This window comes from Miniopterus natalensis, chromosome 6, assembly GCF_054644295.1.
Source record: "Miniopterus natalensis isolate mMinNat1 chromosome 6, mMinNat1.hap1, whole genome shotgun sequence".
NCBI lineage: Eukaryota > Metazoa > Chordata > Mammalia > Chiroptera > Miniopteridae > Miniopterus > Miniopterus natalensis.
Window position 1 is genome coordinate 83,685,475 of NC_142086.1, and position 143,582 is coordinate 83,829,056.

General features: G+C 45.6%; 3 protein-coding genes across 4 annotated transcripts; 2 read left to right on the top strand and 1 right to left on the bottom strand.

Annotated features, from left to right (window-relative positions):
- Positions 1–614: 614 nt before the first annotated feature.
- On the top strand, positions 615–44,250 carry MORC3 (MORC family CW-type zinc finger 3). 2 transcript variants are annotated; one of them, XM_087818399.1, is made up of 17 exons: positions 615–687; positions 13,324–13,396; positions 16,467–16,599; positions 17,543–17,756; positions 18,307–18,455; positions 19,993–20,140; positions 22,208–22,336; positions 22,550–22,669; positions 24,969–25,066; positions 29,434–29,538; positions 31,441–31,563; positions 31,669–31,743; positions 32,982–33,027; positions 33,954–34,120; positions 37,545–38,418; positions 39,956–40,113; positions 42,759–44,250. In XM_087818399.1, exons 1-17 carry the CDS (start codon positions 649–651, stop codon positions 42,910–42,912), a joined length of 2,805 nt encoding a protein of 934 aa, XP_087674525.1. In that variant the 5' UTR covers positions 615–648; the 3' UTR covers positions 42,913–44,250. The 2 variants fall into 2 exon arrangements, with proteins under 2 accessions (XP_087674525.1, XP_087674526.1); XM_087818400.1 differs by lacking the exon at positions 615–687 and adding an exon at positions 1,618–1,636.
- A 5,065-nt stretch (positions 44,251–49,315) lies between these two features.
- Positions 49,316–69,289, top strand: CHAF1B (chromatin assembly factor 1 subunit B). The gene is made up of 13 exons (XM_016220615.2): positions 49,316–49,508; positions 50,171–50,303; positions 52,732–52,849; positions 53,197–53,300; positions 56,505–56,601; positions 57,750–57,834; positions 59,077–59,170; positions 60,239–60,308; positions 60,407–60,498; positions 62,416–62,569; positions 63,287–63,712; positions 64,995–65,086; positions 65,638–69,289. The coding sequence occupies exons 1-13, from the start codon at positions 49,383–49,385 to the stop codon at positions 65,715–65,717; spliced, it is 1,671 nt and encodes a 556-aa protein (XP_016076101.2). The 5' UTR covers positions 49,316–49,382; the 3' UTR covers positions 65,718–69,289.
- A 16,279-nt stretch (positions 69,290–85,568) lies between these two features.
- CLDN14 (claudin 14) lies at positions 85,569–86,288 on the bottom strand. Its single transcript, XM_016221275.2, has one exon. The coding sequence runs from the start codon at positions 86,286–86,288 to the stop codon at positions 85,569–85,571; it is 720 nt and encodes a 239-aa protein (XP_016076761.1).
- Positions 86,289–143,582: the final 57,294 nt, after the last annotated feature.

A 143,582-nucleotide genomic window follows, 5' to 3' on the forward strand; every position in this document is an offset into this window, starting at 1 on the left:
TTCCCTTGCTCTGCTTCAACGCTGCTGTCGCTCATCTGAAATCTTACGAGACTGAGGAGAGCCAGGAGGGGACAGCACCCCTCCGACGCAGGGGACTGTCCAACAACACACCCAGTAAACCTGCATGTGGAAAAGGACTCTGTTAGGGTGAAGGATGGTTATTTTCAGGGTGAATCTAAAAAGCGCAAAATCTTCATTTCGTTAATAAGCTTTCAAATGACGTGGACACTAGTGGCAACAGGGATGGCTCTTTTCAATGCAATTCACGTTGGGCAGGTCAAGCGCCTTGGGTGCGTCTTTGTGGGCCACCAGTGCACATCGCGCCAGTCTTCAAACTCAGGGATCTCGGGCCTCCAGATCCAGTGAAGGAAGTGACTCCTTTGCGGCTGCCGGGCCTCCGCACTCCGCCCCGCTCCGTCCGCGCTGGGAGCCCAGATATCGGGCGTTGCCCGCCCGTACGCGCCCGGCACTTCGCTTGGTCCACACATCCAGCGCCCCTGTGCCTGCGGGCGGAAGTGAGTGGGCGGGACACCCTCCCGCCCCGCCCCGGAAGTGGGCGGGTCCCAGCGGACCCCATTACTGTCCCCGCGGCTTCCCTCGCAGTAGTGTTGCCGCGGAGGCCGGTCCTGACTTTGTAGCTCGCTCAAGATGGCGGCGCAGCCACCCAGCGGGATCCGCCTCAGCGCGGTGAGCAGCCGCGAGGGGTGGAGCGGCCGTGTCCCAGGAGGGCGGGCAGGCGGGCAAGCGAGGGGGGGCCGGCAGTGGGCGGTGGCGACTCGTCGGCCGAGCGGCTGGGGCCGCGTTGGGGTCGTGGAGAGGGGCAGCCGTCTCGGTCCCGTAGGCGGTGCGGCTCGGAGGCGAGCGGGGCTGGGCCGGGCCGCGTCCCGGGCTGCGTCCCGTGTCCTCAGCGTTAGGTTTCTGTTTTGCGCCCGAGGCTCTGGGGCGGGCCCGGGCCGCGGCTCCTCCTCCCGGCTGGGTCCTGGCTGGCTGGCTGGCTGGCTGGCAGCTGTGGTCCGGCGGTGAGGCCTCGGCGCGGGCTCGCCGGCCTCGGACCGCGGGGCCTCTGACCCTTCCGGGCCTGCGGGCCCGCGGGCACTCCGGAGGGGCGGGAGCGGCGGGCTGCGGACAGAAACACCGGCGGCCTTGACCTCCTGGCAGCTGCACAGGGTGCAGCGCGCAGCAACGAGTGTTTTCTGACTCGTTTAAATTCCTGCCGCTTCCCTCGAGTTAAGCCTTCGGGTCGAATCCCTAGGTCATGGAGCTCTCCTCTATCTAGCCCCTTCGTCGCGTCTGCTTTGGGTTCTTGAAAATTCTTTAGCGTTTATTGAATCTCTTAATCTTATATCGTAGGGAGGGGTCACACAATATGAATTAAAATTTCACATTTTAAAATGTGGGCGTGTCTTTACTACCTCATTATCGAAAAAAAGTTGGTGGTGGTGGTGGTGGTTACGAAAAACTGGACCTCCTCTTGGAGGATGTTGAGTCTTGCCGAAGGATGGCGACTCCAGCGTCTTTACATTGATTTCCGCGTGATCACAACCATTACTTTTGAAATGGTGCATCGCCCTGCCCCTTCTTTCATTCATTTAGCCAGTTTCTTAGCAGCACCTGGCATTGTCGGACTTTATTCCTGGTGAGTGTGAAATGGTATCTGGGCTTACTTGACTGCTTGTGAAATGGAAAGTTTTTCGTATTTCACTCTTTTTGACTTTTTGGTGTTTTTGAAAAGTACCTATCCTTTGTATGTTTTCCTGTTTCCTTTTTCTTTGGGGGGTTGTGGGGAATGTGGGGAATCTATTGATTTTTAAGCGTTCTTTACGAATTCTGAATTAAGGTCCTTTGGTTATATAACTGCTTTATTGTATGAGAGAGCGTTTAGTAGTTTGAATATGGAGAGAGCAACTTTGTTCTTTCTTACTGCTGGCTTTAAACATTATTTGCTAGTTGTTCGTCCCCACACCTAGGTGAATCTGGGCAGATTCAAATGCTTTCCAGTTAGCCTCAGGTATTGTAAAGTCAGACCTAATCTAGTTTAAGTTCTGTGAGTCAACGAATTGTCCCGCTCCACCCCGTTCCCAGATTGGGCTAGATTCAGGCCCAGAAACTTGTGATAGGGAAAAGGAGTGAGCTGGTTTTTCCCGTGTGTGCACTTGGATTCCCCTCTCCTTCCCTCCCCCCACATGTAGCTGTCTCTGCTCTTCAAGATTGAGGTAAGGAAGAAAGTAAAGATAAGGGTCGAAACCGTCTTCAGAGGCCCTTACTGGTTAGCCGGCTATCTGGGTGAAACAGTTGTCCATGTGCTAAATCTTTCTTTTGTGGGTAGTATGGGCTGTTTGGAACCTCATTGAGGGTAATCTCCCATCTGCAGCTTCTGGACTGTGTCTCCACTGGTCTTGTTGCTTAAGGACAGGAATTGGCAAACTACAGCTCATGGGCCAAATCCAGCCTGCCACCTGTTTTTGTATGGCCCAAGAGCTAAGAAGATTATTAAATGGCTACCAAAATTTTTTTTTACAAATCAAAGACTATTTCGTAACATATGAAAATTGTGTGTAACAGACATTTCAGTTTCCATACATAAGTTTCATTGGAATATAGCCGGGCTCATTCGTTTACATATAGCTCTCAAATGCTTGCGTTAGGAGAGGGTCTAGGAATTAATGGGTTGATGCATTTGTCAAAAGCCATGAGGCACAAAGGGTGAACCATAATGTCCGCAGATTTTAAAAAATCATTTAGTAGGTTGGGAGATCCCGGAATGGAATGTAGAGTGACAAAAACTTAAAATATTTGCTTTTAGTCTCCATATTTCTAAGTAAAATGCTGATACCATTTTGTTGTTGTTTATCAGAAATTCTGCTGTGCATTTAGCTGACACACTTTTCACCTCCTCCCATCCTTCAAGTGCTTATATGTCTCTTTTCTTTGGTTGTATTACTGTATGATTTACCACTCTTACTATTATTCACCAGTGAAACAGACAGAACTATGATTGTGCTTTCTTTGCTGTACAGCTTTCTGTTTTCACTGAAGTTAATAAATGATTTGTATTTTGTTTGCTTGTTTGCTTAGTTTTTCTCTGTACTGATAGATCATTTTTTCATTCAAACTTTCAGAGAACTGGAAAGTCTTTTCTGGATGTGTTCAAGACACCCTGATAGTTTGTCAGTTTTGTTGGTTCAGTTGTGATTTGGGGACTTCCCTTTATCATTTTTCTGGAAATTTCCTTCCCCTTTTTGTTGTGTCTCCATCCCACATATTCCTCTTTGGAGGTTTTCTCCCTTGGTAAGCACAGTATCTTAGTGACTAAGAGCATTGGGCTCTGGAGCCACCTGCCTGGGTCCAAATCCTGACTGTCAACTGGATATGTGATGCTGGGCAGGTTGCTTCAATTAACCTCTTTGTGCCTGAGTTTCCAATCTGAAGTATGGGAAAAATAACCTTACCCACCTCATAGGGCCATTTAAAAAATTAAGTGAGCAAATGTATATAAAGGGCGTGTGCACGCTGTAAGCACTCAGGCACTATTTGCTATTTTGTTACTGGTAGTGGTGGAGCCCATCCATCCTTCCAAAAACAAGTTTCCTAAGAACAGAGTACATGGGAAGAAAAAAATTTTATGTCATTTCTTGGAAATATGTTTTTTGTACCATCACTCTCTTTACATATAATTTGGTTGCGTTTGTAATTCTAGATTAGAGATTGTCTCAGAATTTTAAAGACATTTTTAATTGTTTAATGAGCCCTATGCATTCCTTGGGCACTTAGGCTAGAAACTCAAGTCCTTAATATCTGGAAAATTTTCTCATTTATTTAACAGATTTCTTCCCTCTATTTTTCTCTTTTGTCTCCTGTTTCCCTTCTCATGGTATTTTCTTTCCTTTTTGGGAGACTTCTTCCATTTGATCCCCTACCTTTCTCTTACCATGTATATTAATATTATAAACACTACCTTATCTTTTGACTGTCTTAAAATCTCCCAGGACAAAGAATTTGTTCTTATCACTGGACGTATTAGTCATAGTATTTTTGAAGTTTTTACTCTGCATCACCTCTGTTTATGGTTCTTTTACTGTGTGTTCTGTTTGATTTCTACTGTCGAGGTGATTAGCTTTCTGCTTACATGTCCAAGTAAGATACTAAAAGCTGACTGAAAAATGTTCATACCTGAGTAGTGCAAGTCCTTTGGTGGGCTTCAGTGTTGGGTGATCAGATAGGAAGGAGCCAGCTCTTTTGTAGGGGGCACCCTATGTCCGTATCTATAGATGCTAAAGAATGGAAGTGTTAGACCATAATATAAGTATGTTTAAAATAACTAAAAAATCATTTTACAGTAATTTTTAAAAAGTGAGAACAGTAACAAAATGATGTTATCCACCAGAAAGCATGATTGTAAAAGAAACAAACAGAACTTTTAGAAAACATTCTGTTTTCTAGAGAGGAACTTTACATTTAGTCTCTCGCTCCTGACTGCCACATTGTTCAGTTTGCTGACTTGGTTTTTAATTTGTTTATTATTGTGGTAAAATACACGTAACGTAAAATTTACCATCTTAACCATTTTTAAGTGTACAGTTCAGTAGTGTTAAGTACATTCACATTGTTGTGCAACCAGTCTCCAAAACTGTCTTCATCTTGCAAAACTAGAGCTCTATACCCATTAAGAAATAACTGCTCCCTTCCCCCAGCCCCTGACAACCACCATGTCTATTTGCTGTGAGTTTAACTACTCCAGGGACCTCATATACATGAAATCATGAAGATTTGTCTTTTTGTGAATGGCTTATTTCACCTAGCATAATGTTCTCAGAGTTCATCCATGTTGTAGCATGGGTAAGAATTTCCTGTTTAAGGCTAAATAATATTCCGTCCCATAAATACGCTACATTTTGGTTATCTGTTTATCCATGCACACTTGGGTTGCTTCCACCTTTTACCCATTGTGAATAATGCTGCTATGAACATGGGTATACAAATAGCTCTTCGAGACCCTACTTTCAGTCCTTTTCAGTATATTCTCAGAAGTGGAATTGCTGGGTTATATGGTAATTCTGAATTTAATATTTTGAGGAACTTCCATAGTGGCTGCACCATTTTATGTTCCCTCAAAGAGTGCACAGGAGTTCCAGTTTCCTCACATCCCCCCCAACACTTCTTATTTTCTGGTTTTGTTGTGTTTGTGAAGTGGATTTAGTTTTTTTTAAAATACATTTTTATTGATTTCAGAGAGAGGAAAGGAGAGGGATAAAGACATAGAAACATCAATGATGAGAGAAACATCATCCATTGGCTGCCTCCCGCACAACCCCTAGTGGGGATCGAGCCTGCAACAAAGGAATGTGCCCTGACCAGGAATCAAACCAGGGACCTCTTGATTCATGGATCAACACTCAACCACTGAGCCATTCCAGCTTGGCGGATTTAGTTTTTTTACTTTTGTGGTTTCAGTTTGCATTTCCCTAATGATTAGTGTGCTGTGAGTGTCTTTTCATGTGCTTAGTGGCATTTATATACCACCTTTGGAGAAATAGCTATTCAAGTCCTTTTCTTTGTTTTTTAAATTGTGTTGCTAATTTTGTTGTTGAGTAGTAAAAGTAGTTCTTTATATATTTTGGATTTTAATCCCTTATTAGATACTTGATTTTCAGATGTTTTCTTCCATTCTTTAGGTTGCCTTTTCACTATTTTTTGTCCTTTTGTTACCAGAGAATCAAATTCCTCCCTCGCTCATTCATGGGAGTGGGATTCTTAAATCTTTTAGAAATGAATTTTCTAAGATTCGCATGGGAGAATGAATAGTTTGTATTGGCATGGAGTTACATTTCTTGGGTTGTAAAGTCACATGCGCCGTAAACCAGCCTTGGAAAAGAGGCAGCTGTGGATTCAGCAAAGCCAAAAGCAAGGCCAGTGTCCAGAGCTTCTGTTCCATGTTGCAGCTGGACCAGTTCAGCATTCGGCTAATTAAAGTCCATCAGTCCATTGTGTGGAGCCCACATGGCCTTGAGCCACATGGGCACAAGGGAGCATGCCCCCTGCCTCTGGAGTCACAGAAGTGCAGGCAAGCAGGAGAGGCAGGAGCCAAGAGAGAACTCCCTTTGTTCAGAAGTTTATTCCGTGTTTGAGCCCTTGCAGTGGCTACGTCTGTTCTGGCCACTGACTGGCTTCCAGGTGTGACTGCCAGGTAGGCACCTTCCCACTCACTCAGACCTTACTGGGCTTGCAGCTATTGTCCAGTCCCTTCCCCCATCAATCAGCAGGGAACAGACTTAGAGAGTGTTAAATTAGCAAAGCTGTATAAGTGGCATGCCTATATTATTATTACTATTATCATCATCATCATTATTATTTTTTTAAATTTATCTTTATTGTTGAAAGTATTACAGATAATCCCCTCTTTTCCCCCCCCATTGATCCCCTCTACCCCACATCTGCGCCCCCCCCCCCAAGGCCTTCTCCATGTTATTGTCTGTGTCTATGGGTTATACATATATGCATATAACTTTTTTGATTAATCTCTCCCTACCCACTCCCCACCCATGCCATCTCTCTGAGATTCATCAGTCTGTTCCATGCTTCTGTGTCTCTGGATCCTTTTTGTTCCACAGTCTATTTTGTTTATTAGATTCCACATATGAGTGAGGCCATATAAAACTGAATCAGGAAGAAATCAGAAAACCAGAATAGGCCAATAACAACTGATGAAACTGAAGCAGCAATAAAAAAAATAAAAAAATCCTAGCAAACAAAAGCCCTGGTCCAGATGGCTTCACAGGGGATCTTTCTAATTCTTTAAGTTGTAGGGTTGGTTAGTTTACTAAAAATTTTCTTGCTTTTTGAGGTAGGCCTGCAGTGCTATGAACTTCCCTCTTAGGACTGCTTTCACTGTGTCCCATAGATTTTGAGTTGTGTGTTCATTTTCATTTGTTTCCAGGAAGTTTTTTATTTCTTTCTTGATCTTATTGGTAACCCATTCATTGTTTAAGAACATGTTATTTAGTCTCCATGTATTTGAATGTTTTTACTACAGTAAAAACACTCATGCCCTTGTGATCTGAAATGCTTGATATGATTTCAGTCTTCTTGAACTTGTAGAGACTGGTTTTGTGTCCTAACAGGTGGTCTGTCTTTGAGAATGACCCACGTGCACTTCAGAGCAATGTATATTCTGCAGCTTTGGGGTGAAATGTTCTGTAAATATCAATTAAGTCCATCTGATCTAGTGTGTCACTTAGTCACTGTTTCTTTGTTGACTTTTTGTCTGTAAGACCTATCCAGTGAAGTCAGTGGGATGTTAAGGTCCACGACTATGACTGTATTGCTGTTGATCTCTCCCTTAAATACCTTAAGGTTATTATTGATAGGTCCTTATTTATTGCCATTTTAATTCTTTATGCCTATGTTTCTCTATTTCTTCTTATTATTACAGCAATCCCATTAACATTTCTTGCAATGCTTCTGTTTCTACTTTTAATTACAGCAGTCCCTTTAACATTTTCTGCAATGCTGGTTTGGTGATGATAAACTCCTTTAGTCTTTTTTTGTCTAGGGAGCTCTTTATTTCACCATGTATTTTGAATGATAGCCTTGCTGGATAGAGTGTCTTGGTTTCAGATCCTTGTTTTGCATTACCTTGAATACTTCATGCCATTCCCTTCTGGCCTGTAAAGTTTCTGATGAGAAGTCAACTGACAGCCTTATGGGAGTTCCTTTGTAGGTAACAGATTGCTTTTCTGTTGCTGCCTTTAATATTCTCTCTTTGTCTTGAATTTTTGGCATTTTAATTATGATGTGTCTGAGTGTGGGCCTCTTTGGATTCTTCTTGCTTGGTATTTTGTGTGCCTCCAGAACTTGTGTGACTTTTTCCTTCACTACTTTAGGGAAATTTTCTGCCATTATTTCTTCAAACAGGCTCTTTAACCCTTGCTTACTTTCGACCTCCTCTGGCATTCCTATGATGCGAATATTGTTACGTTTCATGTTGTCCCACAGCCCCTTAGACTGTCCTGCTTCCTGTTTTTTTAAATTGTTCTTTCTTTTTGGATCTCTGACTGTGTGATTTTTTTCTACTCTGTCTTCTAATTCACTGATCTGATCCTCAGCTTCCTCTAATCTGCTGTTTATTCCTTCCAGTGTATTCTTTATTTCTGCCGTGTCATTCTTAATTTCCTTCATAGTTTCCATATCTTTTTTCATGCTGTTGAGCATCCTTACAGTCAATATTCTTAACTCTGTATCTGATAGATTGCCTGTCTCCATTTCATTTAGCTCTTTTTCTGGAGACTTCTCTTATTCTTTTATTTGGGGCTTGTTTTTTTGTCTCCCCATTTTGGCTGCCTCTTTGGGTTTGTTGCTATCTATTAGGTAGATCTGCTACGACTCAGTCCTTTTGGAGGGTCCTTGATGTAGGCCAGTGTCAGATGCAGTTTGTGACTGGCCCCGAGTACCCTGTTTGGAGCTATCAACAGCCCTTGGCTTGAGGTCTTCTCTCCTGGGGCTGGGTGTGGTTGGACAGGACCAAGATGCACACCAAAGTCTGCATTTCCAAGGCCGGGGTCCAGAAGCAGATTAGGCAAAGACTCAAATCACTCTGAGATCTGCCTCTGCTTGCAGGCTGATTAATCTGATTCTCTTAATGAGCCTCAGGCTGTAGAAACTCCTTGGGGTAGGGCAAGAGGTTTTCCAGCAGGGTGAGGCAATTGCTTCCCCCTCCAGCAAAAGCTGCTTGGAAGGTAAATGTCTGCCTCTGTAGTTTGGGGGAGTGACTCACATGCCTATATTATTTAGTCTTCCCTTTATTCCTTTCCTGTTAAATAATAACCAGATTATTGCAATGGTAGCACTTTGATGCACAGAAGCACAATCTATTTTTTTCACTTGTCTTATGTGCTTTTGGTGTTATAACCAAGAAATCATTGTCAAATCCAATGTCATGAAACTTTTCCCCTGTTCCTTCTTCAGAGTTTTATAGTTTAAGCTCTGACATTTAGATTTTTGATCCATTTCAAGTTAACTTTTGTATATGGTATAAGGTAAGGGTACATCTTTATTCTTTTGTATGTGGATACTCGGCTTTCCAAGCTGTATTTGTTGAAAAGACTTTCTCTTTCCCCAATGAATGGTCATTACACCACTGAGGAAAATCATTTGACCATGTATATGAGAAGGTTTATTTCTGGGCTGTTTGCTGACTTGCTCTTGACATCTGTTTTGATTTGTCCCTGAGTCTGCCATCATCGATTTCTCCAGAGAACACATCTCCTGTCTTTTACAGGGGTCCTTAGGGTAGTTGCCGGCTGTTCAGGGTAAAAGAAGGATCTCAGGGAATCTTAACTGATTGTTGTAAAGACTTTCAACCTATCTTGTTCTCATGTATCCTGCAGTGCCTTTGATTCCAAAGGCACCAAAGTCTAATTCCTAAGCCTTTCTGGGGCTTCTTTCAAGATTTCTGACCTGCTTCTTGGGTTTCTTATCTCCTGTAGGCTTCAGCTTTTTCTCTTTCCAGATTATTAAATCAGTTAAGATTACCAGTTTCCAAACTACTGACTTTCGTCTGCTATTATCCATGGATTCTTTTTGTTCTTCTGAGTTTACGCCTTTTTCCCCCTTCATTAGAGAGCAGATTCAGGACAGAGCAGAGGTAAACACTCTCCATGTGTTCAGGCTTCCATGTTTAAAAACTCTTGTATTATTTAAAATCTGTGACTATTGATTTAAAATATCTGTGTGGTCTTCATAACATCTCATTTGTGTGTGTGTGCGTGCGTGCGCAAGCCTTTTTTGGAAATTAACATTTTAAATATCTAGTAATTTAAAGGGATGCCTGTTTTGTCTTTAAAAATATGGGGTTTTTGTCGATTTTTAGAGAGAGAAGGGGGAGAGATAGAGATAGAAACATTAATGAGAGAGAAAGATCATTGATGTGTTGCCTTCTGCACTCCCCCTACTGGGGATGTAGCCCGCAACCCCAACATGTGCCCTAACGGAATTGAACCAGTGACCTCTTGGTTCCTGGGTGGATGCTCAACCACTGAGCAACACTGGTCAGGTGCGTGATATGTCTTTTACCTAATGTTTTGGTGGAGAGGAGTCGAATACTGCTATCTGGTCAGCTAACATTTTTCTCCTGGTGGATTGTTTCCTTAAATGTTATTTTAGGTAGTGCACCAAGTATTCCCCAAATAATGACTTAGGGGATCCTGTGCTGTTGGTTTGGGGCCATGTCTCCACAGTGATTCTGCCGGTTCTGTAAACTGAGTTACTCAACCCAGGTGAAGGCCTGCCTCTTTTTGCAGATCTTCATGTTGTGATATACTTTGTTTAGTTTTTTGACCTAGAGTCCAGACCAAAACAGACAAACTTTGCATTAGGCAGATTCCCTCCTTCCCGTCTCTTTATTGAGGGGATAGGGAGGCGCAGTGTGTGCTGCTCTTCTGCCAGATTTATCCAGGAGTCATCATTAAAACTGAAACCTTTGTATTCTCTTTAAGCACCCCACTCTAACCCCCAGTGCATCCCCATTTTCAAATTTTATTTTTGTTCTTAATCTTAATTTCTTTACTTGAGGCCCATGAGGATTTTCCTTATTTTTATGTGCTTAGTTGTGCCTTTAAAGGAATACATTTTTAAACATACTTATAATGCTTATGTCCCAGGTATTCTAAGCATTTACAAATATTAAGTGATTTAATTCTCTTAACAACCTTATAATCCCATACTGTTTTTGTTTTGTTTTTTAATATATCTTTATTGATTTCAGAGAGAGGAAAGGAGAGGGAGAGAGAGATAGAAACATCAGTGATGAGTCATTGATTGGCTGCCTCCTGCACGCCCCCTACTGGGGATCAAGCCCGCAACCCAGGCATGTGCCCTGACCGGGAATCAAACCCCAATCGCCTGGATCCTAGGTCGATGCTCAGCCGCTGAGCCAAGCCCCGCCCCGTCAGGCTGTTATCATTTTTATAGATGACAAAGTTTGAGGCACAGAGGTTAAGCTTACTGCCCAGGATCACACACCTAATACATTCCACATCACAATCTGCTGTGTGTGTGTGTGTGTGAGAGAGAGAGAGAGAGAGGCACTCATGCTTTGGCTGTTCAGAGTGATTTGCTTTCCAGTTAATGACATGTTCTAGGGATTAGTATCAAGAATAGTTGAAAATAATTGCTTCTGTTTGAATACTGGAAAAACCACTTATTTAGCATTCATTGTTTCTCACTGATACCGTCTTTGCTTTGCTCTCCTGGGACTCTTACTCAGGAACTGTTTGTGCCGTGTCAGTTTGGAGCCTGTGTATATGATGAAGTCATTAAATGAAATTTGGCATTCCTACCACCACACTCTGCCATACATCTGAAATCAGAGTATTGCAACATGGACCCAAATACCACTTTGCTAATAACTCCAGATTTCACACCTGACACAAATGCATAAAATAGAGACAGAAATCCTAAGGATTTTTGGTGGTTGATTAATCATTTTCTCCTTTGGAAGCTAGAGATTTTATTATCCCAATGCCATGCTCCACAGTAAGATTTAGAAAGGTTGAGCAATATGCCATGAAAAAAAAATTGTAGAATGACGATTGTGCAAGGGGAGGGACTGTGCTGGCACATTCTCAGCCAGATTAATTAGAGAAGAGACTTCTTGTGCAAGTTGAAAATCTGGACATTGATTTTCATTGAGGACTCTTTGTGATGTATGCTTTAGAAAGTCTGAGTTGCTTATATTCCATATTACATGAATGTATGCCCCAGAAAGTCCAAATTACACATACTCCAGTTGGAATACCATTTCTCAGATGTGTGCTTCAATCTGATGGTGAAGGAGTTCTTGGGGATTGTCCAAAATCTATTGCAGACAGAGAAAAACAGATCTCTCTCTCTGACACCTTGTGGCCACAGCTAAGCACTACAAATACGGCTGACAATTTATAGTCTAATCAAAGGAAACACATGAGTGCCTCTTTTTTTCCTTAAATATGAGAGAATCTGTTCAAAATGAACGCATAAAGCCCTCATTGCATGAAATTTGTCTGCATGTTGAAATATTCAAGTCTACGCCTTTTAAAACTATTTGTACGTTTTTATACATTTGATACTTACATTACTCAGGAATTTCTAGATTCCCTATACCATGAGGTTGATTGGCATATTCTTCCGTACTGTATTAATATGAATTAAATCAAATATAAAATCCTTGGGAATCAAGAAGCTTTTGTTGCATTTGAACTATTTGACATTGTTTAAAAGGTTTATAGATGTATAATACTACTCTACTGCCGTAAGTTCAACTATGATGATTTTTCAAGAGACTACCAGAAAAGCTTCTTGATTAATAAGCAAAGCTAAGTTTATTAACCGTAATGCACTAAGTAGAGAACACCCCGTGACACAGCCTTAGTTGTGTTTCACAGTAGGGAGATTAGGAGATGATGTTTATAGGATTTTAGGGCCTTGGCTGGGTAATTTTGAGGTAAGTCTTGCAAGGTTGGTAACTTTGGTACTGGGTAATTTATGATGTCATGGTTTTGGATTGGTGGATATAAGGAGACAAGGGTTTTAAAGAAAGTCTTGATGAGTAAACTATTTAGTTGATTTAATAGCCTTATCTTCCAGGAATCTTATCTTCTATGTAATATTTTCCCTGTATACCCTGAAAGAAGCAGCTAAGTTAGTTTTATTTGGTCTCAGTGTTGTTTAACACAAGGACAGAAAATTATATTGGTTTTGTTAAACAAAAAACTCTCATGGCTGAAAGATTTTCTGAAAAAAAGTTTAATGAACCAAATAGTATCCAGAAAAGGACCAGGCCCTGGAGCATGAAGTCTAAACCAGCAGCAGCAGGGCTAGGTGGAGAAGACAAACATGTCCACAGTTCTGGAGTTGATGGGCACCTTTATACGTTATGTTTTGGGAAAAACAGATGCAAGTAGTTTAGAAAGAATTTACATCGGCTATAGATAAAAGTGAGAGGGGGTGGGAAAAGGAGAAGCAGGGGCAATCCTGGGATGGGTGCACAGTCTGTAAGAAAGAGATGTTTGCCACTTTTGATTTGTTGTGGGAAGCCATTCTGAAAGTTCATGCATTAGCAGGATGCTGTAGAGTCTGGTGGTCACTACAAAAGTTGATTGAAAGCTCCTATGTGCAGCCAGGAATGCGAGCAGCCTATTGTTTGTTAGTCCACAGGTTTTGACTGGTTACTTTCTTTCACTCTCTTGCCCACTGTATTTTAATTTAGAACCTTAGAATTTTTCTCCTCTCAGTTTCTGTTTCTAAAAGTAAGACCTGAATTAATTTACATGCATCATTGGTTTGTTTCAGCTTTGCCCGAAGTTTTTACATACAAATTCTACTAGTCACACTTGGCCATTCAGTGCAGTTGCTGAATTAATAGGTATGTAAAATTGACATTTTATATGTAACCTATTGCTTGCAATTGAAATTTTAAAAAAACTTTTCATTGGAAAATTTTATGTAAATGTGCTTTTAAAAAATATCAAATGTATGTTGATTTGTTTCCCAAATAACATTATGGGTAAAGGTTAACTAGCATAATAGCTATTCATATGGATGTCAAATTAATCACTGTTCAGCCTTTCCTATGCTACTGTTAAAGTACAAAGTATTTTAACCCTCTAAATTCATAAAGCATTTATGTTGAAAATATATTCTGATTATAAAAGTAGTAAGTCTACTGCAAAAAATGAGAATTATGTTTTTTTATAGTTGGGAAGTATATAAAACATAGAAGGGACTTGTTTTTCTGGTGTTAGTAAGTAGGAGGATTAATGTTATGTTAGATTTGTGGTAATAAATTCTTGTTTCCTCCAATAGATAGAATGATCAAGACATAGAATTGTATTTTTAAAAAATATATCTTTATTGATTTCAGAGAGAGGAAGGGAGAGGGAGAGAGAGAGAAACATCAATGATGAGAGAGCCATTGATTGGCTGCCTTCTGCACACCCTCTACTAAGGATCGAGCTGGCAACCCCCCAGCATGTGTCCTGACCAGGAATTGAACCAAAATCTGGATCGTAGGTTGATGCTTAACTGCTGAGCCATGCCGGCCAGACTAGGGTTGTATTTTAATTTTTTAATGAACAAAAGAGGCTAGGTTGTGATCAGATTTACATCATGGGTCATGATTTTTTCCTTGGGAAGATTCATGGACATGAATTTTCTTTTAATTTAAGCCCATGTTTGAGAAACATAATAAAGGAAAGTTGTATTCTTAGATATACATTCCATTCTTTATCAAGGATGAGTCTATCTTAGAAAAGAAGTAACTTTTGAACACCCTTCTTTTCTTTTCTTTGGTATAGTTAGATTTTCCAGAGTTGCCCGTGTAACATGCTGCTCAGGTGTATTTTTAAAACCCATGAGTGGATATGCTATAGTTGCAGCTATTTGCTGTCATTTGTTTTTTATGGCAATCCAGAGAATCTACCCAACCTGGACTTGTTCTTTCACAGAGAGTGATTCTCTAGCTTTTGGTTAGAGCAACTGAAAGTTACGGTGCTCTGGGCGGTGTATGAGATTTTCAGTTTTTAATGAAACACTGTCTTTCTTGAAGCAGTTGATTTAAAAAAGATTATTTGATTTTAATTGTAGGCTGCCTAATGCAAGGATAGTTTGAGAACCATTATTTATATTATAATAAACACTTTACACCTCAAAAAGTACTTTTGGTAAGTTAGGGATATTTGAATGGGTGACAGGTTGATTGCATTACTGCTGCTGTTCTTTGATATACTCCTCCGTACTTACCTATCTGAGAGAAAAAAGGTTGCTAAACAAGGGTATTAAATGGGAGGTGTACAGAGATTGTAGAAGTATAAAAGCCACCAGAAACTTTGGTTAGGTTGTATTAAAAAACAAAATTCAGCTGGGTAAACTTGGAGATCTAATTGTTCTGAAGCCATTCATAAATGGGCAGCATCCTGTCTATCAACTAGAAAGGCCCTTGGGGCGTTGTTGGACAAAATGGAAGGATTTTATAGGATGCATCGTGGGTGAGCTCTTAGTGAAAGAAAAAGGGTTATTTTGGGAACATCTTTGGAGGGGGTGTTATTATTCTGTACTTTGCCTTGCCTGGTCTTTCTGTGTGGGGGATGGAGAGGGCCTATATGACAGATTACCTTACTGGTGCTTGACCAGAAAATTCCAGACTGGGAGAGGCTAAAGCTGCAGTTAGATCAGGTATTAAAATCTAGATTTGGTATCATGGGTCTTGAGCATGAGGGACACCATTTTGGGCCTGTGGTTTGTTTGTGTGTGTTTTTTAAATATATCTTTATTGATTTCAGAGAGAGAAAGGGAGAGGGAGAGAGAGAGAGATAGAAACATCAATGATGAGAGAGTCATTGATCGGCTGCAGCCTGCAACCTAGGCATGTGCCCTGACCAGGAATTGAACCCCAGTCTCCTGGATCCTAGGTTGATGCTCAACCACTGAGCCACGCCTGGCTGGGCTGTGGTTTTCTTTTTAACAATTGAAAAGGGCCACAATTTGAAGAACTCTGTAGAAGGTAAACCTTCATCTATGTATTCAGCTTAGCGGAAAATGATGCTGCTTTCTCATTTATTCAGCACCCACATTGTGTCCCTTCTACATCAACTTGAGTACTAGCTGACACTCAGCTCTTAGCTTCCCTGTGATAGCCAGGCTGGTTCTTTGGGTTGAAACCTTCTTATCTTGGTTATCTCTGTAGTACAGTGGTTCTTCCTGTTTTTACACTTTTTCAGTGTAGTGATTACCAGTATTTGCTCTGTGTATAATGAATGGAGGGCTTTGGAAAGAGTTAATTCTGTAATAGTCAATGAGTGCTATACAGCAGGGTACAATTTTTTAGTTTCATGTTTTCAAATCTTGGGAGTTCGTAACATTTCAGTTTTTTAAATGTCCTTAAAATATGTTAATTCTGTTTATTCTGTTGCTTGTTAAAGGATTGTACTGAACTAATTGTGTTTTTATTTTTAAAAAAAAATATATCTTCATTGATTTCGGAGAGAGGAAGGAAGAGGGGGAGAGAAGATAGAAACATCAATGATGAGAGAGTTATCATTGACCAGCTGCCTCCTGCACGCCCCCAGCTGGGGATCGAGCCCTCAACCTGGACATGTGCCCTGACCGGAAGTCAAACTGTGTTCTCCTAGATCCTTGGTTGATACTCAACTGCTGAGCCATGCCCGCTGATCTAATTGTGTTTTTAAAAAATGTAGACACAGCCCAGCCGGGCGTGGCTCAGCGGTTGAGCCTCAACCTAGGATCCAGGCGATCGGGGTTCGATTCCTGGTCAGGGCACATGCCTGGGTTGCGGGCTGCAGCCAATCAATGATTCTCTCATCATTGATGTTTCTATCTCTGTCTCCCTCTCCCTTCCTCTCTCTGAAATCAATAAAGATATATTTAATTAAAAAAAAATGCAAACACAAAATTTCTCAAAACTTTTTGTTTCTCAGATAATGCTTACGATCCTGATGTGAATGCTAAACAGATATGGATTGACAAAACAGTGATAAATGACCACATATGCTTGACATTCACTGATAATGGGAATGGTATGTCTTCAAATAAGTTACATAAAATGCTAAGGTATGTAAAAGTGTCGCATTTCTTAAAATACTTTGTCTTTACCTAGTTCAAGGGTTTCATGTGTCATATTTATTGCCCATAGTTTCTGTTTTTTAACCATGAAATGCTGTACCTACAGTGTGTTCTGTTATCTTAAGTTTTCCTTCATTTTCTGCTGTTAGGTTATTAGGCAACCTCTACCATTCTTCTCATCACTCCCCTACCCCCATGTCTGACTTAATCTAAAATTACACCATTTCTTTATAGGGTGGTAGTATATTGATATCAGTTATTTATACTTTAGTGTAAATTGGTTTTAACCAGTATTTCCAATACAACTTATCACTTTGGGTTGCGGAGTTGGGGGTAATTTTAAAGGGATTCTTCAGATGAGGAAGCAGCATAAAATAGTCATAAGGCCTTGGGCTCTAGGCTCACAATATAGGATGTCAGTATGAAGCCAAGTGTGCGTGATGTGGAAACTAAAATCCTTTCGCACAGGTATAAGCTAGAGGGAGCATTTGGTAGTAGAGGCCTTCTACTGTTCCTCAAATACTTTTTATGCTGCCAAAAAGTTAAGGTGATCCCATCGGTAAGCATGCTACCATAGGCTTGCTGAGAAAAGAAAATCATTCACGCTTAAAGGAAGAGATTTCAGGGAGTACAATATCAGGGCCCAGGGACCCAAATTATAACTTAGCCATTTAGCCAGTATGTGCCAGGCCATGAGCTAGTGTTTTAGTGTGTGTAATTCTTAAAGTCCTCTGTGATGTAGACTTGGTTTCCTTCATCTCAGAGATGGGAAAGCATACCAAGGCAGATTAAAAGTTATTTGCCCAAGATTATAGATTTAGAAAGGGTGAGGCCAGCATATAAATCCAGGCTCTTTATGTATTATCGTTTTTGAATTAGAAACATGAAGATTATATGTATTTGTTTTTAAAATCTTTTTTTTTCTTTTTAGCTTTGGCTTCAGTGACAAAGTTACCGTGAATGGTCATGTTCCAGTTGGATTGTATGGGAATGGTTTCAAGTCAGGTTCTATGCGTTTGGGTCAAGATGCAATTGTTTTTACCAAAAATGGAGAAAGCATGAGCGTCGGCCTCCTGTCTCAGACCTACTTGAAAGCCATAAAAGCAGAACATGTTGTTGTCCCAATAGTGGCCTTCAACAGACACCATATCCTTTTGATTTGGAAATGGAAACTATGTAGAAGAGCTGAAGAAATAATGTGTACCACTCTATTCTTTTGCCTTCCTCCAGATTCTTGTTTTTTAATCACACCTTCCATTCTAGCTCCGGTTCCTGTCACTGCCTCTACCCTACATCTGTAGCTAAGCGTTTGTCCCTCTTTTCTCTATGGGAATTGTGCCATGGAAATCCTTACTGTCAGGCAGTTGCATTTCAGGTTGAGCTTCCTTTAGCTTTCCTCTTTATTTCAGTCTTACAGTGCTCTAATGAGACTGGTGGTCTGGTTTGAAAATTTCACTTATTACCATGACAAGTAGGGTATCTAGGAAAATATCCTCTGTATAAACACATTTCAAATGTTGGAAACCATTAAATTAGGGGTAATAACTTGCTCGTACTTCATCCTAGGTGTTCATTTGAAATCAAACTGTCATTTTAAAACTTAGGAAATAGTTTTTGTTGTTTAAGTTTGAGTTGGTTTTAATATTGCAATTGTGGAAAATACATTGTTGGTCTAAGTCTTTAACTTAGAATATACGACAGATGATTAATTTGGAGGAGTCAGAAGCAAGCCTTGCTGCCATTCTGAAACACTCTCTGTTTTCTACGGAACAGAGTTTACTAGCAGAACTGGATGCTATTATGGGTAAGAAGGGGACACGGATCATCATTTGGAACCTTCGAAGGTAAATGTAGACCACAGCTAGTTGCTGAACAATGGGGAAGTACACGTGCAGGGATGGCTGTATTACGTTCATCCATTGATTGTTACACAAAGTAGAAATGCACTGGAAGGGGCTCATTTAATGGCAGTCTTTTCTAAGGGTATTTTATGAGGCCATTTTGGGTTCAATTTGGAATAGTTTCAGATTATTAAAAATAAATTTCCTAGCCTTGAGGTTTAGTCTCCATAGCACTCTATTCTCAGTCTTTGTTATTCCACCCCTCTCCTCAAAACAAACACAAATGAGAAGATAAAAAAAAAACAAAAACAGCCAAGTTCCAACTTGTGTTAAGTTGAAAGAGACATCTTTGTTAATTTAGTTCATTACTTAAAGCTAAGCATGATTTCACATCTGGTGAGGAAAGTAAAATTGATGAGACTTCTGTGTTGCTGAAGTTTGTAGTTCTTTGTCCTTGTGATGAAAATAAGATCCCTTGCAAATAAAAGTTTTAAAATTTAGAATGAATGTGTAATATTGAGAGATCTAAGACATATTGAACCATAGGAAGAAAGCACAAATAGTGGTAAACCAAAAATACTTTAAATCTTGTTCTTTTCTGACCTGTATTCTCTTTTTCTTCTTTCTTGCTTTTGCTTCCCTGTCCCTCCCCCAGTTTTTTTAAAACTTTTTAAGATGATTATAGATTCATGTGCAATTATAACAATAACAGAGAGATCTCATGTACCTTTTACCTAGTTTCCCCCCGTGGTGACATCTTGCAAAGCTGTAGAACAGTAGTACAGTTGATATTGACATTGATGTAGTCAAGATATAGGACATTTTTATTACCACAAGGATTCCTTAAGTTGCCCTTTTATGTCCACACCCATTCTCTCCTTAATCCCGGGCAGCCTCTAACATGCTCTCCATTTCTATAACTTTGTCATTTCAAGAATGTTACATAAAAGGAATCACAGTGGGAAACCATTGGCTTCTTTCATTCAACATAAATCTCAGGATTCATGCAGGTTCTCGAGTGCGAGTGCGGCAGGAGTTTGCTTCCTCTTCTTGCCCAGTAGTAGCACATGTGTGGATGGAGCACAGGGCGTTTAACCATGCACCTCTTGAAGCCATCTGTGTTATTTACAGTTTTTGGCCATTACAAATAAAGCTGCAGGCATTCGTGGACAAGTTTTTGTTGGAATATAGTCTGCATTTTTCTAAAGTAAATAACCAGGGGTGTAATTGATGGGTCATAGGGGAATTGCATGTTTAGTTTTTTAGGAAACTGCCAGAATGTTTTTCAAAGTGGCTCTACCATTTGACCTTCCCACCAGCAATGTCTACGAATACAGGTTTTTTGGGTTTTTGTTTTTGTTTTTTTGCATTTCCCTAGATTCCTTTTCTTTCATTTTATTTCTTGCTTTTGTCTCTCCCCCTCTCACCACTACCATAGTGCCTACCACATACAGGGTTTTATTTTGTTGACTAATAGTATTTCCTTGCTTATCTTGCTATGAAGTTAACATTTTGCTTCTTCAAAAAATTGTTTTTACAGCTACAAAAATGCAACAGAGTTTGATTTTGATAAGGATAAATACGACATCAGGATTCCGGAAGATTTAGATGAGACAACAGGGAAGAAAGGGTATAAGAAGCAAGAGCGGATGGACCAGATTGCCCCAGAAAGCGACTATTCCCTAAGGGTGTGTATCCAGCGCTCCTGTAGAAATGAGAAAAGCATCAAATAATGGAAGTTATGTCATCCACTTGTGTTATAAATGCTGCCATTGATTGCTAAATGAAAGTATCTCAGACATAAACCAACATACTAAACTTCTCATGAGCACACTGGTGGTCTTATTTGCTTAAAAACAGTTTTTTAATTGCGAAGCCATCGGGTCTAACAGTATTGACTTTACATTGTTAGTCGTTCTTGCACTATGTTGTTGCATTATTTAAAGTGGGAGTAATAGAATAGGTGTACCCTATGCTGGCCATACTGATTGTCATTCAAAAGTGCCAGATTCAGAGTGTTCTAAAGTACACACCTTGACATCCTAAAGCAACAGATTATGTAGAGACTAGAGATAATGTACATTAATATAATTTTGTGGTAAATATCTCTGAAATTTGACTTTAGAAATGGTTATATTTTTGAGATTGAGGGAGTATGTCAACATAACAATGTTGATATAATAAGAAATTAAGTTTCTTAGTTACTATAAGATATATCATACTAAGTCTTCCCTTTATTTTTGTGCTGCATTGATTCTAATACCCCAAGGTGAGGATACATTTGACATTTACAAGTTTGCCATATATCTTTTTGTTAGCAATTAAAATGGCAGATATTACTGTTATTTGATATACTACAATGTGTTATTGAAGTATCTCCTAATTGTTACAAAAATCTTGCTCAAGTATGAATGGGTCTAGAGGCAGCCAGAGTAGATGGTATGGTTTTAGTGTATCATGAAGTACAATATTTTAAAATATCATTAATGAATTTTATAAATGACAAAACACCACTAATTTTGAAGTCAGGAGATGGGGGGAAAAGTAAGCCCTGGCTGGTGTGGCTCAGTTGGAGCATCATTCCATGCACCAGAAGGTCGTGGGTTTCACCAGAGGGTTGTGGGTTTGATTCCCAATCAGGGCACATTCCTAGGTTGCAGGTTCGAGCTCTAGTTGGAGCTCATATGGGAGGCAACTGATCCATTTATCTCTCTCACATCAGTGTTTCTCTCCCCCTTCCTTTCTCCCTCCCTCTATGAAGTTCAATTAAAACAGTAAGAGAAAAGTTCAAATTTCTTTTTGAAATGTTTTTATTGATTTCAGAGAGAGGAACGGAGAGGGAGAGAGATAGAAACATCAGTGATGAGTCATTGATCGGCTGCCTCCTGCATGCCCCCTGCTGGGGATCAAGACCACAACCCAGACATGTGCCCTGACTGGGAATCAAACCTTGGTCTCCTGGATCATAGGTTGATGCTCAGTTGCTGGGCCACAGTGACCCGGCAGAAGTTCAAATTTTGGTTTTTCGTTGAACCTTCTGTCTCTCCTCGAGTTACTCAATTCATTTCCTTTGGAGGTTTCTGATACCTTGGAGGTAGGCACAGACGAGCATATTTCAAATGTTTCAGGATGCAAAATTTGTCAGTATTTTTTTTTTTTTAATCCTCAACTGAGGATATTTTTTTATTGCTTTTTTTAGAGCGAGTGGGGGAGGGCAGGGAGAGAAACATGGATGTGAGAGGGACACATAGAATAGTTGCCTCCCGCATGCACCCAGACTAGGGGTGGGGAGCGAACCTGCAACACAGGTAATGCCCTTGACTGGAAATCGAACCCCTACCCTTCGGTGCGTGGGCCAATGCCCTAACCACTGAGCAACATACCAGCTGGAGCAAGATTCTAAAGTATCTAAGCTGTCTGGCCAGTGTGACTCAATGGTTGAGCGTTGACCCATGCACCAGGAGGTCGCTGGTTCGATTCTAGGTCGGGGCACATACCCGGGATGCTGTTTTATAACTTTTTCACTTAACATATCAACACAGGTCAATAGATTGTTTTCTGCAAATATTTTTACTGGCTGTAGTATACTTTATTTTTAGTGAAAAGTATGTATAGTATATATTATTTTATTGAAGAGTTAATGGATCCTTTATGAAAGTAAGGTGGTAGCTTCTTTTTAAATACACGTGTAAGTAGTGTTGAATAAATCTGTAGATAATTATTTCAAAGAAACATACTGTTTTGTGTCTTTTCAGGCTTACTGCAGTATTTTATATCTAAAACCAAGAATGCAGATCATCTTACGTGGACAGAAAGTGAAGACACAGCTAGTTTCAAAGAGTCTTGCTTACATTGAACATGATGTTTATCGACCAAAATTTTTAGTATCCTTTGTTTTCCTTTTTATGATGCCGCATAGAGCTACATTAGTTGTGTATTTCCCTACTGCCTTTTCTCCTTTGCTCCTGATACTCATTCTAATTCTCTGTAACTGTGCCTGTTTTTTGCACTTTGGGGCTGAATAGTTAATGAAATAGTAGAAAGCATAATCTGAAGGGAATGAGGTGGTATGTTCAGAATTTTCCTTAACTTTTAAGACGAAAACAGTAAAAATTACTTTTGGATTCAACTGCAGAAATAAAGATCATTATGGGATAATGATGTATCATAAAAATAGACTCATCAAAGCTTATGAAAAAGTTGGATATCAGTTAAAGGTAAGTGGAAAATGTCTATATATCTTTTATAAGTTAGGATAACTAATTATTGGGTCAGATGTGAAGTAATAGCTCTTTGCCTAATGACTTTTAAATGTCAGTGTTTTTAATAACTGGTATGGCTCTTGAACTTAGAATACTTTAATATTAATTTATTTGGTCCTGAGTAATCTTATGAGGGGACAGAATATTTTATCTCTCTTTTACAGATGAGGAAAGTGGGGCTAAGTAACTTGCCCCAGACCTAATGATGCAGATCTCTTGATGTATTTGGATCTGGATCCCTGCTTATTTCCTGCTGGAATGAAATTTGTTGCTTTTAACTAGTGCTGACTCAATAGCCTGAAAAAACAGTACCTGGTAGGTGATTTACTATTTTGGACTTAGTTCCTAAATATATTAGAGCCTTCCTCCTAAGCCGTATCCATTGTAGAGTTCAATTTAGGATGTTGGGCATTGTCCCATACCAATCTGTCTGTCCTTTACATGTTTTCGCAGAAAGGTATGGGGTTTTTGGTTTTTGTTTTTGTGTGTGTGTGTGTCTTTGTGTGTTAATTCAGTGACAAATTTCTGAAAATTACCCTTTTTTCTGTTTTACAAGAACCCAAGCCTTGGAGAAAATTACCTTTTTAAAGGTTTTAAGTCAAGGCATATTTCTCCAATTTTATGACTTTTCAGTTAATCTTATTCTGAATTCTTTGTATAGAATGATGTGAGCACTAAACAGTATGGTAGTGGGTTTATCTTGAATGTTATTCAACAGGTTGTAACTCTGTACTAAGTATTTTATATGGCATGAGCTCAGAATAGAGCATTTTTGCAAAAGTAAATGAATATTGTTGGGCTCTTTGTAACCACTCATTTTATCTTTCGCCACTTAGGAACCTGACTTAAGTAAGAGACAGCCCTTTTTTCCACTCAGTTAAATTTGTATATGTATAATTTCTGATTAAGCTTGACCTTGTAAAAAATAGGCTTTTACAACCAACTTTTTAATGTTGGTTTACAACCAATTTTTTTAATGTTTTTCTTTACCAGATGATGGACTGGACCTAGTATTTGCGTTCTGTGGATTCAGTAAACATTATTAAGTAGGTGTCAGATAGCAGTATGATGTCCCACGCTAGATGCTCGGCATAAAAAGATAAGATGCGCAGAGCATATCCTCAAAGCCCAGTGTGCTGAAGGAATAAGGCCTGTCCTCAGAGCATCGGAGATGTCTTCTTGGAGAAAGTGGTGGTTGAGATGAGCCTCAGTTGACTGTACTGTGTTGGAAAGTCTGGCAAGGGCTTTCCACTCAGGGAAACAAGTATCTGCAAAGGCAGGAAAAGAAGCTTCTGAGACGACATTATTAAGGGAGTAATTTGTTATGCCTGGGTCAGATGACAAGTGGGAAATAGAGTAATGGGAGAGACAGGAAGATGAGGCTGGAACGAAGATGACATGAACTACAGATTGAAGGGTACTGTGGTTTACAAGTGCTGTGAGATGCGGAACCACTGATGGTTCTTCATAGAGCAGGAGTACAATTAGATTTGTATGGCTTCATCTACACGGTGGAGCAAAAGTAGGCTTACAGTTATTCCTATGGAAAATAATACAATAATTCATAAATAATAATACAAGAATAAACTATTTCCCACCTCTTATAGTTATATTTATGGAAATTTTCATTTTGTAAATTAAATTTTTTTTACTTTGTATGTAGACTCAGAAGTATAAACTACAGTCATGAACAAAATATACTTGATAATCACACAAAGATAATCAGAATATGACTCGTGTTTTGAGTTCAGTATTTTAGCTTGCAAAATTTAAAAAATAACTTAATTTTTGCTGACGTGGGTGTTTATTTCATTGCAGTTAACATCTGGATGTGTAACTTTGGATAAACAACTTTAATGTTTATTTAAAGTGTTAATTTTAAATAAACTTATGAAATATTATGTGCCAGAGCCTTTGCTAGGCACTGTGGATATAGAAATGAGTTAGTTGTGGTTTCTACTAAGAAGTTGCATCCCAGTGGAGGTGGTCTTTTTTCCCTTGTATAAAATTGGGGATTATAATAGCCTAAATGGCTACTTGACAACAATGGACGTGGTTTTGGAGGAAGGCTCTAATATGTTTAGGAAATAACTCCTGGAAAATGAATTACCTACCAAATGCTGTTTTTCACTCTAAATTTCATGAGATAAAATACAGGAAAATGTTTGCTACAAATTATAAATTTTTTTGGAAGGGTAATTATGTTGAGCATCATGTCTTATGCTTAGAACGCCAATTTCATTTTCTTTTTCAGGCAAACAACATGGGTGTTGGAGTAGTGGGAATTATAGAGTGCAATTTCCTAAAGCCAACTCATAATAAACAAGATTTCGACTATACTAATGAGTACAGGTGTGTTACCTATTTAAATGTTTGACTTTCTACAGTTTTTTGGAAATACTTCCATAACTTTTTCTATCTTGTGGATGTTTTTACATTGTTGAACATTAAGAAAGTGGGTAGGTGAAAAGCTTGCACAGAAGACACATTTAACTGTTGTCTTCCATCCTAGGAATTATATCCTACAAGTAGAAGTATATTCTCCCATCTTTACTGATGAAGTATTTCTGAGTCATAAAAAATAGAGGAAGTTCCTGCTTTCTTGGTATTAACATTTTTTGTGTAATCATAAAATCCTGAAACTTTGTGCTTAGATGGGTACTTTAAGGTAATTTAGTCCTATGTACCTTAGAAAGACTCATACATTTTAAGAGTGGTTAGAAGCCATAGGATAAAGGTGTCCAGTAATGTTACTTGAAAATTTAGGAAGCATAGACAGTCCTAATGAGCATATGTTACGGAGTAGAATGCAAACGTCATGTAAATATTTGTGGTAAAGACAAATGCCATTGGCTCTCTCCTCAAATAAAGAAAAAATAAAACAGAAAATGGAAGGAAGGAAATAGTAAAGATAACAGCAAAATCAGTGAATTAAGAACCATATACAATAAAGAAAATAAATATATCATTCAGAGTTCAGTCCTGAGACAGTTACTCCTGTTATTTGAACAGGGATAATTTAATACAAGGAATTGTTAACTATGTCAGCGTAAGAAACATTCAAACCTGTAGAGAATTTTTATGAGTTTATTTGAGCCAAACTGATGACAGTTAATGGAAAGCAAAATCTCAAGGGATTGAGAAAATGCTCCAGAGAATGGTAGTTTTGCACCTTATTTTATACATTACAATCTGAGGATGTGGGAGAAAGCAAAGCTGGGGTGGGGGTGGAGAAACTCTGGGATTGGATAAATAGTAAAATGAATAGATACACTTCTTTTACCTTTGTGGGTATAAGATAGTTAACAGTCAACAATTAGCATAATTGCCATGAGGGGTTTTGTGGTCTCTGCTCTGGTGCAGTGATGGTGCCCAGAGAGGTCTGGAAAAAAGGAAATTACCTTGACATTCCAAAAGTATACTTTCCTAGATACAAAAGACAGTAGACAGGCTCAGTTAAGGGTAAAGATTGACCTTTGTCAAGGAGGATACTGGCCTAAGACTTGACTACCTGCCATGACTCATTCTTTTAGTTAGGAAGTTTGAGTTTCAGACCATCCTGAAACTCAGTGGTTACTTTCCGTCTCAGATTTTGTAAGGCCACCGTGCAGGCCTCCCCTGAGATTGTCAGGCCTAGTATGTGGCCCCTTCTCTTCGTGCACATCTAGAATAGTGGAAGGTGATTCCTAAGAGGGGTAGAAGGATGGTAGGTATCCAGAATTAGCAGATATAAAAGAGGAGCTGTTACCTCTAGGTTGAAAAAGAGTCAACAGTAAAGGAACTAGGAGAAGCCTCCCCTGCCCCCTACTCCTGAAGTCAGAGATTCAGATCTTCGTAAAGGTCACGATGAACATAGAAACAAGCTGCCTGCCTGACCAGTGCTGGCCTGTACCAGGGCCTACTGTTGCCAGAGGCTGTGTGGGTGGGCTGGAGGTGGTCTGTAAAGGTCTGGCTTTGCTAGAACCTGGGCATGTTAGAACTGGTCTGTGTTGCCAGAGTGCAGAGCCAGGTCTGAGAGCACAGCTGGAGCTCCTCTGGGAGGCTAATGGGCTCCAGCCAGATAATGACTATGTAGTACCAGAAGCTGAAAGACAATGTCTTGTGCCACCATCTGGTGGGTTCATTGCCTGCTAACCCAGTTTAATATTGCTCAGGCTGGCAAAGGATAAATGTTTACAGGATCAAATTCTAGTATCACAAAACTGAGCAAGGAAGACTGGATTTGGAGTTGAGGGACAATAAATTGTGACACAATCAAAATGCTCAGTTCTTTGATAAGATTAATGGTCTGTATCTGACGAGACTAAGGAAATAAAGGGGGAAATGGCAATTGTCAGTAGCAGAAATGAAAGGGAGGACATTACTGTAGGTTTACAGACACAAAAAACTTTACCAGAGGGATAGTATGAATAATTTTTCATCATTTTTGATGATGTGAACATATTCCTTTGAAATTAAATCAATTTTTAGAAAACTTACTACATATTTAGAATACTTTACTAGAAAGGAAATTGATGTCAGTCTCTTCTGATCAAGATATAAAAATCTTAATTAAAATAATAACAAACATCATCCAGTGACATGTAAAAAGGGTAATACATTAAAACCAAGTGCATTGTTATTGCAAGAGGGCATGGGTGGTTTTTAACATTCAAAATTCAATGTTATTCATCACACTGATGTTAAAAAAGAAAATTCCCATGGTTATTTTCATAGGTACAGAGAAAGCACTTGATAAAACAACATTCATTTGTGATTTAGAAAAAAGGGGAACCTTTACAAAACCATTAATAGAAAGGGCATAATAACAACAGTTACTTGTAAGTAACAATACAGAGTATTTACAAAAAGCTGCAAACATCATTTCTAAAGGGGAATAATTGATAGCTTCCCCCCCAAGAGTGAGAATGAGATAAAGAGGTCAGCTATTTACCATTGTTCTTGAGGAAATAACCAATATTTTGAAGCAAGAAAAATGAAAGTTATAAGGATTGGAAAGGAAGAAATAAAACTTTTCTGTAGATGATAATATATAGAAAGTCCAAAATTATCCACAAACTGGAATTAATAAAGGAACAAGTAATATGTATTCTAAGGTTGCTGGATAAAAAATATTCAGAAATTAATTGTATTTCCGTATACCAGCAACAACAGAAAAACATGAAGTTTAAAATCATTAATAAAAGCATTAAAAAAACACACAAACAAGCACTTTTGGATTAAATGAAATATGCATAGACCTCAACGCACTGAAAACTACAAAACATTGTGGAGTGAAATTTAAGACCTAAATAAATAGGTATGCCAGGTTCAAAAATTGGAAAACTGGGTATTATAAAATGTCAGTTTTTCTCCAAAATAATTAAATGCAATTTCAGTTAAAAAAACACACAAAAAACCCAGGTGTGTGTGGATGTTAGTATATCAATAGGTTTATTTCTAAACTTTACATGGACAGTCAGAAGACTGAAGATAGGACGATCATTAAAGAACAGCAAAGCAAGAGGACTTGTACTATTAGATAACAGTATTATAAAGCTGTAGTAACTAGGAAAGTGGGTATTAATGAAAGGATAGACAAGATAGTCTAGTGAAATAGAGAAGTCCAAAAACATCCCCCCACTTTCATACATATGGTCACCTGATTTATGACAAAGGTTACATTAGAGTGAACTTTAACTCCTTCCTCTCAAATGAAGCAAGAGGCCAGTTCTAGATGGATCATAGATCTAAATGAGAAGAGCAAAACCAAAGTGGAAACAAGCATACTTTCATAATCTTTAATTAGGCAACTTTTTAAAGCAAGACACAAGAAGTTTCAGTCATAATGGACAAAATGGAAAATTTATCTACAGTGAATAAAACATCGCACATGTTGGCAAGATGTAGGCAGTTGGAGCTCTCATCGCATGTTGCTGGTGGATGTAAAACTGTTGATCACTTTTGAAAACTGTTAGGCTCTGCCAAGTAAAATGCCCACCCCATGACTCTGCAGTTCACTCCTAGGTATATTGTCAACAGAAATGGGTGCAGTCTTATGGACTGAGGAATAGAGGTGATGAGAAAAAGAGATGAGGAAGAATTGTGGCTTTAATCTTATTTCAGTAGGTCCCATTGATTTGCTTTTTAACATCTTATTGTGGGACTTGGGGTGGTCAACACACAATATAATATACTGGTGATATATTATAGAATAGTACACCTAAAACCTGTATAATTTTATTAACCAATGTCACCCCAATAAATTCAGCTTAAAAAAACATCTTATTGTGGGAGAAAGTCTTAATTTTGAAACAGAAGCTATTTGAAATATACTTGCTAGTAATGATCACATACTTTCATAAACCAAAAGTTTGAGTTTGTTAAAATTTAAATTGAAGTTTGTGAGGTTGGGGTTGAAATTCAGAGCCAATTACTGGTTCTCCCAGTAATTGGTTGACAGCATACTTTCACAACAGGGGACCCAAAGTATTATTTTCTGTCTTATTTCCTAGAGGATCCTAGCTCTGTGCTTTGCTCTAGGGACTTCTAAAGGTCCTTCTAGAAAATTGCCGTTACTTTGAGTGTTTTTTGTTAACTGTACTTTTTGGAGTCCTTCCCCCTGCTCCCTGACCCCCAGTGTCCACATGGTCATTACTAGGTTGTGCTTCTCTATGTTTGACTAAGATTTAATCTTTATTCTTTTTTCTTAAATTGATTTTATAATTTACTTTTTTGAGGCTTACACTACTAGCACTGGGAGATAAACTGAATGATTACTGGAATGAAATGAAAGTGAAGAAAAATGCAGAATATCCTCTAAATTTGCCAGTTGAAGATAGACAGTAAGTGTACCTTAAAAAATCAACCCACTGTAAAATCAAGATGTGATGTTGGAGGGTACAATGGTTGTACAGTGTTCATAGTTGACTCTAACCCATAGTAAGAAATAAATTCTGCACCTCAAATCAGCATACCATAAAATGAATTGATGAATAGGCCCTGGCCAGGTAGCTCAGTTAGAGCATCATCCCAATATGCCAAGGTTGGGGGTTTCATCCCTCGTCAGGGTGCATACAAGGACCAACCAATGAATGCATAAATAAATGGAACAACAAATTGATGTCTCCCACCCTCCCCCCCGCCCCCTCTCTCTCAGTAAATAAAAAATTTTAAAAAGTGAACTAATGAATATATCATTTATGTAGTGACAAGATTCATGAAATGGTTTTTACCCATGTGTTGTGTGTTACTGTTTATTTTATTTTAAAAAGACACAACTTGACTCATTAAATTGATTTCACAATCCACTAACTGGTTGCATTGCATAGTTTGAAAAATCCTGTGTTGTAGGATCATGAGTATAACGCCAGACTTGAGTTTAGATTCTAGTTCTGCTTAAGTAACTATGTGACATTGAATTCCTTACTTGGCCTCTTATAAGCTTCAATTTTTTCCTTTGTAAAATGGAAACATTAATAGCATTTACTTCCTAGAATTGTAAGAATGAAAAGATATGATGCCATGCCCTGGCTAGTGTCCTCGGTGGTTATTAGAGCACTGGCCCACACCCCAAAGAGTAGTGGGTTTGATTCCTGGTCAAGGACACGTACCTGGGTTGCAGGTTCGATCCCCAGCCCCAGTGGGGGCGCATGGGGGAGGCAACCAATCAATGTGTGTCTCTCACATTAATGTTTCTCTCTCGTGCTCGCTCTCTCCCACTTCCTCTTCCTCCTCCCCTCCCTCTCTTCCACTCTCTAAAAATCTATGAAATAAAACATCCTCTAGAGAGGATTAACAAAAAATAAAATAAAAAAAGAAAAAAGATATGATGCCTGATAAGCACTCAGAAACACACTGAGCACATAGTAACAGGATTGTTAAATCCTGTGAATAAGTAATCACTGTGTGAACTGATGGAAAGATGTTCAAAGTGTATAATGAAAAGCAAAGATACAACTCAGTGTATTAATTTCCATTGCATCATATGTGTCTGTATACACATGCACAATGTAACCTGGAACAGGTTTATATTTACTTTAAATTTCTGGATTGTTTAAAGTTTCATATAACTGTGTAAATGCATTTTTGTAAAACTAGCTTTAAAAAGTTATTGACATTAAAGTGAGGTCTTCATATGTTAAATGAGTATCAATTTTTTACAGGAACAGTGTAATTTTTAAATGATAAAAGTAAGAAAGTACCTTATAAAATGAAAGAATATACAAATTTTAGTTATTCAGAGGTGTGCTATTATAATAGCGTAAAAATGTAATACAATTATAAAAAATTGCTTAAACTGTAGTAAATACAACTTGTCTATTTTCTATACCTGAGTAGTTTATTGTGCTAATAAATATACTAGATTTGACAATACAGATGCTAATATAAATTTCAGAGCAAGGCATTTGAAATACTTTTAGTTGAGTTTTTATTATCATAGAACAAATCTAATAGTATGTTATTAAATAATACATTTAAGTTATTTTGCTTAAATTGGTCTGTTATTTTTAACCTTTTGAAGGTAATCAAATTGTTGTTTTGGCAAGTTAAACCAAGACAACAATTTGATTACCTTCAAAAGGTTAAAAATGACAGACCAATACATAATAATAGTTATGTCATAGAATTTTCAGGGACAGAATTAAATAATAGGGACATTTTATGATGGAAATTATGTAGAAAATCTAAGGGAACTGTATTAAGCATCCATGTTTCCATGCTAATATTTTGTTGTTTGGTTATAGGAAACGTCCTGATCAGACATGGGTTCAGTGTGATTCCTGTCTAAAGTGGCGAAAATTACCAGATGGGATAGACCAACTTCCAGAAAAATGGTATTGCTCCAATAACCCTGACCCACAGTTCAGGTACCATATAGTTAGTAGTATCCTTTTGGGAAAAGAGGAAATACTGTTGAAGATATATGAATAGGCACTGGTGACCTGTTCTTCCCATGTGATTTTTCTGACTAGAAATTGTGATGTTCCAGAAGAACCTGAAGATGAGGATTTGGTGCATCCCACTTATGAAAAAACCTACAAAAAGAAGTGAGTGTTGTACTAAAGTGTAGTGGGAAAAGAATCACTGCCCAAATCCTCAACAGTGATGTGTGTGCAGTGTTCGCTGATGCTTCTCCAAGATAGAGCTAGTACAGTTCACCTTTGAACAGCTTGGGAGTTAGGGGCGCTCACCAACCCCTGCTCCCCACTCTCCTCTCCAGTCAATCCACCTGTAACTTAAGGTGACCCTCTGCTTAGTGTGTAGTTGGTTGAATCTGCAGGTGTGAAACCCAGGGAGAGGGAGGTCTAACTGTTCATTGAAAAAAAGTCCATGTATAGGAGCACCCACACAGTGAGGCCCATGTGGTTCAAGGGTTGACTGTACAGCTGAAAAGATTATGACTCAAAAAGAGATTCTTATGGGGGGTGCCTAATAGCAGGTACTTTTTAAAAAAAGTTTGCTGTGGATACCTGCTCTTTTTTACCTGCTGTTTATACGACCTTATACAAGAGCAGGTGTGGGTGCCTGCTCTTTTTTCACTTGTGTGCAAGATAGTTCGCATACAGAATAGTTTGTCTTTTGGGACCACACACACACATGCATCATAAGTGAATACGGCCCTTAGGAGCTTACAGACTAACACGGAAGGCGAGATGTATGTATTACCACTTAGAAGTTGACAAGTACCATACAAGGCCCAGCCCAGTCCTGTTGGGAAGTTGAGGAGAGATTCCTCTGGCCCGGAATGGCGAGGTTAAAATGGGCCGTGACGGACAGTTTTGTGATAGGCTTGGAAGGGAGGATGAGACTCTCCTGGGAACAGTGATCGCTTCAGCATAACTAGAGCAGATGTGCGAGTGGGGGTAGTGGAAAGCGGAGGTGGGCTAGAGGAGCTGGGAAATGAGGGATGGTCGTCAGCCTTGGGGAACGTTAGGCTGATGTGCTGCACATAGGAGACTGAGTTCACTAAGAACATCCAGGGAGTTTTGATTTATAGTGCACTGTTTTTTTCAAGGTAAATCCAGCAGGATTAGAAGTAGACAAACCAGTTAGAAGCCTGTGTGGTATTTCGATTCAAAGGCCTGAAAACAATGGGGGTGGAAAGCTTGAGGCCTTAGGGTGTTACGAAGATAAGAGGTGGAAAGTATTCCCTGCCTAAGGGCTTACCACTGATTAAAGGGTACACATCTGAGTGACTCGGTGAAATGGCAAGTATCATTGCAAGACAGAATTGAAAATAATAAGTAAATTTAAATGTGTTTTCATCTTTTTTTTTTTTTTTAAGAGACAGGGAAAAATTCAGATTCAGACAACTGGACAGGATCCCTCAGGTAATTAATTAATTAATTAAACAAATATTTTTAAAGCTTAGGAGTTGCATAACAAATTGAAGTAATCTTGTTCATTCAGTTTACGTATTTCCCTCCTTGCCCTCCTTCCCAACCCTGGCTTCTTAACCCAACAACTTTATTCAAACTGTTCAGTTTTATTATTTAGTTGGGCATCTCCTGAGGAAAGGCAGACATTCTTTTAAGAACCCTGTTGCTAGGCAGTCAAGGAAAAGTTCACAGGAACACCCAGGGAGCCATGTTCTAGTACTAGCCTGGATTGAAGCTGTAGTGTTTTCTTTCTCTTTGTGGACCACTTTCCCTGGCCCTTTTCTTTCTTTCTTAAATGCTTAATGGTGTTAAGGAACCTTTTCTGAGTATATGACTCGGTGGTCATACTTGTGTGAGAAGTTTTGGTCTGCTGCAGATGTGTGTTTGCTTATAATTACATTGACAGTTTTCTTATATAAAGGCTTAGGGTTTGGGGGTGTGAACAGAACTGGGGGGAAAAGAATAGTGGGCTTGCTTTGGTTTTTAAAGGCAGTATCTTTCTCTTTATTTCTTTTAGAAAAATAAGCTTTTATTGTATCTTGGTAAGTTCTCTATATAGTACAGGGCCAGCAAGCCTTTTCTGTAAACATTTTAGACTTTGGGGACCACATAAAATCTCCGTTGCATATTTTTTGTTTGTTTTGTCGTTTTGTTCACACCTTAAACAATGTATAACCATTAGCTCACTTGTAGGATGGATGTAGCTCACTTGTAGGATGGATGTAGCTCATTGGCCTATTGTATTTTGCTCCCTGGTGTAGGGTAGGATAATTCTCAACATCTTCTGGGATCAGAGGAAAAGGGAAAATAATGTCTTATGTTTTGGGCCTTTCACATTAAAAAAATTCCTTTAAGATCATTTCCCCCTCCCCCAACAGATTAATACTGAACTGTTGTTTCGGACAACCTCTGTGTCAAGTCGAAGCTTTTCTCCTGTAAAGGACAGTGTTCCAAGAAGACACCCTTCAGAACCAGCAGATCCTTATGCAGCAAGACTTGTAAATAATCATCGAGGTTCACCTCAGTCTGAACCAGAGGGCAACAGGTCAGTGGCAAAAATGTGGTCTTCCATTTGGGGAATGAATATTAAACAGAGCCTTTACTTGGCACTTGTATGGCAATAATGCACTTGTAAGAAATTGTCGTTTATGTGCATGTAAAAAGTCTTTAAGGACAAGTGACTGCTTATGTTGTCTATACTTACTCCACCCCACTTATGCCACCTATTTAAATCAATTAAAAAATATTAATTGTAATGTGGAATTTGATCAAATTGTCACCTCTTTGAGCTTCTCTATAGTATGAAAATTTCTGTTGTTGTTTTTTTTTTAATTCCTTACCCAAGAATATGTTTTTTTTGTTTTTTGTAAGAGAGAGAGAGAAACATCTGTGTGTGAGAGAAACATCAATTGGTTGCCTCCTGTATGTGCCCTGACCGGTGCACCGGTGATCGGACCCACTGCCTAGGTATGTACCCTGACCAGGAATTGAACGTGCAACCTTTTGGTGCATGGGACAATGCTCTAACCAACTGAGCCACACTGGCCAGGGCAATTTCTGCTTTTAAGATTATCCATATTTAATATAAACATAAAAAGGGCAATTTCTGCTTTTAAGATTATCCATATTTAATTAAATATAAACATAAAATAATGAACAGTACAACATTATAATGTCAAGTGTGACCCATACCTTTTTAGCATAGCCTGTGACACACTATATTTTGGATGAGTGGTTGGAGAAAGAAGAGAAAGAAAGGTATGAGCAATAGTGGATTGAACAGTTAGCTCTCTTGTCTGAAGTGATCAGGGAAGGCTTCGTCATGAAGTGGCACTTTTTTAGGCTGGTTCCTAAAATCCTGAAAGCAGTACTCTGCACATGTGGCCCATTCAAAGGGAACAGAATGAACACAAGTGAGAAGAGGAAAGAGCATACGGCCAGTGAACTGGTGGATCAGACTGACTACACCTGATGTTTATTGTTGAAAGAGAAACACTGGAGCAAGGTTCTCTGAGATAGTGAAGCCAGATTTTCAGAGAGGTTTTGTAGCCTTCATCAGATTCTCCAAGGGATTTTTGACCTTGGGAAAGATGAAAAACAACTGCCTTTATGCATGTGTACATCAAGGAGGACAGGCTCTAAAATAGTTTGCTGTTTATAGCCCACATTTGGGGGACTTGTTTTGTGGCTATACTGCTACTTAACTAAAAACTTGTGTGATTGTTTTTAAACCAGTCTCCTTCATATTCTTGGTTTTTCTTCTTAAAGATGGTTCTAGACAAAGTAAGAAAAAGAAAAGTCTGTAAAGTTTACACAGAAAAACTGATGGAATTTATTTTTTAAAGTGACTGTCATCAAAATGGAAGAGGAATATAGAGAAAATTTTCATTAAATTTTAAAGCCTATATTTATTTTCAGATTTATAGAGCCAAAGTCTTTGGAAAGACTTACCTAAAATAAGTCTTGACAATGACAAATTTGGAATACGCTTGGTAAGAAAAATAATAGGGCAACTCCCAATTGACTGGCTAACTCCAGAAATCTCTAGACAGACTCAGAACTTGAAAGCACCAGGTACTTCTGAAGGTGGGAAATAGGGCTGAGAACAGAAGGATTGTTTGAACGTTTAAGAAGGAGCAGCTTCCTGATCTTCTTAACTTGCAAAGTCTGGCAACACTGCTTCTCTTCCTGTGTCAGAAGGTGGGAAGTTTACCTTCTGGAGAGTTTTTACTGTTGGGAGATGTCTGTGAGCCACTGTTTTGAAACAGGAGTAAGTGAAAGTCTGAATACTGGATGGTGAGAAATCCCTCTCCCTTCTTCCCCTCACTGGGTTCCCAAGATAAAAGCCCTTGATGGGTGAGAGTTTGAGTGTCCTTAAATCACAAGCCCAGCCTTCACTCTGAAATAGAAAGAGATGGCCAAGAATCACCATGCACAAACTGAAGAAACCATGTGACATTTACTGGGGGGTGCATAGATGTTGGACAAATAAGTCTCTTAGAAAGGAAAGATAAACAGTTGGAAGGTATTAAAAAGAAGAAACAAAGTACAGGAAGGTCAACGTCTGAATTAAGAGGATTTTAGAATAAGGGGAGGAAATACTGAAAGAAAGACTTAACTTCCACTATATATGCAGTGTAATGTCTGGGGAAAGCTCCATTCTGAGTAACATTGTGAAATATTAGAACACCAGGAAACAGCTGTTTTTAGAGGAAAACACACCTGTGTGCAGAAGGCCAGGGATGAGAATGGCAGAAAACCTGAGTGGTAGATGGAAATGGGGTGATGCTTTTAAAATTTTGAGAAAGTAACTTTCAACCTGAAAGTATGTATAAAACCAGTAAACTAGAAGTAAATAAAGATATTTTCATCATGCAAAATTTTACATTTTTTATGTCCTGTTGTGCTTTCTCAATTTTATTAGAGATTGTGCCCCCTTGATAGGAAAGAGTAAACCCAACAAAGGAAAATCATTTTTAAAATTTTTTTAATCCTTTCCCAAGGATATGTTTTTTGTTTTGTTTTGTTTTTTATTTTAGAGAGAGAGAGAAAGATTGATGAGAGAGAGAAACATTGAGCAGTTGCCTGTCAAATGCACCCTGACTGGGAATCGAACCCGCAGCCTTTTGGTGCACAGGACAGTGCTCCGACTGAGCCACCCGCCTGGGGCGGAAAATCTTTTTTTTTAAAATATATCTTTATTGATTTCAGAGAGAGGAAAGGAGAGGGAGAGAGAGAGATAGAAACATCAATGATGAGAGAGTCATTGATCGAGCCCACAACCCGGGCATGTGCCCTGACCGGGAATCGAACCCCGATCGCCTGGATCCTAGGTCGATGCTCAACCGCTGAGCCACGCCCAGCTGGGCTGGGGTGAAAAATCTTAAATCAAGGAAACCTGAGGTCTAACACAGAAGGCTCAAATAGCAGAGCAGTACAAATGTCCCTCTAAGTGGGGCCAAATGTAATAAATGGTGATAAATTCACAGAAAAATAAGCAAATGAAGAAAAGGAGGCAATTTTTAATGCAGGGACTATGAACGATAGGGCGTGCTGGTTTACTTAGTGGCTCACTTGATCACTGAATGTTGATACAAATCATGATGGGCAAATGGGAATGGCAGTGTCACTCACTGAGCTCTAGAATATAAAGGGTGGGCCTCTGGTGGGTGGTGGCATTCTGGTTTGGACACAGGGACATTGAAATTCCGAGGACAGCAAATGAAGAGATGTTTGGCAACATACAGACCTGATACTCTGAGGACACCCAGTGATCTGTTTCCTCACCTGTAGAGAGGCAAAGTACTCTACTCCGCAACTCATCGGGCAGTACTGTGGGATAATCTGTCAGTATTCTAAAAAACAGGCATGAGTATTTCTTCATGTTTTAAGGTAGAGTACTTCAAGGTCGCCTATTTTGTTCACATCTATATTTCATAATCTTAATTTATATATAAATTGTTTTCCAGCATGAAACGAAGACTTCCTATTCGTTCCTCAATTTTGAATGCAAAGACTCGGAGATTGAGTAATCAAGCATTTGAAAACCCAGCTTACAAAGAGGATGATGATGTCATCATCTTAGAAGAAACCAGTACTCCCAAGCCGCATGATGTTGAGGTGAAATCAGAACAGAGTCACATCGAACAAAGCGGTGTTCAGGACGAGCCTGTGGATAACAGTGAACCTTATGGCCAGAGTAGTTCAACAGGTACCTTGTCATCCACATGTGATCAGGCAACTGGTGTGGCCACCCAGACTGAAGTGCCAGGCTTAGTTGTTAAAAAGGAAGAAACTATTGAAGATGACATGAGTGCAAGAAACAGTACAGCGGTACCACCATCCTGTGTGGAAGCTGAAGCAATGACACATGAAACCCAGGAAACCTTTGATAAATCTGTGGATGATGCGGGGTGCGAGTTAAATGAACTGAGAAATAAGCTACTTCTGGTTACCCAAGAAAAAGAAGATTATAAAAGACAATGTCACATGTTTACTGACCAAATCAGACTGTTGAAACAGAGGATACTGGAAATGAGTGACAAATACGTGAAGAAGGAAACTTGCCATCAATCTACCGAAACCGATGCTGTGTATTTACTTGAAAGTATTAATGGCAAATCTGAAAGTCCAGACCACGTGGTATCTCAGTATCGGCAAGCTCTGGAAGAAATAGAAAGGCTGAAAAAACAGTGTAGTGCTTTGCAACATGTAAAGCCTGAATGTAGTCAGTGTTCCAATAATGAGAGTAAAAGTGAAATGGATGAAATGGTTGTGCAACTTGATGATGTATTTAGACAGCTGGACAAATGCACTGTTGAGAGGGACCAGTATAAAAGCGAGGTGAGTTATCATTCAGCATCCTGGTAGTCATGGGAACCCAGGGGCATTTAAACCTGAAAGAACTGCCAGTTGCTAGATTGGAATTAATTACTTAGTACATATTTCATTTATTGACTGACTGTTACTCCACTGGTTCTCAACTGGGGATTGGTCCTCTTGGGGCATAGGGAAATGCGTAGGGGTAGTTTTGGTTCTTAAACTGTCTTGAGATAGATGAGCATTGCTGGAATTGAATGGGTGGTGACTGGGTCTGATCGATGTCCTCTAGGACACTGCTTTGTTGCTTTGCTTCACAACGTGCATTTATGGTCTAAAATGGCTTTTCAGGCCCAGCTGTCCTGTATCTAACATTCCAAGCAGCAGGAAAGAAGATGCGGTTCCTCAAAGTTACTGTTGGGACTTAAGTCACCTGGCTGATGGGTGCCTTGGAACTGTAGTCATTACTCGGGGGTTCTTTTACTGAGGAAGAAGGAGATTTAGATATCAGGGGATAAGTGGTACCCTCTGCATGTGCCCCCGATTCTAATTTGGGTTACTCCTTTTTATTTTAGTAGGTTTTTGTTTTTAACTTCAGAGAGAGGAAGGGGGAGAGAGAGAAACATCAATGATGAGTCATTAATAGTCTGCCTTCTGCATGCCCCCTACTGGGGATCAGGCCTGAAACCCCGGGCATGTGCTCTGACTGGGAATTGAACCATGATCTCCTAGTTCGAGTAAGTCGACATTGAACCACTGAGCCACGCTTGCTGGGCAGATAGCTCCTTTTTTAAGAAAATCTGTTTTATGTATCATATTTACATGGTATTTGAAAGGAGAGTTTCTCTGCTAAAAAGAGTTTGGAAACAATAGTACTGCCCATTCCTGGAAATAACTGCTAATATAACTGCTCAGTCAGATTTTCATCTTCATGTGTTACTGGCTTAAGAGCTGTGACAAAAAGTACCAAATCAGTCTAAGCTTTGTGTTGTAACTTAGAGCTGCTGAGTGTGCAAGAAAAGAAAGCCACTGTGACATCAACATTATTTAGGCATTTTTATCTTGGTTTTCCAATTTTTAGGTACCATTTGTATTCAGTCAAGTCGTAATTGACATTTTGTATCCTTTCAATGTAAAAAGATGGACAGGTGAGCCCAGCCGGGCGTGGCTCAGCAGTTGAGCATCGACCTAGGATCCAGGCAATCGGGGTTTGATTCCCAATCAGGGCACATGCCCGGGTTGCTGGCTCAGTCCCCAGTTGGAGGCGTGCAGGAGGCAGCCGATCAATGACTCTCTCATCGTTGATGTTTCTACCTCTCTCCCTCTCCTTTCCTCTCTTTGAAATCAATAAAGATATATTAAAAAAAAAAAAAAAGATGGACAGGTGAAACTAAACAAACAAAGTTTTGTTTATAGAAAGCTATTGGGGGTTTTGTCTGATGTGGGTTTTTTTCTTTTTTTGTAATTTTCATCAACCTGGTTTTCTACATTTCTTAGCTTAAATTTGTACTTTGATATTAGTATTTTTTAAATTTTACAGTTAATCTAATTTTTTTGTCAGGTTGAATTATTGAAAATGGAGAAATCACAAATTCGTTCACAGTATGAAGAACTGAAAACTGAAATTGAACAATTAAAATCTGCAAATCAACAGAAAGGAACAGATGTTTCAACTTCAAGTAACCTTGAGGAGTCCGTAAATTATGCTGATGGGGAAAGGTAATTTAAATTGAGGCATTTTGCTGTGGCTACAGTTCTGGTTAGTGAGCTACTTATTTGCTAGCACACATCTAACAGATACTCTGTCCAAAGCAGTTATTGACTACTGTGGTCCCAACATTATGGGAGACAGAGAGAGAGAAAAAAGTACATGTTACCCTTCCCTTCAAGAAACTAGCAGTTTAGGTTCAACTTAAGAGAAATAGGAATTTCAAAGAACTAAAGCACTTGATTGGTCAGAGTGGTTTGGAATGCTTGATTTCTTTTACTTTTGTGTTTAGCACCATTCCTTTGTGGTTTGCTACCATTTTACTACTATGTCCCCTCCCCCATTTTAACTTTTAGGAAATCCCAAAGTCACTAAAAATTGCCAGAGTGCAGTTGATTATTAGGAAGAAGATCTGTGAAAATAAGAAAACAGCAAATGCATGATTACCCTATCTCAGTAAGATACAAAGTGGAATTGCGTTTCCGTTTTGATTTGTTTTGTTTTTGAGGGTGGAGAAAAGTTCAGGTGGGAGTGGATGACAGTGTTGGTGCTGTGTTGATGGCTTACCATTCATAAATGGACATTAAGGGCTAAAATTGTGCAGCTCTTTCTGCTAAAATGATAGGACTTCAGCTCTAAAAGGTACTGTTGAGAGAGAATCTCCTGCCATCCTCCCTTGACCATCAGTTATATTATTGTTTTGTTTTTTGGCTTAAGGGTTTCTGAAGCATTTCACTAAATCTGTTCATGGAGATAGAAACAGTAGAGTCCTACATATAAGCAAGGAGGGAAAGGGGTCAGAAAAAAACTCCCAACTGGTGTTTCTAAAAATGGGAACCACAAGCATCTATGGTGCTCGTCGAAATGCAGACCCTTGGGCCACAGTGCAGTTTATTAAATCGGAAACTGAAACAGTCTCCCAGATTATTCTCTTGCCCACTAACCTTTGAGTAATTGATGATCTTTTAGACATGCTTTCCAGAATAGCGTAACCACATATGGCTACCAACGCCTGAAATCTAACTATTCTGGACTGAGACATGCTTTAACTATAAAATACGTTCTACAGTTTGGAGTCCTAGTATGAAGATAAAAAGGATGTATGATATCTCAATAAAAATATTTTTTGATTATATGATGATATATTTTAGTGGCATGGGGTTAACTAAAATTTACTGTTTCATTTTACTTTTTGGTTGAACTATTTGAAAATTTTAAATTATGTATGGAGCTCACAATATTTCACTTGGACACTGCTGTTTTCAACACTAAAAATAGGAAGTCTGTGACATGTCTGGTAGATGGGAGGAATTAGCCAGGGACAATCAAAGACTTAAAGGATGGATAAGAGGGTTCTAGAGTCACACTAGTCTTTTGTCTGCTTTTCATGTAGATAAAAGATTATGGTTATGAGAAAGGGAATATTCTTGGAAGGACATAGCATGGTTAATAATTTCTGCAAAGCAAACCAGAAATGTTTTGGACCATGGGCCTCTGATGGAAGTGAATGGGAAAGCTTGGACAAAAAACGGCTGGCATGAGACATGAAATTTTATCAGAAGTTCAATGGAATCTTATCATGCAAGCCAACAAAAAGATGTTTAAAATTACATGCATTTTTGTGTACTATTAACCCAAGATGATCATCTTGCCCCTTCAGAGATCTCCACCCTAGAAAGATCACTATCTGTAAACTAAATGTGGACTTATGTCTGAGGTTGCAGAACCATCTGCAGCATTCTCTTGATCCATGTGTTTCACTCAGTCCTTGAAGCTAAGGATGCTCTATAGCTGTAGGTATTTAAAGTCTAAAATGCTGATACTCCGATACATGTATATGAACTTGGAAGGAATGATAATGTTGACCTAATCCAGGATTTCTCAATGTTTTCAGCAAAACACTTCCCTATAAATGCATTTAAAAAATGGATAGTCAGTGAACTTTAGCATGAAGTCTTGCATTTTAAAAAGTCTTAACATTATTTAATCCAATGTTTTATAAGCGTATTTGACCACAGAACCATTTTTTTTCCTCTTATACAGCAGTGGGCATCTCATAGAGCATGTTTTAGGGAACAAACCAATTTATTTTCCTCAAAGGGAGCTGAAATTCAGAGATGCGTTCTTCTTCTTAGACCCGTATTCTCACTAGTATGTCACTACTGTTTTCTAGGTGACAACAATATTTTAAATTGTAGATAACATAATTTATATATTTTACCAGTCCATGTTTTCTCCAGTCTCAAATCAGAATTGTATCATTTGATACCCTGGCTGGTGTGGCTCAGTTGGTTGAGCGTCTTCCAATGTACCCAAGTGTCACTGGTTCGATTCCCAGTCAGGTTTCAGGTTTGATCCCCAGTCCAGGTGGGTGTGGCCAGTGTTTCTCTCTCACATGAATGTTTTTCTCTCCTTCTCCCTTCCTCTGTTTCTAAAATCAATTTTTAAAAATTGAAAAAAATAAAATTTAAAAGTTGTGTCAGTTGGAACCAAAGAGCCACTAGTGTTATAAAACACTACTGACCAACAGATACATAATAATTACGTAGAATTTTTGAATGATTAAATAGTGGATTAATGTTTCCCTTAAATATTAAGTCCTAATGAATATTAAGTTATAATGTTCATCTAATAAATGTAACATTTGTATTTGCAGCTTTAAACTTCGATCACTCCGAGTTAACGTGGGACAGCTGCTGGCCATGATTGTACCTGACCTCGATCTTCAGCAAGTGAATTATGATGTTGATGTAGTTGATGAGATTTTAGGACAAGTTGTTGAACAAATGAGTGAAATCGGTAGTTCTTAAAGTATATTTTATGTGAAATAATAAAAATATTTGCTCAATCCTTTCTGTTGTACAGCTTTCAAAATGTAAACAGTTTTGTTCTATAGATATGATAGGTGACAGACTGAAGAACCATAATCCTTACTGTACCCTATGCATTCACATGTGGCCACAAACAGGTCGACACACTATCACACCTTTTGAAATGCCCGTGAGTCGTTGATGTTGAGTGGCTTAATAATAGCTAACTCATGTTTCTGTTTTAAAATGTAAATACTTGTAATTAAGTCTGCACATATTTTTTTATTACCCTAGAGGATGTGTTTTTCACCAAGAGGTTTTCAGGTTGCCCCTAACCTTTGTGCAATCTTTTCTGGTTTCCCAAAGTGTGTTTTTATCTGAAGCGTGAGGGCTGTGCCATACATAATATGAATGGAAATGCGACTTTGGTTTTCTTACAGAGAAGTTTAAACAGGCATTTGTAAAATATGAATTAACACTCCTGATAAGTTGTAAGCAAACTGAGCATTAATGTTTCTTTTCTATAAATGCTTATCTCCTGAAATATTTTATTCATGAAAATAAGGTAAGCAGAAACTCTCTTCATCCATTTTGCCAGGATATTTTCTGTGCTGAGATTGCCAATCATCGTTAAACAAAGTGTTTTTATACAACAAAGAAATGATCTTTAATATAAAAAAGTATCAAGTATATTAACTGTCTGATCATGTTTACTTTGAAGCCCATTTTTGGCTGCTTAGCATGGAGTGGGCACAATGATTGCTAATATTTCTTTTTATGAAATTTCCTGTATAGTCTTTTATAGGAAAACTACAGGATAATGTGAGTTGAGGAAGGCAGTCTTTCTCGAACAATACTGCATACCTTTTGCTATATTACAAACCTAAGTGTTTTATGCCCTGGAATTAAGCAACAAATTGCCCTAAGATTATAGTATTACATGCCATAAAAATTAATACTTTATTGGTCCCTTGTTTTGTGCAATTTTAAAGAGATGGCTTTCTATTAAGTTTAACTGTATATATAATTAATTTTCCACAATTAAAATGTGCATTATTTTTTTCAAAGTTTTATTATTGCTATTTATTTTTATTTCTGAACATTCAATACATGTTCTTTTTTTCTGTATGTATGTTTAATTACATGTCTGTCATATAGAATATAAAATTTTTACTGTACATTAAGTTCTGGAAAAAGCAAATAAATGAAGACTGTTTTATTTGCTCGATAAAGTAATTGAAAGTGTATTTTTGGTATGAAGCTGGTTTTCTGTCACAGTTGTATCTGCCCAAAATTTAAAATATCTTGTAATAAAATAAAAATATATATGATGGCTAACTCTTCAGATACTACTTTTAAAGAATTCTATATTCAAATTATATTTTGAAAACTAAAATTGTATTAAGAACCTAAAGTTGAGCTCATTTTACTATATTACAAGTTATATTTAGAAGACAGACTGTTTCTATTAAGAATCTAAGACAGCTCATGTTGAGGGAGTGTGCATGTGTGCCTATATTTTACACTTGAGGGGAAACATTTTCTATATTAAATCATTTAGTGTAAAGAAACCTAGTCTAAATAATAGCAGCTATGTAGAGCAGGTCTAAGTTTGAATATTTATGTAGCCATTCTTTCCTGAATTTGCTATTTTTTCCTTCCTTTTGGTCACTTATATTCTTGCAAAAAATATGTATTTTATGGATGTTATCTGGCTTAATGGGCAAGTTAATCAGTATTAGTAAGAGAACCTTGTTTGCTAAATTGGCTCTGGAAGTATTTACATATTTTTCACCCTTTAAGAAAATACTGCAAGATACAGTTCTTTGAAAATATGGGTGACACATTTTTATTTTTTTATTTTTTTATTTTTTACTGCTCCAGTCAACAAAAGAGAAACTTCATTGAGGCCCCAGGGTCACAGGGTTCAGGCTGAAGGTCACCCTGTTGGGCTGAAGAGGTGGTGGAGGGGCCTTATTTCACCTTCTCTGGGCCCAGGTTGTTGGTGGCCGCACTTCTTGTGGCAGTTGATAGCACAGGGGTGCAGGGTGGGCATAGCACTTGCAGCAGTTCAGCTTGTCACAGCTGTACCGGGCGAGCTGGTTGGGGGAGGGCTTGATACTGCCACCCAGCCGAGGAGGCATCAAGTACAGGGCGGACTCTGGATATTGTAGTCAGAGTGCAGCCATCTTCCAGCTATTTACCCACAAGAATCAGACGCTGCGGTCCAGCAGGCTGCCCCCCTTGTCTTGGATTTTAGCTTTAACATTCTCAGTGGTGTCACTGGGCTTGACCCAGTGACCACTGGTGTCAATGGTCTTGCCAATCAGGGCCTTCACAGAGATCTGCGTCTCTGTGTCTGCTGGGAAAGCTGCCTGGCTGCTTCGTTGAAGAAAAGATGTTAAGTTAGATTTGTAAAAGGCTAGTGTAGGAGGGCAGTGTTGCTTAAGTTAATTATTTTAAAAACAAAAACAGCATGAGTAAGTAAATTAGGATAGTACACAATCCCAATAAACAGGACCCACTTAAGTCAGCTAAGGCTACAAAATCAGTAAAAGCTATGTGTGTACACAGTGGGGTGTCATATAGATGTGTCCATCACCTGGGCCCCATGTTCCGGATCTGCAGGTGCTGCTGACAACTCTGCACATGGCTTCAGACACTTGATTCTTGCTACCACACAGCCCATTAGATCATTAGTTGTTACTGAGGAATAATTACAGTGGTATATACTGGTGATCCTCACCACCAGTTGTGTATTAGTTTGTTTTTTTACCTTTTTAAAAATTTTTTTTATTTCAGGGAGAGGAATAGATAGGGAGAGAAATATCAGTGATGAGTCATTAATCAGCTGCCTCCTGCACGCCCCCCACTGGGGATGGAGCCCAAAACCTGGACGTGTGCCCTGATGGAAATGAAACCTCCATCTCCTAGATCCTAGGTCAATGCTCAACCACTGAGCCATGCTGGCTGGGCACAAGCTGCGTATTAGAATCACCTGGGGAGTCGTTTGTACTCCCAATGAGAGGATGCACCCCATACTAATTAAGTCAGAGTCTTTGGGATTGGACCAGATATCAGTATCAGTGTATTTTTAAAATAGATTTGGAGCTTTTTATTTTATTTATTTTAGGAAGAGAGAAATATCAGTGATGAGGAAGAATCATTGATTGGCTGCCTCCTGCACACCCCCTGCTGGGGATCAAGCCCGAAACCTGGACATGTGCCCTGATCCGGAATCCAACCGCAGTCTCCTGGATCCTAGGTCTCTGCTCAACTGCTGAGGCGTGCCGGTCAGGCAATATCAGTATTTTTTTAAGGACTCCCACTATGCCATCAGAACCATTCATCTATACCTTACATTGAGGAACATTTACAAACATTGAACTCAGGTGGGTCCTGAAACAAAGGGTCAGCATGGCCTTTCTCACCGGTGCGTAAGGAGGGGAAAGGGAGGCAGAGTCAGAACTGAAACACAAGAGTATAGAGTGAAAAGACTTCTCACCACCTCCCTAGGGGTAACTACCATTGTGTTTTGTGTGTCCTTCCAGCAAATACTAGTTGCATAATATATACACATTCATATATATGTGTTGTTTATATATTTGTATCAAATTCACACAAGTGTCACACCATATATTTGGTAACATTTCCATGACTCTTGAGCAGCTTTAGTCACATTCTATGATAGGAATATGATATGTTCCTAATGCTCATTTCTTGTTTGACATTACCAAAAAGGTTACTATTGGAATTAATACACCTTATACACATTTTTAAAAAGTATATCCAGAGTGTAAGTCCCCTGCAGTGAATATTGATAGGCCAAAGAGTGTCTGCTATGTACATTTTAATAAAAGTTGCCACTCAAAAATGATTGCAAGAATTTATACTATGAAAAGTATTTGTTTCCTGGCTTTCTAGGAAGCTCACAGGTAACTGTCCATTTGGAAAATTATCCCATTTCAAAAGGCCTGCTGCATCTATTTCTGCCTTCTGACTTACTACCTCCCTTTAAAATTTTAAATTCTGTTTTTAAAAGTGTTTATAACCATATCAGTTAATTGACGTATAATGTAAGCAGTCCAGGTACCAAACAATCCCATAGCTTTGGATTTTCCAAAATGTTCTAGAAGCCAATATGCAGGGTGTCCCCAAAAATGTATACACACTTTAACAGCTGATAGCTCAATTTTGAAAATGAAATGTATTTTAATAAACACTGCCTTTATAATTATTCAGAGTGTATGTATACATTTTTGGGAGACACCCTATATAAAGGACAAATGGCAATATTTGACTGCAAAAGGAGAAAGAGACCTGGTTGATTTCAGTACCATGACATCCTGAGGAAAGGAGAGAGGAGGGGAACTGTGGGAAGTGGGAGAGCCACCTGGGGGAGGCTTTCTTCTGGGAGGCTGCACAGGATAGCACTCCTTTTGCAAAGTCCCTTGGCCTTGAAGGCCCAGAAACCTGCAGTTAGCACAAGGAGAGGGTCCATCTGTCAGGGTCAGTGTCATATCCACCAAGCTCCCAGACTAATGTATGCAACGAGGATTCCAGTTAATTTACAATGAAAATGAGAACTGCCTTGGAAATACATGTACCATTTGACCTGCTGGTTCCCTGTCCACAGGCTTCCCGGTCATTGCCCATCCATCCTTTCCCATCACGGGTCCCACTGCTCCCACTTTTGTGCTCTATTGCCAACTGTGAGTTTCTTTAGCTCGATTCCCCATTTCCCAGCGCTGTTTATCCCAAACTCTCATCACCTGAAGCCCACTTTAAATGCCCCCTTCCCTTCAAATTTCCTTCGAGCCTTCACATCCAAAATAACCTTGTCCTTGGGGGACTGTAAGTGCACATGGTTCCTTTCACGCTTTCGTGTACATGACTACAGGAGGCCGAGGACAGCCTTGTATTTTATTGATATTTGAAATTCTAGAGACCGATACAGGTTACAGCTCGCAAATCTTCGCTGCCCCAGTGACAGACTCGGGAGTCGTGGGCGGGTCTCCGGGTTCCCGCCCTGCAGGACAGCTCCTCTCCTTTTACCCGACTGTGAGTTCCCTGAGGGCAAGTCCGAGTCGGCGTCAGACGCGGCCCAGCACGCGGCTGATGCTCAGGCGGTTTGCAAACGCCTGAATGGACGCGGGAGAAGGGACTGGGCGAGTGAATGAGGCCCTCACGCGTTCTCCCGCCGGGGCGTCAGTTCCGCGTAGGATTCCGGAGCCGGCGGGAGCGAGTCCTGATTGGACGACGCTGCGGCGCGGGAGCCGGCTTAGCCCCACCCGCGAGGAGGCGGGGCCTGTGGCGCGCGGGAACCGGAGCGCGCGGTGGTGCCGCTGGCTGGCCGCGGCCCCGCAGGTAGGTTTTCCGCGCTGCGGGCTCCCGCATCCCAGTGTCCCCGCGGGTCTCCGGGCCGGGCCGGGCAGGGGCGAGAGGCTCTCTCCCAGGGCAGGTGGCGGGGACCCGAGATGCCTCCCGAGCGGCGCGCGTTCCGGCGGCCGATACCCGCCCACACCCCGGCCCCGCGCGGTCTCCTCCCCGCCAGGCCGGGTCCCGCTTTCCCCGCCGTGCGCCTGGCCCCGTACAGCCTGGGTAGGGCGTCCCCTGCCCCATGAAGCCGTGAAGCAGTCTGCCCCTGGGGAAGCAGGGTTCCCTCCTGCAACCCCCGGGTAGTCCCCTCCTCCTGGGGACTCCCTCCCCCAGACTGCGGGCTCCTGGGAAGTGGGGTTCCCTCGCGCCCCAGTCCTTTAATTTTGCAGCCCCCTTCCCTAGGCAGCTCTCTCTTCCTGCGGCCTCCTCCTGGGAGCTCCCTTCCCTAGGCTGCCAGACTCCTGGGAAGTGGGGTCCCTCGCGGGCCCGGCCCCCTCATTCTACAGCCCCCTCCCCTGAATAGTCAGTCCCCTGGCCCGGGCAGCCGCCTGCTCTGGGCCTCCCTGGCCGCCCTCCAATCCTCGCTAAGCCGGGGCCATGGCGGTGGCAGTGGCACAGCCCACAGGCCTGGTTTTCTCTACCTGTGTGTTCCATTTTGCTTTTCTGGACGTAGCAGGAGAACAAACTTAACAGCCAGGGCGCAACAGAGCATTTTAGGTGGAACTTGCAAGGTGTTGTGTCAGGACATTTTAGCATTCTTTCCAGTACAGTGTGCATTAAAAAAAAATTTTATTGGTTGGTTTTAGAGAGACAGAGAGGGAGGGAGAAACATGATTTGTTGCTCCACTTACTTATGCATTCATTGGTTTATTCTTGTACCCGCAACATTGGCCTATCAAGAGGATGCACCAACGCAGCTACCCAGCCAGGACACAGCGTGTATTTTTAATGGTAGGGTTCCTGGCTCATAATAAGCATTCAGATTTCCTGCTCTAATATTCAACTCATTACCGACAATTTTCAGCTCTCCTCTGGCTTTGGAAAGAGAACGGTGCCCGAGGAATATTTGCGCCCCGCCAAGGCTCAGAAGGATGAAAGTCATCACTTGCGAAATAGCCTGGCACAACAAGGAGCCGGTGTACAGCCTGGACTTCCAGCGCGGCGCCGCGGGGAGGGTCCACAGGCTGGCCTCCGCGGGGGTGGACACCGCTGTCAGGGTAAATGGGCCGAAACCCAGGCGCAGGGAAGCGCCACTGAAGCAGCATTCTCCAACCCGTTATTTCAAACTAATGTCAACTAACTCAGACTACTTCCTCACTAGTCCGGAGGTTAAAATTTGCAGGGCCTTTGAGTGACCAATGAAAGCAAAAGAAAGCTGCTTTTTTTTTTCTTGGGTAATGTTTCCTAGATTGAGGTAACTTGGATGCCTGTTACTTTAGAATCTGAGCCAGGTTCCTCTTGGGGAGCAATCTGCACTAGAAGGAGATAGGAGGGAGGACAGTTAACAGTGGGACTGTTGGCTTATGTTTCAGACAGAAGTTTCGTCATATTATGTTTCAAAAGAAAAGCTAAATTTTCTTCCTGAAAATAAGTATAGTATTATTTTATTTTTTTAATAGATCTTTATTGATTTCAGAGAGTGGAAGGGAGAGGGAGAGAGAGATAGAAACATCAATGATGAGAGTCATTGATTGGCTGCCTCCTGCACACGCACACGCAACCTGGGCATATGCTCTGATCGGGAATTGAACCGCGATCTCCTGTATCATAGGTCGATGGGCCATGCCAGCTGGGCAAGCATAGTATTATTTTAGTGTGCACAGTACGGTAGCTGCTTACTATCTATATATTTCTCTGGATGAATGTTTGGTATCAACAGATCTGGAAGGTGGAAAAAGGACCAGATGGAAAGGCCATTGTTGAATTTTTGTCCAATCTTGCTCGCCATACCAAAGCAGTCAATGTCGTGCGGTTTTCTCCAAATGGGGAAATTTTAGCATCAGGAGGAGATGGTGAGTATAGTGCTCCAAAATTCTTTAGAGACCACATACCCATGTGTCTCATGTTAAATAGTGAGATGTGAGCCAGATAGGCTTTTTTATATTAGAGATCAATTGACCCTGTCAATTTGTCATTTAGACGGTTTAGTAAAATATAAATAATGTTCTGGGGAGCATGAGCAGATGGAGGACAGCAAACTTAAACTGAGAAGACCTATTTGAAAATGGCTCCCTTCCCACTTGCTCCCATTGGGCTGGTTTGGAGACAGTAAGAAGGTATTTACCATTCTGACAGAGTCTCAAGGCACTATTCTGGCCTCACTTGATTGTTAGTTTAGAATTTGTAAGTGATCACAGTCTGTTACATGTTTCTGTATAATTAGTTAATTAACTTAGGGAGTATTGTTCACATGGCCCTCTAAATTATGTTTGTTTGGTGGAAGTAGGTTGATTTATATTCTCTGCTTGTGCTTGAATGGCGTAAAACTTGTCGAATGAACTCAAGAAGAGTCTAGGGGCTTTGGCTAGTAATAACTAATAGAAATTTATTCAGGGGTCATAGAGTTTACACACTGGGAGCACAGCGAGGCAAAAACCCAGAAGTGCTCCATAAAGGAAAGAAAAGTTAAGATTTCTTATAGTCAAAACTACTTTCTTGAGAATTGTCAGTTTTGCATTCTTAGCCCAAGGATTCATCCAGGAGGGTTATCAGTCAGGTGTCAGGCAGGATGATGGATGCCAAGCAGGCTAGAGAGTAGGTACCTTGGGTTTGATCACATTTGGATAATGTATATTAGGTGCCTGGATACTGAGTCCTTTAGAGGGCGGTCAAGGTTATCTGGAGGTCTGGTGTATGTCCAGATGCATATCCAGGCATTGGACATGGACTGGAAAGATGAAAAAGTTTGAGTTCCCAGGCCAGTTAGAACAAGAATAGAGTCTCTCCTCCTGCCACAACCTTTGTAACATGAATAATTTTTGCATCTCGGTTAGAATGGCTGCATTTTATATATCTACTATCTCTACTCTTTTTTTCAAACTACACACAAAAAGTAAATCTTTTTACCATGCTTTAACACTAGAACAGTCTAGAAGTTAGTACAAAATAAAACAGAAATCTCAGACTTTGTTTGCAGGAGGAAAGGAGACCTGGTAATTAAATTTAGTGTCGTGATGTCCTGAGCATGTGCGTAGAGGGGAAAGGTGGTGAGTGGGGAACATCCCCTGGTGGGGCTGGCCTGCTGTCTTCTGAGGTTGCACAGGCCCAGAAACCTGCTGTTAGCAAGTGAAGAGTGTCCTGTCAGGGCCCATCTCTGCTCAACCAAGCTCCCAGGCTTCCAGTTATAGAATGAGAATCCGTGTGTCCGTACAGTCGTCTCCTTTGCTCCCCTCCTGTGGCAGTCCTCAGAGAAGCCCAGCCTGGGCCGAAGGTTATGTGTTGAGTGTGGATTCAAATGTGGGGAGTTAGGATTCATAGTTGATGACATCAGGCTAATGGATGTGATGTGTCCACGATATCAATAGCTAACATACATGGGCTTACCTAATGTGCGGGGGCATTGTAAGTGCTTTATGCATATTAACTCATTTAATCCTCACAACAGCCCTCTGAGGCAAGTATTCTGTTATTATCTCCATTTTACAGGTAAGGAGACAGGCCTTAAGTGACTTGCTGAAGGTTACACAGCTAGGAAAGATTTGCTAGCTTGTGTTGGTGGCTCTTTGTGGCTGGGGTTTTGTTCTTTCTTTCCTTTTTAAATTTTATTTAAAATTTTTATTTATTAATTTTAGAGAGAGTGAGAGAAATATCGATTTGTTACTCCACTTATTTGTTTTTTTTAATTTTTTAACTTTAATTTTTAATTGCTTTTTAGAGAGAGAGGGAAACATTGATGTGAGAGAGAAACACTGATCTGGTTGAACCACTACCTGGGCATGGGCCCTGACTGGGAATCTAACCAGTAACCTTTTGGTGTCCGGAACGACACCCAACCAGCTGAGCCATAGCAGCCGGGGCCGTTGCTCCGCTTATTTATTTATACATTCGTTGGTTGATACTTGTATGTGCCCTGACCGGATATTGAACCTGCAACCTGGACCTATGGGGAGGGCACTCTGACCAGCTGAGCTCCCCAGCCAGGGCTTGTTCAGTTATTTCTAGGTTATGCCTTTGGATTTGTTTGTAGTCAGTTGCTTTACTGTGGTGTTTGGCTGGCGGGGCACCCTTCGGTTTAGGGCAGTCAGCTTGTCTAGCTCTGATCTGGTCTGAGTTTGATTTTGGACCTTTAGTTCAGAAGGCAGCCTGTTTTCCCTGTCAGGATTCTTAGAAGTAAATCATCATGGTCGTAGTTGAACAAAGATGTTATTTAATAGGCGGAAAGCCCAGAAGTGGAGGAGCGTGCAGTAAAGCAGGACTTGTCCTTCATTGACTCACTCACAGATGCTGTCATTCTGCTGTGGAAGGTGAATGACAACAAGGAGCCGGAGCAGACTGCTTTCCAGGAGGAGGCCGAGGCCGAGCTGAATAAGGAGAACTGGACGGTCGTAAAGACCCTGAGGTAGCCTGGGAGGGGCCCCTAGACGGAGTGCAGTAAACTGATACGTGCCTTGACTTTCACACCTAACTGGAAACTTTTACTTATGCAGGACAGAAATACAATAGTTTTAAAAGATAAAAGCATGATTAAAATGGATTTTCTTTGTTTCTGCTATAAAATTTTCCTTAGTAAAATCAAGTCAATTTTAAAGATGCAAATATCCTTGGATGTAGTAGGTTATAGCCATAGCTAAGATAGTTCCAGTGGCTGTTTCTGACATTCTGTTCTCAGGTACAGTCCCTGAGTTTGCCTTTAAATGTTATCATTTTTCTCTCTTTTCTGTCCTCTATTTCTTCTCTGGATTCTAGGGGCCACTTAGAAGATGTGTATGATATTTGCTGGGCCACCGATGGGAATTTAATGGCTTCAGCTTCTGTGGATAACACGGCCATCATCTGGGATGTCAGTAAAGGTAGCTTATGTGTTTTTGGTATTTTTATCAGGGGAAGGAATATTCTAAAAAGCCTAGCCTGCTTGATCTTTAAAGGTGTAGGGAGAATTTCTTTAATGAGCTGAAATAGGAGTTTGGCACAACAGGTTAGGGATTGGCCCATGTGCCATGGATCCAACTAAGTTTTTGGGTCCCGTTCAGAAAGTCTGAGGCTTAGCAGTGGTGTCGTGAGTCACTGGTGCCAGAGCGAGGTGAGTCCTATGTGCCCAGGGACGCAACCATGGGAGGTGGGGTGGGCTGACCCCTGCCTTCGTTGAGCTTAGATCTTGGGGAGATTAGTGAGTCTTCATTAATGGGACATTAACAGCTCTGTGTTGGGGTAGGTAGGATCAGGTTTCCATTCAGGAGATGAAGGGCACCTTGCTGCTTTCAGAGAGCCTGTTCTCTAGTTGGGGAGACAGTAGACACCTGAGAAGTTAGAGGTGCGTAAAGAGCAATGAAATGCTGCAGGTCAGTAGTGGCTAATGCCTAACCCTGTGTTCCTTTACTCAGGCTTGATGTCTTCTCCCAAACCTCTCCCTCTGCTTTCCTCTGTTGCGCAGGCTGCTGATTCTCCCACAACCCCGGTGCCCTGGGAGGGTCCCTGTCGCCACAGTCCAGTTTTCATCCATTCCATAACAGTCTGTTCTTTTACTTGGGTGCCATCACCTACACCATCCTCTAGCTTGCCTCGCTCTATCATCCCCTTTCTCCGTCAGGCTCTTTCTAATGGAGGGCAAATGTCACTTCTCGTCCCCAAATCTGGCCATTGTCCTGAACAGTCTGGCCAGCACCCCAGCGAAGCCAGCTGTAATGACCTTGAACATTGCCAGCATCCTGGGCACTGTTGCAAGTGCTGGGAAAGTACACGAACAAGGTGGCTACATTCTAGTGGGGTGTCAGGTAGCGAAGGCTGCAAAGGGGTTGGAGAGTGTAGGTCATCTGGGAAGGCTCTGAGCACATGGGGCTTGAGCAGAGGCTCGAATAAAGTGGGGGAACAAACTGTGCGCTAGTTTGGGATGAGCATTCCAGCCTGGGGGAGAGCGAGTGCAGGGGCCCTGTGTGGAGGAAGTGGGCAGTGTACAGGGGGTGGGAGTGGGGGTGGGCTGGGGCACTGAGGATGGAGGGGTGGTGGGGCTAGGCCATGGGCCTGTAGGTTGTATCCCAAGTGTGACCTGTGCTGCTGAAAGGTTTCGAGCAGGAGAGTAATGGGATTTTATTTATGTTTTAAAAAGATGTCTCTGGGTGGCACGTGGCAAATTGATCCTAGGAGAACACAGGTGGTAGCAAGGAAAGCTGTTAGAGTCCTTCAGGAGAGGTGACAATGGCCTGGGGTGCTAGTAATGGGGTGAGAAGGGTTGGGCTGGGACATAATTTGTAGAAAGAGCTGACAGGATTTGATGCATTGGCTGGAACTCCGAGCTTTTTGACAACCAGGTGAATATTGGTGCCATTTCCTGAGCTGGTTCACTGTGGGGAGGAGGAGCCTTGGCAGGAAGTGTGGAAGTCAAGGTCATGTCCCAGACCTCTGTCTTTTTTTTTTGTAAAGGGATTTTTTTTTTTTTTTTTTTTAATGTGTAACATAGGCAAACTTATTTAAAGTCAGCACATTTTTATTTAAGGAATTCTGTATGTGTGGATTCCTTCTACTCCCATCGCCTTATTCCTCCGTAGTGAGTCATCATCTTAATGAGAGCCCTTGTACAGGAACGCTTGCTTAACCCCCAGTTGTCATGTCACGTCAGTCCCCAGGTCTTTCAGCTGCTCTGCCGATGACATTTAAAGCCAAGAATCCCACTCGCCCCTCACAGCCATCTCCCTCAGTCCTCTCAACACCTCCTTTTCTTCCCAGAGCCCGGTCCCAAGCCTGTTTCCTGATCTGTTGGCCCCCCCGGCCTCGGTGGTCTTCTCTAGCCAGCTCGTTCCCCAGGCGCTCGTTTGTCAGCACTCAGTTCCCTTGGGCCCTTTCCTTCCATCCTTCCCACCAAGACAAACCCCAGCCTGGGATGGGATCGGGGTGACAGTTTTTTAGTTCCCGGTCCCAGGCTGAGTACAGCTGGTTCAAAACCTGCCACCCTGCAGACTGGGCCACTACCAAGTCATCCTCGCCAACCTTAGGTGGTGTCTCAGTGTGCCCCACCTGGGGGTCAGATCCCCCTTCTTTTCTCCCCAGTAGCCCCCCTCACTCCCCGCAGTTCTCCTTACGCCCTCTTTGTCCCCCGGCCCCCTTCACATCGGCAGACTCCCTGAGAAGAGCGTAAGGAAGGAGAGGGGTGGGAAAGTTAGCCTGAAGCATGTGCGCACCTGGCCCGGTAGGGTCCCGTTTTGCAGGCGGCGGGGAGTGGAAGCTGCGTGGCAGAGGGCTGGTGCGTGGATGTGAGAAAGGTGGAGAGCGAGTGAGCTGAGGGTAGGCCACCTCGAGAAGAGGGGGGTTATTTTGTTTTGTTTTCCAAGAATGGCCAAGGCTTCATGACTCCCTTCTCTCTTTATCCAGGTAATCTTTGTGTGCTCTTGGTTTTCCCTTCTAAATATTTCCCCCGCAGTCCCCTGTGCATCCTATTAGTCCTGCTCCGGTTCAGGCCCACGTCCCTCACCTGCTCTACTCTCACCTCCTAACTGTGACACTTTCCACTCTTTTCAAAACCTGAGTTTCATCTTAGTATCAGGTCACTTCCTCTTAGCCACAACTGAATGCCCAGAGCCTTTTCCTTGTACCCAAGGTTTCTGTCGCCTTCCTCCTTTCCTCCCTGTCTTGTCATTTTAGCCCTTTGCCTTACCCACTGACAGCCCTCGGTTAATGTCGTGGCCCCATGGACCTGAACGGCCCTGCCCCGTGGGGTTGCTTAGAATCCCTCCTTTCCCTGCACTGACCCCGTCGCCCTGTCTGGGCTGCAGAGCTGGGCTCAGCACGTCCCCTCGCCCCTCGCCTGCTAGCCGGCCGCCCTCCTCTGGGTCATGAGCACGCTCTCTCTCAAGCTGCAGTGTGCCTACCTGAGCTCTGAGTGCTTGGGGATGGGGGCTCTCTTGCCGCCTTTGTGGCCCGAGTCCGACACAGAGTTTGGTGCAGAGTCTCACCTACTGCTTGCTGAATGCAGAACAGTGTAAAGACAGTAATACTCAAATTGTAGGGTGCACCGTTTGTGTTTGAGTAGGTTTTGGTTATGCTGTTGTGTGCTTTTCTCGTAGGACAAAAGATCTCAATTTTTAATGAACATAAAAGTTATGTACAAGGAGTAACCTGGGATCCTTTGGGTCAATATGTTGCTACCTTGAGCTGTGACAGGTATGTTAGTATTGGACAAATTGTCTTTATATCTATTTACTTGAAAATTTCTGCAGAGGTATTTTTTTTCACAACTTACTCAATATAAACCATGGTCTAGCTTTGAGTCTTTTATTCTTGGTTTCATATAAAGAATTTTGTTTTCTGTTACTCCTTCAACATAAGAAAAATTGGAAACTAATCAGGACAAGTGCCTTACATGAAGTTAGTACTTAGTGAATCTTTATTGAATGGGTGAATGAATGCAGAAACAGCTTTGAATTAAACTTGAATTTCATGGGCAACTCTTAAAGAAAAAGCCATTTATAAATATGACTTATGAAGAGGTACTTAGTGTCAGGGTTGGATATTTCATTTTGGATTATAGTTTACCACTGCAGTGATTTAAGGAGACTTTAAATTAATATAAAAGTAAAATCTTTTGTCCTTTTTGGAAGAAGGACCTACTGCCGTGCTTTCTGGTATAATTGCATTGAATTGTGTTCTTGGAACAAAGAATTTTTAGAAAATCAGAGTGCCAGGCATATTACTCATTAATCAAAATAGTTCTTTTAAATATTTACCAATTACTTTTAATTGTAGCAAACTTAATTTCAGGTGGGCCTGGAATGAAAGTAATAGGGAAGAATTGGTGTGTATTTTTCATAGAATCTTCTGTTATATTCCGAGTGTCACTTATTTTCTGATTAGTGTTTATTCCAGCAGTCAGGAGTGCAACACTGATTAGCCAGTGGGGATAATGTGAGTTACCAGCCACCAGATTGACCTGCTGGTGCTTTCCTTACTCCTGCAAATCCCTGAGGACAAGACTGTTAACACAGAGTAAACCTTGCAGTCGTACAAATTGACTCTGGGCCAAATGTCCAGGCCCTTGAAAACAAGGCCAGGCCTAAAGTACATCTTACTGGAGAAGCCGAGACATTCAATAAGGAATGAAATGATGACATAGTCTTGCATTTCATTAGTGACATCTTTAGGTTATTAATGCTTCTCTCGTCATGACTCAGTTAAGTGGGAAAGTCATTGGTAGATGGTTTTGCAGGCCAGAAATTATTTATGTTATCTTCAGTTTGGGTAACAGATTGTTTCTATGTGAAACATAATTCATTTATTAGAAGAGATACGTCAGACTTTTCTTTTTTATTTAGGACCCTGAGGGTGTACAGCACACAGAAGAAGCGCGTGGCTTTCAATGTTTCGAAGATGCTCTCTGGAACAGGGGCTGAAGGAGAGGTATAAGATACTTTGACTTTCCATTGTAGCAGTGCTTTAGTTGAGACATAGAAAGTCTGAGCTCCTCCGTATCTTGCAGCTAAATCACTGTCTCAACGACACCTGAACCACAGGAAGATTTCCACTTGGACAGTTAAGGCTCAGCTAGTGTGGTGGGCTCGCCTGTCTGGCAATGGGGACGTCTGGGGCAGGGGAGAGCTGATGATGGAGGAAGTGGTTTCCAACCATGGCTGCACTGTGGAGGCACCTGGGAAGCACTAAAAACTACAGGTGCCTGGTCTCCATCCCCAGAGCTGTGATTCGCTCAGCTTGAGGCAGGCAGGGCCTCTGGGTTTCCGAGGTGTGGCGCAAGTCAAGCTCACTGACCTTGGAGGGTCCCAGCACGAGGCATGAGAAGGCAGCTGGGTCCCCTGGCAGATCCTCCAGCAGCATCTTGGCAGGTGGATAGAGAACTCCGGGAGCAGACAGTATTCGGCTGGCTCAGGAATAGGAGGGATTTTGACCTTAGAACTGACGAATGAAAAGAAGACCCTTGTCCTGGAGGAATCAAGACTAGCGAGGCAGGCACTTAGGCAAAAGGGAGCCCGTCAGTTCCTGGCACAAAATGGACCAGGTGCCAATCTAGTCCTAGGGTGGCAGGTTAAGGCTGTGTGGGCCGTGGCTGGTTGATGCTGAGGGGTCACGTGCTTTGTGAAGTAAGGGCTAATGCTTCCTTGGATTTTTGAGAATTAAAGTCTTAATGTTCATAAAGTGTTGGTGAAGGGCAGCAAAAACTTTTACATGGGTTTTCAAGAAATAGTGTTTGGAAAGATGCGATTACCAGTTTAATAATAAACTATATTCTTTTAAAAAAGTATTTATTCAGGTGGAAATTCTAAACTATACACGTGGACAACAAGCAAAGGACTCCTGGCCATCTTCCTGCTTTTTCCCAATCTCATCCCCACACACACCACGCACCAAAGGGTTTTTCACTCAGTGTAGAACCATGCACACACATACACACGCACCCACACCCACAGATACACATGCACCCAGAGCTTTCCGAACAAAAGGGGCGGTCGGTTCATGAATGATTACTCTTGCAGTCCTGCAGGACTGTTGGATTTGTCATATATTATTTCAGTTTTATTTCCTATTGTCAGTAATGAGTGATAATACGTAAAGAAAAAACCCCTAGGAATCAGTAGCCTTTCTTGTGAATGTAAGCATTTGGAGTAGTGTTTAAACTTTACGCTGCAGGCCAGAAGTTACCGGATGTTTCACGACGACAGCATGAAGTCCTTCTTTCGCAGGCTGAGCTTCACTCCCGATGGGTCTCTGCTGCTCACACCAGGTGCGTTTAACGCGTCCAGGCCCTGCCAGGCCCCGCGCTGAGGCTTAGAGCCTCTGTATGTCCTCCCCGTGCCTGGCAGCGAGTGCCGCTGTCAGATACAATGCGCGGCTGTGGAATGAAGGCAAAAATAATCAAAATGTAAGGAGGGAAACCAGGGAGGAGGGAGAGTGGAAAAGAGAATGCATTAGTTACTGTGCAAAAGAACTTTCAAGAGCAGTTGACTAAGAAAAGCAAAATGAGTCTAAATAATACTCCATTTTATAAAGGAAACCAAAAAGCCCCACCATATGCATGTATATGCAATTCAATTATAACTGGCTGTCACGATTGTGTGAGCGTGGAGGAAATGCAGAGATGGCTTAATGGTTTGTCAGAGTGGGTGTCAGGGATGGAAGGATGGGGTGAGGTGCCTGCTGCCCTCCTGGGAGACAGGAAATGGTCCACGTGAGAGAGTATATGCTTCGGGAAACAGCAACATAAGACGGAGATGTTCCCCAGAGCAGCTGTGTCTGCCGGTCCTTCTCTGCCAGGTTTCAAGTATATTCTCTGACTGGTTTTAAGCACATTCTGGGGCTAGTGTAGACAAGATCTCAGGTGTGGGCTGCCCCCCAGAGCTAGTCAGCTTCTGCGGGGGCTGGAGATTTTGGCAGCTCCTGGCTCCATCAGGCAGATGGGAAAAGGCCCAGTCTCAGCCTTCAGGTGGCAACTGAGGTTGGAATGCAGGGGACAAAACCAGGGGTGTAGTCACTAGCACTTCAGCAGGAGTTGGCTGGGATCTCAGGCAGAGGTCTTCTTCCTGCCTAAGGCCCGGAAGTGGCTCTGGGGGCGTTTGCGCCCCTCAGGTGAGATGACACTCAGGTGAGAGGACACACAGGTGACAGGTGTCTAGAACCAAAGTTAGGACTGAGCCCAGACTGTGACAGAACGTTTGTATTCGACCCCAGTCACAGAAACATTGTCCAGGGAATATATATTTTGGGGTAATTAATTTACAAAGCAGAATTGGCTCCCCTTGGGGTTTTGCTGGTGAACAGTTTAATAACACACTGCCTTTCCCTGCCTCCCCAGCCGGATGTGTGGAGTCTGGTGAAAATGTAACCAACACAACATACATTTTCTCCAGGAAAAACCTGAAAAGGTACGCAACTGAAGAACTGTCTGAAGCGTTTACCCTTTCCTTTTGCTTTTGTTGAGCAAGGAATGGCACCTTTCTCTAAAACCATGATTAACCTTTAGGCCTGTGGCTCATCTTCCATGTCCCGGAAAAGCAACGCTTGCAGTCCGCTGCTGTCCCGTCTACTTTGAGTTGAGGCCGGTGGTGGAAACAGGTACATCAGAACCCATTGGTTGTGTTGTGTTTCCTGTCAGGCAGGTCACCAGGGTGGGTGGGGTGTGGATTTTATCTCATGGGGAAAGGTAAATGTGTCGGTTTGGCTTAGGTTAGTTGCTTGTAAGAGCTGGAGCAGACACTGATGTTACCAAACTGTGTGTCTGTTGTTGGCATCGTCTGGGACACACTGTCCTTGCTTAGAGCAACATCAAAGACTGTCAGTGCTAGTCAGGTTGAATGTCCTTCATTATCGATTTTTAATGCAGTAAAATTATGTATAAATTGGATTTTTCTTTGTTTTTTAACATTTTTCCTCCAGATTTGGGGGATATTGGCCATTATTTCTTCAAATACTTTTTTGCCATGCCTTCGCCCTCTTCAGGGACTCTGGCTGCACGTGTGGGGCTGTGTGAAGTTATCCCCACGGCTTGGTGGTGCTCTGCCCCTTGTTTTCTTACCTCACAGTGTTTTACTTTGGACAGTTCCTGTGGCTGTTTTGAGTCCACTGTCCCTTCCTCTGTGTAGCTTGCCCATGGTGCCATCCACTGCCTTCTCCCTCTGGGACACTGTCGTCCCCTCTGAAGTTCTGTTTGGGTCTTTCTTCTTGCTCCTTGAACACGTGGAGTGGTTTTTACAGCTCTCGTAATGTCTTTGTGTGCACAGTGTTGGTTTTTATTGTTTCTCCCTCCTCACTTTGGGTCATATTTTCCTGCTCCTCTGTGTGCCCTGTAATTTTTTTATTATATGTCAACCATGAATTTTCCTTAGCGGATGCTGGATATATTTTTATTCTTACAAATATTCTCAAACTTTATTCTGGGAGGCGGTGAAGTTACTTGGAAACGTTTTACTTCTTTTGGGTCTTGCTGCTGAGCTGTGTTGGGGGGATCCCAGCAGCACTGCTCTGAGGGCCGATTTCCCCACTCCTGAGGGGAAGCCCTCTAAGTGCTCTGATCCCTGCTCCAAAATAGGAGCATGTCCCCTGGCTGGTGGCAACATGCACTGTTTCTGGCCTGTGTGAGCACCAGGGATTGATATTTCTTTTTTTTTAATTTTAAATATATCTTTATTGATTTCAGAGAGAGAGAAACATAAATGATGAGAGTCATTGATGGGCTGCCTCCTGCATGCCCCCGACAGGGGATAGAGTCCGCAACCCGGGCATGTGCCCTGACTGGGAATCGAACTGCGATCTCCTGGATCCTAGGTCGATGCCCAACCGCTGAGCCACGCCGGCTGGGCGGGATTGATTGTTCTTTCCTGTTCTTGCTCAGGCCTTGAGTTGCTTCCTCACCTACATGCACTGGCCAGTGCTCAGCGCAGACGACAGGGCCCCCGCAGGTCTTTGCAGCTCCCTGGTCACTGCTGCAGCCTGGAGCCCAGCTCCGTCTCCGCAGCTCAGGGCACGCACTGGGCACTGCCTGGTCCCCTCCCACTTAGCACATTTGCTTTCCATCACTCAAGGATCACTGTCGTTCATGGCTGATGGGCAGTGTCTTAAAAAATTGGAGGGTAAATTGGGTCCCTGTTACTCCGAGGCTGGAAGCTCGAGGCTGGAAGCGGAAGCTGTTTTTAACTCTCTAAACTTTTATGTGAATGAATGTAATTGACTGGGAAGAGCATCAAGACATCACTTGATACAATGTTTCCATGTGACCCTAGTTTTCCTTATCAGAAATGCTCCTCAGTTTGGACCCTGGGTGCTCTTGATTCTTGGATGGTGACACAGTGTCCCTGGTTCGCACGTGGTTCTCAGTTATTCCTACGGTCATACATACAGTACAAAGATGTGAATTCTTTCATAAAGCTTAGTATGTCCCCGGGGAGAGGCTCTTGGGGGAGAATTTATTAGTTTCCTGTGGGAACTTGGCTGTTGCTGGTGTTACTGTCCTTCCTTTGTCCCTGCTCCCCCCAGACGGACCGTCACAGGGGCCAATGGTGCGCCTGCCCTACCGCTTGGTGTTCGCCGTGGCTTCGGAAGACTCCGTGCTCTTCTATGACACCCAGCAGCTCTTCCCTTTCGGCTACGTGTCCAACATACATTACCACACCCTGAGCGACATTTCCTGGTGCGTGGCTGCGGGGGAAGGCGGGCGGAGGAGGCACAGTGTCCGCGACCCTGGAGCAGACCCTCGGTCAGGGAGCATTTTGTTACTGCACAGGCCTTTTTTGGCCCTTATTTACCAATTTTTAAAAAAGGAATCAACGTTAAAAGAAAAGCCTTTTCTCATGTATAATTCCGGCACCTGTTGGAACAGCAGCGGCTGATGGTGCCGTTCAGAGTGGCCCGTGGGGTTAACTAATTCTCAGCCTGGGGGAGCCCCCACGCTCTCTGGTCGCTCGGGGGCTCACCAGGCCACCGGGGAGGAAGCCGGCCTGCGAGCTCCTGCTGTCCAGATCCGGGCCTGTCCTAGGAGTCACCTGCACCCTGGTTTCCACGTGCGTCCTCCCGGCTTCCCTGGCCCAGCCTTCCCGGCAGGCTCAGGCCTTACTCTTCACCCCTCATTTTCTCTTCTTTTAATATTATTGTTCTCTTGGGAAACAAAGTCACCTCACTTCTGTTCAGGTGCATTTGGTGACAGTGCAGGGAAAGTGGCGCCTGAGAAAGTCACACGGACCTGGGAAGAGGGTGGGAGGAAGCGCACAGACCCTTTCTTAGTCATGTTTTTCCTTCAGATGAAGCTGGTGACTCTGCTTGAACTTCCCGTTTCTAACTGTAGTGCGAGCGTGTGTAGGGCCCACAGGCTGTCAGATTTTTAACTTTTTCTCCTGTTTTGGGAACAAAGGTCCAGCGATGGGGCCTTCCTGGCCATTTCTTCCACCGATGGTTACTGTTCCTTCGTGACGTTTGAGAAGGATGAGCTTGGAATACCGTTCGTGGAGAAGCCAGATTTGAGCATGAGAACTCCTGATACAGCAAAGAAGACTAAGAGTCAGACACAACAGGGGTCTTCGCCAGGACCCAGACTGGTAGAGGGGACCCCCCCGAGCAAAATCCAGGACCCTGGCAGTCCCTGCACAGCGCCCCCTCAGGCTAAGCCGTCTGCAGCCCCAGTGACCAAGGACCTGCCCTCTGCTGCTGCCTCCAGGAGCCCAGCACCCGGACCCTCAGAGGAGAAGAGCCCGCCACCCAGCAGCCAGAACGGGAAAGCGCCCCCACCCCGCAGGGTCACTCTCCACACACTGCAGGCCTGGAGCAAGACGACACCCCGGTAAGAACTTGAAGACGCACCGAAGGCCCCCACTGTTAGCAGGCGAAATGCCAGCAGCAGGGACTTCATGCTGCTGCAGAGACGTTTCTTAACCTCAGCTCCGAGAGCCCCGCTTCCTTGCTCACAGACCTCAGTGCGTCTGGGCTGCCAGTAGATTGTCTCGGGTGATGGGCAGATGTGTTTGTCCCAGTCCTCGTCAGGCTGCTGGCAGATGTTCCCTACTGCTGCTGTAGACAGAGGTGCCAGCGCCGCCCTCTAACCCTCTGTCCCCAGCAGCTGCCGCCCCCAGGTTTCCTCCCTGGATGGCAGGGAAGTTACCCCCCTCCCCCGCAGGCTCAGTCTGCTGCCTTCGCCACCAGTCCCCACCTCCTGAACTAGACAAACTGTCCCGGGGGTTGACAGGGTGGGAGGGGGGCGGGTGATAGAAGATGCTAGAAGCACTGTGTGTCTCTCTGCTGTGCTCACATGACTCCATTGTCAGATCCGCAACATGGGTTCAGCTATTTGTGAGAGACTTCTTCTGCAGACTAGCAATGCTTTGTTTTTTTCCTATTTTTTCTAGGTGGAGGAAGGGAGTGGAAAGGTGTTCTTTGAAATATTTTTAGTATTTACGTTTTCCCCTCTTAATGTCTTGCAAGCTTCTTGCAGTTGTAATTTTTGAAAAAGTAATAGTTGTTGAAAATTAAGATTGTGGCCCTGGCCAGTGTGGCTCAGTTGGTTGGAGCATGGTCCCAAACACCAAAAGGTGGCGGGTTCAGTTACTAGTCAGGGCACGTGTTCAGGTTGCAGTTCCCACCCTGACTGGGGCGCGTGCAGGAGGCAACCATTTGATGCTTCTCTCTCACGTCGATATTCCTGTCTCTCTCGCTCCCTTTCTCTCTCTAAAATCAATTTTAAAAATTAGAAAAAAATTAAAGAAAGAAAATGAGGATTGTGGATTTTAAAAAGAATTACCTGCGTTTCGGAGCTTTCCAGAGTAGGAAGCATGTCCGAGAGCAGGGTGTTCAGCATAGCTCTGGTGATTAACCAGACTCAGACTTTGGAACTCTCAGATGACTGCTTATGGGTTGACTCTCATAACTGTGATGGTTTAACTTAGTCCATGAACATAAGCCTTAGTTACTAAACAGGTGGGTGCATCAGCTGTATATTTAATGTCTTGTGTGAGATGATCAGCTGCAAATTTCAGATGTTTCCTTCGGGTACCTTTGAAATGTGGTGTCAGACAAACAATTCCCACGACGTGAATTCACCATGTACCCCTTTTTGTTCTTTTAATCAGGAGAGTAAATTTAATGCCCTTAAGGACAGACACTCCAAGTTCCACACCAGGCACTGTGGTTTCCACCCCTTGCACGGACGGAATTCAGTCGGGTAAGTGATCCTGGTACTGGTTTCATTCCTTAAAGGTAGAATATCTTCTTTTGTTCTTTTGGAAATTAACATCCATTAGTTTGAAGTCCGTTCTGAGAAAGCAGGGATGCACCTTACTAGACCACCATCCAGACTCACTGGCCACCTGTCTGTTCTCAGCGGGGAGACCACCTTCCCAGAAGCAGTCAGGTGAACTAGATGTCAGGAGGCGCTGCAACTGCTTCTCAGCCTTGGTGCCGCTCACATTTTGGACTGGATCGGTCTCTGTTGTGGGGCTGTCCTGTGATTATGGGTGTTCATTAGCATCCTTGGATGTTGTACCCTTTCCCCCCCATGACATTCTAAAATATCCCCAGCATTGGCCACTCTCCCTTGGGAGGCAACGTCACCTCTGGTTGGGAACCACTGGTGTAGATCCTTTTGCTTCTAGGCACATAGGACCTGGCGCAGGCAGCTTAATTCCTTGCCTGGGCGCACAATTTATTTTATTAACATCAGCTCTAAAACTTAAGTCTTCACTTACTGGCCAGCCTTGTTTGTTAATGTTTCAGAGACACCTGGAGACCCTCAGGGCAGTCCCCCGGAGCTAAAGCGGCCCAGACCTGGGGAGAACAAAGACAGTGAGCAGTGACTGAGCCCTGGAGGAGACCCATCTTGTGCTTGAGGGCTGCCACGCCTGGGGACTCCTGTGCGCACCGGGAAGGGGCCTGTGCTGAAGACCCCAGACCGGGGCGTCAGACGCTCATAAACTGATTTCTGTAACAAGATGCACATGGACCGGTTTTCCTCCAGCAATAGGTTTGCGCTTGTGTTGAGGATACAGTTTACCCCGGAGATGTGGACATTTCAGTAGAGCTGGACCAGCTGAACAGTGTCTGGTGTGAAAATCCGTCAGGCCTCTCCTGCGATACTTCTGTGGAAGTGCAGGCACCTCATGGTGGACCCTCCGAAAGCTGGGACTGGAAAGGGGTTTGTGAAGGTTTATTCTGTCAGATTCTGGAGTGTGAATGGTTATTAGATTTAGCTTCTAAATAGTTGACTAATTTTTGGAAGTTTGTTACATTTGCTTTCTGACTTTAAAGGTAATAATGCCCATTCTAAAAAGTTAGTAAACTAGAGTGAAGGAGGAAAGAACAGGGTGGGGGTAGGAACCCCGTCATCTCACCCCCAGAGGGAGCCCTTGTTACTGTTTTGGCATATTTCCCTCTTCACATTTTTATTTGTTTTTCTTTTTAAGGAGAGGGTTGAGATTTTACTTTAGATACAGTTTGGTATCCAAATACATTCACTTTTTAGATTGAGTTTTCAAAGCAAGAAAAAGTAACTTAGCAATTTACGCCCACGCCTCTGCTTTTCGAGGACCCTGGGAGGGTGACGACAGTCAGGGATTGTTGCTGCAGGAGGCACAGGGTGAGGTGACCCAGAGGCGGCCAGTGTGGCAGCTGGTGGAGCCCCTGTTTAGGAGCTGGCACTGAGAAGAGATGTCACAGTGAGATGTGAATCAGTGCTTGATGCCTGTCACTTTGGCTTAGTGAACACGAGCCACGCAGATGGGAGTGCTACACCCAGGGCCTCCTTCCCGGTCGGACAGGCGTCGGCACGAGCATGAGCGACGGCCAGGAGCTGCCTGCCAAGCCCCTGCCCGGGGACAGGAGGAGACTAACTCGTCAGCAGCCACAGAGGAAAGAACTGGGGGAAAGCATCGCTTCTTTGCTTAATCCACGAACTCGCCTCCCTTTTAGACGGGAAGATGGCAACAGGGTCATTTCAGTGCGGAGACCTGGAAGGTGGACGCCTGCGGAGCTGTCACCGCGCAGGTGTGGGTCACATTTGGCGTGGAGATGTTTTAAACTGCCAGTCGTGTCTGTTTTGACCGGTGGTTCTCAGCATTAGCTGTGCATTGAAATTACTTGAAGAGCCGACCAAAATATTGACCCCTGGGTCCCCTGCAGAGGGTCTGGTCTGATCAGCCTGGGGCTCGGTCTGAAAGTCAGGGTCCTTTCAAGCCCCTCGGGTGATTCTGACGCGGCCAAGTTGGGAAATCAAGGGAAAAGGCCTTCCGTGGAAATGGTCTCTTCTGGTACATGCTTTGCCCCAAAAGCTCTCGCTTATTCTGCGCTTCGTCCCTGACTGAGGGGGAAGCTCCCTCACCAGGGCCCCAGGCTGGAGGGTGGCATGTGGGAGACGCTTCCAGCTCCTCAGGGGAGAAGGGTTGTTTTCAGCTTCTCGAAGCTGGAGTGACGTGTGTTTGAGGTCGTCCCTGTGCAGGCGGGACTGGCCATGGGCACTCACATCTGCATTCGACGGTGCTGTGGACCCTTCTTACTAAAATAGTGCCCAGGCCTGGGCTCTGAACACTTCCAGTGGGGGAGCAGAGGGAGGGTGGGTGGCCCACCCCTCCCGAGCCTGGGGTCTGGGGGCTCCCACAGCTTCCCTTTTTGTGTTATTTTGCTGTATTTCATTCTCTTCTCCCTCACCCAGTGTATGTGTGTGTTTGTCCATCTGTCTCTATCTTAGGATGGCTAGACCTTGAACAAATTACTTCATCTGAAGAAGTTTGTTTACAGCTCCAAAAACTTGGACTTCACCTGTTTCACAGGGGAGGGGTAAGAGGACAGAAATGAGAGATGGGGTTAAGTGGGTGCAGGTAAGCCCGATCCCACTTCCCCCTACGCACACACGTGCATGTGCATTCTTGTGGCCACTAGGCGTCACTGTCCTCACTGCATCTGCTCAGTAGTAGGGCCTCCTCGGCTTGAAGGTTCTGCAGGCCGCTCAGCCCCTCCTTCCAGTGGTCCCTGTCCCCCTCAGGCTTGTTCAAGTGGCCTTGGACATTGGTTTCAGCCCCTGGTGGCCACACCTAGAGGGGAGCATTGTTCAACAAATTGGGTGGGCCTCAGCACCTGAAGTCTGGCCTTTGTCAGCACGGACATGGCCATCAGAGAGAAAAAGACTAACCTGGATCCCCTGTAGAAGTCCTGCGTTTTCAAGTTTTGGCTCTGAGAGACCTGTGAAGCAACAAGTATTGTCCCTTTAAAAGCTGTGGCGACAAATGCTTAGTGATGATGTGGAGTCGATACCACCCTCTCTTAATACAACAACTTGATGTCTCTCATATTACCTGGGAAAGGCACTGCAAGTGTAACCTGTCTTTGAAATAACTCGGGGTCTCTCCACTCCTGGCGAGCACCCTCAGCAGGTCTGAGAACTGTGTGCTTGGGCGGATGTCTGCCGAGGTCAGCGCTCCAGGCCTGCCCGTCTCCTGCAGCCCCCTCTTCCCTCCCTGCCTCCCAGCCACCGGCACCCATTACCTGTGGGGCTTTACAAACAAAATCAACCCAACTCACGTCTAGGCTTTGTTCAGGCCCTGTAATCAGCTATGGGTGAGGGAGGCACCCAGCCAGGCCCGTGCACTTAACAAAACAAGCATTCATGGGCAGTCAGCACTGAACTACTGGTTGGCAAGGCATGAAATCTGGAATATACACCAGTGACGGGCTGTTAAACTGCTTTGCTTTTAACTGATTTCATGGGCAATACCTATATTCAGCTACCCAAGAGGGGGCTAAATCTTGAAAACTTTGCCACTCAGCTCCATTGTGACTCTGCTCCCATCTAAAGTTATAGGAATGAGGGGATGCTGTCCTTTTGAAGCCAGTCCCACAGCTAGTTCCACGCTGGTTATAGGGAAGCGATGAATTTCAGTTCCTCATGGGGCGAGTACTCGAGTAAGCCGCTAGGGGCGACATCACCAGCCCTTGACGCCACTGTCAAATGTACTAATTTTTAATGGAAGGATTTTTAACCCCATGGTTATGAAAGTAGTATATTATCTATTTGCAATACACTTCATCTTTATTCCTTTCTATATAATTGAATGCTACTTTGTTATTCCAATGAGTTATATACTGAATCAGAGCACTCCATGAGAATGTCACATGCATATAGCTAGGTTTAAAAGGTGTTCATGTTGCTCAGCCGACGTGGCTCAGCGGTTGAGCATTGACCTATAATCCAGGAGATCGAGGTTCAGTTCCCAGTCAGGGCACATGTCTGGGTTGCGGGCTCGATCTCCAGTGGGGGGGTGTGCAGGAGGCAGCTGATCAATGACTCATCACTGATGTTTCTCTCCCTCTCCCTCTCTGAAATCAATAAATATATATTTTTTAAAAATAAAAATAAAAGATGTTCATGTTAAATGTAGTCAAAGGTACAATGAATTTGAAGAAGCTAACCTCAAAAAAAGGTTTATAAGCCAAAAAAAGTCCTAATGACATTTTTCTGCATATTAGCGACAAGTATATCTGCTATGCCTCACAACTATACAAAGATATACACTAAGGTTCTTTGCAATATTTTGAGATGGGAAGGCTGGGAATCATTAAGTGTCTACCAATAGGTTTAATTACAGTAGAACTATACAGTGGGATGTTACACTGCTGTTAGCTGGACCTTTGTGGACCGCTGTGGACGCAGCCTGGAGGATGGGGTGTGGAAGAGATAGCAGTCAGGAGCGACTGCAATAGTCCAGGCAGAGGGTGGACCAGGGCCAGACCACCAGCACGTGGGAGCTGAGGGGCCGGCACACCTGAGTGTTTTGGAGGTCAAGATGACAACTACAGTGAGGCGGTCAGGAGGAAAAAACTAGTTATCAAGATAAATAAGTCTGGGGATGTACAGCATGGTGACCAGAGTTAACTACTGAATTGTTTATTTGAAAGTTGCTAAGAGAGGAGATCTTAAAAGTCCTTATCACAAGAAAAATAGTTAACATCCATTAGCACACATAGTTTCTTAACTTATGGTGGCAATCATTCCATAATCCATATTCAAGTCATGTACACCTAAAATCAATATAGTGTCGTATGTGAGTTAAATCAAACGGGAAAAAGATGACAACTGCAGTGATTCTGACTCATTGTAGCTGCTGAGGGGAGATCCCAGCACTCCATTGTTGGGAGGGTCTTATGAGTTTGTGTTTCAGAGCAGAAGCACCCAGTCTGGTGGGATGGCTCATGTCTGCCCCATTTCCCTGAACCCAGGAGGAGGGGGGACTGAGGCCCATGTTCCCTGAACAAGGGACAGATGCCAAATTTGCTTCCAGGAAGACAGAGACCCCGGGGCTGGGCTCTTCCACCCACAGTTCTGCTCATATAACCCACCTCCTAATGCAGGGATACTGTGCATCACGGCTTCACCTCACTCCACCTCTGCTTGAAGCCTTCCAGGGATGGGGAGCTCACCACTTTGTGGGGACGACTGCTCCATTGCCACTTAGCCTAGGTGGCCAGTTCTCCCATCAGTGGCATCAGGCCAGCTCTGGCTGTGTCCTCTGAGCCACACCAAGGGCTCGCACCCCCTTTCCAGCATTTTAGATAATATCACCTCCCCGTTTGGGGCTTTCTCTTCCAGGCTAAACATGCTGCAGGAAGAGTGGGGCCTCCTAACTGTGAGCTGCCAAACCACTGCCCTGCCCTGGGTGGTACACCGGCTTCACAGCGGAGGAAATGACAGCCTCATGGAGCAGCCTGGCCCAAGTGACAAAACCAGGTCTGTCTGCTCGGCTCCGGTGAGTCACTGGTTATTTTTACTTCTAAGGCCAGAGCTTCGGCCTCACTGGGAGCTCCTGTTTCCTGGCCGATGAAGTGGATGGAAGAAACACAACCTGGCAGCCTGTCCAAAATGCAAGACCCAGGTGGGCGTTGGGGGGAAGCCGACTGCGAGCTCAGTGGTGGGAGGCGAGGGAAGGCAGAAGCCATCTCTGTGCTCTCCTGCCACAGGGCCCTGCACGGCCTTTGCCTTGGTTGGTTTCTGTGCTTATCCACCCAGCAGCAAGGGGAATCCTACATTTTCCGATGCAACATGGGGTTGTCTATGAGCCAAACGAGGTGAGAAGACAGACCTTAGAGCCTTGGCGAGACCCCTGCAACCCCCCTTGGAGCTGAAAGTTGGTTTCTCTGGGGAAGCGCTTTTCCATCTGTCTGTGCTCAGCCCCGAGACGCTCAGAAGTCAGGGCTGGCCCCTCACGGGTCTCCTGTCCCTGGATGTGCCCACGGCCAGCCTCAGTGCTGGTACAATGTGCAGCGGAGGCCCTGGGGCGAGTTCCGTGGAGCCCAGAATGTTCCGTGGAGGACAAGGGGACACGGCTCTCAATACCTTTTCACGTGCTTACTGGCCGTCTGCTTAATCTCTCCCATTTTTAAATCCCCAGTGCATAACATAAGGTCTGGTTACTCAATAAACACACTTTGATTTGTGAATGGATGGAAACCCCTGGTCTTGAACTTCCCAGGGGCCTTCGTTAAGTGTTGATGGTACTTGGGGAATGTGACAGAAGCCCCATCCGGTCGCTTCTCAGTGCGGTAGCACGAACACTGGAGTCCTTGCCCCGGCCGCGTGGGCAGCTCCTGCACTCCCCTCCGATCGGCTTCTTATCATTTCTCTCTCGCTTGTCATCGAGTGACCTTGGTACAGATTGTCCAGACTGCGACATTTTTGAGAGAGACATTGAGATAACAGGCCTCACCTGGGACCGTCCCAGCACATCAGCCTGGTCATCACACTTGGGCCTCCCGTCTGCCCTTGAACATTAGCTCTTTGCCCGCACAGGGCCTTTGCACAGGCTGTTTCCTGTGCCTGGAGGCCCTTCCCCTGCTCGCCTCCGGGCTGGCTCTGCTGGCTTTCAGGCTTTGGCTTCACTCTGGCCTCTCTCTCGCTGAGACCTGTTATCATCCTCTCTCCCTGCTCCACTTTCATTTTCTTCACAGCTTTGATCACAGTTTATGCTTATAAATTCATTTGCTTTTTGCCTGCCTACTCTAGAAGATAAGTATTTCCCTTTTACTTGAAAAAAAAATAGAACCAGCATGTTTCATGGTGCCTGACGAAAGCTAGACAACAGTAAATAGCTGCCACGTGAATGAATTGCCCATTAAGGTAAGCAAGGCGCTGTCGTGGAACTGACAGGTGACAGCTGGGAAGGAACAGAAACTTGGCAGGAGATGCACATTCTGTGGGGAGTGAGCTCACGAGCTGGAAAACATCAACCCTACAAGGAACACTTTTCTCTCAAACTGCCCTTTAGCCAGAGGATTTGTTGGAATCATTGCAAATGATTGTAAATATTGGTCATTTCTCTCTGAAAGCTGTTATGAAAATGGCTTCTTAATAGTCACCACTCACTTGTCCACCTGCCTACTCACTGACCATCGCCCACCATGTACCCACCCCCTACTCCAACCAACACCCACCACCTGCCCACCGTAGGACCACCACCCACCCTCCTAGTCATCACCTGCACCCTCCACGCTCCCATCCACTTGCCACCACCCTACCCGCTGACCCATCATCACCGGCACCCACCCTTCACCCACCCATCCCTGCTGCCGGGGCTTGCTCTTGTGCCCCTGTTGGCTCTGATGTTCTGGAGGGAGCAGTAGTTGGCTTGGGGAAGTGCCCATTGGAGTCACCCTAAGATAAAGGTTATAGACAGTCAAAACACGGAGGAGACTGCTGAGGTTTCCCTGCAGACCTCACAGATTTGGGGGTGAGGAAGGCCCTGGCCCAGCCGCAGCCTTGCCTCTTCCAGCTGTGGATCTGTCTGTACCCCAGTGACTCTGAGCCTGCACATCTCCACCCTCGGAGAGATGACGTCTTACAGGCCCTTGGAGCTGCTCCCTGCACCCGCCTCCCTTCTTTCCTTGCCCCCAGGATGAAACAGAAAGTGTTTGGAGCCGCACAGTGTTGAGAGAGTTGGTGGGGACTTCAGAGGAAACCTGAACCCTGCAGCTTAATGTCCACTGAGCCAGGAGTTACTGTTACCAGCGTCCAGCCCTAGACTTGGAACCCTGCCGGGCAAGAGCACAGCCTCAGAGGGGACACGATGCTACTTCCCGGAGACCTCCCCCGCCTCACACCACATGCAGACTGTGGAGAGCGCCTGGCAGGGGGTGAACAGGGTGATTTTCTCTGTGTCTTAACATAAAGATGACTGCATCTGTTGAATAAGTCACACCAGTGCCATCTGGGGTTTTAACTTGCACTGGCTTATCTTATCCCTGCATAGCTGCTTCTGGAAGAGTCCATGCCAAGTGGATGCCAAAGCCCTGGTTCAGGAGAGCGAGGTTTCCAAGACCCAGCACCGTGGTTTGAGGGCCCGACAAGTCCGGTGAGAGAGGGTGACCGAGAACAGCCCCCCCCCCCCCCCCCGGAGGCCTCTCAGCGGCTCACCAGCACCTTCTAGGCTGGCTGCTGAGGCCCTGCCGCATCAGGGTGTATCCTGCACAGAGCCAGGCCGCTCAATTGGTTCCTCTGGCCACAAAAACTCAGGCTGTTTCCCAAATTCAAAAGCACACCTCAGAAGAGGGATTGCTTGATCGACTCCCTGGCAGTACATTTCCTTCCCGCCACCAGCGTGTCCCCCGGATCCCGCTGCAGACTCGACCTTTCACAGACTCATTTATTTAGTCCGTGTAGAAGAAAAGGTACTTCTGGAGATAAAAAGTAGGGTAAAGAGAGGAAATAGCAGTAAGAACCGAAGGTGGTGACCAGCGTGTGCCAATGAAACGGCTGTTTGAAAGGTTCTTCTTTCGCTGCCATATAACAAGTCCAAAGGGTTGCAAGAGACCCCTGCGCCCACCAGCAGTGCTAATGCTGACGGAAAACGTGTTTTACAAGTGGGCCTCTGCACAGTGACATTCTGAAACACGAACACTGCAGCCGGGGTCAGGAGGTGCCTGCTGTGCATGCTTATGAGCCGCATAACCAGTTACAGTAGCGGTCTCCTGCTCACGTCTGTGATCGGCTCCCCATTTTCCAGCCTGGGGATCAGAGGTGATGTCAACTGTTGGAGGGTCGGGACAGCTCTTAGATTTATGAATTTATGAATTTTCTCTTTTCATTTAAAAATCACTCCATGGCAGCCCAGCTAGTGTGGCTCAGTGGGTTGAGCATCGTGCCATGCACCAGGAGGCTGGTGGTTCAACTCCTGGTCAGGACACACGCCTGGGTTGAGGGCTGGATCCCCAGTAGGGGGCGTGCAGGAGGCAGCGGATAGATGTTTCTCATCAATGCTTCTATATCTCTCTCCCTCTCCTCTCTTCCTCTCTCTGAAGTCAATTAAAAAAAAAATTTTTTTTTTAATCACTTCATCGCAGACCAGCACCCAGGCAGATTAAGGAAACAGGAGAGGATCCCCTTTGGCATCTATAAGTCTGTTTACAGCTGGTTTTCAATTTAGGGGGGGCAGAAGCCAGATATGGGATGCAGTAAGTAACATGGGATCTTCTAATATCGGTCTTCTGAACAAAAGATAACTGATCAAGTAAACTTCAAATTGTGGCTTAAAAAGAAGGAACCTCACTATATATATAGTGAAGTGAATACCAGTTAGATAGTTGAAGGGTTTAAACATAAAAATCAGCTACGTTATGTATGCTGTCTCATGTTCACAACGTGGCTGCACACCTCCAGCATTACATCTGTGTTCCAGATATTGATTTAAAAAAATCAGTTAAAATAACTTCCTTGAAGCCTTAGCAACTTCCACCTATATTTAAGCGACCCACTTCTAGCTGTAAGGGAGGCTAGGAAATAAAAATTTCTTTATCTGAACACGTTGCTACCCCCAAACAAAACTGGAGTTCTGTTAGAAAGAGAAAACAGCAGAAAGAATAACAAACACACAGTAGTATCGTCTGCCCAGTGTTTTACTGAATAATCATTGTAAGAAGAGACAAGCAAGAATGACACCCAGGTTCTAGGACCAAGGGACTGAGAAATCGATGAGACCGTTTTCTGAGATGAGGGAATCTTGGGTTGGGCGTCAACAGTTCTTGAGCCATGTGTCAGTGTCTCTGGATCTATTTAGTTCACCAGATTCTTTTGTTCATTAGCTTCTTCTTAAAGAAGACCCTTCAACATTTCCTGTAGTGTTGGTCTGGTGGTGATGAACTCCTTTAGCTTTTTCTTATCTGTGAAGCTCTTTATTTGACCTTCAGTTCTAAATGATAGCTTTGCTGGGTAGAGCAGTCTTGGTTGTAGTTCCATGTTTTTCATCACTTTGAATATTTCTTGCCACTCCCTTCTGGCCTGCAAAGTTTCTGTTGAGAAATCAGCTGACAGTTGTATGGGTGCTCCCTTGTAGGTAACTAACTGCTTTTCTCTTGCTGCTTTTAAGATTCTCTCGTTGTCTTTAATCTTTGACATTTTAATTATGATGTGTCTTGCTGTGGGCCTCTTTGGGTTCTTCTTGTTTGGGACCCTCTGTGCCTCCTGGACTTGTAAGTCTATTTCTTTCCCCAGGCAAGGGACATTTTCTGTAATTATATTTCAAATAGGTTTTCAATTTCTTGGTCTCTTTCTTCCCCTACTGGCACCCCAATAATACAAATGTTGGGCCTCTTGAAGTAGTTCCAGAGGCTTCTTATACTATTTTCATATTTCTGGATTCTTTTTTCTTTTTGCTCTTCTGGTTGGGTGTTTTTTGTTTCCTCATGTTCCAAATTGCTGATTTGATTCTCAGCGTCCTCTACTCTACTGTTGATTCCATGTAAATTAGTCTTCATTTCAGTTCCTGTAGCCTTCATTTCAAATTGGTACTTTATTATGTTATTGATTTTCTCAGTTATTTCCTTAATAGTCTGCTTAAACATTCTTATAAACAAAATTCCGAACTCTGTATCTATTAGCTTGCTTGGATCTATTTCATTTAGTTCCTCTTCTAGAGATTTCTTCTGTTCTTTCCTTTATGACATGTTTTTTTGCTTCCCCATTTTGGCTGCTTCCAGGTGTTTGTTTCTATGTATTAGGTAGAGCTGCTGTGTCTCCTGGAATTCGTAGAGTGGCTTTGTGTAGTAGGTGTCCTGTAGGGTCCAGTGGCTCAGCCTCCCCAGTCACCTGAGCTGGGCCTTCTAGGTGCTCCCCTGTGTGGGCTGTGTGTACTGTCCTGTTGTAGTTGAGCCTTGGTTGCTGTTGGCATCCCTGGGAGGAACTGACCCCCAGGCCAATCACCTGTGAGGACCAGCTACAACTACAGCCAAAGAGCTGCTGTACTGGAGACACCCCTATGGAGCAGGATTTACTTCAGTGGAGCTTTGGTGTTCACCAAATGCACCCCTTGAGTGTCACTCGTGGATGTGGTAGGGTTGTAATCCAGTGTGGTCAAGTCTGCCCACCAGGTGCACTGTCTCTGGGGCCTCCTTGGAGGTGTACAGTCAGCCTCTGCCAGTGCCTTGCCCAGGGCCACCCAGCATGAGCTCCACAGCAAACCGTAGCTGGCTGCTGCTTGTGCTGGGCTTGGCGGTGCCCAGGAGAGGCCAAGCTATGAGCCAATGCAGCTGCCGCTGGTGGCAGGCCTGGGGCTGCTTCTCAAGCCGTATGGGGCCCGCTGCTGCTTGTCTGAGAGGTTTTAGGAAAGTCCTAAGCATGGGGCTCGAGAGGCCACTTGCACAGAAAAGTCCCTGGGAATGGCCCAGATGAGCTGCAGGTGGGGAGGGGCGGGGCCTCCGGGAATCACGGGGCGGGGCCAAGGGTGCGAGTCAGGTGCTGGGGACTCAAACATGGCGCCTGCCTGCGGGCTGTGTGCGGGGAGGACTCGCCACAGGAGCCATGGCCTCCGCCAGCCCTTCTGCCCGGGAGGAAGCCGCCCTCCGCCTCTCGCCCGGATCTCAGGCAGGTTAGTTCCCCCCGAGTGTCCCGGGTCCTTTCAGGCCGCTGCCCGGCGCTGGGCTCAGGGGAGCGTCCGAGTGAGTCCGTGCCGGGCCCTTTAGAGGAGCTGCTGGAGCTCCCGCAGCCTCCGAGACCCTCAGGGACAGTCCTTGCTGGTTTCACAGCCCGGAGTTGTGGGGACGTCTCTTCCCGGCCCTGGGACCCTGGGCTGGGGGCTGCTGTGGGGCTGGGACCCCTCGCTCCCCCGGGAAACCCCCACCGCCGAGATTCCCTCCCGGGTTTACCCGCAGCACAGGGTGTGGGCCCAGCCGCGTCTCCGAGTCAGCCCTGATCCGCCCGCGTCTCCGCCCCTCCTCCTGCTCTGATGCTCCCTCAGGTCCCTGGCTGTGGGGCTTCTGTGCAGCCGGGGGTCAGGAGGCTCTGAGTGACGGTGGTTCTGTGTTTTAGTTGTGATTCTGATGCTATCATCAGTTCTTCTGTGTTTCTCCTCCTTGTTTTCTTTAAGTTTTGTGTTAGTTTGTCTACTTTTCCCCTTAGAGTGCTTGGTTAGTTTTTGCAGAAAGCATTTAAGGATATGACTATTATTTTGCTTTCAGCTTTGACCCTATCCCATGGGTCTGATATATAATATCCTCATTATTGTAGTTTCCTAGATAGGCTGCTGTTCCAGTTTGATTTCCTCTTTGAAACAAGAAAAAAACAGAGGTTTTATTTTCATTTCCGATAGGTTGAGTATTAATATTTTTTTCCTTGCTTCAACTTTATTATTTTTAGTTTTATTAAAGCTTTAGAAATTGGTTTCTATTTCACTTCTTGGAATTTATTGAGGTTTCCCTTGTGATCTAATATATTATAAAATTGTATAAGTCTTCTTTGTTTTTGAAAAGAGAGTGTACTGTGTTTTGTCTTTTTTCAGGACACAGAATTAGATATATGTGTATAAGATCAACCTTGTTTATTCTAGATCTGTTTTTTGTTTTCTTGTCTTACTTGATAGGGACTGAAAGAATTGAATTAAAATACCTTACTATTAATGTGCTTCTGCCATTTTACCCAGTTCATGAGAGATTTTTTTTTATTGTACATTATAAAATTTGCGATGACCCTTGTATATAACTTAATGAGTTTTCATTGAACTCAAATTTCTCTAATATTAATCTTATACATCTTCCCTCGCTTTCTTTTTATTTACCATCATTTTACCCATCATGTGCCCATCATTTTACATATCATTTACCTATAATTTTGCTTATAATTTTACTTTTGGCTTTCCTAAGTCACTTTATTTTAATATATCAGCATAAAGTTAGATTTTTAAAAATCCAGTATGAGAATTTTTACCTTGCATTAAGTTTATCTGATTATATTATAAATGATTACATTTACCTGAAAGCATTTTTTTATTTTTTAAATTTATCTTTATTGTTGAAAGTATTACAGATGTCTGCTTGTTTTCCCCCATTGACCCCTTTCACCCTGCCCCCGCCTCTCCCCCCTCCCCAGGCCTTCACGCACTATTGTCTGTGTCCATGGGTTATGTATATACGAGTATAAGTTTTTTGGTTAATCTCTTCAAATCACCCCCACCCCCCACCTTCCCTATGAGATTGGTAAGTCTGTTGGATGCTTCTATGTCTGTGGATCTGTTTTGTTCATCAGTTTATTTTGTTCATTAGATTCCACATGTGAGTGAGATCATGTGATGCTTGTCTTTCTCTGACTGGCTTATTTGGCTTAGCATAATGGCCCTGGGAACTTCTGTGCACATGGATTTTAAAAATAAACTAAGTTATATATAAAAAAATGAAGAGTTGCATATCCAAAGGGATTCAATGGTGGTATTCTTTTGTAAACCACAAGGCCATTCGCTCAATCACAGGTTACTTGTTGAGGAACTGCTGAGTGCAAGGCCATGGGAATAAAAAAGTGACTAGGACAGGAAGGTTCACAGTCTAGTGGGGAAGAGAGACACATTATAAAGGATGAGTTGTAAAGAAAACAAAAACCAAAATATCCCAATTATAAGTGTCTACCGGGATAAATGATTATATAATGAATACAGCTGTGTAACTACCACCCAAGCCAAGAGAGGGAACATTACCAGCACCCAGGAATACCCTAAGTACCCCCTCCCAGTTACCAATGTAATGACGCCAATTTATACCCTTCTTCCTGGAAATATAAGTTGCAGCTGCTTTACCTCCTTGTCAACCCTTGATATTGTCAGTCTTTTAAATTTTAGCCATTCTAGTGGACATGTGGTGGTATCTCATTGTGATTTCAGTCAACACCAGATTTGATTTTAGAAAAACAAAGCATGTTTTATTCTCATGCCTGGGCATTATGGAGAAATTCAAGCATTGAATATCATAGCAGAAGAGTTTATGGATGGAAAAGAGGCTACGCCTCCCTCTGAGAGGGTCATCTGAGGAGAGGGCTGGGAGTCAGGTCCTCCCAGGTGTGGCACTGCGCTCCCCATTCCTGCCACCTCTTCACTGTCCTGGGGCCAGCCCCCTGCTGCCTCTAGTCTGTGTCCATCGAGATCACAGGTGAGCTCCTCCTACCCAAGGCAGGCACCAGCTTCCCCAGACACCTCTTGAAGCCACTAGACCAAAACTCTGTTGTTTTTCCTGTCCTTAAATCCTGCCTTCTTGCTATTTATTATGCAGGATAGGAAATGTATGCAAATGTTTTATTTTGGAAAAATGCCTGGGATGACTGAAAAAAGCTCAGACCTCCCCAGAGCTGGAGGCAGCAGCTGATGCTCCCTGCAGGAGCTGGTAGGCTGCCTGGTGGGATGGAAAGCTCCAGCCCATCAATCATTTACCCAGTGGGGCTGGAGGGTGGAGAGCTTTTAAATCGACAGCCCCTCAGGAGAAGGGAATGAAAGTGTGTACTGTGCTGGGCTTTCCTAGGGCAAAGCTACAGAACAAGAGGTGTGAGGAGGACACTGATTTGCCTCTGGGGCTGCTCCACCCCCCCCCCCGGGATTTATGGGGCGACCTCCACTGGCCTTTCCCTGGGCAGGAAATGGGCTGTTTGCTAATTCCTTTCCCCTGCCACATACACCTGCAAGAGCCAGTCGGTAGTATTTTAAAATAATTTACTAGAATGAAATTTCTGTGTTTTCCTTTGGATCGTTGCCCAGTAATTGGCTTTGTGCTTTTTGATTCAAGATATGGCTTCAAATACATAGGACCTCATATGTCAATCTCTCTCTTTCTCTCACAGACAGACAGACACACACACACACATGCACACATACACACATCTCTTCTTAGGTGAGAAACAGGTGAGGATACCATAGGAAATGTAGGCAGCTCTTTTTATTTTATCTTTTTATTTTCATTAAATCCCAGAAGTCTTAGTTAAAGCCGTTTTCCTCACTTGCCATCCCCCAGGGCCGCCTCTGCTTGCTTCTCTCTCTCCCTACAATGACAGTTAATCCACAGAGCCCTGCTCATTCTAATCACATTTGTCTAAAACTGATGTTTCCTGCTGAAGAAATGTGCAACCCGTTTGCCCTTGCTCTTGGCCTTGGTTTAGCAAGTCCCCTCGGGCACTCAACCTCCTTTCTCTCTCTGCCCCGTCTGTGGACTCTGCAATGACAGCCAGTGGTACCTGGCCTGACACCATGACCGGGGGATCTGATGCCTGGTGGTTCTCCTGGCCGCCAGGAGGAGGTGCCTTGGGGAACTTGTGATTCGTTTATCCCAGGGCACCCAGATGACCCTTACTGTGCCCATGCAAATAACAGACCTTCCAGGTTTATCATTGTGTTCATTGGACAAATAGGGGAAGGGGCACTCTGAGAAGTAATGATGGACCCAGGTTTCTTCTGTCTTCAGGGATGGTGCTAGCTCCACCCCCAACACACACACATAACACCCTCTGGGGTTCCCAGGCAGCCCTTGGGGTTTATTGAAGGGAATTATCACTTACTTGCAAAACGAAATTTGCATTTTCGGTTGCAGGAATGTTTTCTCAAGTGAATGTTTTCTCAAGTGAAGGCGTTTTTAAAATTAACTTTATTGGGGTAACATTGGTTAATGACATTATACAAATTTCAGGTGTACAACTTTATAATATGACTTCTGTATACTCCATTGAAGTGAAGGGGTTTAAGTGTATTTCAACTCACCTGAGCAAGTTGCTTTATTTTTTAGGGATGGGATATTTTAGCCCTTGTGACTTTGTCACTATTGGAAATCACAAATACTTTCACATCAAATTACAGTTGTTGCAAATTTCTTAAACTATCACTTATGCTCATTACTGCTTTGAAATTGCTGTGTTTATTAGACCCCCTGTGGATATTGTCATTGAGGGTGTTAATAAAGGAGCACAGGCATTACTGTCACACTCTTTAAATATTTCGATAACATATTTCAGTATAGGTGGCTTCCTTTTGAAATCTTACGTATTTATCTTTTTGCTTTGTATGTGTTAATCTGAGGTGGAGTCCACAAGCGCAGCTGGCTCCCGGGGTGAGAACTGGCGGAAGCCCCTGCCCTGTCACCCAGGGAGGAACCCATGGCAGGGGTGCCTAGTGCTTGGGCAGAAAGAGGGGGAACATGCATATGCTTCTTAATGGCTACTGTGCCCTTATGAACTGGAAGCAAGAATTTCCTAATCTCAGCGTTATGTTCTCCACCCTAGGCAGCTGACTCTTCCGTTTAGCAGTCTTCAGAAAGTTCCTTCAGTTTTCTAGGCCTAGTTTGCTCATCTGTGAAATGAAGACAATTGTCATGCCCGCCCCGCGCCCCCCCCCCCCCCCAGCCCCCCAGTCACTGTGAAGCTTGAAGGAAGTAATTTAATGCTGCTGATTGGTCCCTTCTCCCTGGCTTCCAGAACGGCCTTCCTTTTGGTACTGGTCACTGGGCTCTCCTCACCTGGCTGCTTCACTGCACCCCCCAGCCCCTAAATGAGAAACGCTCCCAGCCCCAGACCCAGCGTCAGCCCCTCGGGTTCCTCAGCTATTTTCACTTCCGATGTGATCTTTTCTGGCTCATGGCTTAAATAACATTCCTGGGCTGATGGCTCCCGGATCGATCTCTCCCTGCACTCCAGCTTATACGTCTAAAGACCCACGCGACATCTTCACTTGGGGCAGCTCAGAGGAACCCCATGAAGCAACTGGCCTCAGCACGTCAGAGCCTCCCCTTTGCCCGGTCTTCTGCATTTCAGGGGACGACGACCCCACTCCCCCAGTCGATCCAGCCCCAAATCTCAGCATCACCCGCTCAGCCTCTTTTTTCACGCCTACATCGAGCCACCAGTGAACCCTGCCAGCCCTGCCTTCAGACACATCCGATCCCCTCTCCCCCGCAGCAGCTGCCTGGTCCAGACTCCATCTCTTGCCCAGATTGTCACCATCCGTGCTGTTCCCTCTGCCTGGCAGTGAGAGAGCAAAGAGGCTTGGCGGCCAGGAGAAGCGGGATGCATTGTGGCCAAGCATGGGGCCTTGGGGCTGGCCATTTCGGGTGAAAATCCTGGCTCCATTTTAGGCTTATTACTAGCAAGTAATGGGCTATTAATATGCAAATTGTGAATGTGCTATAGCTTTCAAATTATTTCCATCTAGGACTAGAGCAGCTGACATGAAAGCAGGATTCTCTGGGAGGTTTCAGAGGCCTTTGATTTCAGATGAGAGCAATTAGGACATGTTGTCTAAGAGAGGGACCATTCAGGAGCTTTGAGTATAGGACGAGAGTGACTTCGCCTCAGGAAGTGGCTTCCCAGAGGCTGGGCCTGGGACGAAGGTGGGGGATTCCAGTGCCTACTCACACACAGGGCCGGGGGGGGGGAGGGGGGCTGGGGGGGGCTGGGGGGGGCAACGTGACTGTGGGGATGGGTGCACCGTGGTGTGCTAGGAGCATTGGGAGGCCCTGGGCTGTGACGGCGCTGGCACCTGGCAGTCAGTGGGTAACCAGGATGCCCCCAAGACCTAAATCCTGGGCTTCACCCCTTCCCTAAGTCCAGGAGCCCTGAGACCTTCTAAGAGCAGGCAGAGAGAAAAAGAAAATATGACTTTAGACCCCTTGAGGTCAGAGCCAAACCGGATTTAAGGGCAGCAAAGAAATACAGCATTTTTTGTCCCATGAGGATCATGTTGTAATTGATTCCATAACAATGTTTTCCTGGAAAACATCAGAGTCTGGCTCATTTATCCTTTTGATCCTGAAATCTGGGGCTGTGTGTTACACCTCAAAAAGCAGCCCATGCTATTGTCAAAACAACGTTGGCTCAGACTAAAGATTTGGGCCGCAACAGGCATCCACTCGCTGGCCTGGGTGGTAATGTGGCAAGAGAGGGCCTGGAAGAATATGAGGTTCTTGTCTTGGGACTGAACGCAAGCCAAACAGCAAGAGGAAACTGGGAACCACGTTTTTACACCCTGGTACTTGAGGGAGGCAATTGAGGTCCTCTTGGGATTTATTCCCTGTTTGGCTTCCTGCTGTGGGACAGAGCTGCCTGACACTTCCTGCATGTCACCTCCTGCTTTCTGTCGGGATTCAAACTCAAACTCTTGGGTCTGATATGTTTCATCCAACCCAACCAGGACCCGGCTAACAGTAGCTCTGTGGAGTGATGGTTCTGGGAAGAACCAAATAGGGTTATAAATAATCCACTTCATTATTTGGAAATAGTCAACATAAAAGTAATTAGGCTGTAGGGCATTGCTCTGCTTCAGCTAATGTACTTGCCCCCTGCTTACCTGTCTGGGTTTGAATCCTGGCTCTTTTACACACTAGCTGTGACCCTGAGCAAATAATCTCTATGTGCTTTAAATTTCCTCCCTTGTTTTTTATTTTTATTTTTACTTATTTATTTATTTTTCCATTGATTTTTTTTAGAGAGAGTGGAAGGGAGGAAGGAGAGGGAGAGAGAGAGAGAGAAACATTGATATGAGAGAGATACATTGACTGGTTGCCTCCTGCTTGAGGATCGAACCTGCAACCCAGGTACGTGCCCTTGATTGGGAACCAAACCCGAGACCCTTTGGTCCATGGGCCGACTCTCTCACCACTGAGCAAAACGGGCCAGGGCTAAATTTTCTCCTTTGTAAAATGGGGTTAAGAATAGTATTTATATCTTTGGGTTCTCATGTATCTCCTTGAACCAAACTAGTAAAGAGAAGGATGTCTGGCACATAGTAAGTGCTCAGTAAACTCTAATCATTATTGTTATTTGTCTTTCACCTGAGTAGGAAAAAGGGACATATTTTATTTTAGTAGTGATCGAATTCAGAGAAAGAGTTTGAAAAAGCCTATTTCATTTTTTTCCCCTTTAATTTGTAATAGGTCTATTAAGAAGAAGAATTTCACTAAACATTCTAAATAGTGACCACTGAGGTAGAGCTGACAGAATATCATTCAGTATTTAGAAGATTTTATTTCTTTTTTAAAATCCAGATTTATTTTTATAATTTAAACAATAGGTTCAGATTGCTTGTTTCATCATAAATAAATGGTGATCTTTCTGATCTAAATTCCCAGCCTAACTGGGGTAGCAGATGCCAGCCGTGGTGCCTTCTGTGTGGTCAGATAAAAGCTAAAATGCACAGCACCCCCTCCTCCCAAACAGAGGTGGCACCTGTTGCCTGGGGTCTAGAGATCAGCAAGACATAAAAAGAAATATGTGTAGGACTGTTCCTTAAACCCCACTTTCTAGTGTTGAGAATGGGGAGGTTTCATGTAACAGCCGCTCTGTGTGTGGGTCGCAGACTCAGCCCTTCCACAGAGCAGGGTATTTTCTTCCACATTCAGAGCTTCAAGTCTGGGACAGAGGCATGAGCAGGGCACCATCAGGGCACATCAAGGGCGTGTGCATGTGTGTGTACCTGTGTGTGCGAGCATGTGCACACGTGCGCACGTCTGGGTGTATGTGTGTGTGACCATTACAGCTCTCTGACCGTGTGAGTTAGATCGCAGCCAGACGGCGCCGCCGGGGTTCTTAAAGCTGTCAGGCCTCACCTGACCCTCCCGGCAGTCTTTCCATTAACAGAGCTTCCACAGACTCTTGTACCTGCTCTGATGGCTGCTTCTGTCCCCAGAAAAGAAGCCAGTAACATCCTGTTGGGACCCTGGGGAGCGAGCAGCACTCCTAACCGGGCTCCTTGCCAATGCCCAGAGAGCCAAGCTACCGGGCACGTTTCGCTTTGTCTTTTTTTCCTTCTGACTTCCTCCCAAGCTAGCGGGGGCCTACTGCTCAGCGGTGGAAAAGGAGGCCTGTCTTTACTTTGGGATTTATGACAATTATCTTTATCCCAAGGAAGCCCTGCGCTTCCTGCCCTGCCTCTGGGTTTAAGCCAGGATATGGCACCTGTTTTCGGTGGTGCGGCTCGAGCATCTTTTGGATGAAGACCAGCCCGGGCCGCCTCTGATTTTCCTGCCGCGCGTGGCCCTGGCCCTCCCCGAGCGACTCCCGCGCTCTGCGGTGCGGAGCCGCGGCTGCGCTCCGGCTCCCGGCACCTGAGCGGGCAGAGTCACAGTCTGGACGCAGAAACGAATACATCCGTTTCATAACCAAGCTCGTCCGAGAGGTTTATTCCTGTGCTGCAAACAAGTCCCACTGACCAAACTCCCAAGTCGCTTTTAACTCAGCTGTTTTTAAACCACCCACATAAATACATATAATAAATACAAAAACAGAAACGATTCTTTTTAGTCTTTGGTATATAGAGCTTTTCTCCTCTTATTGCCCCCTCATTCCGTGTTCTAAGCCCATCTCCTCATGTTCACATTCTTCCTTTGGGCACAAAAGCAGCCCAGAGGTAAACTCTGTCCCTCAGGGAGGGACGGGCCCCGGGGACTCACACATAGTCGTTTAGCCTGTACCCGCTGTAAGAGGCCGAGGTGACAGAGGGGGCCCGGTTGTCCTTGAAGGCGGCGGGCGGCCGGTAGGAGGGCGCGGTGGCCGCGGTGGCAGTGGCGGCCCTGGGCTGGGCCTGGTAGGGCCTGGAGGGCGCCTCGTCCTGGCAGGACAGGCAGAGCAGGGTGCCGCCGATGAGCGACAGGGAGGAGGAGATGAAGCCGAGGTACAGGGCCTGCCCGATCTCGAACTTCATGCTGCTGGGCAGCAGCGGGTTGTAGAAGTTCTGCACCACGTCGTGGGTGGTCCAGGACACGGCCACCATGCAGAGCAGGCCGCCCAGGAGGAAGAGCACCCCGCCCAGCACGGCGAACGTGGCCTTGGCCGGCGTGCCCTTGGCGCAGCGCGTGCACTTCATGCCGATGACGGCGCAGGCGCAGGCCGCGCCCGACAGCAGGCAGGAGATGACCATGAGCGCGCGCGCCGCCTGCAGGTCCTGGGGCAGCGCCAGCAGCGAGCGGTACACCTGGCACTGGTAGATGCCCGTGCTGTGCCACACGCACTCCATCCACAGCCCCTTCAGGTAGGACACGGCCGTCAGGATGTTGGTGCCCACGTGCGCCGTCCTGCGCCAGTGCGGCAGGATGGTGGTGATGAGCGTGCCCACCATGCCCAGGAAGCTGAGCAGGAAGCCCAGCAGCTGCACGGCCGTGCTGGCCATCGCCCCGCCGGGTGGCCGCTGCGCTCGCTCAGGCGCCCGCAGGAGTCCTAAGGAAGCCGGGGGCAGCAGGGAGAGAGAGGAAACGGGTTAAACGTTATCTCGGTGCCTTTATTTCTGCCACCGAAGCCGAGTTTTCCGTAGGCGGTCGGTGTGACAATGAACATTTTAAAGACTAGTTTCTGAGGCTTCACTAGGTGGATGAATAAGCTGCTCCTCTATGACACTTTCCCTGGAAGGGATGACCGCGGGAGTCCGGCTGGCCTGAGCCTCTCAAGGACCCCAGGGAAGGGCCCACCGGAGCCCCATTTCTGAGCTCTCAGCACTTACCAATCACACGTGGAAAGTCCTACCTCGTGTCCCCCCTCAAACACTTCTGCTGCATTGGGATCTCATTTTGTCCTGTTCCATCAGTAATCACTTCAGTTGTTAAATCAACAAATGGACTGACAGTGTTAACGTATGTACTGCTTCTGACTGTCAAAACAAAAGATTTTCTGATCGTGGGAGACCCCTGTGCGCTCAGGTAGGGAGGAGTTCAGCATCCATAGGTCGGATGGTGCCTTCCAGACTCCCAGCGCTGGATGTGATCTTAGAGACTGTCCACTGGCGCCAGGGGCAGGAATTACCAAGGTCACCAGCTCCTTAGGTGCTGCAGTCAGGACCACAAACCAGGGACCCGCCCACCCGGCGGGGCACCTCCCATCACACCACCCTGCAGAGGGTGCGCTTGTTACAAAACAAGCTGCTACCTGGCCGTCAGAGCCATTTCAGAGGTTTAAAATCATTCAAATCTCAGCAAGATCCAGAACACTCTCGGGGGCAAGGATCTGCACCTGTGTAGTGCCAGGCACATAGGGGATCCTCGAGAAATCTTGGGAGGGAGGGCGGGAGGCAGGGAGGGAAGGAGATCAGAAATACCCAAGTGGACACCACTAGCTCTTGTCTTCTGCCTGGGCACAGTGCCGCCCTCTCTCCCTCGGTGGCTTGGGACCCCTCTCTGGGCTCAGCTTCCCCCTTTTTAAAATGAGGGAGGCGGACTTCATGGCCCCGAAGTGTCTGCTGAAGGGAGAAAAGCTGCTGTGCTGAGGAAGGCACTTTGGCGTCCAACACCGGTGAAGCAGTCAGTAGGCAGAACCGACCCCTCCTCAGAGCACACACCCTCCTGCAGGGGGCAGCACGGGGCTGGCAGGGCACCTCCCAGGCAAGGCAGCTGCTCCCTGCCAGCTGTCCTTGGAGTCCCACCGTCTTCTTGTCTTTAATTCTGGGCCCATTGTGAAGAAATCCCCTAAATTGCTGTGAAGGATTTGGTTATAACAAACATGGGATACTTCCACTGGGAGCCATCTTTTTTAAAAAGATGGATTTAAAAATATAGAGAGGGCTTAAATGCCTTAGCATTGTGGGAGGCAGTCCATGGCTCTGTCCTGGTGAACGAACAGAACTAGGTAACAACAAAACCACGCAGTGCCGACAGGACACGCAGTGGGGAGACGGAGTGGAGGTTTTCGCTGACATTTTAAACGATTTGTTCAGGACCCAGTTTTCTCACACAAATGTTCTGCTGATTGGCCGCGTGCTGCTTGTCACAATGCTGTTTTCTTTAGGAAATCTTCTCCCTCCGCCCAGCCAGCACACTCTGTGCAGGGACTGGGCTTGGGACAGGGGACACCCCAAGTTTCTGCTGTCCTGCGGCCGCAGCCTGGGAGAAGGTGGGGCCCCCGGAGGAGGCCGCTCTGATGTGCGGGGCCAGAGCAGCTGCCCTGACCTACCTGATGTACCAGCGCCAAGCAGAGATGACGCCCAAGGTGCCCATTTACTGGGCCTGAGCTATGCCAGGCGCTGCACCAGCACGGGCATGGGCTGCCCAGCTCATTCCCCACAATAACCCATTGTTTCACACGCGGGACAGCTGGCGTCAGGGGATGGAAATTCTAGGCCTGGCCTGGCTAGTACTTTCCATGGTTTATTTCTGCCTTCAGACACTGTCTTTCTCAACTCAATAGGCCTGAAGGTAGGGTTAGAGCGGGGTGGGGTCTCAGGTATCACCAATGTTTCCTCTTCCCTGAAAACACCTCAGAACTGGGCCTCGGTTCTACTGCAGTGGTTTGGTGGCAAGGTGACCAACTCTTCTGGTTTGCTGGGGACTGAGAGGTTTCCCAGGACAGGGAACTTTTGGCATTGAAATTGGGACAGTCCTAGGCAAATCAGGATGGTTGGTTCCTCCAGATAGCCCGGAGGCTGCAGACTTCTCCAAATGGCCTCTGAGACCCTTCCAGGCCCACCTGAGGTTGTCTTCTGGGTGATGGCCACACGGCTGTCCCTGGTCCAGGACATTCTGAGGCTTCTCACAGCCCTTGCTTGTCAAGGTCAACCTCCATTAAGTACACGGATCCTAAAGAATGTAGCACAAAAGCTAAGCCTGCTTGACCTCGTTAGTCTAGGGCAGCTGACCAGGAGTTTAGTGGAGGTCTAAATATTTATGGAGAGCAATGACTGCTAATTTTAGAAACCATTAGGTTGCTATTTTTAAATGTGTGCTAAAAGGATTTGCTAATTTTAGAAGTGAGTGTTAATGAGCCCCCAACTCCGAGACACCATCCCCCCTTCCCCTGGAGGCACCAGCAGCTGCACTGGCGTTGGGTCATAATTCAGCTTCCCAGCACTTTTCACTGTGGAGCCTTCGATGGAAAAACAACTTCGAATGAATGAATCGTGTTGGAAACCACAGAAAACTCATCTGTGATGCTCTGGAAGGAACTCGCCCAGCCGTGGCCTCCCAGGAGCAGCAGTGCGTGTCGGGCTCCACTGGCCGTGGTGGGGCCCGGCCTCACCCGTGGGCTCCCCTTTTCCTGCAGACACGTGTGTGCTTGTGGGAGCATTTGCTAGAGAGATGCGAATCCAAGACAAATACCGTCTGGGAATCAGGCTCCGAGAAGGCCTGTCAGGCTGCGCAGGAGGGGCTGAGGCGAGACGCCTTCCAGGAATCAGTGGGGGTCTTGCCTCTGGGCTCCTGAAGCCCGAAGCACAATCCTGGGGGGCAGCATGGGGTCCCCGGCAGGCCCGCAGGGTGTCGGGCAGTTTTCCAGCCGCTGCCTTGTGGGACACTGTGCTTGCCGGTTGTCTTGCGTGGAGGACATGAAGCCCAGGAAGGTCTTGAGAAAAGCTGGTCACTAAAGGACTTCTCAGCACTGCTGATGTGCATCGTGACTCTCCCTGGAAAGCCTCCTATGTGGCATTTTCTAAATTTATTTGACTGGAGACATCCTCCCCACAACTTTTCCAAGGGACAGCTTGAAGTCAAATCACCTTGGCGAGTGGACTTAGAGCATGTAAGTCCTTTGACAGGTTAATGGAGCAATGATGAGAGAGGGTTGCTAAAAATAAAGACAATTTGATTTTCAGGAGGGTGAATGAGCTCAAATAGGAGGACCAGCGGGATGCTCTGATTTGCCCCCCGAAAAAGCTGTAAAGTCACGTGAAAATCTGCGAAGGGCAGCTGAGAAAACCACGAGAGCTGCTGGGCCCCCAAACTGATCTGTTTTATGAGCACCAGATCTGACAGGCAAGGGGGTTTTCCATATAAACCTTTATGTTGTTGCCTTCCTCTGTAGTCTATGAGCTACATTCTTGTTGTAAAGACAAGAATTTAAAAAAAAAAATTAAAAAAAAGGCAGGACCCCCCCAGAACATGGTGGAGCTCCGTCCAGGTGCGCAGCTCCCGGCCTGCCTGGACCCCTGCTGTACCAGCTCTGGACTCCTCTCCAAACCAGGCATCGTCTCAGCAGCAGTAGCCAGTGGGGACAGCCTAGCCGGGACAGGGGACAGACGTGTTGTTTGCCCAGCCCTGGCCTGCTGTAGTACTGCCCAGTATCCCCCAGCCCCTATTATGAAGAGCTTTCCTCTGGACACACGCCTCCTTGGCTCGTTCCCACCCACACCGCTGAAGGTAGTGTCAGACCCGGGACAGGAGCAGAGCACGTCACACACGGGGAAGCAGGGCACAGGCCGGGTGCCTTGGAAGTTTCTTTACCCAGAACCCTCTGGGCCTTGCTGTCTGGGTGAAGAGTTGGATGACTTGGCCACTCGCCTCATTTCAGTTTTCACTGCCACACAGTCCAAGCGGATTTAAGGCCATTGGGAACAGGTCATTACACACGTCTGCCCCCAGGGCTCCTGACATGGCCTTGGATCCATTGTAATGACAGCTTAAATTTTTGTTTCTTAGAGTTTTATTGGGACAATGAAGAGCTGCCTTGAGAGGAACATGGTCCTTGGAGCTTTCAAGAAGGCAGAGTTGCCTCAACTCCGATGTTCAGCAATTTAAGAAAATGTCTGGCTCAAAGGACTCTCGTCCTTCCTGTCCGCCCAACCAGGCTGCCTCTTTGTTACTGATTAGATCTTTCATAACTGCTAGAATTTGAGAACTAAGGATAAACTCAAGGGAGATTTGGATTCACCTAAATGAGTTAAATTAGCAACAGGAGAAAATTACTTTTATGCTATACCAGAATAAAATAACTCCAACTAGTAATTGCTAAATACATGTTATTTTTCACAGCAAGATAACTGTGTTTCTGGAAAACGTACAAAGCAATGGCTCTCTTTCCTAGAAGCTTACTCTGGAAGTGCTACTTTAGTACATCTTCTCACACAAGTGCATGCGAATTATGAGTGATCAAGTATTGCCTCGGAAAATCCATTTCAAATTCATTTTGGATGGGCCGTACTGTGGGGTGTTTGGCTCTGAAAATGAAGTTTCCTTCATTAATATCCCAAAGTTTCTGTAACTTTCCTTGGGTTATTTTTCAGACTGGCAGGCATCTGTATTTTGAATTTACGAGGCCGTCCGTGCCATCTACACACGGGGCGGAGCTGCAGTCTTTCCGAGAGAGGCGGAGGCAGGATAGTCACCTAACTACTACCGCGGTGGTTAGGGCTTGCTAGCGTGAGTCAGGGAAACCAGGGTGAAATATCTCGCCCAAATCTTATATACATGACAACTTATAGATTAAAAATTTGCCCTCTTTTTTGGACGAGTAAAGAAAAATCTGGTTTGGGGAAAAGCCAGGTTAGCTCGCATGAAAATCGCGGTGTTGGGTTCCCTGCGTGCACAGGCCATTTTCAACTCAGCGAGACCCAGCAAGCTATTGATTTAGTGAGGGCTCCAGGCTCGGTTACCGCAGCCATAAAAATGCTAAACCATTTCCCAGGAGACAGTGTCTCTCTAATTTCAACTCGCCAGATTTCATTAGAATCCATTAAAAAGGCAGCCGCTCAACATGTAAAAATGAAACGACTGAATTTCATCTGATAAAACATATCAGTGCCTTTGCATAGCTGGGTTTCCTAACATGATCGCTGTGTAGATCGGCTGTGCTGTTTTTCATTTTTCAAGGTACAGGTGACTAAAAAGTGGCTATACAAGAAAAATATTAGGAAAGTAAAAAACAACAACAAAAAAACCCCAACAGGTTCTAAGGAAATTTTCTCAAGTGTTAAGTGAGAATTAGATGAGTAATAGTTGAAGTGTTCTTTGGGAAAGCTTTCCATAAGGGCTGTTATGGGATGAATTGTGTCCCCCAAAGAAGACAAGTTGAAGTCCTAAGTCCTAGTATCTTGGAATGTGACGCTGTTTGGAAGCCAGGTCATTGCAGATGGGATTAGCTAAGATGGGGGTCACACTGGACAAAGGTGACCAATAAGACCGGTTTTATAAGAAGACAGCCAAGTGAAGACAGAGAAATAAGGAGGATGCCATGTGACAACACAGACTGAGGCGATGCACCCACAGGAAGGCCACAGATTCCCAGCAACACCAGAAGCTGGGAGAGAGGAAGGAACAGAATCTCCCTCGGATCCTTCAGAAGCAACTGACCCTGCTGACACCTTGATTTTGGCCTCTGGTCCCCAGAACTATGGGAAAATAAGTTGCTGTTGCCTCAAGCTGCCTAGTTTGTGGCCCTTTGTTTTGGCAGCCCTGGGAAACCCGTACAGGGGGCTCGCTGAATGACAGACAGCCTGGGGAGTCACGGGAAAGAGCACTCATGTCCAAATACGAGAAGTGGGGCCCCTCCCAGAAGGACACTGAGCATGGCCTGGTGGCCTCACATCTGTTACAGAAAACAACACGTTCCCAAGTGTGAAGTACAAAGCCCAGGGAGCAATTAGAGGACCCGGAGGAAGAAGGCCCTGGCAGGCCCTCTGTGCTTATGAACACTCCAGAGCAAGTGCCAGCTACAGTGAGCAACCATATGGTGAACCGATGGCTCCACTTCTCCAGGATGGGAAAGCACACGAATCAACTGATGCCCCGAAGAGCTTCGGGCTCAGGACCCTGGTCCATGTGTAATTGGCTGGGCTGCACCAGAGGCACGGCTGGCCTTTCCAGGCTGGGTGTCTGGTTTTCTTACATCAGCAGATCTTGGTTTCAGAGAGCATAGAAGCCCAGATTCAGGGTGCGGGCCAGGCGTGGCTAAGGTGGCTCGGCTGCCCAGGCTCGCCGTTGGGAGTCCGGGAGAGCCCAGTGGGGCCTCCCTTTGGGACTTACATTGAAACAGAAATGCAGACAAGCGACAGAACACTCTCCCAGTGGCACTGCAAACCTCCACAAATAAGATAACTATTCTATGAATTTTGTAAGCTGCAGGAATTATTTATTTGAGTATTGAACTGGAAATATATTGCAGTGACAAAAAATGTGGTGTCAAATGAAGACATAAAACTGAGATTTACTCATGCTAAATAAAATACAGTTAAAAATGATGTTTAATGCTCATTCTCTGTAAGTTTAGCTTTTCAGGCCCAGGTGCACAAAAGCTGTTAATATTAATGATCAGAGTAAAAACAATCACAGTGAAATTTACTGTTTACTATGTGCCAAACATCTGCTAAATGCTTCCATTGGCACTAACTCATTTAATCCTTCAACAAATCTACAGTGTGTGTTGTCTTCATTTACACATGGGGAGACTGAGGCTTAGAGAGAGGTTCAGTAGCTTGCCCAAGGTCACACCTGGGCTGAATCAGGGAGCCCAAATAGGAGACTCCCAAAGTCATCCAGGTCAGAGATCCTGGCAGTGACAAGGGTGGGTGCTGAGAAGAGGTTGGTTTCTAGATATATTTGAAGGAGAGGCTGGTGGGGTCTGCTGATGGTTTGGCTGTGTGGTGTGAGAGCCACGTGTCAGTCATGCTCTAAGGTTTCTGTCTTGGGCAACTGGAAGGGTGTAGTTGCCATTTACTGAGAGAGTGAAGACAGTGAGAGGTGGGAGGGTTTGGGTTTGGAGGGTGAGAGTCAGAAAAGAGTTTCATTCTGGACATATTGAGTTTGAGATGGCTCTCACCACTCAAGTGGGGATACCATAGTTGGACAGCTATGTGCAGAGGTTAAGGAGGAGCCTGAGGTAGAGAAGCCCACTTGGAACTCAGTAGCACAGAGATGGGATTAAAAGCCCCCAGACTGGGTGAGAGCCCCTAGAGAGTGTCAACAAGGAAGGGCAGGAACCACTGATTCCAGGGCCCCTCCAACTTGAGACATTAGAGTGATGGGGGAGGGGAGCAGACAACCCAGAGGGAGCATGGTGAGAGGTAAAAAGTGCCAAGTCGGACAGAGTGATCTACTGTGTCAAGCCAGGTCATCAGATAAATCGTGTCACCTGAGCACTGAGAAATGACTGTTGGACTCAACAACATGAAGGAAAGTGGAGACCTTGATAAGCAGTTTCGGTGGAGCAATCGGAGTGGGTTCAACAGAGAATCGGGATGGGGTGCAGAAGGGAATGAGCCCAGAGAATTCTTCCCAGGGCTCGGACCATCCAGGGGAACCAGGAACTGAAGCAACAGTTGTAGGATGGGAGTTCTTACTCTGGGGCCCAGGGGCCAGAGAATTCAGGGTACCTGTCAACTGGATGGGAAAAAAAGGTCGTATGTTTTACTTCAATCTCTTGCTGAAAACGAGTCTTTCCTTGTACTGTGAACAGAGGCAGCCACCTCCAGCAATATGACCGGTGCCTACGACTTTATCACCGATAGAAATCGCTGGCAGTTTGCATTACAGGCGCTCCGGATACCTGGAGAGATCGTCTACCACCGACGCTATTTCAAAGTTATGGAGCTGGAAGAGCCCTGCTAGGTCCTGTGATGTGATACGTTCATAGAGAAGCATGTAAAGTACTATGAACAAACGGTTCTAAAATATTTTTATAATTGTATTTCAATCTAACTGACTTCCTTTACGATCCTGTGTATTATTTTATATATTTGAAAGCCTTGTTTGGAGAAGAGATGTGTAGGCTTTGCTGGATTGCCAAAGGGATCCAAGAAAGAACAGCCAGTCAGTAATCAACTCCAACATCCACAACAAGCACCAAGAACAAACTGGTTAGGAACCCCTGCCAGCGGGAAGTGTGGTCGAGAGTGGACTTTTGTTGCTGTTTTGAAGATGAAACTGAAGCCTGGGTGGATACTTTCGGAGATGATCCAGTGAGAAGGGAAACACTGATGCTGTTGGAAAGATGTCCTTGCATAGAGGACAGGGATGGTCCCCTGGGATGCTCTGGGGAGGCCGGCTCAGGCCGAGCACGGACGGCTCCTTCCAGGGCAGGCGGGACACCAGTGCAGGGAGCCGAGGGGACGAGGCAGGGGCACTCGTGGGTGTTCTCAGGTTGTCCCCGTTTTCTCAGGGAGATAGGATGTGGTGTTGGGAGGGAAGACGGGGAGGAGGTGTTGAAGGTTTGAGTGGAGAGGGGAGGGCTGCCATGGTCACCGGGGAGGCAGGACTGGTCAGCAGGTGCCCTCGTGAGGCGAATGGTCATGAGAGTACAGGGGGACCATCAGCCCTGGACAGCCTTCTCCAGCAGTCAGGGCCACCGTGAGGACCCACCCTGCGTGGGCAAGGGCTGGACTGCAATCAGCGGGGGTTTTCTTAAGAGAAAATAAAGGGAGAGAGGCAAGGCGAGTGTGTGCACAGAGGAGTGTAATGGTGGACAGTGGATGCGAAGTTGGGAAGGATGGGAGATGGCGGCTGGAGGCCGGGACACTTGTCACTGAGATGGTGGCGGGCCACACAAGCAGCAGAGTAAGACGACTGGAAAGGGTGGGACCGCCGAGGAGGGTGGGAGACAAGGCTGGCGAGGAGGGGAGCGGAGGAGCTAGTGGGAAGCCTCCCCAGGGGCGTGGAACTGTCTCGAGGCTCTAAAGCAGCTGGTTATCTGCTTGTTGCAGCTCTGTGTGAGACGCCACTGTCCCCTTTCCTGGCTTCGTGTCTGCGGGGGCGCGGCCATGCGCTCAGCTGCTGGGCGCGCTCCTCGCCGCAGTCCCGCAAACCCAGGCCTAGGCCCAGCCGGAGGGACGCTCAGCGACACAGCCAGGAACCGCTCCTCACCACACTGCCCGCCGCGTGTTAACCAAGACATCGGCAGAAGCCCTGGAAACAGGCCTTTGGGGCTCGTGTTGTGTGTCATGGAAGACATTCTCTCATCTAAGCAAGAAAATGATTTTTTTAAAAAATCTTCATCCGAGGATACATTTTTTAAAATTGCTTTTTAGAGAGGAAGGGGGAGAGAGGGAGAGAAACACTGATGTGAGAGAGAAACACCGATCAGTTGTCTCTGTTATGTGCCCTGACCAGGGATCAAACCCTCAACCCGGGTATGCGCCCTGACTGGGAATCGAACCTGCAACCTTTTGGTGTACAGGCAGGGCTCCAGCCGACTGAGCCACCTGGCCAGAGCAAGAAAGTGATTTTTAAAAAACAAAAGTCGACATTCAATTTTATCGATCTTAAAAAAAACAAAACTAGCTGGAAAACAGGAAACATTTATAGTATCATTTTTATGCCACCAAAGGAATCTGTGTCTCTTCCTTTTTATGGGTTTCTCTGCAGATGCTTAAGAAGCATCAGTCTCATCCTACAGAGGTGTAAGTAAAACCCAGTAAGCTTAAGAGATGTTTGCAAAACAGATGGAGCCAGATAAGAATGGAGGCCAGCTTCAGGTCTGGCTAATTAGGGGCAAGCAGCTCAGCCTCCGTGACTCACCTGGCTGTCTGCATCCTAACAGCTGCTTCCCAGAGCCGTCTAGGAGATGCCGAGATAACAGATGTAAAAACCTGTAAGCCCTGTAAGAAAGGCACCCAGCAAATGCGAGGCGCATGCACTGCAGTTTTATCACTGGGGCAGGTAAATCAACTCCCGGGTCCCCCGAAGCGGCCCAGAGCCTAGATGCTGGGAGAACTAGAGATGGGGCTGTCCTCTGGTTTCCAAGACTTCAAAGCTAAACCAAGTGATTAAGAGATTTTTGCCCTTAAAAACTGCAGGAATTAAATTTCTTGGCGGGAATGTGCAGCCAAAAGCCAGTGCCCCGAGTGGCTCCAAGGTTACGGAACCCTCTCAGGACACTAATCCCAGGTCCCTTTTTACTTTGCCTGTGGCCCTCCCAGCAGGCCTGGGCCTTCCCGCCCATCCTGGGCAGACCGTGGCAGCTGTTGGGGGTGAGGGGCTCAAGGTGGCTGCAGGATTAACTCACATATCAGATGGCACGGGATTTCCTCTCTTCAGTACCATTTTTTACCCTTATTAAGCGAGATCTGTACGTTTCCCGCCCCTTCTCCCCCGCCAGTGTGTGTGAGTGTGTGTGTGTGTGTGTGTGTGTGTGTGTGTGTGTGTGTGTGTGTCTGGCATGCTTTGGGGGAGGGGGTGGGGGGAAGGGGAGGACATGGAGGACATGGCTCCCAAGTCTGGAAGCTCTGACCACTCACGGAGCACAGAGGAGGCAGTGCCCACAGCCCCCAAGATGACTGGGTCACAACACTCAGCAGCTCCGGCCCTTGCTCCCGGACCGGGCCCGGCCAGCAGTGAGAGAGCCCGCCCGCCCGACACCCGGGAACCAGACCCTTGTCCCCCGGGCTCATCAGGGGCCGCCGCCTCCGCACTCAGCTGCTGCGCGGGCCCTTCCCCAGAGGGCGTGCTGACCGCTGTGCCCGCGGGTGCTCGCCTGCCCACAGCGCCGAGACAAATGACAGTCAGCCCCAACCCCCCCCCCCGCAGCCTCCCCCAGACTCACACGCAGGGGTCGTTAGGTCCCGTTGGCCTCATCGGCTCCCTCGCCAGCACCGGCGGGGCTGCTCTGGAACCGGCGCAGGCTCCTCGGGGAAGCTGCCGCCCTCCTGTCTTCCCTCCTCCACTGACTGGAGGCTTCAGGGCGCGGGTATTTGAGAGAAGGGTGTCTAGACAGTGACTGTGTGTGGCACACATGTCATTTGGCTGGATGGTGAACTCCCGTGTGCATGATATGAGGCAGCAGCTGGGCCAAGGCAGACATTCAGGACCAACCAGAAATGTCATTTCTGTACTTTAGAAAAATGCCTGATACAGCTATGCATGGTCATCTCCTCCCTAAGACACCCTCTGGTCACTCTCTAGGGCGGGCAGGAGAAAGCCCTGACCGTCAGGCCTGCACTGAGGGCTGTCCCCAGTGAGCCCGCCGGTCCCTGCCCATGATCCCTGCGCCGGGTCCCTTGGCTGTGCGCACTCACTGCTCTGCGTCCTGGCTCATGGCTCCCCAGCGAACAGCCCACTTCCTGCGACGACTAAGGCTCACGGTGGCCCCCCTGCTGCCCTGCCTGCCAGACCTCCTCCCAGCTCGTCACCTGGTGGTTGTCCCCACACTGCTTTGGACTTTCATCATATTGAGCAACTCGGAGTTTCTCAACCTGGGCTCTGGATGATGCTGGTGAATTCTGATCCATGCGCAACTGTTCGGGTGTTTTGGCTACAACTGCAGATATGGGCAGTTCGGTGACATCTGTGGAAAGAGGGATTTTTTGCTACGAGTTGGAGATAAGAGACATGCTTAAAAAGGTGGCTTTCTTGGGACATCCAAGAAGTTTGCCAGTAGCGCTGGGGATAGTTCTTATGAAAGTTCAGACAGCACCGAAGGGTGGCCAAGGGAACCAGGCCGTGCGGGGGATGCCTCCAGTCCCTGTAGGTGAGCTTCCAGCCATCTGGGACTCAGAATTGCTGAGAACTATGATTTAACTTGACGGGAGTGTTCATCTCTGTCTCGTTGGTCCATTGAGCCTGTCCCTGTGTCCCTGGCAATGGATGGTGATAGCAGGGAAGGGAGCGTCTCGTGGCAGTGCTGGGAGCTCTGAGCAGGAGTTCGGAGTGTCTGTTAAATATTACCGATTGAGGACTGATCCACAGCCAAGTCCACGCAGAGTCTGTTCGTCTCGTCTCTGGGAGTAACCATCATAAGCAGAATGATCTTTAGTTCAGGGTCATCATAGGCCCATATCAAGCTCTTCTGTTTAGTAAATACCATATATAGTAAAATTCACTCACACCGTCTATAATTATATGCTGGGGTTTTCTGGGAATAAAATATATAACTTTGCCTTTGGGGTGATTTGGCTGCAAGTAATACATTTAATGTACAACTGCCTTTGATTTCTTGGCACTCAGCGTGTATACTCAGGAAATTCTGCACAGAGAGAAAATGCAAGTCCCAAATGTTTTAAAAATATGATACTTTTAGGGATGCTACATTTAACAATGAATGAAGTGGACATAATGTTTTGTAGACTTTTTGTTAAACTTTCATTAATCTGGATTTTCTCTGGAACAATTCATTCCTGTTCTGGGCTGAGGTATGAAACCTCCCAGGCCCTTGGCCCTGGCCTGTGGCTACTGATGGACAAAAGAAACTTATCTGGCCAAGGACACTGTGTGACTCAGTCTGAGTATAAAGGTATTGACTCATCCTTCATTCATCAAATATTTATTGAAGTCCAGCACCTGTAAGCAACAGGGTGCTTGGTGAGCAGGAAAGTTTCTAACCTTGGCCACTAGATTCTGGATTTTAAAGCCTTGTATTTGGGGAGTTCAAGATCATAATTTTTGACATAAAAATGAATTGCAAAATCAGATTTAGAGGACTATTACTTTTAACCAGGTAAGGAGCCTTAAAATTTGGCTCGTGTGTTCTTTCCCTGGGGCTGCTGAAGCAATGGACCACAAGCTGGTGGCTGGAGACAACAGAAATGTATTGCCTCACAGTTTGGAGGCCAGAAGTCCAAAACCAAGGTGTCAGCAGGGCCCCGACTCTAAATAGAATCCTTTCCTGCCTTTTCCAGCTTCTGGTGGTGGCTGGCAGCCCTTGGGTTCCTTGGCTTACAGCTGTGCCTCTGTCGTCACATGGGGTTCTCCCTGTGTGTCTCTCTTCATATGGCTTTTCCTCTTATAAGGACAACAGTCGTCTTAACTTGATGATATCTGCAAAGACCCTATGTCCAAATACGGTCACATTCACAGGTGAGGACTTGAACATATCTTTTCAGGGGACAGAATTCAATCCATAACAGCTAGGGATCTCTGTGGCTCACTATTACTTCCTACTATTTCTATTATGTGGAGTGAGAGAGGTTTTCATGAGGACCAGAAAAATCTCATCTGTCAACAGTGACACTTGAATACAGGTTAAATCGAGAGCAAAAGATGCTGTATCAGCAACTGCAGCAGTCAAGCAGTTCCAAATACAAAGCAAAAGCGAGATGCCTTCTTAATCTCATGCTCGGTTTTGTTTTCTGAAGCTGCCCCTCAGGCTGCCTTGGGACACCCTTTCATCCTGAGATAAGTGACAACACAGTGACAACACAGGCAAACCCAGTGACTGTCCTGAAGCCACACAGCCCACTGTGGGAGAACAGCTCATTCGCCATCCACTGGGAATTATAACATTTTCTTGAAATAACCCTTCATAAATAACTAGGGTTAATAGCGTTCACAGTCTGCTTGGCAAGAGAATCGGAGTTTTCCTTAGTGAGGGCATTTGCAAACAGAGACTAGAAAAGTCGATGGCGGGGCGCACCTTAGCTCGGGGGGCTCCTTTGGGGCTGTCGGGGCGTGAATATTTTGGCTAATCCTGGTTGGTGCGGAACGGGGAGTTTCTGAAATTCAAGCACACTAGTGAAATACGGCCTCACTTCCACTTTTCTGGTGAGCATAATTCAGCTGACAGTCTCAGCAGCAGTCATGGTGTCAGGATCCTGTATTTGCTAATTGCTCTTTTGTACTCTGGACACAGGAAGGTTTTACCTTTTGGATGAGGTGGATACCAGTAACTTCCCAACCAAGGCTCCCAGGGGTCATCTAATAAGTGACAACCAAAAAATTATGTCTTAAAATATAAAGAAATCAGAAGAATTGAAAGTGGGGAGCCAGGCTATTTGTACACCCATTTCTTAGCAGCACTGTTCACGATAGCAAAAAGGCAGAGACAACCCAAGTGCCCAGTAAGGGATGAATGGACAAGAAAATGTGCTCTATCCATACCGTGGAATATTACTCAGCCTTCAACAGGAAGGGGATTCTGACACCTGCTGCGGCATGGGTAAACCCTGAGGACATTATTTATGCCCAGTGACGTAAGCCAGACACACAAGGTCAAATGTTGCATGATTCTACATATAAAAGGTGCCTAGAATAGTCAGATTCCTAGAGACAGAAGGTAGAATGGCTGCCAGGCGCTGAGGGAAGAGGGGGTGGGGAGTTAGTGCTTAGCGGGGATAGTTTCAGTTTGGGAAGGTGAGAAAGTTCTGGGGATGGGTGGTGGTGATAGTTGCACAACAATGTAAATATATATTTGATGCTTTAAACTGTGCGCTTAGAAATGGCTAAAATGGTGTGTGTGTTTGTAATGGTAAGTTTTATGTTATATGCATTTTAACACAACAGAACACACACACACACACACACAGCACACTGGTCTTCTATTAGTTGTTCTGAGTCGGGCCGCCTCCCCCAGTGTGGCCTCCTAACATTCCACTAGTTTACATGTAAGGAGCTTCACTGGAATAAACGTTCTCAGATATCAATCAAAATGACACTTTCCTCCTACCTCTATTTTAGCTCATTCTGAGAGCCAAATGCCCAATCCAGGCCCACGGGGGAGGTGAGCTTCCTGGAGCGAGCCCTGGTGAGCAGGGTAGCCCCGGGCGGGGCTGGAGACGACGGCCGGGTCACCCACCTGCCAGCCCAGACAAAGGCCCAACCTGTCCTGGACTCTCCGATTGTTACTCCCTAAACACAGAGAAGGTCCAGAGATGTCGCATGTCACACCTTTGGGTGCCTCACGCCTTGTAATTTACTAAGTACTTTTACACAGGCTGTTATTTAATCAGACAGCGTGGTGAGGCATCTGCTATCATCTCCAGGCATCTTGTCCAGTCCTCACAGCTGGTCATAGAAAGATCTGGGCCTTGCCCTGGCCTCTGACACAAGCCCCAAGTTCTTCCCTCCAGGGGCCGCCAGCCTGGAGTCGCCAGCCCCCCCGGAGCTGTCAGGAAAGGCAGCTCTATGAGCGCGGGGAAAGGCGGGGCTCTGCCTGAATGAACTGCGGGCCCCACGCCCAGTTCCCTGGAAGTCTTCTCTCTGCTCCCAGCCCCAGCTTATGTCCACAGCAGCGCAGGGACCGGGAGTACTTCGCTGGGATCAGGTGCCGCAGATCAGTGAGTGCATGGATGAGGGAGTCAGGCTCCTGGGACACGCTCAGAACCTCCAGGCCTTTTCCAACAGGAGGGCAACACTCTGGATACTCAGTGTGATAAGTGTGGAGGCCTTTGTGCCCTCCCCCTCTGCTTCCTGTCCCCACCCCATTCACACACATGCTCCTGAGTGCGCGAGAACATGTGTGCACAGGCACACCATGGACACATGCACATATGCGCAAGCACACGGACACACACTTTCTTGACATGACTTTGGACAGCAGCAAAGCCGAATCTTTCTAATTCTATTATTTAAGGTAAAAGGAGAATAAATTAGAGCCAGAGGAAGACCTTTCTCTCCATCATGATCTTCCCGGAGCCCCTAGTCCAGCAAACTAATTCGGGTTGCATGGACTGCAGGGAACATGTTCAGCCCATGAACGAGGGTCCCCCCAGTGCCCTGATGGACTTCACTCTCAACCTCCCTTCTGAGGTCTGTGCCCTGAAACCAGGCACTTTAATCTCTACTGTCAGCTCTTAAAATTGAAGCCTCTTTTCTCGGCAAGAGCCTCTCCCAGAAGGAGGTTCCCCGGGAACTGAGAAAGCACACACGCAGCTTGCGAGCGCGGAGCAGCCAGGAACGGCTGCTTCGGCGACACAACGGAAATAGGAGAGGGGCCCGCTGTCACACCTAACACTGGCACCTCACCTGCCAAGTGCCTTTGGGGTTCTTCATGTTGGTTTCGTGGACATGTATGTTTGTGGACAAGACTGCATTTGCCACAGGATCTTGCTGTGTCCATTCAGGCAGGCCATAAAAACCATCTGCCTGAAATCCCTTTTGGAACACGAAGGGGCATAAACAAATACGCGAATGGCCCTAAAAGACCGGGGAGGGGGGCTGTTCGGGAAGGGGCGTGCAGCTGAGCCGAGCAAACGCTGCAGGCCAGCGTGTGCAGGAGCCGCCGGCCTCTGTAAGCCTGTTATGAAAACGTACAACCTTCAGACGAACAGGGTACATTCTGGGAGGGAGGGCGAGGAGGCACCTTGCTCTGGCGGATCGATCACCCACTCTGTGCTGGGGGTTTTATCAGGGCAGCAAGAACGCTATTAGGAAGAATTAACCAGCGAGTTCCTGCGGTGGGTGGAATAGTGGCCCCTTAAAACCTCAGAATGCTATCATTTTTGGAAGCAGTGTCTTTGAAGGTGTAGCCAAGTTAAAATGAGGTCGTATTAGCTTAGGTTGGGCCCCAAATCTATGGCTGGTGTCCTGATGAGAGGGGACACGCAGGAGAGAAGGTCACGTGAAGATGGAGACAGATTGTGGTGACGTGGCTATAAGCCAAGAACGCCAAGGTGTGCGGCAGCCACCAGAGGCTGGAAGACTCTGCGGAGGGCATATGGCCCTACCGACACCTCACTTGGGACTTCTGGCCTCCACAACTGTGAGAGGCTGAAGTCCTGCGGTTTCAGGCCTCCTTCGTGGTGACTCATTACAGCAGCCATGCCCCATCGAAGCAGACTGAGCAGCCTTCCAACTGGGGGCAGGTTCCTGCCGATTTAGAGCCAGGGGGGAGTTCAGGGCACAGAGGTGGCAGGGCACCTCCACCAAGCATCCTCTGCCCCCCTTCCTGGTTTAAACCACCTGACCCGGAGCCCTGGGAGCACATGCCCCCCATTCATTCAGGGCTCCTTCCCACCCAATCAAGAAGGAAGGAAAAGAGCCGCAGAGAACAGGTTTTCTTTGCTTTCCAAGAGGAAGCGGCTCGGCGTCTGTGTACTTCTCTCTTTCCTTCACGTTGACCTTTCATATCTCCAGCAACTCTTATCCTTCGGCAAACTCGGGCAGGCCCAGCGCGAGCTGTGAGAACACCGGACTTCAAAGCTTCGCACAAATCACCTTAAAGGCCTGACCTAAGCCCGGGAAAGCCAGAGCGGGGCTGAGAAATCACTCATTTCATCGCCATGTAACTGAGACGTTGTTCCCCATCGCAGGTCACATCTGTCACCTTAACGGCCCCCACCGGGGTCCCACATGCGTGGAGACACCTGCATTTTCCACCTTCCAAGGGCTGAGTTATGAGCTGAGCCCCCGGTCTGCTGCCAGCAGCGTGGATGTTATTCCAGGGGCACGATCGTGGGGCGGCCTAATGGGGGCCGTGGTTTCATTTCCTTTGCTGCTTCCAGGGCCGTAGGGAAGGAAGTGGACGGGAGTAATGCTTCTCCGTGGTGGTCAATCTTCAGCCTCGGCCACTGGAATGGTGGTGACAGCACAGAGTGACACTGCTGACAGGGAGGGGATGCTTCCGCGAGCCAGTGGAAGTGTGTACGGAGAGAGAAGCAAAAAGCAAACTGACAATAATGATGGTAATAATATGGCCTGTCCTCTGGTCCGTGTAGAATTCCTTCTGCATGGAATTCTAGTTTACTTCTCTTGTCCGGATTTGGCTATTAAAGACCAACAGGAACCGAGGGGGAAAATACTTGTATGGTGGCTGATTGGTTGAGTAAAATGAGAGATTTCCAGTCTCAAATTGGATACGTGCATTTAAATTTGACAAACCTGTGGCAGGCGTGTGCTGTGACAGAGCACTGTTTGGTGAAGGGAACGTGAAGTTGGGTAAGACTGACAGTGTCACCAAGCTTTCTTCCCTCCACCCGGGAGCAGACACATCCACAGAAATGAGCTGCCGCAGGAGGAGCCCCGAGAAAGGTGGGAGTGCCCCTTCCCCGGGTCCTTCAGCTCCAACAGAGAGGTGATCAAACAGACCCGTGTTCTGGGTTGGCTCAGCGTCACCCCCATGCAAGAGTGGGCCTCGTGGGGGCTGAAACCCAGCCAGGGCTCAGCTGGGCAAGCCTTGCCCCGCGCCCAGGGGTCATGTCCTTTGCATCAGAGTGGCTCATTCAGCAGGAACACTTTGTAACTGGGCCACCAGGACAAGGCTGTCTTTTTACAGTCCGTCCACCTGGAGGCGCCTTTTTCCCTGATTTGCATCGTCTCAGTGAGCCTGGCAGAAGGAAAACCTTTGTGCGGTTGCCTTTAGGAAATGTCATTGGGTGGGTGGGGGGATGATATTCATAGTGGCAAGCCTCAAGAAGTAAGTGACATAACACACATGGGTTTGGGGGTCAGGGAACCCTGAAACTCATGGGAAACTAGCCTTTAGAGTTTTCGTTTGCATGAGCTCTTCTGTTTTCAGCCTTCGTCTGTTCTGAATTTATAGGGGAAACTCAGGACGATAATTTTGTGGGGAAAACGTGGGTGTTGTGTTTTCTCCTTGAAACAATCCAATACCTAAATGTAAAAACAACGCCTGCTCTTAACCATTTGGTGCACATTTAATAATCAGAAAAACAATCTTTAATTTCTAGAGGCGGCTCAGAAACCTCTACTCCTCTACTAAGCACGCGGCTACCGGGACGTCTGTGTGGAAATACACGGGCTGGGGAGCGAGGGGCGCAGGCGTGCGGAGCGGTGGCGGCTGCCCTAAGGGCTCCCTGGAGGAGGGAGGAAAGCAGGAGGAGGGGGACTTGGCCCCTTGTCCTCCGTAGACACTTGGAGGGAGATGCCTGCTGGACTCCGTGGGGACAGGGCCCTGCCATCCTTCACTCCCAGACACCGGTCCTCACCTCCTCACCTTCCTCGGGCCCCCTGCACTCATGTCCCGGGGCTGCTGTAGCAAACGCAAGCTGAGTGGCTTAAAACCACAGAAATTTATTCTCTCTGTTCAGGAGGCTAAATGTCCAGTAGCAGAGTCGGCAGGGCTGGTTCTTTCTCAGGGCTCAGCGGGAGAACCTGTCCCGGCTTCTCTCCCCGCTCCTTGGTGGTTGCCTGCAATCCTTGGTGTTCCTTGGTCTCAGACGCGTTCCCCAGACCTGTTTGTCATCACCCCTCTGTGTCTGTGTCTTTTCTCCTTGTCTTATAAGGACACCAGTTATGTTGGATTAAGAGTCCACCCTACTCCAGTAGGACCTCATCCTGTCTCTACTAATTACAGCTGCAATGGCCCTATTTCCAAATAAGGTCACATTCTGAGGTTCTAGGAGGGACATGAATTTGGGGCGGAGGACACTCCTCAACCCACTGCACCCCCATTCTCTGCTAACACTGAAATCCACGGAACTCTGTGGAATCCACCCGTGGCAGCTCCCAGCCTCGCAGCTCATCTCATCTCCCACTGTGCCTGTCCCGGCAGCTTTCTCTTCTGTCCCAGAAGCCCTTTTCTTAATATTATGCTCTTACTAAGAAATCCATTTAACCAAGACTTTTACCTATTTAATCAAGACTAAACTCTACCTGAATTTTCAACACCCCTCCTCACCGCATAACAAGCAATATCTTACTACTGATGAGGTTCCCAAGGCTGCATCTCCCAGCCATGCCCTTCTCTGCCCTGCTCTACCACTCCCTGGGCAGACAGCTCTCTTCCTTCCCCTCCTCTGTCCAGCGGGCCCTTCCCACTCCTCACAGTGAAGCTGCTGTCCATTGGGTCACTGTGCCGGTACACAGGTCTCAGTTCATGTTTGTCCCATGGAATGGATTCCCTGCTGTCTTTCTGGTTCCAGCCCTGAGAGTGGTGCTATGGTGTTAAGTCCTTCCACCCCCAAGTCCTCGCTGCCTCTCTAATTCGCTGGTGTTTCCCTAATAAGACATTGCTCCAGATAGATTAATTAGGCTTTTTGATGGCCAAGGTGGTGACATATCTGTGTTTCTGCCCCCATAGTGCAATTCAGGAACTAAGACCACTCAAAAAGTATTTACTTAAAAAGTGCACAAATACAATTGCTTTTCTCTAGGGGCCTGGGTTCCCGCACAGAATTACTCATTAGGGATTGAGTCCATTTTGGATGTTAACCCAACAAGATTAGGGGTAGAATCTAGTTGTTTTATATGTGTTTAGAGTTTCTAAAGGTGAACCTGAGGCTGACCTGTTTCAGTATCTTTAGGGTTGTTTGTTAAATGTGGGTTCCACCATAAAAGACCCTAAATAGCCTCAGCAATCTTGAGAAAGAAGAACAAAGTTGGAGGAATCACACTACCTGATGTCAAACTATACTCCAAGGCCACAGTAATCAAAACAGCATGGTACTGGCATAAAAACAGACATATGGATCAATGGAACAGAACAGAGAGCCCAGAAATAAACCCACGCCTATATGGCCAATTAATATTTTACAAAGGAGGCAAGAACATACAATGGGGTAAAGGCAGTCTATTCAATAAATGATGCCGGGAAAATTGGACAGATACACGCAAAAAAAAAAAAAAGAAAATAGACCACTTTCTTACACCATATTCAAGAATAAACTCAAAATGGATAAAGACTTAAATGTAAGACTCAAAGAAAACACAGGTAGCGAAATCTCTGACATTTTTCTTAGCAATATTTTTTTCTGATTATCTCCTCGGGCAAGGGAAACAAAAGAAAAAATTAACAAATGGGACTACATCAGCCCTGGCCGGTGTAGCTCAGTTGACTGGGCATCGTCCCATGCACCAAAAGGTTGCTGATTTGATTCCTGGGCAGGGCACATACCAGGTTGAGGGGTCAGTCCCTGGTAGGGGGTGTGCAGGAGGCAGCCAATTGATGTTTTGCTCTCACATTGATGTTCCTCTCCTCTCCCTCTCCATTCCCTCTAAAAATAATATTTTTTAAAATGGGACTACATCAAATTAAGAAGTTTTTGTACATCAAAAGAAACCACCAACAAAATGAAGGCAATCTACTTAATGGGAGATGATATTCTCCAATAATACATCCAATAAGGGGTTAATATCCAAAATTTATAAAAGAACTCATACAACTTAACACCAAAAACCCCCAAACAATTCAATTAAAAAATGGGGAGAAGACCTGAATGGATACTTCTCCAAAGAAGACACACAGGTGGCCAATAGACATGAAAAGATGCTCAATGTGACTAATTACCAGAGAAATAAATTAAAACCACAGTAAGATATCAGCTCAGACCTGTCAGAATGGTTATCATCAATAAATCAGCAAACAACATGTGCTGGCGAGGGTGTGGAGAAAAGAGAACCCTCGTGCACTGTTGGCGGGAATGCAGACTGGGGCAGCCACTACAGGAAGCACTATGGAGGTTCCCCAAAAAATAAAAAATGGAGCTGTCTTATGTAATTCCAATCTGGGTATTTATCCAAACAAACCCAAAACACTAATTTGAAAGAATATATGTATCCCAATGTTCACTGCAGCATTCGTTTTACAATAGCCGAGATCTGGAAGCAACCCAAGTGCCCATCAATAAATGAGTGGATAAAATAGCCATGGTACATATGTACAACGGAATATTACTCGGCCATAAAAAACACACAATGAAATCTTACCATTTGCAAGAACAAGGATGGACCTAGAGGGTATTATGCTATGTGAAATAAGTCAGTCAGTGAAAAGACAAGTATCATATGATTTCACTTATATGTGAAAATAAACTAACAAACAAAATAGAAACAGACTCATAGATACAGAGAACAGACTGACAGCTATCACAGGGGAGGGGGTTGGGGGACTGGATGAAAAAGATGAAGGGATTAAGAAGTACAACTTGGTAGTCACAGAATCGTCACAGGATGTATAGTACAGCATAGGGAATATAGTCAGTAATATTGTAATAACTATGTAGGTGCCAGGTAGGTACCAGAAATATCAGGGAGATCACTTTGTAAAGTGCGTGATTGTTTAAGCACCGTGCTGTACACCTGAAACTAATACAAAATAACATTGAATGTAAACTGTAATTGAAATAAAGCTTAACAAAAGGGAGAGAGGTAAAAAAAAAAAAAAAAAAAAAAAGGAGTTTCTAAGGCCCAGACCCAGAGACACTGAATCAGAATTTGAGGAGGTGGGCCTGGGAATTTGTATTTTTATGTCAGCCACGGCCCCAGGCTGGGTGAATCTTATGCATGGTAAAGTTGAAAATCATGGATCTAGACACGTGGACAACAAATATTGATTCTAGATGGGCTGCTGGAGTCGAAGACAAGCTAGTGACTTATTACAGCTCAGAGCGTCAGTGGGGGCAAAGCCAAAATGATTTACTGCTTCCTAGGTGAGTAGTCACTTCAAGGCTGCTGGGTGTCCAAAGCAGAGCAACATCCTCACAAAGTGGGGGGCAACAGGGGAAACCATGGGGCCTCCCGAGTGACCCCGTGTCCAGCGAGGAGCCCAGAAGCCTGCCCCAGCCTCAAACAGTCTCCCTGTGTTCCCATGCTGTTCCCCCAGGGCAGAGAATTAGAGCATGCTGTTCATTTATAGTGTTTGCTTTGCTTTTGGAAACACCTCAGGGCAACTCAGGATAGGTTTGCACAGTGGTGTTTGACTTGGCTTCGCTGTCAAGTTCCCGCTTTTTAGCCATTTATTTCAAGTTAGCACACGGCCCTCATCCAGGAGCCCAGCACCAGGGCTAATAGGAATCGGGGGTAGGCAAAGGAAAGGAAACGTTGGGAGGGCCGAGTCGCGCCCACCCATCCCGCCTTCTTGGACTGGAGCGCACCTAAGGTCAGGCTGGGCATCAGGCTGCCTGGGACTTTGCAGCCTCTGACCCCTCGCTGCAACCCGTGATGCCTGCGGACGCTGTGACCCACCCAGCCACGGCCTGACCCACAACAGGGTCTGAAGGATTATTTTCCAGGAAGGTGATATATTCCATTTTTAAGCTATTTTATTTTTTAAAATTCAACTGCTTTTCAATAGCAAATTTCTGACCCCTTTCAAATGTTTACTCAAGTTTCAAATAGAGATTAAATTACAATTTAATAATAACCGTCACCACTGTGCCAGCTACTTCATTTACATCACTTCATTCAATCCCCACAAAAATCTGCACACACTATTCAGTGGGTATTCTTAGATCCCATTCAGTGATGAGAAAACAGCTCAGAGACGTTAAGTGAGTAGCCACAGGTGACCAGCGGGGATTGCAACTCAGTACCGCGGTTCTCAGGGACTGAGCGCTCTCCACTTGGAGATGACCTATCGGCCTGAACTTTCTTTCCTTGACTTGAAGAAGGAAAGAACAGTGGCTTAGCCGAGGGCTGAGAGTTCACCTAAGGCCGGCCCCTGTTTGCATGAGGCCCATCTGCCAGGATATGTTAGCACAAGAAGTGAGGCGAGAACTGGTCTATAGTGACACATCCGTAGGGAGTTTCTGTCCATGTCACATTTCTTTTTCACAAAGTGAAAAGCACAATTGAGATTCATTCGAGTGGGTGGTAGAAAGAGTTTATGATCCAAACAGAACACAGGGCCTTTGGGAGATGGCCACTGTTATCTGACCCTGGGCAGGCTGTGCTCAAAGGTGTAGGTGTTGGGTGGAATCTGGGATGGGTGGGGCTGAGACTAATGAAACTGAGCTGGGACTTCTGGGCTTTCAGGAAAGGGCCCAGGATTCCCATGCTTCCTTCCTGGAGGTTCCCTTCCATATTTCCTGCCGTGTTGACATGCACACAGCTCTCTTGCCCCATACCCACAGGGTCACCACTGCGATTGAGCAGTGGCAATTGCAGGCTGTTAATCTCTCTTATCAGCAGCCTGGGCCTTAGTCAAAGGACCCATGGTTCTCTCTAGTTGAAGGGACACACAGCAGGCTCCCAGCCAGCCCTTGGCCTTGGGTGAGGGTTGTTTTTGGTGGAAAGAAGATGTTTGAAGTGAGAATATTTTAGGACATTGTTACTCAGCTATGAGAACACTGGATAGAACAAAAGTTCTATGAATTTAAAAAATCCTGTTACTGATTAAACCCAATGAACCCAAAAGGGGCTAAGCTATTGTTTAAAAATGGATCCCATGCCTTGACCTTGCACCCCACAGGTGAGGTAGGCTGGAACGGGTTAATGGTCTATGCTGCCTTGACGATACTGGTGAACACCATCTCCTGACTTTTTGTAGCGAGCTAAGAGCAGCAAGAAGGAAGGACCAGGAGTAACCACCATTGCTATTGTGCTGGCTGCTCATTAGTGCTCCTTGTTTGCATATGCTAATATACGATAGCCCAAGTTGGTGTTATCCCAACTGTGCATATCAGGAAACAAGAGACTTGTAGAGTTCAGTAACTTGTACAAGATTACCAAGTTTGCAAGTGGTCCGGCCGAGAACTGAAAGGGTCCTTTCTTCTCCAAGCTGCCGCCCATGAAATACTATTCTGATCCCTGTTGTGGCCTGAGGAGAATCACGTTCTACTGCACTAGCCAGAAGGTCGAGAGCAATTACGCTGTCCCGCTGGTATGCTTAGGGTCAGTCCCAAATTAGCAGAGTTCTCTCCGCCAAGGAAAGAAGATTCCAAGGAAATGATATCTTGGGTTTTTCCCCTTAGTGGACAGACATTCCTTGAGAGGGTTATGGTACATTAAAGGTATGTTGCTGTGGCATCTTGTCAATTTTATAGCTACTGCTTTACACCTCATCAGCATTCTTTTTTTTTTTTTTTTTTAAATATATCTTTATTGATTTCAGACAGAGGAAAGGAGACGGGGAGAGGTAGAAACATCAATGATGAGAGAGTCATTGATCGAGCCCGCAACCCGGGCATGTGCCCTGACTGGGAATTGAACCCTGATCGCCTGGATCCTAGGTCGATGCTTAACCGCTGAGCCACGCCCGGCAGGGCTCATCAGCATTCTTGATCTCACTGTGGTGCTCACTCCCAACAACATGGTCTGAACAAGTAAGAACTGAATGCAGGTTGTCCATTATTTGATGACACACTAAGTGATGATGTTTTAGGAAAAATTATTTTCTTGTGTATCACGGTTTTAGTGTTATCCACGCCTGCTTTACAAGGGAGAGTTTCATGTTCGCAATTATGATCATTATGAGAGACAAAAATTGTTTACTATAAAACAAAATGCCAAATATTTCTCAACTATGCAAAAAACTATATAATCTTGAGAGTATCTGACTTGAATGAAGGACAAAGTTCCTAACCCAGGCTGCACATTAGGATTTAAAAGCTTGGGGAGCTTCTAAAGATTCCTAACGTGTGGGCCCCAAGTCTAGAGCAACTAGAGCAGACCTGAGGAGAGTTTAGAAAACTGTGCAGGTGATGTTAACATGTAGCCAGTGCCAAGAACTACTGAACTTTGACAGTAACTGATTTTAAATTCATGGAGTTAGGTCTGATTAATATCAATGCATTAATGTAGCATAAAGGAAAAAGATCTACCTTATGCATTATAACTAAGAGCCTTGAATATAATGCAATTATAATGTATGCAACAAATGTAATACATGCAATGAGCCAATAAATTACAGGCACAAAGTAGATGATCAATAAGTAAAGAATGCCTGAATGAACATCCTACAAAATTTCATATCAAAAATCATATTTTGATGAAACTAAGATGTCAACAACTGTAAGACAAAGTATCACTGAGAAAGAAAAAAAATAAACTATGACATGCCATATACTACAAGCCACATCCAAACGTAAAAATATTCAAAACAGGAAAAAATCTGAGTCTTATAATTGATGAAATTCAGTACTTAAAAATTACCATATTTAAACTTTCTGCCTAGTCATACCAACTGTGATATCACTAATTTCCACTAGATGCCACTGTGACCTGCTACTTCAGGTTCCAAAGGAAATCTGAAAACCAATTTTCTCCAAGTATTTAAAATTGAAATAGTGCACCTCTTTTACAGACATGACTTAAAAATCTTCTCTTTTAGGGAGTCGTTGCTTGTTATTTTTCTTGTATTAAGACATAGGCAAAGTATCTCACAAAGTGTAAAGTTATTTAAAAAGTGAATTGAAATGTTTTAATGGTTGATGCAACAGAAAAAGTACTATTGCCTCCCTTTTATCCACACGCCCAGATTTCACATTTCGCTTATCTGCAGTGGGTTATAGAGAAGAGGCAGTAATGCGAAGGCTGATGTTTGACTTAAATCAAGTAAAAAGTGAAACCTAAAGGAAAGAATATCATGCCTTCTAACCTGAAGACAGCAGATCACGGTACCCTGCACACAGAAGTTTGTCCCAACAGGCAGAGCTGGGTGGGAAGGGGATCCAGGGTCAATAGCACAGGCCCTGAGCTTAAACCCGAGCTCAGTATTAACCCTGGGGATTGACCCAGGGCCTCTATGGCTGGAAACCTGAGGACTTTCCCTGTTGGATGAGAACTGCTCTCCCAGCAAAATGGTAGAGTCTTTAGGGCCCAAAGGAGGCCAGCAGAAGCTTCCCGTGTGCATAGAGCAGCGCTACTCAAACTGTTCCTGCTCTCCAGTGAGAGGAGAAACTGAGAGTAGGCATTTCAAAACTTGCATAACAAAATAACTAATTTTGTTGGTCAAATCTAATAAAAAGAAATCGAGCTTGTATTTTGTATATCTTTATTTTTTATTTCATTTTCTAGTGATTCAGTATTTCTAGTATTGTATAAAAGTGTCGGTCCATAAGAGACTGGATTTTAAAAAAAAGTAGTCTTTCATCCCAGATAGCAGGGGGCAGCATTTGCAGAAAGCCTACCCTGTGCCATGGAGGAGGGAACCCTGAACGATGGCCCTATGGAACCCTTACTGTAGTAATTTTCAAGTGGACGGCACAGACAGAAAAGGGGAGAACGACAGAGGCATTTTGATTGTGAAGGACAGGATGACAGACCTAGCCTCTGAGTCTGTAGTCGGTATCTCACCAAGAACACCCTGAACAACTCTTCAAGGCTCAGAGACGCCACATTATCGCCCCCAGCGGCTCCCCTTGTCCAATCCACACACAACCACAAGCCTAAAACTGACCTTGGGACAAGAGGGACTCATGTGGTCACAGTGAAAAGCAAATACAAAACCACTCAGAACTGTCCACATCTTATAGCTTTAGCTTTGGAAGAGAAACGCAGAAAGAAGTCCATAACTAAACACCTTCCTGGCCAGATCCAGCCCACGTAGCTGGCTTTGGTGTACAGGGCCCCTAATGTGCCCTGAATTTCCATTTACAGATAACTGAGTTGGCCACTTAGCTTTTTCTAGAAAATGCCCTGCAGCACTATCCTATTGTTGGCATCTTTTTCAGAAAGTAATTTGGTGATAATGATCACAATGTAAATTGTGAATACTCTTTAACCCAGCCGTTTCTCTGCTAGAAATCCATCCTACGGTTTTACTCTTTAAAGCAGGCAAAGACACACATAATACGATATCCAATACTCATTTACTCTTTGTGAGAGGAAAAAACCTGGATAAAAGCTAAATGTCCTTCAATAAGAGGCTAGCTAAGTTACGGCACCCCATACAATTGAATAGTATGCGCCATTAAAAGATTAAATGCGCCTCTAGGTACTAATGAGGAAAGAGTTTTAAGGCACAAGGTTCAGTGTGATCCTATTTGTGATCGTGCAGAGAACCTTTCTAAAAGCTCCGTGTACAGGAAGCTGTTCGTAGTGGTCACCTCTAGGAACAGGGTCAAGACTGGGGAGAAGCACTTTCATTTCTAATATCACACCCTTCTATACCATTTTGATTTTTTTTAAAAAGTAAAACCATGTATTGATTTAATATGGTTTAAGTAAACCATGTATTAATTTAATATGGAACAAAGTGCCTATTGGAAAGTTATCAGAAGTTACAAGAAACGGCAACAACTATCAGTCAGTCAAAGAACCTGAAACAGGGGGTTGCATAAAATAGTCATGCTCTAAAAGTCAAGAGCCACTGAAAAGAAAAACCACAACTCTTACATTGCTCTCATCCATGGCTGGTGAATATTTCAGTAACAGGCAGCACCAGCCTCAGGACTGCCCATGAACTATGAGTTGCAGGGAACTCAAGGCTTCCAGGCATCACGGCGTCACCAGGTCAAAGAGCCCAGAGTCTGCTGCCCAGGTATTTAATTAATGTGTGGAAATGGGATGGGTGGAAAGGAGATTGGGTTAGTCAAGTAAATAAAAAATGGTTGCCTGGCCCTGCTTCATAAATAGAGGGAGTGTCTTGGCTACCGGTGGTGCTGTTACCTTCTACAAATGGAACACAACATTTCCTGTTTACTTCTACCCTACCCTGCATAGTGCTGATTCATCAGGCTACCATCAGTCTCGGAAATATTTTTCTTAAAAGTTATGTAGTATAATTACTACACACAAACCACTCTGCACTCAGTCCAGGGGAGCTAGGGAGGGAGGCTCCCTGTCCACCTGGGGGCCTTCAGCACAGCGGGCAAGGCTGTAAACGCTCTCAGTTAACAGGCATTTCCAGTGCTGTCTGGAGTTGAGTGTTTTGTAAAACACTGCTTACTCCGCTTTGGCCTTTCTTCCTGCTATTTATCTCATGTTCTATGTAACAGTTTCCACCCACAGTTGCGAGGAAAGGTGTTCGAGCGATCAATCTGGACTCAAAGAGACAAAGGAAGAGTATTATATAAGCTGGGTGTCAAAAACTCAGTTTCCAGGCAGCTCAAGTTGCCTTCCTGGAAGAGGGGGAGGAAGCAGAGGGAGCCACGGGGCCAGGTGGAAACCCTCTGCAATTGCAACCAGTGTCATAAGCAGCACCTGGAGCCTCGGAGAGACTACCAAGGGCATGTGAAACGGGTGTCAGGGTAGAGGCCAGAATTAAGCTTTCCTAGTTTCCGTGCACCGCCTACGTCGCGGTCTCTCTGACCTGGGTTGGGACGCCCCAGGTTGCCAGGAGGGGTGCAGGGGGCGTGCGGGCACAGAGCGCCCCCTGCAGGATCGCCGGAGTGCTCAGGCTTCCCAGCGCACCTGAGAAGAAACCACATTTCCTTCCAGCCAGTGGGCCAGCTAAGGGCTGCTGCGTCTCTGGAAATCGGTTGCAAGACGCCGAGACATGGCGCCTTTTCCAGACGCCCCTCCAGGGGAGTATGGGGAGAAGGCAGGCAAACTTGCTCAGGGCGTGGCCAGGGCATTGCCTTCTGAGGCAGGAGGGTGCCCTAAACCGTGGGGCTTTTGCTTTGCTGAGAGAAGAGTGCAAATGTGGGGCCAGAAATAAATTCTCTGGAGTTAGGGGAGATAGCGAGCGATGAGGCTGCCCCCCCTCCCCCAGGCCTTTCTTCCTGTTGGGCCCTTCCTTTATTTACTTAGACTATTCAGCCTTTCCTCTAGGTAAATACGGAACAGATATTTAAAAAGCACCCGATTACACAGTGTCGAGTTGTCATCCTGTCTCCACCGGCTCTGGGCGCGGCTGGGCACTTGCTGGGTTCCGTCCTGACTTCCCTGGCGAGCAGGAGGCGGCCCTCCCGCCGCGGGTGGGGGACTGCGGCTGCGCACTGCGGCTGCGCAAGAGGCACTTCCGGTGTCGGCCATCTTGGGAGGAGGGAGAAACTCAGACCGGAAACCCACGGGGAGAATGGCCGGAAGTCTCGCCTCGCGCTACCTGGGCGCAGGGTGGAAGTGTGGCTGTGGTGTTTCCCGCGTGGAAGCGGGAGTGGGACAGGATGCGATTCTTTAGACCCAGACAAAAGGAGCCTGGTGCGCTGGCTGAGGTATCTATGGAGGGTCTCCCATGAAGAAGGTAAAGGTGGTGGGTGGGGTCAGTATTGCGGGCTGGCCTACGGGACAGAAATGTCCTCCCTCTCACAACCTCGTAAGCCTAGGTTCTTCTCTTTTAAGGAAAACAGTAGATACTCCCTTGAGGCACTGGTTTTAGATCGACACCTTAGAAACTATAAGTGCGTTTACTGCTCCCCTAAACAGCCTGGCAATCCCCAAAGGACTCCAGGATCTAGGGCCCTACTGGCCCCACTGCAGACATGCTGCATCCCCTCGGGCCTCACGGATGTCCAGCCTTTACTAGAGCACACGGTGTATAAACGCCCAGAGCCCGGTGACACCCAAGGGCTCAGTTAGATTCTGAGCCTCCTTGTTCCCCGCTGTGGTGAGCTCAGGCCCAGCGAGCACGGAGCTCCCGGGACATTCCCCCACCAGCCGGACTGGAAATACCGGAAAAACAAAGGTCCCTGCCCTCAGAGGCGGTGCTGGTGTTTTCTCTCCTTTTGGCCAGTTCAGTTTCAGCTAGAAACTAGAATAATAATTATAATGATACATGTTTACAGATTTTAACTAATTAATCCCTTGGAGTTCTCGTTTTTGGGGAAAGCATTCCACCCACCTCATACATCAGGAAAGCAGGAGGCCATATGGTTTGGCTGGGCTGGGTGGTCGCTGGTGTCAGTAGGAGAGCGGAGACCTGGACTTCAACAGTTCTTGGCTTCTTGGCCTGGGTCCAGATTGCTGGGCCTTGCACCCCCTAGAAAAAGGGAACACATGAGAAATTGAAGTGGACCAGACCATAAACTATGAGGAGCAGTTGGCTCCAGTTAAGAGGGCGGCCCCTTGGCCCTTCCTGTGCCTGTTTCTCTAGGAGAGACAGGCTTGGGGAGAAGGAAAACCCATTTCTCTGGGACTGTTTTGGCCCTCTTTAATTACCAGTTAAAACAAAATAGTCTGTAGAGAAAACTCCTCTTGAAAGAAAATTCCAAGGTGCTGTGAAGGTTTCCTCTTTCCCTTTTGAATCCCATGATCTGCAGCTATATATATAATCCAATGTAGGCCTGAAAAAATATTTGTCTATAGGAGCACCCGCATGGGTTGTTGGGGAACACCAATACCGGAGAATGCAGGTGGAGCCTGTATGGTAAACAGCCAAATCCCTCAAGTTGTGCTCTGACCTACTTATTACAAACCCTCTTAACTGTTGTTAACAGGAGGTATTCTAGATTTTCTCCTGATTCTATCTTCTTTATCTACCAGCAATTATTCTCAACAAAATAGGGTGAGGTAGTGGGTGTAGGAGAAAGAAGGGTAGTCAAGGTCTTCAATGGTCATGGCTATTTCAAGGCAAGGAAGGTGGTAGAAACAGAGGGAGGCAGGTTGGGAACCTTCCAATTCAACAGAAGTTAGATACGAAGGCCTGTGAGACAGCAAAGAAATGCAGGCTGGGTGCCCAGAGAGAACTGCTTGTGTCTTTCCTAAGTGAACAAGTTTGGTCAAATGCGGCCCTTTCAGGCTGTATCAAGGCAGATTACCATCCCTGTTTGGAAACACAGTTTTGCCATCTCAGTGGATTTTCCTTCTGAACCCCTAATAGGCATTTACTTAGTCTTAATTACATATCGTCCAACTTTTCATATATGGGTGCCCTTTTCCCCCAATTCAACTGTAGACTTAGTGGTAGGGACCCGAGTTTTCATAATCAATATTAATTAAAATGATTGATCAGAATGTTTCCCCTTGTGTGTTTTCAGCCAAGGGACATACTAATTTCAGTCTCATTCCTATTGCTTGATTTCCTTTCATCGTCCCAGGTTTCCTGTTGAGGTCCAAAATTTGAAGTCCTCCCCAATGCAAAGAGCACATCTGGGATACAGGTGTTTCTTTTCTTTGCTCCTGCACAATGATAATTTTTTCGGCTACTACAGGAAGCTCGGCAGATTCAGAAGTACAAGGAGCCCACCAAGGCCTGAGAGGCTATTCACTGATGCTATCAACAGGTCTGAATGCCAACATCTGCTTACAGAGTGATTGTCCCAAATTTGGTTGGTCTGTTTTGAGATGATAGCCTCATATTGAAGTAATTTCTCCCCACCAAAGGGTCTAGAATAGGTTCAGTTGTAATCTATTTTATGTAGTTTTGACTGCCTCAAGAAACCTGGAAAGGGTTATTAATAGTGTGTGTCTAGGCATATGGGTAACTGTTCCAGCTCAACAGTCTGTGAACACCATTAGTAGCCCTTGAAATGGTTCTCCAGGAAGCACAGGCTGTTAATAACTCTGCCCCGATGCTCCTATGTGGGCCAAACAGTGAGATAATGTATAACTGCAAGTAGCCCAAGCTCTCTGAATTGACAACTTGCTCAGGGGGACTGAGATGGTGCACATTCTGAACCCAGAAAACATTGTCAAAGAAACAATGGAAAATGACCAACTCTCCCTTGCTAGTAGATTGACATGTCACTGCATTGATAGGCAAGAGTGACAAACTGACAGACTGTGGTGCTGTGTCCCTTCTGCTGACTCAGAGAAGGGCCTCATCCCAGGCAGTCAGAAGTAATTATATCAAGTGTTTGGAGATAGAAAGATAACACCCTCAGGATGTTTATAATCCAGCCAGAGGGATAAGGCAGAAGACTGAAAAGCTAGTTAGAATGCAAAGTAATGGACTATCCACCCTATGGGATAATATTCAGCCATGAAAGTAAGTGGAGTGGATCTATAAGTACGGAGAGCTGAGTGCAAAATGCTGGTAGCAGAACAAGATACCACCTATATAAAAATTGAAGCACAGCGCCTCTGTGTGTGTGACCATAGGCACATGTGCAAAGGCATGGAAGGGACGGGAAGAGGTCACGTAGAAATAGAGACGCAGTTTCCTTTGGGAGGGAAGTAGGATTGGGGAGGGCAGTGAAGGACATCTTCCATAGTTTTACTCCACATACTTCTGTATTGAAGAAATTACTTAGAACAAGAAAATATTTATGTTTCTTATGTAAAAAAGGAGATGAGTGAAAAATATAACAACAAAGCAAGTACATGAGAAATACAAAGGGGTGACCCCAAAGGTAAGTGTGGTGAACTCACAAACTCTGCAGCCCCTCTTTCTCCTTGTCTTCAGGACCCAATTTTGCTCAGAGAGAGGGAGAGGGAAGGGACTGCGATGATTTCTCATTTAACCTGGTCCTAACAAGAGGATGGCTGGTCCCTGTGTGGGCTCTTAACACCAGTCCTTGAATGGAGATACTCTTTCCTCTCCTGGTCTCGCCTCCAGCTTGAAATCAATCACGCCTCTCACTTCTTGGAGTGAATTCAAGGAAGGCATACTCAAATATCACACTCTGAGAGGTGGGTAAATAACGCAGCCCCGGCTTTCACACTGATCTGTGGAAATGAAAATGATATGAAGGTGCTTCAGTGGCTAAAAATGCTCGACTCAAACCTCATTAAAAATGTTTCCCTATTTTCACACCCATTAGGATGGCAATTGTATCAAACAAACAAGCAAAACAAAAACAAAATCCAGAAGATATGGAGAAATTGGAACCCTTGGGCTCTGCTGGTGGTACAGCCACTGTGGAAAACAGTATGGAGATTCCTCAAAAAATAAAATAGAACTACCATAAGATCTAGCAATTCTGCTCCTAAATACGTATCCCAAAGAACTTGAAAGCAGGGACGAAAACAGATACTTGAACATCAATGTTCATAGCAGCATTAGTCACCGTAGCCGAAAGATGTAAACAAATGTCCTTTGATGGATGGTGGGTAAACAATGTGGTCTACACATACAATGGAATGTTATTGAGGCTTAAAAAGGAATGCAGTTCTGATACACAACATGGATGAACCTTGAAAACACTATGCTAAGTTACAAAACCTTGAGAACACTATGCCAGTTACAAAAAGACAAATATTGAATGATTCCACTTCTATGAGCTTCCTAGAACAGTCAAATTCATAGAGACAGGAAGTAGGGTGGCGGTTGTCGGGTTGGAGAGGGAGGAACGGGACATTTTTTAATGAATATTTGGGATGATGAAAGAGTGCAGCAGTATGAATGTACTTAATGCTACTGAATTCTACACTGAAAAATGGTTAAAAGGCAGGTTTTATGTCACATGTATTTTACTACAACTTTAAGAATTAAAATTTCTACTTAAAAACTGTAATAAAAACATGATAAACATTCAGGTGCTCAAAGACACATTCACTGTTCACCCATGGAGACCACCTGCGTGTTCCTCTTGCTTCCCCTTTGTGCCCACCTGGGAATCAAGCTTCTCACAGTATTTCTCTGAGTTTGCATTTTTTGTAAGTATGCCAGTGGTCAGAAAGTTTGTATCTCCTGCACTGTTCTTTTAAAATTTATCAACTCCCATAAAATTGTGGGAGCATAGCTGTAACGTGCTCTTGTCACAGCCATAAGATCCAGTTGTGTAAAAATATCTTGTGACACACCCTGTCATGATATTATATTTGTCATTTATTGTAAGTTTTTGATGCTTCTTGTCTGACTTTGATATTTATGAATAAGAATATAAATCACCGTTACATACGTCAGAGGATCTGCTTTGGAACAGAAACTTCCTTCTCTCTCCTCTTTCAAAGCATCTGGACAGTTTAATCAAAGTGTGTCTTGACACAGCCATCTGGACCTTCCCTTGATTTTTATATTCATCAAAATACACAAATGTTATCCATTTGAACCCATAAAATAAAATTTTACTAATAAAATACCATTTGTTCCAAATGTTGGAGTTTCTATAAGATTCAAATTCCAAAAAGTTTTTGCTGATTAAAAAAATTACTGTGTTTGTTCAAATCCCATTTGGTTCAGTCAGATGAACATTGAATCAAGCCTTTGTTCAATTATTAGCTGAACATGCAGTGAGTTTGTGAGGGTGCAAAGTAAGAGAGCTGAATTTAGATTGTCTGCAAGGATGGCATATATATAAAATTGATTTAAAAAAACATATCCTTGGGTGAGAGAGAGACAGAAACACCAGCGTGAGACAGAAATATTGACTGGTTGCCTTCCATACATACCCCGACTGGGGATTAAACCAGCAACCTGGGTATGTGCCCTTACCAGGAATAAACCAACTAAGCCACCCAGCCAGGGCTGGTTTTTATGTTTTAAATGATTCTTTTTAAAAAAGTAATATTTTATGACATGAAAAAATATATGGAATTTGAATTTGTGTCCATAAATACGTAGCCACATCCATTCATTTATGTATTAACTGTGGCTGATTTTGCCCTACCACTGTAGACCTGAGTAGTTCTGACAGAGGCCATATAGTTCCAAAGCCTAAAATATTTACCATTTGGCCTTTCCCGGGGAAAGTTTGCCACCCCTGGATTAGACTATGTCTGTAGCACGTGCAGTGTGAATGGTGAGAAGCCCAGCACTCCTTTTGGTGTTGCTAACGTTTTGGCAACATTTCCGAAGAGTCAGTCAATCTGAATCAGTGCTTCCCCCTCCTGGGCAAAACCAACCCCGAGGGGGCGTCCAGAAATGTGTGAGCACAGCTCTTGTTACAATGATGGGGACACCACGGGTGTTGACTGAACAGGGATTAAGGATGTTAAACATCCAACAATGCATGGGACAGCCCAGTACTGTGGAGAACAACACATCCATTGATAAGCGGTGATACAGACAATTACTGAAATGATTCATTTTGTGTATCGAGATGATTGGGCCAAGGTGCCCAGATATTTGGTCAAAAATTACTCTTTGGATTTTGAGTAAAGCAGATGGTCCTCCATCATGTGGGTGGCCTCACCCAATCAGTTGAAGGTCCCATAAAACAAAGACTGATATCCCTGAGCAAGAAGGGATTTTTCCAGCAGACAGCTTTTGTACTCAAAGTGGAACTTTTCTCTGAGTCTCCAGCCTGCTGGCCTAACTTGCAGATTTTGGACTTGCCAAGTCACCAGGATCATGTGAGCTCATTCCTTAAATTTCTCTCTCTCTTTATCTACCTACCTACCTACCTACCTACCTACCTACCTACCTACCTACACACACACACACATTGTGTGTTCTGCTTCTAATACAATTACCCAAATTTTCCAGATTCTGGTCTGAAAGTGGTTTTCAATCTACCTATTTCTACCAAATTTTACCCTTTTTTAAATTTCAAAAATTTAAAAATGAGATAAAATTGCAAATTCCATCTTTGAATGATAAAAAGTCTTTTACACACCTGCACCCCAGACTTTAGTTCAACCATGTAGAGTTTAGTTTAACAAATGTGTATTGAACATGGTGACAGATTTGGTAGACACGGTTAGGGTGTGACACAAAGATAAACTGTGGTCTCCATCCCAATGTAGCCAAAGTTCAGGGAAGGGGGCCAGCAGGTACACAGCTGCCTGAATGCCAGCTGGAACTGAGCGCCACCAGGGAGGTCACCCGGGCCTGCGGCTGCGCTCCAAGGAAGGGAACATAACTCCAAGCAACAGGGCCCCGGCACTAGTCAACCTGCTTGTACTTTCTTCTTTCCCTCTGAGCTGTTTCTCTCCAACTCGGAACAAGTAAAAGCAGTAAGCTCCTCTGGTCCAGAGGCTCATCTCTCCACTCCACCATCTGTACCCCATGAGGACAGCACCTCACCAACCCAGCTGCTGAAAAGGGAGAGACTGTCCACCTTGGTTACAGGCCCCCTTTTACCTGGATGTAGCTACTTTTTTTTTTTCTTTTTCTTTTTAAGACTTTCTTGTTACTTTTTATCACCCAAAGTAACTGCACTATTATGTTCCCATTGTAAAGATGTAAACCAGATGGTAGCAAAGAAAGGAAAATGTGGAATCTCCCGTGACCTCCGCCCCCACTTCCTCCTCTCACTCTTCACTGCAGCGAAAACCTCTGCTCTGGTCCAGCCCACTTTCTAGCCACCAGGGGAGGAAACCCGCTGAGGGGGATGCCTGTGGCCAGAGCAGCTTCTCCCTCACTCCCACCCACTCAGTCCGGGACTTTTTACTGAGTTGACTGTGTACAGACTTGTGCAAGGACACCTGATTCAAGCACAAGAGATGGTATATCAGTTTCCTGGGGCCGCCGTGACAGAGGACCACAAATAGGTGGCTTAAAAGAATAGAAATGTGTTTTTTCACAACTCTGGAGGCCAGAAGTCTGAGCTCAAGATGTAGGGCTGTGCTGTCTCTGAAGGCTCTAGGGAAGCATCCTTCCAGCTTCTGCAGGTTGCCTGTAATCCTTGGCGTTCCCTGACTTGTAGATACATCATTCCAATCTCTGCCTCCATTGCCACATGGCCAAGGACAAGTGTCCTGTGTCTGTGTGTCTCTGTGTCCAAATTTTGCTCTTCTCATAAGGATGCCAGTCAATGGATTAGGGCCCACTCTATTCCAGTCTGACCTCTTCTGAACTTGATGACATCCGCAAAGACCCTATGTCTAAATAAGGTCACAATTAGGTATCAGTGGTTAAGTCTTGTACATCTCCAAGGGACACAATTCAACCCCCAACAAATGCAGACTTCATACTTCTTAACAACCCACCAGGAGCCCCAAGTAAAACGTAAGCTCTTTCAAGGCCTGTCCAGCCCCACCCTCCACCCACTCCTGTGCTTGTGGTTGCCCGTGGCCCTGGACAGAGTGGAAAACCAGCCTTCCATCTCTATTGGACCTGAGACATGGGACAGCAGTGAGCCACGTCTTTTAGGACACCCCCTTCCTTTCAGCTGCGGAGCAGGCTCCCTGCTCAGCAGGCCAGTGTGGAGGCTCGGACACTGCACCCTGAGCAGCTGCTGACTCCGGTTTGTGAGCCGCACAGAGCTGATGCCTGCAGATGGCAGTGGCTTGGGGGGGAAGGCCAGACGTTCTTGCAAAGCTGTCATTTCAGAAAGGAAGAAAAATCCACGTTTTGTTTTTGTTTTTGATAGGTGCTGAGTATCAGAGAAACTTGGCTCTGGCCACAGAATGTGGGAAAGTAGGGACGGTTTGTACAGATCAGATTCTTAAACCACCAGGCCTCCCTGGGCTCCTGGCGCGTCTGACTTGCCTGCGGACGTGGCCAGGGATCGCGCTGAGAAATGCGAGGTATCACATGGCCCCTCTGGAATCCACCTGGAGGAGAGGGAAGTGGGGGAGGTAGGGTGGGTGGGAACGTTTCTAACGTGGTCTCCGTCCTTCGCGGCTCCCTGACACGCAGGCCACGAGGAGCTAGCGGCCTGCCGCAGATCCTCTTCGCCCAGGAACACAGCCTCAGACAGCCCGTCCTGTAACTAGAGCCGCACAGACCCCTGCTTCTGAATGTTCCCATGGCAAAGACACGGATTTTCACCGCATTCCAAGAAAATCCTGAAACTGAGTCTTATAGATGGCCTGGAATTTGGGGGGCCAAGGAAATAGTATTCCACTCGTCAGAGGTGCATCTATGTGGGCAGATGTCTTGGGAGCAAGGAGTGAGGCCAAAAGCTGCTGGTCGCTGCTCGCAGGGGGTGGGGGCTGGAGTGCAGACTGGGGAGGACAAAGCGACCCTGACGAAGAGATAGTGCTGGGCTGGCCCTCGCCCCGCCCCCCCCAGCTGATGGGGGAGCAGCAGGGTAGGGAATCAGGAAGCATTCATCATCTGAGGTTCCCGGCCCTCACTTTTCAAGGAAAATGTCAGCATTGTCATAATTTCCCAACTAAAAATCATGTTGGAGAATATTTAGTGTTTCATATACAAAGGCCAGAGGCCGATAACGTGCCTTTGGGCTGGAAAATTTTCTACCAATTGCAAAATATCAGCTAAAAACTCCTATTAAGTTATTACATTAAGTGTATTCATACCTTAACTTTAAAAATAAAGGCCTGGACTTCCAAGCAAAATCTTCACACTCCTCTTTGTGGATTAAACTGACTCCCAAACTCAGATAATAGCAGGCTCCCTGGCACCTACACTTATTATAAAATTCATCTTCTTTTCACGTCCAATATAATCAAGGCAGCCACACCCCATGCCCAGCCAGTCCGGCCTTCCTTTCCCCAATCCCAGACCCCACTTTATGTGAGAAAATATGTAATTACCCTGGTGGGCTCGGAGCCTGTCATGAAATAAAGTGAATCAGAACCACAGGGGAGTGACTGCAGCTCAAACCATGCGTCCCGGCTTGGCACAGGGCTCCTTCCTTGTCCTCACTTGTTAACACGGGGCGTCAGGGAGCTCGCTGGGATGGGCGGGGGTCTGCAAAATGCCGAGGAGCGGAGCCCAGAACTCCCCCACCGCCAGCCCAGCCCTTCGGAGAGGGGAGCAGGCCCTGCCTGGTCAGCTGCCGTTTCCTCCAGGTCCAGGAAGCCGGCGCTGGAGGAGCCGTGATATATGGGCCCGTCCAGAGCACAGGATGCAGATGCGCGGGGGAGGGAAACCCGAGAACGTGCGCGAAGGTGCTTCTGTCCCGGGGCTCAACACATAAATTACAAACCACGGCTTCACATTCGAAGGCAAGTATTGACATTTCTCTTTCCCAAACTTTGGTCTTTTGTGCTCAAGGTCGTTTGGCGAGGAGTGTAGCTTTTACCCCAAGATGACCTCTTATTCTGTTTCAGCCACATGCCGGGGGCCTGGCAAACAAGTATATGTGTCACGGTGACTAGGTCATGAGTGGGGACCTGCCTTTACCGCCCTGGCACCCGTAAGCCACAGGCCCCTAGCGTTCACGCTTGGTCTTTCCTGGGAGCAGAAGGAATGTGACAAGGGAAAGGGGGATGTGAGACGATGGACACAGAGGCAGGCAGACACCCACGTCTTTCAGACACAAAGCCTGAGACAAGCAGGGAGCTCAGTGTGGACTGTCCCCCACTGACCCCGTTCTGTCCAGCAGCATTCACTGTCCTGCGTGTACCCTTCCTTACCACATGCTTTCACGCTGCCAGCTCCAGGGAGCAAGGAATGAGCCGAGTTCAGCCAGGAATCCCACAGTCACGAGGGTGACCATCCCCATGCGTGTATATCTGCTGATTGGCTTTATACAGAGCAAAGAGATGTCTTCAAATAGTCCATTAGTTTTCTGCACAGCCTGCTGTGCTGTTCCAGGTTTTACAAAGCACTGATCCATCTCTTGAAACTGCATCTGGACACAGATAAGTGGTGTGTGTGTGTGTGTGTCAGCGTCAGAAGGAACATTCTTAAGCTAAATTTTATAGATGGCTGTGTTCACCCAAACTTTTGCAAACAAGGGATTACACTTAGGACTTTAATTATTATAAAGTAATCTAGGAAGTTTCCCAGGTAGACGGTGAATTAGGCGCCATCCGAAATGACGAACGGTAAGGGACTCCGCATCACTTGGCCTCCTGCTCTGAGATGCTCCAGCCCTGCTGACCCCTGGAACATGACGTAGCAGTAACATGACACAACAGGGAGATGCGTGACTCAACACTGGGGCCTGACTGCCCTCTAGGAGCACAAGGAACCCTCTGTAGACCCATCCCCCATAGAGGAGCCAGCTTCTGGCAGCGGTCATCTGCCTGGAATTGTAACCTGCACGAGGAAACGGGGGAGTCGGTTTCGGTGAGAAGTCAGGCCACTCACCGTGCAGCGAGGCTTCACATGACCGTGGCGGAGCCCAGAAGCCAGGGCGCGGCGAGTGCGGGTGCCATGCGATAGCCAGGGTTATGTGTCAGAAGCTATTGGACCTGGGCCCGCTAGGGCGAAGGCAGCCATCGGTATTCAAGTGTCACATTCAGACACAGCTACTGGTCACTTTCCAGCAGGACTGGTGGCTCTTGCTGGGAGACGGAACAGGGCCCGTGTGGAGATGTCCTGCCAATGCCCTCTGAACCAGCTGTGGCACATAGGGGACTGGGACCCAGACCTGGGGTGAGCAAGGGTCCAGGGACGCACATCTTTTCTCGGGTCATTCTGATGTGTGCTGGGGACAAAGTGCACAGAAGCGAGATTCCTTCTGCTCCGCTCTCCCCCGGCTGCTGTGTCACCTTGACTCACACCCTTAGAGTTCTGGGCCCTTCCAGAGCCTTCTCCATCCCCTGCTGCCCACGGAAGCTGCTGTGGGGGCCTTCATCCGGCTGAGCAGAGCCTCGGCCCACGTGCAGGAGCTCTGTGAAACGTGCCAGTCACACCACCCGGGGAAGGACCACCGTGGCCTCCTCAGCAGGGTTGGCCAGACCACAAAACGCCCAGTTCAGCACTGACTCCTTAGGCAGGCCCCATCCTGTGACCCTGAGAGACATTAGATGGAGACCCTGATGTCAGGGACACGTGGTCATGCGTGGAGCCAGACTGAAGTGACCAGGAAGAAGAGCTGGCCTGCTGAAATATGCCCCCGGAGCTCAGGGCAGGAGGGACCAGCCAGCTTCGTGCAGGACCTGGGCTCTGGAACGGTGGAGAGGCCGGAGCTAATGGTGGGAGAAAGGGGAGGCTCTGGGGCCAGGGGAGCAGCACAGTGGTCAGGAGGGAGGCAGGGGAGGGGTCAGAGGGGGTCAGGGAGTCCCCAGGCCAAGGCAGAGGATGCAGGTGACAGCAGAGGAGTGGCATGAGGCTGGAGGGATGAGGGAGACAGACATTTGGAAACTCGGCTTAGTTTTCGAATAGTGACTTCCTGAGAGGGCAAATGGCAGGCTGGGAAAGGGGGGGACTGGCCCACACTGTGGGTGCCCTCTGGGCGGCGTCTGGCACCCCCTCATGAAGCACTCCCAACAAGGGCTGCCCCGCCAGCTCCAGCTGCAGGACGCTCCTGCAGGCAGAAGGCCAGGCTGTCGGAATGGTGCCAAGGAGCCACGGGTACCATCGAGCGCCTATGGAACTGTCTGCTGCTGAAAGGTTATTGCCCCTTTAACACAAGAGCTGGGCCCCCTCCTAGCCGGCCACACACCCACTGTGGGCCCCAAAGCCTGGTGCCTGGGCCAGCGTGAAGCAGAACCATGAGGGCAGTGGGTACATTTATTTTTCTCTCCTATCTGCTCTTCTCTCTACCTCAGCGTTGCCCCTTCCACTCAGGTCCCCAAAGGCCTCCTGTTCTTTCCTTCTTCCCAGAATCATAGATTTTGGAGTTGGAAGAAATTTACATGGAGATCGTTTAGTCCAGAGGTCGGCAAACATTTCCTGCGATGAGCCAGATGTAAATATTTTAGGCTTTGCAGGCCACGCGCACTGTCACAAATGCTCAACTATACTACCACTGGGTGAAAGCAGCCCTGACGATACAGAAAGGAATGGCATGCCTGCCTGCCAATAAAACTTTATTTACAAAAACAGGCAGAGTGCCAGTTCTGGCCCCTGGGTCATAGTTTGCTGAGCTCATCTAGCGTGCAATGTTCTCATTTTGCAGACAACGAAAGAGAGCTCCAGAGAGATGGACTTAACCACTGAGGTACAGCACCTGGAGCTAGGACCAGAGCCCAGGATGCCAGCTCCTCATCTGAGCTCCATCTCTACCACCCACAGCTCCTTCCTCCTGGCCAAGCAGGTCCTGGGACAGACTCAGATCTGAAAGTCCAGTAGGACCTGTTGGGATGTTTGTGTTTTCAATGAAGTAGAGAAAATAAAAACAGATAAAGGACTTTTTAAAATTATTTTAAAAAATGTGTTCATTCAATTAAACTTTAAATCCTGCTAGGCAACTACTGGTACCTCATGCTCATGAGGTTGGCCCAGTAATAATACCTTAGACAAATTTCACTCCGGTTTGACTATAATTCATCTTTCCTCTGGCCTCACCATCTCCTACTGGGTAGCACAATCCAGCTCACCCCTGAAGTCCGCCACTCTGTGTGGAGGCTCAGCACAGACAGGTCCTTCTCCCCGTGGTGGGGCCACTCTGCTGCCCTCCTGAGTCATGGGACTTGGATGGGCAAAACCTTGGCTCTAAGGTTTCCCCAAATTTTGGTCATGCTTCATAGTAACAGCCTCTTCTTATTGTCATTGTCAACTACAGGTACCGTACACTCCAAATCAGAAGGAGGCGAACACCCTCCAGGGGAAAGCGTGGGGATCCGTGCTGAGCGGGCAGAGCATCGCTGGTCCCACGCTAGGAAGCTTAACTGCCCATCCTCCGGACGTGATAATTTCATATATTCCGAACACCCTGTCAGCACGTCAGATTTAAAATATTGCACGTGGAATAATGAAAAATTGCCAACATCTCACCACCAACTTTTGATTAATGGGTTGCTCCTCAGAGATTGATCAGTTTGTTTGATTTTGTTCCTCGGAGTCACTAATGGCTATTTTTTAAAATACTTAGCTTGAGCGCTACCCTCCATGAGATAATTTTCCTACACCTTGTGCAGGCCCGTGCACAATAATTGGACTTTATTGCCTGCCTTCCATGCATGAACTGAGGCTCCCTGGAGAAGCCAAGCAGGTTCAGACTTTGTTGCTTTAATATTTCCATGTAGATCAGCTGCTGTATTCATCGAGCGGCTCTGACCAGATGGCCAGCCAGCCTTGTAGTGACATTTCCCATTTCCTGTCTATTACTCACTGATGGAAAATAATGTGACATGAATTCCCCATTTTGGGTAATATGCGGTTATATCCTCGTACCTGCACTAAAGATAAATGACTTATTGGGCAATCATTTCTAACTCTCCAGGGAGAAAACAGGACAACAACAGTTCACGGTGTTTGGCAGGAAAAGGGAATTGTCCTTGCTAAGGTATCTATTCATCGGGACATCGAAATTTAATTTTCTAATTTCTTTTTTTTTTCTCTTATTGCTTACTTTTCTTACCCAACTTTTTCTGCCTAAAACATTTAAGCTCAGGTTCTAGACGGGGTCCTCAGACACCCTGGTTTTGGTCACATCACCGATGTCCCTTTTCTAGACACTAGTCTGATGCAGGCCTGAGGTGGCAGAAAGTAGTGGCCAAAAGTTTGATTTTATTATCCAGGCTCACTCAAAATTACTTAGTTTTTGTTCAGAGTTGTTTCAAAATTTTTACTTTTTAAAGTATTAGTTATTACTCTTCAATGTTTGATACAATGTTATCAATACTATAAGTTCACCCTTGGGTTTTAACGTCTCTGTTTGATCTCACCCTTGGAGGTAATTTTTTTAGCTATCACTCCCTTTAATTACAGTTAAAGATGAGTAAGTAAAAATGATAACCCTATTTTACTAAAGCATGCATAAATAAAATTAACATTTCTTCAACCCTTAATAGGTGCCAGGCAGTGTGGTACCTATCACTTAATTGTCACCATTGTCCTTTGGGGCAAGGACTGTTATTGCCATTCGGAGAGGAAAACCAGCCTGCCCAGGTCCCATAGTCCAAGTGGGAAGTGAACCCACAAATCTGATTTCCAGCTTTTAAATTCGGTGCATTGAGAAAGCCAAGTGCTGGGCACCTCTCCTTTCTGGGACATTCCAACCTTTCCTTTCTCAATAAGAAGGCAGGTTAGTGACCTCCCAGTAGCTCTTCTCCCCCTGGGATGCCGGTCTCTTCTAGCCTGGATCTCGCTGGATGGCAGAGCGAAGGAGCTGGGCTGGGATTCTGTCCCCATCAGTGGAGCCTAAAGAAGCTGTCCATCCCATGCATGCTGTTCCTGCCCTGGAGACGAGTGACTCACCCTGGACCCCCGGTTGGCTGGCTAGCTGATTTTGCTCAGTAAATTAATCTGCATGTTAGAGGCAGCAGAGGTTCTGGAAGCTGCAGGAGGTTTTGGAAGCAGTGGAAGGTTCTGGAAATGGCTTCCTCCCTCCTCCACTCCCCCAGCTCTGCCACAGGCAGAATCAGCTGCAGAGGGAGAGCAGCCTCGCCATGGCCCTCCATCCGCCCGGCCCCCTGGCAGCATCGAGCAAGAGAACGAAGCAGGTCGCCTGCCCTGGAGTTTACCCTGCCAGTAACTCAAGCCTTTTATAAACTCATTTGTATTCATCCAGATGCTGTTTTGGCTAGGAAGAAATGCTTTCTCCTCACTAGAATTACAAATAATTTGAGCAGAAATAGGCAGGCAAGACATATTAATCATGTTGAAAGGATGCGTCTTTTCATACAGAGGGTTTTCTTAAATCGAAAAAATGTCCCCCGATCCTCATTTATACCGAGTGGTGGTTTTTAACCCCGAGAGGACTCCCAGCTTTCCCGGCTTCTGCCCCTGGCTCCCCCCCTGCAGGTGGAAACTTCAGGGCCTCGTGCCGTGTGCCCCCCAGCGGGCCGCCTCACCCCCACCAGCCCTGGACCCAGCCCTGGACCCAGCATTGCAGATTCCCGAGTGGGCAACTCCCAGGGGCTGGGTTTGGATGGGATGGTTAGAATGGTTAGCATTTCCATGATTAGTTTATGCTTCACTCTGCATTTCAGTTAAAGATTAAGTCTTTGCATCAGGTTTTAGCTGAAAGGCAGGTTTGGGAGGGATGTGAGTATTTTCTTTATTTTAGAAAAACAAACCTCATAGACAGAGTGGGGTTGATTTTTAACAGGGACGGAAGTACTGTGGGAAACTGGTTCGCAGATTTCATTTCAGCCACAGGTTGTGCTCTGCAAACAAGGAGGCAGCCGCGAGTCCCCCCACTGATAAAGTGGGGGCGCCTCTGAGGGGGTGAATCCCTTGCACAGTGATCCAGCCTCAGGCTGGGCTGCAGCAACTCTGCCTTCTCTCTGTCCTCACCTTACACAGTAGTTTCCCCAGACAAACAGGTGCCTCACCTCGGGCAGGCCGATCAACCTTTACTGAGCACATACTATGTGCCAGACATTGCATGTGGGCACAGGGGAGATCAAGAAACACAACCATGGTCCCTGTCTCCACAGAGGTAGCCTGGTAGAAGAGACAGCTGTAGAAATGAGTGACAGGGACAGGATGGGCTGTCCCAGAATGTGACACTTGGCATGTGAATTATTTTGAGCTGGAGACAATCAAAGCCCAACTGACTCAAGAAGAGCTTTTTGCGTCCCCCTTAATTGCCTAAAATATTTAGGTCAGGGGCCCGTACCAGAAAGAGAGCTATTACCAGACAGAACTTTTTATATCAAAAGGACTTATGTGCATGGCATGGTAAATATTTACCAAGCACCTGTCCTCATCTTCTGGTGAGTTGTCTTCCTCCCATGATCCCAGACCCCTCCCCTCTTCTCCGGAGCTCAGGATGGCACATAGGCCTCTATTCCTGGCTGTCAGAGAGCCTCTTGCCGCTTTGTGGGGCTCCCGAACATACAAAATGAAATTTGTTTTTCTCCTGTTAATCTCTTTGGCGTCAATTTAATCATTAGGCCAGACAAAGAGCCTAGAAGGGAAAAGCTTCTTCCCCTACACTGTATTTATTAGGTTAGGCTTAGGGTTAAGATTAGGTCACTTATAGTTATAATTAAGGGAAGGCCATATGATAATGCAAACATAATTAAGCAAAACCCAAGTGATAACAGATGCAAGTGCAGGTTACAGAGATAGTGGAGGAATGTTGAATTCTGACAGAGGCCAAGGGGCAGAGAGAGCCCTCCAGCATGGATGATGGCTGGTAGGGCTCTGAAATATAAACGGGTGGAACAAGGCCACTATTTCAAACAGCAAGAGGAGGTGCACCTGGTGTAGTCAAGGTGGACGGCCTGGAAGAGGGGAGACGGGAGACCACAGCAAATCCTCAAACAGCATAGAGAAATAAGGGCTACATCTACATATATGAACATAAAAAGATCTCGAAGACAGACTGTTGACTGAAAAAACAAGGTGTGAAACAAATTACACTAAAAACCCCCACTAAAAACAATGTTATATATACATATGCCTATGAATGCATTTTTAAAGGTCTTTATTATACATATACCCCAAACCAATAATAGTCTCTATGAGGAATAGGAGGAAATTAGGATTGAGGGTGGGGCCCAGGGTAGACTTCAGGTTGTTTTCCTGTAATGTTTATTTTATTAATTAAGGAGAATATATTCTGTATTACCTATGTAATGAGAATATAGTTTTAAATTTAATCAATAATCGATTTACCTTTCATTGTAACACATAGCACTTAAGGATATTTCACTGTGCCTGACTATGTCTAGGTTTGGTATTTCAAAGTCAAATGGATTCTGGAGAAACAGAATTATCGACCCATAAAACCTCGAGTTCACTGATGAGCAAGTGTGGTTTTTCTTGTGGGCTTTTTGTTTATAGGCACAGGAAGAAGTATGTAAAATAATTTATGGAAAAGTCATTGTTGTCTTCAAGTTTTCCAGGCAGCTATGAAAATGATTTTTTTCAAAACACTTAATTTGCCCAACCACAGTAGGTGCTTTCTCTGCAAAGGAGACACTGTCCCAGCAATCTTGAGTGGAACCCACTAGTGATCGGATCAGGAGCCCAGCGAGTTAAGTCCTGCCCAGCAGTGCCACGTGACCTTGACCTAAGCGGACTCAGGTTCCCCCCTGGCGCCGTGGATGGGGACTTTTATCGTGAAGACAGAAGACTAGTCTTAAAAAGTGTACTTCAAACTTATTTCAAAAGTGAGATTCTTATTTAGGTCTTATAAGACCTATAATTCAAAAGCTACTTTGGTGGAGTTGGAAAAAAAAACCTCATAAAAGAATATAAGGGCTTCTTTGGACAATATGGTGAGAAAGAGAAATCAGTATGTGGACTAAAGAAAATATTGAAGTTATGATCGGAAATATATTTGTGTAGAAGTAAAAAGGATTTTTTCCCTCTTAAATATTCACAGCTGGCTCTCTGACCATATAAAGTTACTGTGCTACCAAATGACTCATCTCACAACATCTGTCTTGGTGATTGACATAATGTACCAAGGGCTATCTAACCCTTTGAGTCACGACACCCCTGTTTGATTAAGGTTTATTTTACTAGCACCGAGAGACTCACACGTTTAACATCTGTGGTGCTGCTCCTGAAATTCTGAGCCATAAAACAAGTAAATTCAGCACGGTCTGAGATTTCAGAGCGTAGCAACCCACTGTACAGAGAGCACATCCGGAGGGGCCGGCCGGGAAGCCAGCAAGGCTCAGCTCAGGCTGCACCGCACACCTGGCGGCACCTTCCACCAGCACGTGGGGGGAGGCCCTGGGCACCAGAGTCCAGCTGGACAGAGAGGGACAGGGACATTTAGCGCAGGGAGGGTCTGCTCTGCTGCCGTGTGGCTGCCAGCACAGTTCCCCTTAGGCCCCAGATTGCAGAGGCGGAGCACGGCCCTCTAACCACGCGTTGCAGCCGTGTTTGCGGATGTCCACAGCTTGCAATCGTGAACGCAGTTTCCGTGCCCGGCACCGGGAAGAGCTAAGGCCCACCAGTCTCCGAGCTACCACTGAGCCTTGCAAAACGATGGGCATGTAGATGCTGTACCAACGTGGAGAAATACTGATGGTCCGACTAAGCCAGAGGGACAGAGCGGAGGAACTCAGGGCGGCTACGATCCTACGGTAATCAATCGCTAAGACCCAACCTGCGCACGCAGCCCAGGGCCAGAGCTGAACACAGAAAAATTGCAATAGTTCAGTTTACTGACAGAGGCGTTTCTTTTTAAAAATTTTCCATCCTATTAACGGAGATAAATAACTTTATATTATATTAATGGGAGTTATACCAATGGAAATCAATCCTCTCCAAGGCAGAATCCTTACTTTTCAGGAATCCTGGAGTCCTGGGGGATGTGTGGAAGTGGGGTAGGAACACAACACAAGGTCATCTGAGAAAAGGGTTATGATAGAAGCACAGGACAAGACCATGAACTTGAAAGCCCCTGGGCATGTAGATGCTGTACCAACGTGGAGAAATACTGATGGTCCGACTAAGCCAGAGAGACGGAGCCAGGATAAAGACATACGGCTTCTGGACATCTCACAGTGTGGCCGACGCCCAGACATCCTTCAAGCCACCCTTCCACAGGATACACACTGCTTTACGCGCAAATGCGTGAGAGAGAGGCTGGGTGACCGAGTCACCTAGCGCTGTCCTACCAGGACGACACACAGCCGCCTTCCCAGCCTGCCCCGCCCCCGCCCACAGCAGCCCCTCTGCCACCGCCGGCCTATGCACCCCATTTCCACCGTGCTGTGGCCCTAGTGCTCGCCCCAATTCCAACGCTCATATTTCCATAGAATGACACAACTCTAGAGGAACTGGCAGATCGGGCCCAGCCACAGCGGGAAGAAGCACAGCCGCCTTCCCCCCAGGATGGCAGAACTGAGCCATGGCAAGCCAGGAGGGGGAGCAGCGAGCTGCAGAGCTACAGCCCCAGAAGCGAGTCCTGTGAAAACAACAGGCTCTGTCCAAAAACTGGGCAGCAGGTAATTAATTTGCCATATATGCATTTAATGGAAAACCGCTTTCTATTCAGAAAAAAATAACGCGACTCTGTAAGGACCACGCGGTAATGGGAAAAAGCACACGATACAAAATTAAGTGAGAAAAGGTACTGTACAAAGTTGTATACAAATTATGATTATAAATATGAAGGACATCTCTAAAGACTGGGAAGGAATACAAAGGTAGGTATGCGTTTACACACATACATCTAAATATAAGTACATGCATGACCTCAGGTTCACTGTAGGAGGGGATGAATGGTGCAGACAGAGACGGGGGGGGGGGGGGGTCCCTGGAGAGTCTCCGAGCGAGGGACTCCGCTGCCCTTTGGGAGTGGTGAGATCATGGGGAATTTTTTTCTCTGTTGCCAAACATTTCTGTGATATCATATACATGTGAAATTGACAAGTTATTCTGGTTTTGGCAGATAGCTTTGAGCTCGAGTGGACATACTACACCCTGCAGGCTGCGGGGGACACGCCTTGCAGCTTCCGCGTCCCGTGGCCTGGCTGGGGAGGGAGGCAGGACAGCACGAAGGGGCCAGGCTGAAATCTGTCCTCACCCTTAGGCCTTCTCTAGATGTTTTCCAGGGGAGGGAGGACAGCAGCATGTCTGTTCTGAGCTCAGGTCCTGCACTTCGGCGGACAGAGAAAATGTTGCAGCTTTGCAGGTTCAGTTGCGGCCACCCCTGCACACAGGTTGTTGGGGGGGGGGGGCTGTCTGCCTCGGGGAGCTCACAGCTCCGGCTCTCTCAGCTTCATCCCCGGGGGCCAGGCCCAGAGTCCAGCTGGTAACTGGCTGCTCCTGAGGACCCGGCCAGGGGAGGCAGGGGGGACAGTAGGGAATTCAGGACAGGAGTCAGGGCCAGGAGGTCCACCCAGCCCCAGGATGTGCCAGTTCTCTTCCTGTGTCAGGTTAGACAGAGAAATCAACTTACCTAGACTGGACTCATTTGAAAAATGACTTCACTGTGCTACGTTTTAATGTGTCCTTGGCATTGACCTTCCATATTACAGAAGCAGCTCAGTGAAGAATGTTCCGGAATCACTTATGAAGCCATTAAAGGACCTGCTCCTCCCTTTTGTTGGATGTCATCTGTCTAAGGGTCCACGGGACAAATTAATTTCATAAATCTAGTGCATACATTTAATTTATGAAATCTAATTTCATAAATCTAGAGTGAAGCTCATATTTCCTAAAGATTATTTCAAAACTGTTTTGTGTTCATTTTTGCTTTGGCAAACAGAAAACTCGGTTAAATCTCATCTTTAGTTACGCTGACCACATTAATTTATGTTTACAGCACATTTGCCCCCTCACCCCACCTGCCATCTTCCTACATGTTAAACAACATTTCTCTTTTATTCCACAGAGTTTCTTTTTTATTGTAAACCGCCATAAATTTTTTTAGGAGTAGACAGTTTATAAATAAACCTGCATAGCACCATATCATCAGAAAATTGGCCACTGGCAGAGGCACAGCTTTGTATATTAAACAAGGTTGTTTATGTTGTTCGAATAAAAACAGATCCAGAGCCAGGACAAATCCAGAACGAGGGGCTTTTTGTAGGACCCTGGACGGGTGGTTCAAAGCCAAAAACCATAACAAAAAGGCTGGGGCTGTTCCAGCTTAAAAGAGATAGAGACACAACAAAAACATGTTGATCTGTGATTGGGTCTTGGTTCAAGAAAAAAAAAAGCTCAGCTATAAAAGACACCTTAACCTGGACTGGATAGTAAATGATTAAATGATGTTAAATTAAAGTTAATTTTAATATGTGTGATAATGTTATTGTAGATATACAGGAGAAGTCCTTAGGATGAGATACTTATTGTGAAGTATCACAACTGTTTACAATTTACTTTTAAATGGGTAAGAAAAACGTGTGTGTATACATAGATACATATATTAACAGATATCATACAGACATGCAGAAAGACAGAGCAAACATGGCAAAATGTCAACCATCGCTAGACCCAGACCGACACTCTCCCGCTGTTCGCCGCACCTGTCTTTGATCTTTGCTCTGTGTTTGGAAATTTTCACTGTAGGCTGGGCAGAGTTATACACAAGTCCAACACTTAGAGATCAACCAAAGATACAGTAAACTTGATGGCAAATCATTTTTCTAGAAACCCAGGTGTACCCCAAACAATTGAAATGGTTGGGGCAAACATGAATGGCATTCAAAGAACAGCCATAAAACTTAGAAGGAAAAAAAGAAGCAGCCATCACCCCAGTTTTACCCCTGTCACAGTGTGTAGGGCAGGTCATGGAGCAGCAGGGCAGGAAGGGACAGGAATCTGGAGGCTGGTGCTGCCAATGGCCACCATCGGTAGCAGAGAGAACCACGGCATGTTCCCTCCAGGCCCTGTGCACCCACTCGCTTGGGGCGGCGAGAATCGCTGCCTCTCCAGTGGTCCCGAGGCACATGGGACGCTACAGTTCAGTGAAGCCACCTCTAGTAAAACCGATTTCTTTCCATAGTCACCCAAACCCAGGTGTGGACAGAAATCAGAGCAGTAGGAAGCCCCTGTCTCCTGAACACCAGCCCCACTTCAAAGGCTGCAAAAGTCCCAGACCCATCCCTCTGGGTTTCACCCACCCCATGGAGGGTGCTTCTCACTCGTGTCCGACCTCGATGCCCTCTCTGACCTGTGCATCCAACCATGGATTCAGAACCATAAGTCTTATGTTGATCCCACTCCAAACTGTAGGCTGGAGAGTCTCTGTTGCTACTCACATCCGTCTAAGAGGTGCCAAGAATGAGCTTTGACTCACCCATTCATTCAAGAACATTTGTTGAGCTCTACATGCCAGGCCTTGTGCCAGATGAGAACATACATTTGTGAATTAATCTGACGAGTTTCTTGCATTCATGGTGTCTAAGATCCAGTGGGAGACTCAGGCAATGAAACAAGCAAGTGAACATGTGTGTGTGTGTGCACCTGTGCGTGTGGGTGTGTGCACACCACTTGAGAATTAGTTGCAGACTTTCTAAGACCCTTTAATAAACCTCACACACACCCCTCCTCCTACCTGGAAAATTCTGACTTAATTTCCCTTGGGAGAGCAAACCTCTTACAACAGTGTCCAGGCCTTGGTCATGTCACAATGAAAACACACAAACTCCTTTGCTGCTGTCCTCTGATCAGCAGCCCCACCTGTGACAGGGAGCCCCTCTTACATCACAACTGCTCACTGGGGAACCGGGTTGCTGTAGGCTCCCGGGCCAGCCTGCACCGGCCTCCACTCTAAATGTCCTGAAGCTCAGAGTGAAAAGGAGCCCCTCTGCTGAGTGAGAAGCATCCTGGAGGCCCCTGGGATGGTCATGCGCCGAGCAACCCCGAACTCACCTCTCCTGGGAGGCTTCACACCAGCTCATGGCCGCTCATGGATTTGTCCCTGGCCCGGCTCGCCCCTTTCCCTCCTGGGAAGCCATCGTGAGGCCCGGAGCCGTGGGCCAGGCCTCAGTGGCCCGTGGGTGGCCATGCAGAGTGCAGTGACTGACTGTGCCAGATGAATAATTGATGCATTGGAGTGGAATTACCTCCGTGGGTTCCGGTCCCTCCTGCGGCCCACACCTGTCCTGTGGCTGCGGCTACGACTGCGGCTGCGGCTGCCCTGGGGAGTGCTGATCTCCTCAGAAACAACACCCGTGCCAGCAGGCACAAATGTGCCAGCATGCACAAAATGCACCGCCTTCTGGCTGGGAACACATTTGCATGCTCTGGTTCAGGCTCAAATGTGTGCGCATAAAAAGCAGGATTAATTAGCACAACCTGGCCTGGTTCCCCACCTGCCTGGCGGGGTGTGTGTGTGTGTGTGTGTGTGTGTGTGTGTGTGTGTGTGTGAAAACCCCAGCAGGCTGTCACATGCCCCCCCCCCGCCTCAAAAGAGGGCGGAGGGACCCACCTGCTGGGGCTGGGGCTGCCCTCTGGGGTGGAGGGAGCCCCAGTCAGAGAGTGAGCTGCTGCTCCTTCATTCTCTCCCCTTTTCAGGCAGTTTTTCCCAACAGATATTTAATGAGCATCTACTGTGTACGAATGCGGTATAATAGGGGAGGTGGGAGGCTACAGCAGTGAAAGAAACAGGTACCTGCTTTCATGGAGCCTCCATGGGGGGGGGGGGGCGGGAAGACAGTAAAAAAATAAGACAGTTCAGAGGTGAACAGAGTGATGGGGTCGTCGTGCAAGATGCTCAGGGGATGCCTTTTCCTCTTGCTATTCTTAGATTCTCACTATGATTCAATAACTGCTGTGAGCTGCTGAGAGCACTTACCAAGCACTGTAATCAGGGCTCTAGCACTTTTGCTTTATATGACCCTCACAACCACCAATTGACACAGATTTTATTGTGCCCATTTTGCAAGAGAAGAAACTGAGGCAATGGGTCCCAAGGCCACATAGCTAGTGGCTGGTCAAGCTGGGACTTGAACCCCAGAAGTTGGCTCCAGGGCCCTGCCCTAAAGTGCTGTGCTATTATATATAAATATAAGTATATATACATATAGTATGTGCCTATACATATAGATATATGTAATAATATGTCTATACATATATTCCCTCCTCTTTTCCAAATGTGTGGTAAGGCCACAAATGATCTAATTTGCATGAAAGCACTTTGAAAAGCGAAGGGCCACCCCATTCCACGGTGCTTCTCCTTGTTCTTGCTCAAATTTCCAGTGATTCCTAAAGTTGGCAAAAGACTACATGATTATAGGGGCAGTTTACTAGGCGAGGAAACTGAGTCACCCAAGAGCCACCACTCTGCCTGCAGCCAGGGGCCTATGCCACTGATTCTGTCTGCTTTGCTGAGCTGCACCTGCTTTGGCTGGGATGCTAGTGGCCAGGCTTCAATTTGGGGACCCAGTGGGTGACACTCAAGAAGACAAGAAGAAGACACATCAGCTCCTGCCTCCCGCCAACCAGGTTTTCATTACAAGGGTGCTGCCTGCCAGCCAGGTGGGTGATGGGTGCCCCCGCGACTCAGTGGGAGATGGGCAGGACAGCGCCATGCCCTGGTCAGGTCATCACCCTGGGCCCCATTCTGCTGTCATCGTTTCTCTTCTTGAGGTGGGCAGCGCTAAGGACAATGGCCTTTCCCTGAGTGAGGGGTGCCAGGGAACCCAGGCCCTGAGTGCAGAACCAGGGAGAGCCAAGACTCCCGGCCACCCAGACACCATGCGCAGAGCAGGTCCCGCTGAATCCTGGGGCCCCTAGAAATATTAGCCCTGAGACTAACGCTCTCCCAGGCCCCAGAGAGTCACCCTGCCTCCACCACCTGACTTTCCATAAAAGGACTAAGAGGGGCTGGAGCGGAGATTTGGACTGAGCAGCAACTCTGAGGCCAGGGAGAATTTGGATTTTCCTGTGCGTTGACAGGCACCTATTCCCTCCCCCCGGAGTGCGCTCAGGCGCCCAGCCAGCCAAGATGAAATTTCTCCGTGTTCTACCCAAAGACGCTGTGGACGTCGGAATGAACTCCTACTCCTTCCTGCTGACCCGCTGCAAGTCTGCTTTTGATGGGGTCGGACAGTTTGGGGAGATGGGCAGCGATCACGCTGAAATATGATGACAGGGGCAAGGCTGTAAGGATACCGGCGAAGGAAGACATGTGCACGGAGCAGCCATGTGAAAACAATTAGGACAATAAATTTACTAATTGCTGAAAGTAACTTAATAACAAAACCACAACGCTCTGCTATTAATCCTAGTAGCTACCAAAGCGGGTGCCGATTGCATTTTGCTCGCTGAAAGGATTGCACAGTTGTGTTTGCGGATATCAAGCGAAAAAGCTTGCGTGGCTTTTGGTGATTGAAAAGGAAACGACTGTCCAGCCTCAAACCAACGCAGGGAGCTTGGGGTCGAGGCATTTCTTCAACCTACGACTCTCCCTTGCACTCCGTTACCTTTCGCACTTTCTCTATTAAACCAGAGCTAGGGGAGTTACTTAGATTTTGGAATCTTAAGAATTGATTTTTAACAAGGAGAGATTAAAATAAAAGAGCTTGGGAGTTTTGAGGTTGAGTGGGTAGAAATGAAGGACCAAGCAGATGCAGGGACCAGCTCTTGGGTTGGGTAAAGAGCCTTCAGTCTCTGGGTCCCCAAGTTTTTTGAGGGCAGCTTGTTACAGTGACTCTCCACCAGAAGTTAGGCATTGCTCCCTGGTATCAGGAGTACATGCAACATGCTTAGAGCCCAGAAGGACCTTTCCTCCCAGAAGATTAAAGAGTGATCATGTGCATCACCTTCAATAACTTACAGGTACGCACAGGACTGCACTTTCCCTAAGGAGATGAGCTCTTTGTGCCTACATGTCTCTTAAAGTTGCCCAAGTCTTGGATCATTGAATCCTCATTTCCCCCCCACTCTTAGAAATATTTGGAAAAAAATAGGCCCAAGTATTTTTGTGAAATATGTTTGTATCTGCCCCCCACTGTGTATTTGACTATATCTCAATGGCATTTACAAAAGTTGGGGGTTCCGTTGGTGCCTTGTTGTGCTGTTTTTATCATTGCCAACGGGTAGTTGTTTTTTCCCCAACTAAAACGATCATGACCCCAAATTGTGGAGTTTAAAAGACCAAGTTTGCTTCTGCTGGAACGTTCCCAGGAGACGTCTAGCCAGCCTGTTGGGAGGCTGAGTGGAGGAGGGGTGGGCGGGGGAACCTCAAACTCTTCTTATACATGGGACCTCACTGAGGGTGGTCAGTTTTTCCAAGAGACCTTAAGGCCTCTCTCCAGCTGCCAGAGTAAGAGCCAGCAAGGCTGGCCTGAATGGGTTCCCCCAAACCCTTCCAGGAAATAGAGGTTGTAACCTTGGCCTGCCTAAAGGTTTGGAGAGAAACACTCATTCCGAGGTTGCCCAACCTCTAGCTACTGTGAAGTTTATTCTTGGGTTAAACCAGGTCAGCAGAGGCCTGCATGCTGATGGGAGTGCCTTGTTTTCATTCCCTGAAGAATTATTTTTACTAAATGGCACATTAGTCTTACCTTACTGACCCACTTCTAAAGAATGTTCATTCAGGAAACAAATTCTCAGGCCCCATCCTGGACCCGGATAGGCAGTCCTGGGGAGCTCCAGGGAAGTGGTGTCTCTGCGACCCTTTGCATCAGGACAATTGCCCTCTGCAATTTCTTTCAGGTTTTATGACTAGAAAGAGCTGTGCTTGTTCCGAACAGCTGGTTTAGTTTTTTGTCACTAGACACCAATGCTCCTAAGTGGTCACGTTACACCTTTGGGGTGACTGCAGGACTCTCCGACTCAAACCCACCTCTAGCGAGATGGACAAGGCTCAGCACATGTGCTTTCTGTCCATCTTCTAATTGCTGCCTTTGCTCCCCTTCCCTTCTGTCACACGTCCCTCAACATACCTACTTATCTTTTTTATTGTGAAAAATTTCCAACAAATGTAAACATTTATCTTTGTTATTGTAAAAAATTTCAAACATACATAAAATAGCGAGTGTACTATAATGAGCCCTCATATATCCATCACCAAGCTTAATGATTTTCAACTTTGAGCCAATCTTTAAACATTTATTTTTAATCTTATTGGAGTTTTGAATCTTTGCAAGTCCCCCAGATCCTTTTTCTAATGAGATGGGGAATACATTTTTAAATAACCACAATAAATCACTGGTTCTCATCTGGAGGTGATTTTGCACCACCTCCCCCCCCCCCCCCCAGGACATTTGGCAAAATAAATGGAGACGTTTCTGGTTGTCACATTTGGGCGGGGGCAGCGTGGCACTGACATCTGTGTAGAGTCAGGGATGCTGCTCTGCACCCAGGATGCACAGGATGACCCCAGAGCAAAGAGTGACCAGGCCACAAATGGCAACAGTGCCGAGGTTGAGAAACTGCACAGTAAATGCAAAGTGGATTCCTAGGAAATTGACTTTGACTAAAGCACAACCCGCGTTTTCAAGTTGAAAAGGATTCCAGATGCCATAGGTTGTGTGGCTTAGAGTCCATTCATGGTGCTTATGCTAAAGTACCAGCCAGACACTGGTCAGCAGGGGTTGTTTCTGGGGCAGGGAGCGGGCTGGCTGGAGGGCGAGGTGGATAAAGACTTACTCTTACTATATAACTGATTGTGTCTTTTATATTTTATAATGGA

Coding starts and splice junctions, on each gene's coding strand:
- MORC3 (XM_087818399.1), top strand. CDS start 649: ATGGCGGCGCAGCCACCCAGCGGGATCCGCCTCAGCGCG. Junction 17,757..18,306: donor TAGTGGCCTTCAACAGACAC/CATATCCTTTTG, acceptor ACTTAGAATATA/CGACAGATGATTAATTTGGA. Junction 33,028..33,953: donor AACTGGACAGGATCCCTCAG/GTAATTAATTAA, acceptor CTCCCCCAACAG/ATTAATACTGAACTGTTGTT.
- CHAF1B (XM_016220615.2), top strand. CDS start 49,383: ATGAAAGTCATCACTTGCGAAATAGCCTGGCACAACAAGGAGCCGGTG. Junction 49,509..50,170: donor GGGTGGACACCGCTGTCAGG/GTAAATGGGCCG, acceptor TGGTATCAACAG/ATCTGGAAGGTGGAAAAAGG. Junction 57,835..59,076: donor GAACAGGGGCTGAAGGAGAG/GTATAAGATACT, acceptor TTTACGCTGCAG/GCCAGAAGTTACCGGATGTT.
- CLDN14 (XM_016221275.2), bottom strand. CDS start 86,288: ATGGCCAGCACGGCCGTGCAGCTGCTGGGCTTCCTGCTCAGCTTCCTG.